Source organism: Protomyctophum bolini, assembly GCF_963924005.1.
Source record: "Protomyctophum bolini genome assembly, chromosome: 3".
NCBI classification, from domain to species: Eukaryota; Metazoa; Chordata; class Actinopteri; order Myctophiformes; family Myctophidae; genus Protomyctophum; species Protomyctophum bolini.
Window position 1 is genome coordinate 43,106,907 of NC_137864.1, and position 144,179 is coordinate 43,251,085.

Genomic DNA, 144,179 nt, shown 5'->3' on the forward strand with positions numbered 1-144,179 from the left:
GAACAAGGTGGACCGTCTTGTAAACAAGTGTAATGCTTTATTGGGTCGTCCACTCACAGTTAACAGTCTTTGTATTGAGTTGTGCTTGAAATGTAATTCTGCAAACTGTTATATAAATAAATATTTCAATCAATCAATCAATCAATCAATCAATCAATGAGGTAGTCCTACAGTCACACATTTGGGATGAAAAGACACAAAACAGTCCTGGGGACCTTTTCCATTGTGGACGGTGCGTGGTCCTATGTATTAAATTAACCAACATAGCATAAAAATAACACCAAAATACACATCATCAACAAATATAAAAGTAACAAAAAAATATCTTCACTACCATTGTCAGGCCTAGAAGAGCAGAGACAGGACGGTGTGTCTGTAAGGCTATTTCTGTCCTATCATTTCAGATGACAACATGAGAACAAAAAGCTTAGACCTGAGACAATGGAAATGAACAGAAACTGACGCTTCAAGGGATGCTAAAGTGTCTGTCTGTCTGTGTGTGTGTGTGTGTGTGTGTGTGTGCGTGTGCGTGTGTGTGCGTGTGTGTGTGTGTGTGTGTGTGTGTGTGTGTGTGTGTGTGTGTGTGTGTGTGTGTGTGTGTGTGTGTGTGTGTGTGTGTGTGTGTATGCGTGTGTGTGTGTGTGTGTGTGTGTGTGTGTGTGTGTGTGTGTGTGTGTGTGTGTGTGTGTGTGCGCGCGCCACACTCACATAGCGGTAGTCATAGGCCTAGGTCTTCCCTCTGTGAATCACTATCGCCATCTAGAGGCCATGAAGGATACTGCTAATGATAAATGGAAAACGATCACACGTAGCCTACTCATGCATTGCGTTACTAACTATTGATTGATTGATTGGTTGGTTGGTTGAAAACTTTAGGAACAGTTCGTCGAATAAAGCACAGGAATACAGTTCAGTACACACAGACGGTCTGCTTAAAACCCCAAATGTTTCCATTGGGCTCCTCCATTCTCAATTCATCAGAACATTAATTTTAATATTATGATGAAAAGAAAATGTGTTCATTTGTGGTTTAAAGTCAGTGCCTTTTTACACCGAGGACTCTGAAAAGGCGTATTGATCTTAGAAAGAGCTTGGAAAGAGCTTCTCAAATGATTTTCATACAGTTGAAAACTTGAGAAATTGGCTCCTTTCTACTTACTTTTGTAATTTAAAGTACACTTTGATACCAATACTTTTGTAGTTTTACATTTTGAATTCCGGACTTTTACTTGTTTTACTAGTTCTAAATTGCAATATTGATACTTTTACTTAAGTACTAAAAAAACTAAAATCAACTAAACTTTTTCCACCACTTGACTTTTTGCCGCGCCACACCGTCGTACTACGCAGTATATACAACCGGGTAGTGGCTGAGGCGCATGCGCCGCCACCGAAGTAGGAAGCAGCCAGGCAGGCAAACCCTGACGGATTATTTTGAGGCGATCATCCAGCTGGCAGAAACAACATGACCGTGTTGTCCCGGTGCTGAAAAGAAGGGGAAATCGGCGTAGAATGGACTTGGAAGGCTGAAAAGTTGATTGTAAACTCAAGCGAGCCGAAAAAATGATGTTAGAATGCGACCCGTGCGAGACGGAGACGGAGACGGCGGCGGTGGACACCGGAGCCGCCGGTGGAGGAGCCGCGGCGGCGGCTTCTCCTACGTCGGAGGAGTCCTCCAACTTTGTCTGCTCTTCCTCCTCAGACGAACCGCCGACGTTTCGCTTCGAGACGAACCACCACCACCGGACCCCCGGCGGCAGCACCGGCACCGTCACCGCCGGTCCTCTGCTGGGACTGGGACTCGCGCTCGGCGGGGGCGCCGGCTCGAACAACTCGAACCCCGGCGGCGCCGTTCGAATGTCGGGCTCCTGCGAGAGCATCCTCACCGACCTGGACACGGAGGAGGAGGAGGAGGGCTCCGGCGAAGAGGAGGCGCTGTTGTTGCCGTGCCTCGCCGGGAGCTCGTCGGCGGCGGCGCGGGGCAGCGGGCGAGAGAAGCGGCGGCAGCGCCGACACAGGATCAGACACAGCTCCGAGCAGTCCGAGCTGGCCTCGCCAGGTAAACTATATGGCTGTTGTTAATTTCGGACATTATGTGTTTACAATACAAGCACATATTCGTGTGTGTGTGTGTACGTGTACGTGTGCGCGTACAGTGCGTGTGTGGTGTGTTCGAGCAAGGTGACGCAATCACTCCATTTTGCTCATGTGGCTGTACCTGGTAGGTTGTCAGGAGTCAGGACACACCGCTCTAGTAGTCTCTACCTGTCCTTAGTGGCTGCTGCTGGGTGATCAGTGTGAACATGTGAATCTTTCTTCTTTTTTACACAAAAACATCAAGCAAAGGAAACACGATTATATAAAATGACATTTGGACGCATAAAAAAAACTAAAATGTTAAAGGTAGAGTAAGTGATTTCACTTAATTCAAATATCACTTATTTTTTTGTTTTGTTGTGATAATCCTCTCTACTATAGAGTGTGCTGACCATATAAGGAGTTCCTCCCTGTCCCCAGTTAACCCCTGGGGGTCAAAAAAACCTTAGGTTTCGTTTTTGACTCTCTATCCTGATTGGACGAAGGCTTAGGTCCCACAGCCAAAAACGAAACCTAAGGTTTTTTGAGTGAAATCACTTACTCTACCTTTAAAGTAAAATAACAAGTACAGTGCAGAAGAGAAAGAAAAAAAAGTTTAGTGTGTGTAGCTTATTTAGTGTTGTGTTGAGTGACAAATACTCTTATTTATAATTGCCATTTGCCAATATCAGAATTTACTTCATACATTTGTTGTGATTGTGAAGCCTTAAAAGAAAAATTTCCATCCTACTTTGAAATATTTGCAACACAAGGTGTGTTTGGAGCCAGTATTAACAAGTCGGACTTTGTGGGGGTGTGCAAAAATTATTTAGTCGCCATGGAAACCGTACTAGTAGATGCCCCAGGAGGGGTCCACGGCGTGCACCCCCCTTATTTATTTTTTCTAGTTTGGATATTTGCCTTCCATGGGACCTTATACAGATTTTGATGATCCCAAGAACAAAAATGGTCCTTTTTGTGTGTTGTTTTACTCCAATGTTTTATTACCCCTACGAGACCTGCAGAATTGCTGTCTGGAACAACAGCGAGACTGTCTTTCAGAGGCTGTGGCACGCTCAAATTTAGAGAGAGACCAAAGATAGAGATACCATTTGTCTGAAATTCTTTATTAGGAACAATCCCTTGAGATGAACCATCTCGTTTTCAAGGAGCTCCGCAATTCACAAAATACACTTCATACGTAAACAATTAAACCAGACAAAACGAAACTAGACAAAACTGCAACAAGACAACATGTCACATAACATGTACATAACATAACACATGGATCATTGCATCATGGATCTGCTACAGTGATGATTAGTGAAAACATGAACAGGTATAGTCTCAAGATGAGAAGAACAGCACAGTTTTAAACAAAAATATGTTATTGAACGAATATGGACAGGTAGATTGTTCCATTTGATTCTAGAACAACCTCAGGTTTCCAATGACCAACCTTGTCATGCCACCTTGTCGGGAAGGGGGGGGTAAATATAAATACCTAATCGATTGAACGTTTGACTACATTTTGGCGAGGGAAAAACGTCCATTGCCATTTTCCAAAAGGTCCCTCTGTAGCTGTCACTTCAATTTATGTGAATGGAAATGGGTTGGATACCCTTAAGCTTCCCCTGTACAGACATGCCACAATTATCACAATCTCATGCAGTTTTGGGGCAAAAAAACATGCCGTTTTCTACATGTAGTACAATTTCTGCCTATTGTAAAAATGAGACCACTTTACTGTATCTATAGCTATATGAGACCACTGTAAAGCAAAGCAAAGCAACTATGTTTACCCAGGATAACTGGACTAAGCTCAAGAATTTGTTTACAGCCAGGCCCTGCTCATAGAACATTTCATGGTAGAGGTTCAATGCCTTGCTCAAGGGCACTTCAGCGGTGGTAATTTTAACGTGCCGGTCCGTGGATACGAACTAGCGACCTTCCGATATCAAGACCGCTCTGCAAACCGTTCGGCCACCGCTGCCCAATACTGTACCGTTTCTAGAGCTGTATGAGACCACTGTGCTTTATCTATTGCTGCATGAGACAACTGTTCTGCATCTAGATAGCACTGTACTGTATCTAGACCACTGTACTGCATCTATAGCTGCACAATGTCACTGTACTGTATCTATATCTGTATGAGACCACTGTATACTGCGTCTAGACTACTGTGCTGCATCTATAGACATCTGAACTGTATCTATAAACCACTGTACTGCATATATATAGACCATTGTACGGCATCTATAGATCCCATACATTGACCACTGCACTGTATATAGATCACTGTACTGCATCTCAACTCAACACAAAAAGTATTTATAAAGTACATTTAAAATGACCAGGTCACCCAAGGTGCATCTTCTACTTCTACTATACCGCATACCCTACAAACTAATATTTATTATTCGTTGTATTTTCCCATCCCCGTAACCGTAAGACAGCTTAAATGGTGTACACATGTTATGTATTTCTCTGCATGCATCAAACAGTTTTTCTATAATTTTCCCATTAGCCTATAATCTAAACTAGGCCACTGGTATGTTGACTAATGCTTGAATCATTAGCCTATAATCTAAACTAGGCCACAGGTAGGTTGACTAATGCTTGAATCATTAACCTATAATCTAAACTAGGCCACAGGTAGGTTGACTAATGCTTGAATCATTAACCTATAATAATTTAAACTAGGCCACAGGTAGGTTTTACTAATGCTTGAATCATTAACCTATAATAATTTAAACTAGGCCACAGGTAGGTTGACTAATGTTTGAATCAAAGGGGGGTTGTGTCCCTTTTCCCCATGGCTGTTATCAAGCAGTGTCGGGTCCTCTTCCATGGCATGGTGGTTGTGCAACAACCATAGACTCAGTCAGTGCAGCAATAACCTCCAACCAGTTCAGTGGCCTTGTGGTTAGAGTGTCCGCCCTGAAACTGGGAGGTCGGGGTTCGATCCCCGGCCGGGTCATACCAAAGACTGTAAAAATGGTACCCAATGGGACCTCCCTGCTTGACACTCAGCATCAATGGGTTGGATTGGGGGGTGAAATCTATTAATCAAATGATTCCCGAGCGCGGCACGGCTGCAGCTCACCGCTCCTTGGCAGCGTCTCACCGCTCCAAGAGATGGGTCAAATGCGGAGAACACATTTCACTGGGGTAACGTGTGTGACAAATCGTACGACTTTGACCTATATTCAGTACATATGCAGCAATACGAATACCCTATATTCGGTACTTTTAAACATCCAATGGCTGACATAAAGTATTAAGGCTATGACAGCTTTGCACTTGCAAAGACAATGCAGTACTTGTCAAATGACATCCCTGTCTATTCTAGTTGTACCACTATGTAAAAATAAATCGCTGTGAAGTGAGGGGCGCTCTTATCCTCATACCCATCATCATACATCACATAACGTGCCTAGCCAAGTCATTCTTCACTATGTGGTACACGCAAACGGACAAAGCTGGGCATCTTCATTGGGGTCTTCATTAATTAGGTATTGTTAATAGGTCCAACAAGAATACCTATAATACCTAATAATTATAGGCCAATAGGTAAATACAAGTAAGGTAATACATTATGATACAATTATGATGCTATTGCAATGCTAAGTAATGAGTAACAAAGTGTAGAAAATGTAAGTAACCTGATTGGTGTGCAAGAATCGAGCATCACTGACATTGGTTGGTTGATTCATTCATATCTTTATTGTTTGATCATGAAATAAAAACCTTTGTCACTGACCCACCATAATCAAACGGATAACGCAAAAAAAAAAGAAGCTTACAGCTTCTTTCCTTTGTTGTCCTTAAGCAGAGCAGAGAGCATAATCAACATATACTATTTGGAATTGCACCATCTTCCCTGGAATGCACCATTGGGGTAATAAGGTGACACATAAACGTCAACAATACTGTCATTGTGCAGGCGGTGTGGCCGACAGAGACGGGCCATTTTACTTCCTTGCCTACTGAGTGGATACACTCGACTATGCCTCTGCCTGTGCTCACACTTTCCAATATCAAGTGGGTCATATTTGAGTGTGTTTACTTGCCTGTCAGCCTTCTGCATATTTCATATTCATCCACCTCACAGGCCATGGTCATTTTAATGGGCACAGTAGTGCTTTATCACAGCAGGAGGGCTGCTCTGCACAGCAGTAAGCACTAGGCTTGCCTGACTGTAAAAAAGGGCTTACACAGGAAAAGGCTCGTTGCTTAGAATTAAAGTACAGCTCTCTTTCTTAACACAAATGGAGCATAGCCAGAAACACGTCACTGCTGTTGAAAGCCCTGGCGTCAGTACCCCACAACTCGGGTGAAAAAGAGGTTAATTGGCCTGACTTTTAATGGGATGGTGGTGGTGCTTTTTTTGCGGTCGTGTGAGGATATTGAACAGCCAACACAAACTCATTCAGATCGGAGGGTTCTGCACTGTACAGCGTCGGAGGTAATGGAACACTTTATCCCAGATAAAGATGGAAGATAAAGGTGCCTATTACATAACGGCTGAAAGAGAAATCACTTAGCAGGGCACCTTGGCCAGGAAAACAGCGTATAGGTATACGTGCTCCTCCACTCCAGTGACCTGGAGCGTGGGTCAAATTTCTCCATCATATTGTCAACTCCATTCCTCCGCTCTATTCTTCTACTTCCCTGGCTTTCTTTTTTCTTGACTTCTTCTTTCTTGTGTTCTTCACCTGAATTGCTTCCCCTTTGCTTTCCTCTCAATTCTCAGTCAGTACATTCCTCTCATTCCTGCCTTTCCAACTGTGTTCCATCTCATCTCTCCTAGGGCTGGGAAATTAAGTGAAAATACGTTGATGCCGAAATGTAGACATTCTAGAGTAGACAACCAATAACTAACTTCACTTGACTTGACTTAATCTTAATTTAATTGATTTACCTAGAAGCAAGTTTCTTTCTCGTGGTTACACAATAAATTGGTCTGATTAACTACCTAAGCCTTGTATTATACAGTACTTCGTTGTACAATGGTGGCGTGTGCGTTGTGAGCTTCATTGTATATCTGCTATTTTCATTTCGTTTATTTTAAAATAATCGTTAAATCAAAGCTAAAGTTTGAAGTAATGGTGATATTGATTTGAAGTCATCTCGCCACCCAGCCCTAGCCAGTCTCTCCCTCCATTCCTCTCTCCTTCATGCCTTTCCTTCCCTAGTTCCCTCCATTCCTCTCTCCTCCATGCCTGTCCCGCTGCGCTGCGTCCCGTCATGTCTCCTGTGACTCAGTGTGACTGATGGTGAACATATGGCTTCTCATCGTCAGCTGACTGCTCTGCGTCTGCGGGAGGAGACGTGTCATGTCGTATGATTAGACCATACGCTGCATGTGTGTTTGGGTGCCTTTCATCAAAGCTGTGAGCTGAGGAGGAGGTGGGATACAGTATGTGTCTGCTGCACGCGCGCATGTGTCATACTCTCATACTCTCCTGTATTCCCTCCCTCCAGGTGCGAACAGTCTTGGAGACTTCAATCATTTCCCAGAGGACCCAGAGTTCGCCGATATCATCCAAAGGGCAGAACAGGCTATCGAGAACGGAGTGTTTCCCGCCAGGATTTCCCAGGGTTCCAGCGGGAGCTACTTCGTCAAAGATCCCAAAGGGGTAAGGAGGGGGGAGGAGGAGGAAGAGGAGTGGAAGGGAGACTTGTCCCCTTTGTGTTTAGTCTTTACGGCGTGGCCTAGGCCTAGGGGACAGACATACAAACCCTTGTCAGAGACAATATCACAGGATTGTAGTTACATGATTGCTGAGTCTATATAACCCAGCGTCCCTGCGGTAGGCTTGGGCGATATTGATTTTTTGATATCGGTATTGATACCGTGAATAATATCGCGATTATCGGTATTATCGATTATCAGCCTTTTTAATTTGTCTGGAACCCGAAATGCTGCAAAACATCAGTATGTTTTTTTACGAACCAACTTGCTAGGACTTGTTACTCTCACCGGCGCCATGTTTTGTTTGCTTTCCTGGGCGGAGGCGGTCCGACAACGCTGCTGTCGCCTCGTCACCATAATTCAGCGTCGGTGCCAGTCAATGCATGCAGGACACTAAGTTTTTAAGCAAATTATAGTTGTTTAAAATGAATTACTTGTAAATTCATCACACAGACACACACATACAGTAATGTAGATGTTTATTTAAAAGAAAATCCATATTTACATGACGGTAAAATTACGATATTGGGTATTATCGGTATTAAATTACGATATTACGGTATTATCGGTATTCAATATTATTGATATACTCCACGATATTACCGATATTGATTTCAAATATCGCGATAAACGGTAATATCGATATATTGCCCAAGCCTACCCTGCGGGCTAATGTCACATTTAACTTGACTAAAGCTAAGCAGCTACACATACCGGAGATATGACAGACTGAAACAAGACATTCATATTGTCAATTAATAAACCAACCACGTAATAAAAGTCTGGCTCAGATGCAATTTCTCATTTTGTTGAGAACGCTGACTCGTTTCGCCTGTAGCCTTCTTCAGAGCAAAGAAAAACCTTCAGTTTATTAGTTAAGTTATATTTAAAGCTGAGCACCCACTGCCTCAACCAAGGGCAGTTTCCAGAGGAAGCGCACCTGCCTTTCTTTCTTTCTTTCTTTCATATCCTCAATGTTAGTTTAATGCCAATCTATAAGCTCACAATTGAAAATGGCATATCTCCCAGTCTCCACAACACAACACAACACAACACAATGCACAAGCAGGCTCCACAGGTCTATTTGGTTACATTGATTTAAATCATTGATCTCACTGTGTCCCGTCAGAGATCCTCATGAAAGCCATGCCGTTACCCGGGGTTTGGGTTGTCCCAGTCTTGTTTTCCTTGAGAGAGAGAGAGTAGATAATTGCCATTAACCAAGAATGCATTTTCTTTTTATTTGTAGAGTAGAGGCAGAAGGAGGAGAACAATCTAACACACAATCAACTGGTCCACATGCAAGCTGTTCAGGGCAGTTGTTGACTAAGGGCAGTGTTGTTTTCGTCGACTAATACTAAGACGAAAAAATGTTGGTCGACTTACACAGGCTGATCAGTTCGCATCAGGTTCTGGAGGAGAGTCCGAGAGATCAAATGTGTTTGTTAACCATTTTGGGGGCGGGAACCCCTTTTGGTGTTTTAAGCATTATGTTATGCTTTAGTTGTTAAAGAATAGCAGATCTACAACTTAGGTAGGTCTTTTTTTTTAAGATATTTGTTTTGCGGCTTACGCCTTTTATTGGTTTTTTGAAGGGACAGATAGTAGGCTGACAGGAAACGGGAGAGAGATGGGGGGGAAGACACGCAGTAAAGGCCGTGTCGGGCTCGGGAGTCGAACCCGTGGCACACTGCGACTGGATTACCAGTCGGGTGCCCAGGCGGTTACGCCACCGCCTGGGCCATTCTGGGGGTCCTTGACATGAAAAAGGTTGAGCACCGCTGAGCCATAGAAACATACGTTTTTCAGAAAACCTTTAGGATTTAGAAGACATTTTTTAAATAATCGCCCTCAGGTCTAAAAATGTGCCAAGGAAAGGAGGAATGAAATAAAGGAAATGAACAGAGGAGAGAGGTGGGAGAGAGAGAGGGTAGGAATGAACAGGGGAGAGAGGCGGGGGAGAGAGAGAGAGAGAGGGTAGGAATGAACAGGAGAGAGAGGTGGGAGAGAGAGAGGGTAGGAATGTAGCGTCTAGGGGTGCAGGAAGGACCTGGGTGAGGATGCCAGGCCAAACGACGGCTCAAACAGGCCTTTCCTGCAGTGTTGTTTTTGGCAGCAAATTTCTATTTTAGTTTAGTCATAGTCTTTGGACTGAAACTTCATTTAGTTTTAGTCACATTTTAGTCACCTGGAATGTCTTAGTGTTAGTCTAGTTTTAGTCGACTAAAAGTCTTAAAATTTCAGTCGACTAAATCTACAGTTGAATTAGTCGACTAAAATGTATTTTGGTGGGTCTTGATGCCGTCGTAATGAGTGTTTTTACACTTGCTGAAAATAGCCGATCTACAAGCTCACAACACGTCGCGTTACTTGCGACGCGTTGTGAGCTTGTAGATCAGCTATTTTCAGCATGCAACCAAGTGTAAAATGACTTATACTAGATCTCTTGTCCACTAGTCCCTTCCTAACATTTTAGTCTAGTTTTTAATTTGTCGACGAAATTGTCAGTATATTTAGTCTTAGTTTTAGTCATCGTAGCGTAGTTTTCATTTAGTTTCCATTTGTTTTTGTCAGTGAAAATAGGTATGTAGTCGACGAACATTTCGTATTAGTTTTAGTCGACGAAAACAACACTGCTTTCCTGTTGCTAAGGTGTCCCAGCCTAAACCCAGGTGTTTAAGCTGCTGAAATGCAGCACTGATGCTCCAGTTGATAATGTGATCGGATCACATGAACAGGCCTAACCCTTGATTTGACTCAGTGTTGTTTGTGCTGCTGTTGTGAACTTTGTTGTTTTATTTTCAGTGTGCGACAGCAGCACGCCAACTATACTATAAATCAGGCCTGTTCTTCTCCTGCTTTGTTCTTATGTCGGTTTCTTTCTTTTTTTTTGTCATCAAAGTTTATGGCCTCTTAATGCTATTTCTGTTATTCTCTCTCTGTCTCTCTCTCTATCTATATCTATATCTATATATGAGAGAGAGAAAGAGGGAGAGATTTTTTCCCCACTATAATCCTCTAGGCTTTGTGAACATATCCATTGGTCTTGTTAATACAGTTCATTAAAAAAAATTGTTCTAGAAATGGGTCATTAATGTCTTCTGTTTTGTGTCTGTGTGTCTGTGTGTGTGTGTGTGTGTGTGTGTGTGTGTGTGTGTGTGTGTGTGTGTGTGTGACTGTGCGTGTGCGTGCATGTGTGTTTTTGCCTATCTGTAGAAAATCATAGGTGTTTTCAAACCAAAGTCAGAAGAGCCTTACGGTCACCTGAACCCCAAATGGACCAAATACTTCCATAAGGTATGCTGTCTGTCACTGTGTGTCTGTCACTGTGTGTCTGTCACTGTGTGTCTGTCACTGTGTCACACGTTCTCCATGTCTCTCAAGAAGTGTTAAACAACGGAAAGCACTCAACATCGCCCTGTCTTCCCTTTCCTTCCTAACACCCCCACCACCACCGTTCGCCTTTCGTTCCCTTAACCCATTTTGGGCAGGAATCCATTTTGATGTTTTAAGCGTAATGTTATACTTTAGCTATTGAAAAATAGCACACGAGTTTGTACGTCTGCTATTTTTGAAATTTTATATGCGCTTCTGGGGGATCCCTGGAACTACATATTTTGAGATGGGGGTCCGCGGCCAATTACAGATAATTCTGGGGGTCCTTGACCTGAAATAGTTTGAGAACCACTGACATAGAAACATGAGGTTTTTCAGAAAACTGTTAGGATTTAAAAGACATTTGTAGAATCGTTCCCAGGTCGAAATGGGTTAATTTGTTTTCCTCTGTTCTCCATGGACCTCCCCCATCCTTCCTTCCTTCCTTCCTTGTTTCCCTCCTCTCTAGTTGTGCTGTCCCTGTTGTTTCGGTCGAGGCTGCCTGTTGCCCAACCAGGGCTACCTCTCAGAGGCCGCGGCCTCGCTGGTGGACACCAAACTCAGCCTGGGAGTGGTGCCCAAGACCAAGGTGAGGCTCCGGTTATAATATGTCCCCTGGAGGAGCGTGGTGGAAGTTGTCAAAGATCCATAACCTCCTCCACTTACAAGTTTACAACAAAGACAATTCTATTGAACGTATTCAGATGTATGTCGTGTCATCTTAACCATTGTCAACCTGTCATTTTACAAGCTCACAACAACAGAGGTTGGTCATCGGCTATTCTCACCACTCGTGTAGTGCATTTAGTAATAGGGTTTATCCATTTCAACCCTAGTGTCCTAGTGTTGTAAATTGGCTATTTTGGGGGAAGATATTTGGTATAGTGACGGATTTCAGCTAATTACTAATATTAAAATGTTATTGTCCAGTGTTTTTATGTCCAATGTATTTGTATTTGGTTCATAAAGTTAACATGACTATAACTAAATGCATTTGAAATTAAATAGAAATGTTACTTTTTAGGATTCCAATTAAAAAATAGCAAAACATTCAGGATTTCAGTTCAAATATAGTAAAAATAGCTGATCTACAAGCTGTTGCGACGCGTTTTGAGCTTGTAGATCGGCTATTTTTGCTACGTGAGTAATATGCAATAGTGGCCCCTCTGGAGTGAGTGTGGAAATATAGTGGCCCTCTCCATCGTCAAAGTTGCCCAACCCTTTGGGCCGTGGCTCAGTGGTCCACCGGTCCAGGCACCTTGGCTGGTAATCCAGTCTGGCAGTGTGCCGCGGGTTCGACTCCCGATCCCGACAGCCTTTATACTGCATGTCACCCTCCCATCTCTCTCCCCATTCCCTGTCAGCCTACTGTCCATGATCCCTCCATAAAACAATAATAATAAGAAAGGCGAAAGCCACAAAAAAAAACATTAAAGTTGCCCACCCCTGGTTTAAGTGGATAATTCAGTGGAGCACAACCTGAGTGTGAATCTATTCTAATTTAAAGGTTTCTATGTTTCCGGTCAGGTGGTCTATCTATCCAGTGAGACGTTCCACTACAGTGCTATCGACAGAGCCAAGTCCAGAGGGAAGAAGTATGCCTTAGAGAAGGTCCCCAAGGTGGGACGACGCTTCCACAGAGTGGGCCTCCCACCCAAGGTAACACCATCACAGTCATTTCTGTCATTAACCCATTTTGGGGTTTGAAGCATTATGTTATCAGGTTCAGGTTCAGGTTCAGCTTTATTTGTCATGTGTATAGATACAGAGTATAAATACAATGACATTTATTTTGCTCAGAGCACACTCAGTCTTACATACAAACATCTATAGTGCAAGAAAAAGACAAAAAAACAGAAAAAAAGTGCAAGTGAAGTGACAAAACAGTGCAATACAGTTCAAGGTCAGCTGTTCAGCAGCCTGACTGCCTGAGGGTAGAAACTGTTACTGAGACGGGTGGTGCGAGATTTGATGCTCTGGTAGCGTTTTTTGGAAGGGAGTAGTTTGAACAGGTTATTTGCGGGATGGCTGGTGTCTTCCATGATGTTGTGGGCTTTTTTCATGAAACGAGTGGTGTAGATGTTATGGAGACTAGGTAATTCTGTGCTGCCGATGATTTTAGCTGCTGTTTTAACGGTCCTCTGCAACCTGTTGCAGTCCTGAGCGGGCTTTAGCTGTTGAAAAATAGCAGATCTAAGTTCAATAGCGCTGCAATATATATTCTTTCAGAGCGAACGTTTTTAACTCTAAACTTTGAGTCTGGAGGGTCCGTGGAACTACATATTTTCAGATGCGGATCGGCGGCCAAATACATGTAATTCTTGAAATAGTTTGAGATCCACTGACATAGAAACGTATGGTTTTTCAGAAAACTGTCGGTACCGGCATTTAGAAGACATTTGTAGAATATTTCTCAGGTTTAAATGGGTTAATGTTATGCCTTGTTGTTTGCAGAGCTGCCAGGGTAAAGCATAGGCTCAAATCAGCTCCGTTGAAATATGTATGTTACTATTTATTTAATACATTTTGTTTATAACATGCAAGGCATTTGAACTTATGTTATTCACGTTAATGTCTTCCTGTCTTTGTAACTGAAAATACCTATACAAGAAGTTGTACAATATATATTTTTATTTATTTGACAGGGACAATGCTCATTAATCAACATTTCAGTTTTCACTTCCATGTAAATGTGCCAGAGTTAGCCATAAGCTAATTTACATCTGTAGTCCCTGAGCAGGCTCTTAAAATGGTAGTAAAACTGAACATACAATGACACATACAGTACAATACAATACAATGCAATACAATACAGATAAAAGAAAGACGGAGTGTATAGTGTGCCAGCACACAACAGCAAGCACCCAACACTATATCCATACAAAAAACACATTACAATACAGGAACAGATCAACATGGTACAGGGGACAGAACAACTGCAAAGTGAAGTGAAAAATGACACCGGTGATGACATACAGTATACAGGAAGGCAGCAGACATACTATTTTAACTCATGCTCACATTTTGCTTATCAACACTTCATCTAGTGCAGCAGTTATAACACAGTCTGTGTGAACAAACAGTTGATTATATCATTATACTGTATATACTGAAAGACATGCAATACTTTTGTTTGTGCAGATATTGTTTGTGCAAGATGTGGACGGGTTTAGATAATGTATGCACAAGATGTTCCAGGTCTAGATGTGACTGTGTGTGTTCAAGATTGGGCATGTTTAGATAACGTGTGTTCTAGATGTGAGAGGTTTAAATATATGACCCTAATCATGATGAATTGAAAACAAGAGCCAACACGCCGTGGTCATTTATTTGCCCTTGCTCAAAGAAATGTATGTTTGTTAATTCCACCTAAAGACAGAATGCCATAGTGTTTACTTTGGATTGGATGCAATGCAACGCTGGAAACAACATCAACTGGTCCTCTTTATTCTTTAGGTTTAAATGTGTGTTTAAATGTAGATAATGTGACGCTAATGTGACGTGCAGAGAGTGTTAGAGAGGCAGGGGCTGAAATTCCGTAAAGAGGTACTTTTGGAAGAAAATAGCCGATCTACAAGCTCTCAGCGTGTCACGGCTGAGATGCGTTGAGAGCTTGTAGATCAGCTGTTTTCCGGGCGGGACCCCCGCACTCGTTGGCTACTGGAGATGCGGCGATGACATGGATTTCTAATTAACAAACTCTTTCTATGCAAAATGCTGAGTTCAAGATCAGGAGAGTTCAGAAAAAAGCAATTCTCGGGCATGCAGAGATTAAAATAGGGTGCATTTTGCACCCCAAAACACAGTTTATAGTTAAGGGACGCAATAAAACAACGACCTCTGTACTACTGTACTGTTTTTTTTTTATTCTAGTTTATTTTGCTAGCTTTAGTTATAATAATCATTTCTTCTTCTGTTTTCTACATGAATATAACCACATTGTAACCATATAAAATGAAATGGGAGTTAAATGCTGCAATTTGTAAAAAATGGCAAAATATGACTCCTAACGTCGTTGAAGTGGGACTCATCTAAAAGACCATCCCTGCATCCCGGGACTCATTACATTGAAAACCTATTTACATCACTGGGTATGGCATGGAAAGGAGAGGAGGTCCATTTGCATTTCTTTCACCATCAGTAAAAGCATGCATTCATGGTCTGGAGAGGGCAGTTGTTTTACAGACAGGGTAAAAGCCCCCCCCCTTTGTGTGAACGTCCCTGATGTGACGGGGTCTTCTTTCTCTTCTGTGTGTGTGTGTGTCATTCCAGGTCGGGTCATTTCAGCTGTTTGTGGAGGGTTACCACGAAGCAGACTATTGGCTGAGGCGCTTTGAGGCGGATCCGCTGCCGGAGAACATCAGGAAACAGCTGCAGTCACAGTTTGAGAGGCTGGTGGTGTTGGACTACGTTATCAGAAACACAGGTGTGTGTGTGTGTGTGTGTGTGTGTGTGTGTGTGTGTGTCTGGGTGATCATAGATAGACCATTGCACAGTAGTCCAAAAGCCACCTCTTTATCACCCCCACATGCAGAATAATTGATTATGTTAATCATCATACCTGGAACTAAGTTATGCGGGGGGGAGGAACTACTTTCTGGCCTTGACAGCCAGCCCACACAGCCAAACAGATTGCATCTGATTGCATTAAACAACGTTAAACTAATGTTGTTGCCACTCGATTTGCCACTCACTTTATGCATGCGCATGTACCCTCTATTTACTTCTGCCTTTTTAAAATAAAATATCTCAACTTTAAAGTACTGTAAATGTCATTTTAAATGACAGTACGTCGTCAACGGTCCTGTCAGTGTGTTTGGTAACGGTTAGTCATTTACTGCTGCTGTCGTCAGAGCTCGGTTGAAAAGAGGAAGTCATCGGAGGTTTCTTCATTCATGGGAGAAATGTCATGGTGCGTGCGTGCGTGCGTGCGTGCGTGCGTGCGTGCGTGCGTGCGTGCGTGCGTGCGTGCGTGCGTGCGTGCGTGCGTGTGTGCGTGTGTGCGTGTGTGTGTGTGTGTGTGTGTGTGTGTGTGTGTGTGCGCGTGCGAAGACGAAGGCAGGAAATGTGTTGGTTTAGCTCAAGGGCATGCAGGGCTGACGCCCAACACTAGCTTCCATTCTGAAACACTTTTATAGTTCGGTGCTCCTCCCAGACACTAACTATTTATTATCTCTATGTCCTTATATTTCTTAACCCATTCTGGGCGGGAACCCCTTTTGGTGTTTTAAGCATTATGTTACACTTTAGCTATTTTTGAAAAATCGTGAAAATGTGGTGCAAATCTTAGTTTGAAAATATATATTCTTTCAGAGCAAAACGTTTTTAACTCAAATCTTTGCTTCCGGGGGCGAGGTCCCTGGAACAACATATTTTCAGATAGGGGTCGGTGGCCAATTTCATATATTTTTGGGGGTCCTTGGCATGAAATATTGAGCACCACTGATAATAACAACATTTGATGTCAGGTCTAAATGGGTTAAAAATACAAATAATTCTCCTTCCCCAGATCGAGGCAACGACAACTGGTTGGTCAAGTATGAGAAGCCAGGAGGGGGAAACAAGGTGAGACCTGGTTCACACAGACAGACACGTCGTTGGTTCCAGCTGTAGTTAACCTGGTTCACACAGACAGACAGACACATTGTTAGTTCCAGCTGTAGTTAACCTGGTTCACACAGACAGACACGTTGTTAGTTCCAGCTGTAGTTAACCTGGTTCACACAGACACGTTGTTAGTTCCAGCTGTAGTTAACCTGGTTCACACAGACAGACAGACACATTGTTAGTTCCAGCTGTAGTTAACCTGGTTCACACAGACAGACACATCGTTAGTTCCAGCTGTAGTTAACCTGGTTCACACAGACAGACAGACACATTGTTAGTTCCAGCTGTAGTTAACCTGGTTCACACAGACAGACACATCGTTAGTTCCAGCTGTAGTTAACCTGGTTCACACACAGACAGACACGTCGTTAGTTCCAGCTGTAGTTAACCTGGTTCACACACAGACAGACACGTCGTTAGTTCCAGCTGTAGTTAACCTGGTTCACACACAGACAGACACGTTGTTAGTTCCAGCTGTAGTGAACAGCATATATACTGTCTGTAGGTCATGGGAGAGATGTTGGGACACGCTGATGTCACTATCACTAATCTATCTCATGTGCTCTGCATGAGTCATACATTGGATAGATATATACTACAGAGTGTCATATCCAAATATGGTTATACACACACACACACACATGCACGCATGCGCGCGCGCACACACACACACACACACAGATTCCGAAATGTCGGCTATCTGCTGGATTAAGCGAGCCAGTTATTGCTGATGACAAACGGATTCATACTTTATACTGATGAAGAAGCTAAAATAAAACAAATCATGTTGTTTTTTGTCATCAGTCGCCCAACACTTGGTCGCATAAACGAGGCCTAATGCGCTCTCTCTCTCTCTCTCTCTCTCTCTCTCCAACCCTGGTGTAGGACACCGATTGGCCAGAAAACAGTCCAGACTCCTGCATCAGAATAGCGGCCATAGATAACGGCCTCGCGTTCCCCTTTAAACACCCGGACGAATGGAGAGCCTGTAAGTTGGTTTCGTATCTGTATTTCCCACTTTCCTGGGGTTATTATGTGCGTAATACATGTTTTTTTTTTAGATATTTTAGTATTTCAAATGCCAGTAATGTCATCATGGACACTGGACTCACTTACTTCCTGGACTACATGTTGTCTCAGTAAGACAGCCCTCTCCCTCTCCACAAGGTGGGGTGAGTGCAAGCAAAGCATTATGGTCATTGTAGTAATCCAGCAGAGAGACCAGTGTCCATGACATCACTGACACTTTGAAATACTAAAATATACTAAAAACACAAATGACCCACATTCAAACAACCCCAGGAAAGTGTTTCTTGTCTCCCAAACACCATTAATATAAGAGCTGGTTGCAAAAGGGGTGAAGTGGCATTTCATGTTTTGGAATGTTGTAATGTGAACATGAATCCCCTTCTTGTGTGTCAGACCCGTTCCACTGGGCATGGCTGCCCCCAGGCCACACTGTAATGTGAATATGAATCCCTTCTTGTGTGTCAGACCCGTTCCACTGGGCATGGCTGCCCCCAGGCCACACTGTAATGTGAATATGAATCCCCTTCTTGTGTGTCAGACCCGTTCCACTGGGCATGGCTGCCTCAGGCCAAGGTGGCCTTCTCTCAGGAGACCCGAGACCTGGTGCTGTCCCGTATCTCCGACATGAACTTTGTCCAGGACCTCTGTGAGGATCTCTATGAAATGTTTAAGGTAACTAGCACTCAATTTAAACACATTCAAGTAAAATTGTATTGTACTATGAATATAATCTCCATTCTCCAGCAACGTATTTCCTCTATTACTAGTGTCTGCCTCTCCTGACTTTTGGTATCTGTATAAATTAAACAGTCAGCCACATGAGTTTTATATAAACTTTTTGTTATTCCCACTTTCATATTCACGCTCTTGACATTTATAAACGTGTGATGGCTACAAAGAATGTCACAGTGGTGCTCTGCCACCTGTCAAGCAAGAGCGATCTACCCCACTGTAGTGTGAACGTGATCCCATCGTAACCTTTCACATGAATGTAAAGAAATTAAAAAAAATAACAGTAAATCTTACTTTCTTCCTGCTGGAAAAGAAACGTGATTTATTTTCCTATCTTCAGACGGATAAAGGCTTCGACAAAACCATGTTTGAGAGACAGATGTCCGTTATGAGGGGGCAGGTGAGCACACAGCTTTGATACTCCCAATTTCAGTCATTTGTTGTGAACTTTACAGTCTTACCATTTTTTGTCCGACCCATTTTCATGTCTTCCCTCATATTCATCTCATCATCTTGTTCTCTCCTTCTCTCTCTCTCTCTCTCTCTCTCTCTCTCTCTCTCTCTCTCTCCTGCATGCCCCCAAGGACTGTCTAAAGAGGACGAGACGCAAAGACCGTACGGGCGCCTCCATGGTGCTCCATGGAAGGAAAGAAACATGCTCAATGGGCTTTATGCAGCCAACACTTCCTTGTTCAGCTTCCTTGGTCTCAACTGCGCATGTTTCTTTCCTTCCATGGAGCACCAGCCCATACGGTCTTCGCGTCTCGTCCTCTTTAGACAGTCCTTGCATATTTATCTCATCATATTGCTCTCTCCTTCTTTCTCTCTCTCCTGCATGCCCCTATTGCCCCCTACTCTCTCTCTCTCTCTCTCCTGCATGCCCCTATTGCCCCCTACTCTCTCTCTCTCTCTCCTGCATGCCCCTATTGCCCCCTACTGTTTCCGGTCATTTTCTCCGTGCCCAGACCGTCTCCAACTGGCTTCCAGAATGTATTATAATAATAATGTTCATCCGTTAAAACTGCTTTATAAATAATAATTTCTAAATAGATGGATAGAGAAGGCCGTCTTGTGACGGCATTTATTATTCATTTTTACGCCAAGCTCAGTGTGAACTCAGCGTGAACAGCCGTGAACTCAGTTGAGTTCACGCTTCTCTCGCTCTCTCCCCTCTCTCTCTCTCCCCTCTCTCTAGCTGTCTGAGAGAGAGAGGGAGAGAGGGAGAGAGAGGGAGGGAGAGAGAGAGAGAGATGGAGAAGAACAGTGACTCTTCCATTATTATTTGATGAGCTGAACTGAATGAACTTCTAAATTAGTGTTAAACAAAGAATTATAAATAGCGTCACAAGACAGCCATCTCTATCCATCTATTTAGAGATTCTTATTTATACAACAGTTTTAACGGAAGCACATTATTATTATTATTATTATTATACATTCTGGAAACAGCCAGCCAGTTGGCGATGGTCTGGGCGTGGTTTACATTTGGGGAGTCATTCCAGTGCGATCCCAAATCACGCGTCGGTAACACCCCTGCTTAGGTTAAAGCCTCAATGTGTGATTTATTCCCCTGGTTGGCTGTATGTAGAACATCAGGAACAAATACTACTAAAACGTCATCATTTTACATTGTGTTCATTTTATGTTATGAGACGGTGCTATCGTGTGGGGGCTCCTTTCACTGCACTGTTTCACAAATCACACAATGGAATGTTTTTCTCAGTCAGTGAGATTTTATTTAGCTTTAATTAATGCCTACTCCTAAACTCATTTAGACCTGAGGACGTGTCTGTGTCGTCTTATAGCTTTTAACCACTTGAACCATCATTTTAAACTTTAGCTATTGAGAAATAGCAGATCTACAAGCTCATACTACGAGCTCATCTACGAGCTTGTAGATCTGCTATAGCCTATTTTTTAAATATCGTGAAAATGTGGGACGAATCTTTGAATATATATTCTTTCACATCGCTTGTGGGGGGTCCCTGGAACAACGTATTTTCAGATGGGAGTCGGCGGCCCATTACATATCATTTTGGGGCTCCTGACATGAAATACGTTTTTGAACCACTGATATAGAAACATAGGTTTTTTTTTTCTCCAGAAAACTGTCATGATTTAGAAGACTTGTAGAATCTGTTGAATTTGAGGCAGCGGTGGCCGAACGGTTTGCGGAGCGGTCTTGATATCGGAAGGTCGCTAGTTCGTATCCCCGGACCGGCACGTTCAAATTACCACCGCTGAAGTGCCCTTGAGCAAGGCATTGAACCCCTACCATGAAATGTTCTATGAGCAGGGCCTGGCTGTAAACAAGTTCTTGAGCTTAGTCCAGCTACTCTGGGTAAACATGGTACCTTTGCTTTACTTTGTGTCGGGTCTAACTGGGTTAACTCTCTCTCTCTCCCTCTCTCTCCAGGTGTTGAACCTGTGCCAGGCGCTGAAGGACGGGAAGAGCCCCATCCAGCTGGTCCAGATGCCCCGTGTGGTGGTGGAGCGGAGCCGCTCCGGGAGCCAGGGCCGCGTGGTCACCCTGGGGAACGCCTTCACGCAGACCTTCCACTGCAAACGGCCCTTCTTCACCTCCTGGTAGTGGTGGGGGTGGGGGGCTGGAGGGACCTTCCACTGCAAACGGCCCTTCTTCACCTCCTGGTAGTGGGGGGGACGGGCTGGACTGGAGGAGGGATTGTGTTAGGGGGGTTTTAGAGAGAAGACAAAGAAAGCACTTTGGCTGGGATTTTATAGCGCAAACCTCTTCGGGGAAGGTGAGAGTAGCATCACACTGGACGACGTTGGGGTATAACGTCCTCTTGCTGGAAGGGAAGGAAGGCAAGTGGAGGTAATAATAGTGTGATGGAGGGAAAAGGAGCTCATGGTGGTAGAAAAGAAGGGCTTGTGACTGAGAACGTAACGGGTTGTAGGATCATCCCCCCGCTTTTCTTTGAAGAGGTTAAAAAATGTAGAGCGAGATGAGAGAGGCATTTCTGGGAAGAGGAAGCTGGAGACACTGGCATACCGGTGTCTCCTAGAGATCTCTGGTTGTATGGTTACCATGCCGGTGTCCTAGAGACCTCTGGTTGTATGGTTACCGGGGTAATCTCTGACTGGGGGGTGGTTCGGCTTTTTACACACGTTGGCTTTGTTTATTGTTAATTGAAAGGAGGAGGGTGGGTGTGTTTTTCCTCCCTAAAGTACCCACTACTAAGGCCTCTCGCGTGGTCTCTCGCTGAGGGCCTGCAGCCAAAGAACGTGCGCCTCTTTATTCCACCATCTACTGAAAGACTTGAGGGTCTACGAGTATTTGGGGATTCTTTGAAATGACCAGGACCAGTTTTCAGAGATCTGGGACATTGTGTATTCCTGATCTGGGACCCTTGTCCCAAGCCTTGCCTTTTCAGTTGTTTGCTAACACAGGCAAGTGCTTGCACTGCCGTGAAATACCTTTATTAGTTTCATACACCAGGCTAATGATCTGATTTTTAAAGGCCTCTATCTCCTATTTGACCCTACGCAGCAACACTCTGTGTGTTCATTTCACTTTGACTCTTACAGGTCACTTCTTATACTTTGTGTTGTGTTCTATAACCAAATAACCAAATTGGGAAGTGAAACCCAGTGTCTTCAACTCTCACTACTGCCAAAACCCTTTCAAAATAAATATTAATGAAAGGCTTAAGAAGAGAATATTGTCAAAACTTGAACACAAATTGTAGAAAGACAAAAAAAAAAAGTCACATCGCTTGAATGTAACCTTGCTAAGTTTACGGTTTCTTACACAGATTCTTCTCCGCATCATTTCAGCGTGACTGAATTCTGTCAAAAATAGGATTTCTTGCAACAATGAATGTATTTGTTGTTTGACATGTATTTAAATAAGCTTGCTCTTGGGAACCTTGTGGCAAGAGACAGACATTGTCCTTCCCTTTTACACCGCAGTATATGAGGAGAAAAAACAAGATGGAGGACAAGACAGCACATGCTCGGTGCTGTTTGGCTTTTCTTAATGTATGCATCTTGAACTTTTTATTCCAACCGGATGATTGTACGAGTAGAATTGTATATTTAAATGAAAATAACAAAATAAATTTGGGATTGGTTAAATATAAATCCTCATTGTGTTTGGTTTTGAGTGTAATGACAATGATTATATGCACCTGAAACCTGCATATTATAACACAATCCGTAGATTATTTTGTAGTCTCCAGGTGCTACTTGAATATCTGCAGACTGACGGGTGACTAGAAAGCAGTGTGGAAAGTAACTAAGTACATTTACTTAACATATACTGTACTTAAGTACAATTTTGAGGTAGTTTTACTTTACTTGAATATTTACAATTCCTAATACTTTTACTTCTACTCCACTACATCTCCTCAAGAGACAAATATTGCACTTTTACCCCACTACATTTATTTGTAAAACTGTAGTTACTAGTTACTTTGTAGATTTTGATTATTATTACAAAACATAACCACTTAAACCCGATACACATTTCGGCCATTTGAAAATATCCGATACTATTTGAAAACTTGAAATGGGGAATTCTGCATACTTTCTACAAGTATACATTTTGATGCCAATATGCTTTTGTACTTTTAGTCGAGTACATTTTTGAATTGCACACTTTTAGTTGTAACAGAGTACTTCTACACTGCAGTATAAGCAAAACAATTGAGTAGGAAACTATTCTGTCCTCGTTTGCAGAGGTGCCAACTAGACGGATAGCTAACACACTTGACATTGAATGAAGAATGAATTGACGCTTGAAACTCCTCTTCTGTTTAAAGTATTTTAGCTTTAGTTGGTAAAACTGTATTTCCATTTTCTTTGTAAAAGTTGTAAAACTGTAACATAAACACAAAAATATATCACTCAAAACGTGAAATGAAACGGCTACAGTACATACATTTATGCAAACAAATGCACTGCCTACAAACACACAAACTTACAGAGCACATGGTGCTTAATTGACAATTATCCAAACTAGTGTGTGCAAAACACAAAATACCCACATGAATGTCAAAACATGGATCAATGCAAGGAAGGAAACCAGTGGGTTTTTACGACACATCCTTAAAGAGATAACTCAACGCCTGTAGACATCCATATGGTATGCATGTATTGCTCAGTACTCTGCAGAGAGCAGAGTAAAACCGGATGGTTTAGTCGAGTGTTGTTGTAACGGCAACAAGGTCTGGCAGAACGTGTTGTCATAGAGCAAAGTGTACAGTATAGTCCTAATGATTAACTAGATGATGAAGGCTGTAATGGCCCTGGGCCTCAAGGTGAGCTATTAATAGCCGGTGAAAAGAGAAAGCAGCGTTCTGAGCACCATTCTGACCTGAGATCAGATTCTAAAAATGTCTTCTACATCCTAACACATTTTCACGATTTGCCCAAAATTGGTTAAGACTCGGACGCAGAGTTAATAAACTCTTAAAACTTTTTTGGCTCTGTAATAAAATGAAATTAGATGTATTTTAGCAAAATGACACATTTTGGATATGCCTATACGAGTATCTTTCCCTATTCCTGTAGCCTGGCTAATAACCCGGCAGGCAATTATGTTTTGCCCAACGGCTGATTCGGTCTGGCTTATTAGCCAGGCTACTATTCCTGTACCAATGCATGCCTGCTGAGGTCTCACTCAAAAACATGTCTCACAGGAACCATTTCACGTCTCTTCATGCTGATATTGAAACCTGACTGACGATTCTGGCTCAACCCTCAACAACACGTGTCTTCTAACTGCAGAGTGCCATGCTTGTGCCCGTGGGGTATTCAGAATGCAGGGTTTTGGAAGCAGGCCTAGTGCTGCATCCTTTATGGACAAAAAAGGGAATTTAGGGAGCAATGCCAACGACCTTAAAAAGCATCCTTCTTTATAGAGCTGGACATCATTGCCATGGCAACATGAAAAATGCTATGGTAACCAAGGATCTCGCTAGGCTAATCCTGCAATGTAAGAGCATGGATTAGAACAGTGGTTTTCAACCCTTTTCATACCAGAGGCCCATTATTTATTCTGCATTTGAGCCACAGACCACAATTTGATGACATTTAGCCTCTCGGAACCAAAACTAAAGAATATGTACACATCTCCATGCTGTATTGATGTTGTTACCATTAGGAGAGAGAACAGGCAAACGAACAAAATAACAATTATTCTACATTCTCTAATTGTACGTGTAGACTTAAAGATAAGGGTCCATTTCGTTACCGACTCGCCATCATTTAGCTGGGGACCACCTGGCTGGAACCCCATCAAGGACCACTGGTGGTCCCTGGACAACTGGTTGAGAATCACCGGATTAGAACATGCTAATAGTCTCCTATATAAAGTAATTTAATAATCCTAATTCAGCATATAGTTCAGTACAGTTAATGGGTTTATTAACCACTTTCAACCTGGCATTCTTATCTTGGACATGTCATTATATAGAGTATAGATCTATAATATAAACAAAATAAATTGGAAAAATAGCAGATCTCAACACTGCGATGCTAAATCATCTCATGATGAAGTAAGTGTATAGGGTTTGAGTGGTTAATGTGAGGTCAGTTGTTGTTGGACAGATGCTGTAAAATGTCTTGGGACCCTCAAAGGCATCATGTATTGTTTGCCACACTTAGCTTCTCTTTGCACGCATACGAAACAAAAGAGGATGCTAGCAACCACTTCTATCTCTCCTCCAAGCATGACACTTGGCAGCTGTAGCTGTGGAGTCGATGTCTAAATATAATTACACTCTGATGATTACACTGACTCTGAGTGTAATCATGCACACCTCTCCATTTAGACGTACATTTGGATTATATGTGACTGAACCTATACTCTACTGTGTAGCTTGATGCTGCTTTCACACTGGCAGACACAAAGGAGGACACATCACACGTTCTTGTGATGCTAAGACATCTACGACTACAAAACAGTTGAGCTGGTTTCAACTTCAGCTACAAAGATACACAGCTACAAAAGATGTGCTGTGTATCTTTGTGTTTTTTTTAGTGTGTTTGAACCATAGACTGTAAAAAACATATTTGTGAATGCAGCATAACACTGCCCCCAGGAGGACCATATGGTCCATGTCACTCTTACTGAGTTTGTTTATTCAGTACAACAGCCCATTGTCTCATTGTCCCCAATGACCTGTCCGTCTGGACTGTGGACCGAGCTGATTGATTGATTGAAGTATTTATTAACAGTATGCAGAATGCATGTGTACATTTAAAAAGAAAGCCCAAGTCAATACAATAAAACTCTTACTGTGGACGGCACCATATGATAAAGCATTAGGCTACACTTGTTTACAACAGGGTCCACCATTTTCAATTTATCAGAACATTTAGAGACGTACAAATCCAAATTCCATATAAAAAAAACAACAGGAAATCATCATATAAAGGGAGTAAAAATGGAAAAACATACCTACAGTAAGGGGAAAATGGGGTGGGGGACACAGATTTTACGGGGGCCAGTTTCGAGATGCAGCTGTCCGTATAGGTGCCCTTTGAGAGAGAGGTTTTGAAGGAGTCAAGGGATCCACATGTCTTAATGGCTGTTGGTAGGGCGTTCCACATTTTGGTGGCATAGATAGGAGCGAAAGGAATTCAGTCCCTTGTTTGTGCCGAATCTGGGTTGCACATGTTTGTTGAACTCCCTCTGGTGTTGTGGATGAAAAGCCAATGAATACTCCTTGAAAAATTGAGAGGATTCAGTTTAACCCATTTTGACCTGAGATCAGATTCTAAAAATGTCTTCTACATCCTGACAGTTTTCTGAAAAATATGTTTCTATGTCAGTGGTTCTTCTATTTTTCAAAAATAGCAGACCTAGATCTGCTATTTTTCAATAGCTAAAGCATAACATAATGCTAACACCAAAAGGGGTTCCCGCCCAAAATGGGAAAATGCACCACAGACATGACTAACATGACTGCCTGTCCAATTGTCCATGAGTAGCTGTCTGTCTGCCTGTCTATGAGTAGCTGTCTGACTGCCTGCCTGTCCAATTCTCCATGAGTAGCTGTCTGTCTGTCTGCCTGTCTATGAGTAGCTGTCTGCCTGCCTGCCAGCCAGCAAGTTGGTTAACAGAAAATAAATTGTTATGGCTGAGTAAAATAAAATACAATAAACACAATTTGCCTGAAAATAGATTACCCAGATATGACCTTTTTCATGAAAAAAAATGAGTAGTGATATGGCTGACTGAGTAAAATAAAACAATCTACCTGAAAATAGATAGCTATAAGTGAAGAGCAATTTCCGCAATTTCCTCAATTTCCATTTCCGCAATTTCCATTTCCACCATTTCCGCAATTTCCATTTCCGCAATTTCCATTTCCACCATTTCCGCAATTTCCGCAATTTCCATTTCCGCAATTTCCATTTCCATTTCCAACTATTAATGGCAGCTGGGTTTCATCATTCAAATAAAATAGAATTCTGTCCGTTTAGCTATAAAATTATGTCAGGGAATAGGGATACACAGTATATGTCTTTCATTTGCATTGCATCTCCCCCCCCCCCCCCCCTAACCCTAACCCTAACCCTAACCCTAACCCTAACCCCCCCAAGCTTTTATTTTAGTTCGAGTAATAGTACAACTCTAATAGTATTACTTATAATAATGTAATTAAAGATAACTTCATTCAGATTTATTTATTTTTATTTCATTTTCCAGATTTTTTTTTCTTCTTTTTTTTAGATTTTCATTGGTGGGCCAGTCATAATGGTCCCGCGGGCCTGATGTGGCCCGCGGGCCTGAGGTTGAGTATCACTGGTTTAGTCCCCTAATAGTTGGCCTTCTGTTGTAAAGCTCTCTCATTGACTCCTGTTTTTAAGCCTGTTAAAATAGCATAAAAATACAAATAAAGCATGATTTTAAAACAAAACTGTTTATTAATGATAGGTTTATGGTCGAATATGACATCAAGGCATTTAATAGCAACTCAAGTACTAAGTTGCAAACCCAGAACTCCAGTATTGCTTGTCTGGGACAAGTGGGATGGGGAGACGGGGGTCCCCCCCATTCCACTTGTCCCACACAAGCGATACTTCTGCCCCTCAAATGAACAGTTTGGATCTGGCCACCCTAATCATACACCATATCCCAGCTCTACGGTTTGATCGTATTCATTGATCGTATTCATTGAGCGTCTCCGCTCAGCCTCACAGATCCTCTGAACCACGTTGTTGACGTAGTGCTTCAGGTCTTCATACGACGGCACCGCCATCGTCATCCTGACGCCTCCCGCTATCCTCAGGAAGCCCTGTGACGATTGGCTGGAACCGGGACCGACCACGAGCAGCGTGGTGCCGTTCTCTCTCAGCGCGTCTGCGGCCGCCACCAGGGCGGCGTTGTCGTCGATGCCTTTGTTCTGCTCGCCGATGACCAACACCACCACCTGAATACGTGAATGGATGAAGTTTATTATTGACCAACACCACCACCTGAATACGTGAATGGATGAAGTTTATTATTGACCAACACCACCACCTGAATACGTGAATGGATGAAGTTTATTATTGACCAACACCACCACCTGAATACGTGAATGGATGAAGTTTATTATTGACCAACACCACCACCTGAATACGTGAATGGATGAAGTTTATTTCGAAGAAAAGACAATAAAAATACAATATAAGGCCTGGGTCATGGCTCAGCGGTTCAGGCACCCCTATTCCTACCATTTAAAAATAACACTTAAGGGGCCCACCTTATGGGCCCAGGGCCGCGCCCCGCTGTGCGCGGCCAGAGTGTGCTCCATGACGTAGCGCAGCGCCAGGCCTGCCGACGGAGCTCCTCCCAGGTACGGAGCCAGGCCGATGGCGCTCCTCATCCCCGCCTCGCTGTCGAAGTCGCTCAGGCCAAACACGCTGCGCGGTTTGGCCGCGCCATAGATCACCATGGCGACCTGGGTGAGTTCGGCGTCGAGGTCGAAGTTGGAAACGGCAGCTTTGACGAATGATTTGGTGAGAGTGAAATCACCGCGGGCGGTGTCAGCGGATGAGTCCAGCACAAAGACCAGCTCCAAAGACTTACCGGAGCAGCCTATAGGAGGATAGGAGAGAGAGAGGATATATCGGTCATTATTTGACTTTTTTTACCAATTTCAATCTGAAATATAGGTCTACAAGCTCACAATACGATGACGCACTGTGAGCTTGTAGATCGGATATTTTTGAATATTATTTGAATACAACCCTAACTGTAACATGTTCTCAACGTTTAATTCAAATATTATTTTTTTAATTGATTAAAAAATGTCCGTAGCCTAGGACTCTCCGAAATCGGGATGGGCATCGGACTCAAACTTCTGGCATTGGCTCTAGTTAATCAGCCAAACATTCTCTGTTCCCATTGGCTCTAGTTAATCAGCCAAACATTCTCTGTTCCCATTGGCTCTAGTTAATCAGCCAAACATTATCTGTTCCCATTGGCTCTATAGTTAATCAGCCAAACATTCTCTGTTCCCATTGGCTCTAGTTAATCAGCCAAACATGCTCTGTTCCCATTGGCTCTAGTTAATCAGCCAAACATTCTCTGTTCCCATTGGCTCTAGTTAATCAGCCAAACCTTCTCTGTTCCCATTGGCTCTAGTTAATCAGCCAAACATTCTCTGTTCCCATTGGCTCTAGTTAATCAGCCAAACATTCTCTGTTCCCATTGGCTCTAGTTAATCAGCCAAACATTCTCTGTTCCCATTGGCTCTAGTTAATCAGCCAAACATTCTCTGTTCCCATTGGCTCTATAGTTAATCAGCCAAACATGCTCTGTTCCCATTGGCTCTAGTTAATCAGCCAAACATGCTCTGTTCCCACCTGCTGATGTGAGGGTACAGACTTTGGTCCTGAGTTCCTGAACCTTCCCATGGAGCTCCTGTGCGTTGTCATAGGTGAAAACCACGTCTGGATCAGAGGTGATGCCAATGAGCTCTGTGTGCATTCTGCAGAGTGTTCACAATAATTAGGTACATGTATTGTAATGGCAAAGTTTAAACAATGGTCCCTTTTAACACTGCAATATCCTAGGTCTCAATTTAACTCTGACAGTGTACCAATTACCAAATGGACCCATTTTATTTATCTCAGATGCATGCAATACTGTTGACTAATGTGTGTGACATGTAAGCTGGCCAACTAAAGTTGTCAAATAAATGTAGTGGAGTAAAAGTACAATGTTTAGTGGAGTAGAAGCAAAAGTACTGACATTTTGAGATACTCAAAATTGTACTTAAGTACAGTACTTAAGCAAATGTACTTAGTTACTTTCCACCACTAGTGATAACACAAACATTTATTTTTCTTACCTGGAGGGAGCCACAGCCAAGACAAATACCTCTCTCTGCCTGGCTTTGTCCACTGCTGGAGACACCTTGCACACACAAAACCATGAGCTATTAATCAATTCATTTATGTTTAGGTGATGATGGTGTTGGGCATCAGAATATATACACAACCAACCAAAACAATATTATCTTGACTCATCAAAGCAAAAAATATTGGTGCAGATTTTAACAACCCGTCACATTCTGCAATGCATAATCTTTTCCTACACTGTAAAAACCTTGTGCGTTAGTTTAACATTGACAATTAAATGTCAAAGTTAAATCAACACTCAAGACTTTGCACTGTATTTACAATGCATATAGGCATTTAACAGATGCTCTTATGGCAGGCACATACCACAAACAACGAGTTGGCTTTGTACGACGCTTAAAAGGTCTTTAAATAAATACTTTTTGAAATGTCTATGAGGAAAATGAACGGGGAATCATTTCCTGGGCCCTGGTAGGGGTCGGGACTGCGACGCTCTATAGTCTCCTATCTTAACCCATTTTGGGCGGGAACCCCTTTTGGTATTAGCATTATGTTATGCTTTAGCTATTGAAAAATAGCAGATCTACAAGCTCATAGCGCCACTGAGTGGTGCGCTACGAGCTTGTAGATCTGCTATTTTTGACAAATCGAAGAACGACTGACATAGAAACATAGCTTTTACAGAAAACTGTCAGGATGTAGAAGACATTCTTAGAATCTGATCTCCGGCCAAAATGGGTCTTTAATCATCCGGAGGCCTTACCGGGTCCTCCGACTTCCCCCCAGTGAGCAGCACCACCACGTGGGGCGCCTCGGTCCTGAACCCCCCCTCCTCCACGTGGAAGGTGTTCTCCGCCACGTGCGTCAGCGCGGCGCCCGTCCGCGTCTCCCCGCCGCGGAACGCCACAGCCTCCAGGTCGGCCAGGAAGTCTCCCGGGCTGCCGTGGCGCCCGGCCGGGATCTCCATGAAGACGCTGCTGTCGGCGTACTGGGCCACAGCCAGCACCGTGTCCGCGGAGCAGGCGTCCATGAACAACGTGAACCTACCATTTACAATTTATAGGCATTTAGCAGACGCTCTTGATCCAGAGCGACTTACATTAAGCAAAAAACTAAAGCATGGCATACATCACATATATAAAAAGTAGTTATCATGAATCATGTATAAACTAAGAACGTAACAGTGGAGTATCTATGTCAACTATACTATATTATATATTATACAACATACATGTGTACTATAAAGTGCTATGACTACATAAAATGCAATTCTAGTGCTGTCTACGTAACGAGCTATAAGTCTGTCTAAAATACTATCTAAGTCTACATAAAGTGCTATCTAAGGGGCTAGGCTAGGGCAAGTGCTACGGGCCATGGTGGAGTCTGAAGAGGTGGGTTTTCACACTACGGCGGAAGATTGGGAGTGAGGCTGCAGTTCTGACTGTGATGGAGCCAGAGTTCCATAGTTTTGGAGCCAGAAGGGAGAAGAGTTTGGGACGTGTGGAGCGTTGTCCCGGCGTTTACCTCTTGATGAAGTCTTTGGCCCGCTGGAAGATCTCCAGACCCGAGGACCACGAGCCATCGATCAGGAACAGAAGGTCCACGGAACATTCTAGCAGACCTGACGGTACTGATAAAACAGAGGAGGGATTGGGTCCATTTGAAACGGAACATTCTAGCAGACCTGACGGTACTGATGAAACAGAGGAGGGATTGGGTCCATTTGAAACGGAACATTCTAGCAGACCTGACGGTACTGATGACACAGAGGGATTATTGGGTCCATTTGAAAGAGGAGCACGTAGTCAAAAGATTTATTTAAAGGTTTTTTTGTGGGAGTTTGACAGAAGTAAAACGATGTTTTATTTATATTTAAAATACTTACTCAGATACTTCCCACCACCTATGCAAGAGAAAATACAAAAAGAAAAAGAAAATATTTTGTTGACTCAGCAATCAGATCACACTTATTTGTTGACAAAAGACAGATTGATTTATAGACTTCTATATTCAGTTCATTATTCATTTGGTGGATGTATTCTAAAGGCGGTACCACAGTGTTGGTCTGCCCTGTATCCCAGTGGACAGAGACAGCTGTACTCTTCCACACCCTCTGCTATGCATGTCCCTCCATTCAAGCAGGGGTTGGATTCACAGATGTCTGGAAGAAAGAGAGGAGAGGAGTTGGAAGTACAGTGGATTTAGTATGAAAGATATTTGTGTATTCCTCTTCAGAGTTCCAGTAGTTACCTGGGCAGATGGTTCTGTAGCATCTGATGTGAACAGTGTGGCTGATCCTCTTCCAACTGTTAAGGGACAAACACAATGAAAGCTCTCCCACAACTAAGGCTAGTGACTTGTCTGTTTTCTTTGCTCTACATTAAATATCGTTGCTGAAAATAGACTATCAGCAAGCTCACAGTGCACAGTGCACATCGATGCGATGCGCTGGGAGCCTGTTGAACAACACTTTTTGCAATTTTTTCACTCACACACACACACACACACACACACACACACACACACACACACAGAGCCCCAACCCCAGCCTTCTTCCTCAACCTACCCATAGTATGGACATGTACCGGCCACGGGCCTGGCCCCAGCATGTTTCCCCCGTCTCCCCCAGCACATGTGGTCGCCTTGGAATTGTCGTACTGACTCTACGGTGCTCCTGAGGCACATACTGGACTCCACTCGGCACCCTGTTCAGAAATACACACATACTGGACTCCACTCGGTACCCTGTTCAGAAATACACACACTTATGGACCACACACTCCTCCAAGCCCACCCCCGTACTACTATGCCACTGTTTCCCCAGCCTATTTCATTTCAAGGTCATCGAACTGGGACGCCCAGTCTAGGGTTGCGCTTTACCCCCCCCCCCCCGACATGTGTGAATCACATTGAGTGACATAATCGGTCTGGTATGTGTGTAATAGTATAATAAATTACCAAAATATTCATTATTATAGACATACATAGTATTTATAATGATAATTGCATAAAAAAATATATATATTAGGATTATATGGCCGTATTATCGGGCTTGTTTCGGCTTGTTTTTCGAGGGGAGATTTGCTGTATTTCTCTCGCAAGAGTTGGCTTGTGTTTTTTCCGATTTTACGGGGGCCAGTTTCGAATTGCAGCTGTCCGTGGGTGCCCTTTGAGAGCGGTTTTGAAGGAGTCAAGGGATTTGCATGTCTTAATGACTGTTGGTAGGGCGTTCCACATATTGGTGGCATAGGAGCGAAAATAATTTAGTCCCTTATTTGTGCCAAATCTGGGTTGTACATGGTATGTACTTGCACTCCCTCTGGTGTTGTGGGTGTGGACTTCATTGACATTAAGGAAGTATCTAGACAGGTACATGGGTATCTTGGTGGTGTATCGAATCCTGTGGACCATAAATCATTGTGACTCTCAAACTGCCTGGTCTGTGGCCCTCGCATGCTCTGACAGGCATGCTGGTGTAGGAGTGCAGATACAATATATAGCCAGCAGCCCCGTCCGCTTTACCAGTCAGAATACTTTTCAGTTACCTTTGTGCACTCTCAGCGTTACAAATTGACAAATGGATAAATGCAGCTGTAGGCCAAGCTTGAATTATCCTCTTTCAATCTGCCAAACTTTTGTTTCATAAAAATCCACCGTAGACAATGTTATGAGCTACTTTCTGTCAAGATATTCTCTGCAGGTGATTATTTTTCTAAGTGTTGGAGTTTGGAAGCTCTGGTGTTTATTAACGGGTCGCGCTGTGCGAAACAGGTGGTACAACAGGTGGTACAACAGGTGGTACGCAGGGCCGTTCAGTGACCTTAACAGAGTCCTTGCAGAGGGCAGACAGGGTAGGGGTCGAAGGTTATGAGGTGATGTTCTTCCTCTTTTGCACTAGGTATGTTGGTGTGTGGTTTTTTAATGTTGTACGGGTCACTGTGTGCCTTTGTTGTCTTGTATTGTGTATTGTTTGTATTGTATTGTATTGTATTGTATGCTGCATTGGGATCCAAGACAAATTTCTCCCTTACAAAATAAAGAAACCTTGAACCTTGAATTACTACGAGTGCTTCCAAACTTCCAAGAATGTCTTGACAGAAAGTAGCTCATAACTAGTAGCTCATGTCTACGGTCGATTTTTATGAAACAAAAGCTCGGCAGATTGAAAGAGGATAATTCAAGCTTGGCCTAGAGCTGCAATGTTCGTGAGTTTAACGTCGTTTAATACAAGCAGATCGCAAAAGCAAATTGGATGAATGGGGAGTCAATGGAGGGTATTGCAACTCTAGATTCATCCCATTATTTAAAAGAAATCTAGAGTTGCAAATTACGGCTAAGAAAGAAGCACACATACTTACGGGGGTGTATGTCACTAAGAATGAAGCCCACCTACTTACGGGGTGTATGTCACTAAGAATGAAGCCCACCTACTTACGGGGGTGTATGTCACTAAGAATGAAGCACACCTACTTACGGGGGTGTATGTCACTAAGAATGAAGCACACCTACTTACGGGGGTGTATGTCACTAAGAATGAAGCACACCTACTTACGGGGGTGTATGTCACTAAGAATGAAGCACACCTACTTACGGGGGTGTATGTCACTGCAGACGGCGTTGTGCGTGAGCGTCGTGACCAGGCCGTTGACGGCGTCGTTGTACATCTCGGCAAAAAACACGTATCGCTCGCTGGGTTCCGACGCCACTGCCTGGAGGACTGACCAACTAAAAAGGTAGAATGCCATTAAAAATGTATAATATTATTTAACTCCAGAGGTATGTTTTCATATCTATTATACCAAAATCAGTAATATATTGTATGTGATCCCTACCCTGAACCAGAACAAATAATAATTCCTGGCCAGCCCAGAATATGATTCAACCACATCTCATTCATTCCTGCTTCAAAACACCAGAGTAAAATCTTTGAGGCGAACAGAGTATAGTACTAGTACATCTTACTCTGGATGATGGATCCCCACAGCAAACACGATGATCCCGCTCTTTCTGGCCAGGAAGGCAGAGTGCCGGAAGTTGTCTTGGGAAACTCCGTCGGTGAGGAGGAGGAGGATTCTGGGAATGTTGGGTCTTCCTCCAGGAAAGCCTTTCCTCAAGACATGGTACACCGCACCGCCTGCCTTAGTGCCTCCCCCTCTGGGCCAGGAGAGCAAACACCAGTGGACTTGTTGTGTGTACAGTATAACAATAATAAAAACTATAAACTATAGGACATTCTGAGGATAGGATATATGATGATGTGTTGGAGGAATTACAGCTTTCAGTTGTCTCCACAGATAAGAATTGCACTTACATAAAGTATACCAGGGACGTGCACACATAAAGGGGGGCTTCCTGAAGTATACGGAATGGATGGAAGTGGTAAGAGAGAGATATACAGACCTAAAATAGATCCTCTTGATGGCCTCCTTGGTCTCCTCTCGTGTGGGATAGTCGCTCAGAGAGAACTCCAACTTGGTCTTGGAGCTGAACTGCATGAGGCCCACACGTACCTGGGAATGGAAAGGGACCACGAAACTCAAATGTTTTACTTAAGTAAAAGTATCAATACTACAATGTAGATGTAGCAGGCCTACTCCGTTACAAGTAGAAGTCCCGTATTCAAAATGTACTCAACTTAAAGTACAAAAGCATCGGCGTCAAAATGTACGTCGTCAAGTACTTAAAGTAAAAATGCTCATATTGCAAAATGTGTACAAAACCTTTTGAAAATAGCAAATTGTACAACAAGCAGATCTGCTATTTTCAAATGGCCGAAATGTAAATAGGGTTGACGACGTGTACTCTCGTTTTCAAATCAAAATTAAAATCCAAAGTATTGGAAGTACTTTCCAAATACCTCAGAATTATACTTAAGTGTAAATGTACTTTGTTACTTTACGCCACTGACGAAATGTGTGACTCCACGGTGAAGTGCACGTTTTCACGCTTTTCTCATAAAACCTACAAACTTTGTTGTACATAAAATAGGGAAATTAGGCTATACCTATACATATACATAACAGGGGACGGGGGGGACAAAGTACCCTGTCAGGATTGATATCCAGAACATCCATCAGTTTTCCAGCGAAGTGTTTGGCTCGCTCAAAGCTGCTTTTCCCCACACTGTACGATCCATCCAGGAGGATGAGCATGTCTATCACTGCTGAGCACTGGATCACTGGAGACGAGAGGACGCACACGCACACACACACACACACACACACACACACACACACACACACACACACACATACACGCACATGCACACACACACACACACACACACACACACACACACACACACACACACACACACACACACACACACACACACACATGCACGCACGCACATTTTTGTTCTTTATTTGATTCCGCAAATTACAATTTATTTTACAAGGAAACAAATATAAACGGGGTTGACAGTTCATGTCCCTCTTAAGGATACACATGGCACCTCCTCCTCCCCACAGACAAACTGCCTATAACAGCCGAAACAGAACGGTAATTGGCAAGTCGTTTAGCTTTTGCTCTTTGGCTCACAGACAGACAGACACACACACAGTCACACACACACAAACACACACACACACACACACACACACACACACACACACACACACACACACACACACACACACACACACACACACACACACACACACACACAGATGATATAGAACCACTGTATAGAACCACTGCAGTAAGCAGCTATACTAAGCTACTCCTTACTGCATGGTTCTCAAACCTTTTCATTTCAACTCAAGAGTGTATACAAATGGTCCCTTTGGTTACATTTGTACAGTACATCACCTTTATGGGTCCATTTGGAACTCCCTCAGGCAACCCTGAGGGTTCCTATATAAGGACCCAAGTTTATGAACCCCATGGCTAACAGCTTAGACACGTAAACGTATAAACTATATACAGCATGTATATCTCGTAGTCTCTAAGTATGAATCTAAACGGTTCAAATGAATGTCATCCCATTTGATTCTGTGAAACTCACAGTGGCCGGAGGCAGATATCTTCACTATGGTGTCTTTGTCTTCCAGGGTCCACTGAAGACACTCAGCTGCAACACATGCACGCACGCATGCGCACGCACGCACACACACACACACACACACACACACACACACACACACACACACACACACACACACACACACACACACACACACACACACACACACACACACACACACACACACACACACGGAGGATACAAAGGTTAAAGATAGAACATGTATATCTTGCCATATGCTTGCCTTGGATGTATTGTAGAGTGGTTTGATAAAGTGGACATACCTTGCAAAGCCAACAATATGACCAAGAACCCTTTGAGAAGCATCGTCTTCTTCACCATTGCCTTGTTGGTCATGACAGTGACTCAATGTATGACCGTGACTCCAGCATGTCAGATCCTCCTCTCCATATCCAGCAGAAGAAACTGCCCCAATAGCATTATGTGTTCCATATACACATCACGTACAGCACACTGCCAACACAAACTAAATGTTTTAGGACCAAGAGAACCCCTCCCAGCTTTAGCAGAAGGGAGAGAGAAAAATAGGGTTGAAGCCGTCAGGGTAAGAGAAGAGGGGTGGAAGCATTTACGTAATCGTTTACACCTGGAGGCGAAAGAATGTTAAAAGGAAGGACCTCACCTGGAATGCCAAGTCAAGCCAGAAGCACACACTCACTCACTCACTCACTCACTCACATGCAAGTTAGTGTCAAACTACTGTATGTTAGTGTATATGAAAATAGTGAATGTCCATATGCTGATTTAACTGGAGGACGTGCTGTATGTGAGTTTAAATTAGGAGAGCTATAGGCCTATGTGTGGCACTGTTCTGTAGACATCCACACATTGCCATTCAGAGGACTGGTAATCACAAAGTGTTTTGGACTTAGCTCTGAGATGTAGTGGAGTAGGGTTAGTACTAGTAAAAGTACTGGAAATTGGAAATACTCAAGTAAAGTACAATACCTCAAAATTGTACTTAAGTACAGTACTTAAGTAAAAGTACTAGTCAAAGTGACTTTCCAGCACTGGTTTTAGCGGGCTGGTCCAATAATAATCGTGCCACTGGTTGGACTTCAATCTGCTGATGATGAAGAATGGATACAAATACGTATATAAGTATGAATAGATCATTTTCAATGGTCAATTATTGTAAATGGTGCATTTATATAGTGCCTTTATCCAAGGCACATTACGTATAGATTGTGCATTACATTCACCCATTTTCATACACAGACGGCAGAGGAAACCATACCATCAGGAGCAATTAGGGGTTCAGCGTCTTGCTCAAGGACACTGCAACACGAACGCTGGGGGATCCCGGGATCGAACTGGGAATCCATCCAATCGCTCTACCGGCCACTCTACCCCTGGAAATGGAAAATAGTATGGGATACTTGGCTGAAAAGTACCATTCTACAGCCAGTCAAGCAAGAAGATATTAATGACATTTTTATTAAATATAAACATTTTATATAGGCTGTCTGGGGGGGGGAAGCACCATTCTTAGTATAGGAGTACACCAGACAACCTGCTTTCTCATGATCCTCATTATTTCTCTTGTCAAAACGTTTAAAAAAAATTGTCTAAGAAATAAATCAATAAATAATCATTTCAACATTTTCAATTTCAGTTATTTTGCTCAAGCTCAACACATTGTGACCTTGTAGATTAGCTATTTCCCCATATTCACTGCACAACAGTTTCCAGTTTCCTCTGTCTGCACTGCACCACAGACCACACCTGTGGTGTGTGAGGCCTTGATTCAGGTCTGTGCTCATGCAGAGGTGAAGTCCCACTGTCCAATCAGTTGTGGTCCTGATGCTGACTTTGACTGGCAGGATGCAGGGTGGTAAGAAGTGAACTAGGGAGCTTGGTTGTGATGCTGCTCATTACAAAGCATGAACGAAATTAAACTTTTTCTTTTTGGTCACCAGGGGGGGCCTCTTCCCTGATAAACAGGGTAGTAAACTTTACAATACTTTAGCATTAGCTAAAATGACATTAAAGTATCATACATCGTGTCTACATTTCACTGAATCAATTGTTATTCATAAAATCACATGAAAATATTGGAATACCGGCCTACATTCAAAGATTATATTTTAAACAATCAACATTCTAGGTTGAAACTTTGGTACGCACGTTTACACGCATACTTACGGTAGACCCCGGAAGTAAACAGAAACGTAAGATCCACGAGATCTCGCTCTGAGAACAACAACAAACATCAGTTTGGATTGAAGCTATTGTTATAATTATTATTGTATCAATATCACTGACTGTATGTACCATGTGACGATCATTTTGAATAAAAAAAAGAACGCGTCACAGCGGTGCAGCTAGCTAGGCTCCCTAGTCCAGCCAGGAAGATGGCGATCAATACTACTAGTAATTATGCGAGTTTCCACAACCAGCTCGCGTCCATCATGGAGGTGCTGGCCAACGCCGCGGTGGCAGAGATCTGCCAGCTGGTGGACGACGGCTACGGCTCCCTGAGGCTGGAGATCAGCCGGACCCAGAGGGAGAACCTGGCCCTGAAGAGCAAGATGAGGCTCATGGAGATCCGTGGAGCACGAGCACCCGACAGGACAGCCTCAGCATCATCATCATTATCACCATCATCTTCCACGAAGAGAACATCCACCACCCCCCCAACACTGGCGCTGATGGTCACCTGCACCAGGAAAGGTAAACTGTCACATCTCTCGATCTTTAATCTGAGTTCCCAGAAGTTTTATTTTTCGCCACTACTCTCTCCAGTGTTAACTTAAAGCTTGCAAATATTGCAAAAATGTTTCATGTTGTCCTACGTGGGATTCGATCCTCTTGTAAACTATTGTAGGTTGTAATACCTATCCGACACAGCTAGGTCTTGAGGTAGCCCCTCTCGGGACCCCCTGGGTCAGCTCATTCTATCGTGGACCCATGGGTCCTCAAAGTTATCCAAATGTCAGAAACTTTACGTACCATTGGATTGGGTTCTGGCTCGCGGGGCTAGTCTTGAGGGTTCCCTCAAACTTTTAAATTTCAAGCCCCGCATCGGGCATTGGCATTTGACTTTTGGCCACATCCCCTATTTGTTTCAGACCCTAAACTAATAGTTAGGATAAATATATCTGGTCAAGTGCAGCAGGCTATATGGACCAGAGCTAGGATAAATGAAACCTCAGAGGTTTACAGGTAGTAACTATTCGTATGTCTCTAATTGTTATGTTGGATTGAACATGGTGGGCCCTATTGTGGATTTACAAGCTCCAAGTGTTGCGTACACATGCAGCGCGTTGTGACCTTGCAGATCCTCGGTGCTACACTCACCATGAATCCAAGCAGAGGTCCTCACAAGTATAGGTGGGCCCTATTGTAAACAAATGTAATACTTTATGGTGTCGTCCACAGTTAACGGTTTTGTATTGAGTTGTGCTTGAAATGTACTGTAATTCTCCAATCTGTTAATAAATTCATCAATCAATCAATATCAATAATTTTCCCGGTCGGGGACCCCTCTGAAACCCCCCCAAGGACCCTCAGGGGACCAGACCCCGTCCCCACATTGAGAACAAAATGGTCCAAATATCTCAATAACATAGTATGGAGATCACTGCACATGTACTAATATTGTATTGTATTACATGCATACTCTTGAGTTGTATCATTAAAATAATAATGAAGAAGACTATACACTCTGATTTTTCGTTGTAGTTTTAGTCGACAAAATCAACACTGCTTGACTGTTGGGACATAGTTTCTCATTTCATTAATTCACAATGATGTCCCCTCTTATGTCCAGAACATGTTGGAGGAAAACATCCCACCACTCCGAAAACATCTGGAAGATCGTCCACACTGGAGACCTCTGGCTCTCACATGCCACGGGTTAGTCTCTGTAATATGGTTAAAACAGTCTCTTTCTGCTTTACTCTAGCTTTCTCCCCCAAATGTTTTTCTGAGTTATTGGTTATTTTGTTTGCTTCACATGATGTAGATCTTGTAAATAATTCACCAGCACTTGAATCTTTGTAGAATTATTGATTGATCTGCTGTAAGCAGTTTGATGTACATGCACCCTGCTCGGTTTATCACGACACTGTGCTGATCTTGCTGTCAGGCACAAACCGTGTATTTCAATACAAATTAAATGGTAAATGGTGCATTTATATAGTGCCTTTATCCAAGGCGCTTTACATAGATTGTGCATTAAATTCACCCATTCATTCAAGCCCGGGTTCAAACTGGCAACCTTGCGGTTACCATCCAGCCACTCTACCCCTGAGCCACCGTCGCCCTACACTGTCATATGACAGTGTGTGACAAAGTGTTGCATCCCAAATGCGTTGTGAGCTTGTAGTTTGCCTATTTTTGCTAGATGAATGAACCAATTTAACTTAAACTATAGACGAATAACAGTTTAAGTCCAAATGTTATTCTGACCCCTCCACGAAAAGGCCTAGTTGTCCTGACCCCTTATCCATCATTTATACATTATGGATAATTAGTATTGACTTTAACTGTTATTTGTCTATAGTACTCAGTGACCTGGCCAAAATAGGGTGGTAAAGTTAAATGTGGTTAGGTTTTGAAATATTAAACTAATTAAAAGTTTTAACAAGAGCTTCATTGGAACCATTGGAATACCTTTCAACATTTCCTGATATATAATGCTTTTGGACATGCAAGGCCCGATAGCAACAATATGATAATACATGTAGCACTTGTGGTTGTGAAATGTGCAATATAAATAAATTGGATTGGATATACAGGGCCTTCTCAAAACATTTGAATATCGTGGGAAAAGTTCAAAAAGTGAAACTTTGACTCTGGAATTGATAAAACAGACAGTGATGATTTGGGACCATGTTATCTGAATGGAGTGTTCACACTGGAGTCAACACAGCCATCTAGTTAGTTGCTGCAGGAGTGAGGTCTAGCCAACACCAACTCGGGATTCCTGGATCGCTGCCCTCCACAATTTCCTATCCAACATCAGGTTATTGAGCTCTGCAGTGTTGTTAGCCAAGCTGTCGCGCCGCAGCACTGGCACTCAACCATCTACCAGGATATTTTAGAGCACTTTGTGCTTCAGTATGTTGATAAGCTTCATGGAGATGCTGATTTTCTTTTCCAGCTCAATTTTGCACCTGCCCACAGTGCCAAAACTACTAGTAATTGGTGTAGTGACCATGGTATTACTGTGCTTAACTGGCCTGACCTGTTGTTTGTTGTCAAGAGGAAGGTGTGAGACACTAGATTCAACAATACAAATGTTAAACTCATTTGTTGCTATCAAAGCAAATCTGGGCTTCCATAACAACTCAACAACAGTGCCACAGGCTTATTACCTCGATGCCACGCCCCATATTGATGAAATAATTTGTTGAAAAGTAGACCCACGTATTGAGTGCATAAATTAACATACTTTTCAGATGGTCGACATTTCTGTATTTTATACATTTTTTTTATTGGTCTCATATTTTTATTTTGAGATATGATTTTTTTGATTTTCATGAGCTGTATGCCATAATCATCAAGATTAAACCCAAAAAGGTTTTAAATATTTCACTTCATGCTCAATGAATCTAGAATACATGAAAGTTTCACTTTTTGAATTATATTACGGAAGATTTCAGTTTCACACAGACGGAAAAGCCCATATTACCACATTGACATTGACATTGACGTGTATGTGTGTGTCGTGTCAGTCGGTGGTTGTTGCAGGCGCTCCAGTGAATCCAGATGTGATGGTGATCAAGGAGGAGAGGAGGCTGGAAGATGAGCTCAGTGGCTGCATTGTGGCAGAAGACCGCCACAGGACACCACCTGGCTGCATCGTGGCAGAAGACCCCCACAGGACATCACCTGGTAGCAGCAGTACGTGTCATATAGCCATACATACTGATATATCGGCCATTATTTGAAGACATTGGTGTCTGCAATTACGCAGCCGAGGTGTCGTCTAAGCTGCAAAAGCAGCTTAGATGCAACAGTTGATCAAACTAATTGATTTAATTGATTATAAATAATATAAACTTTTATAAAATAAGCGATTTGGCGAACATAGCCGATCTACAAGCTCATGCATTGCAATGCTAAAAAGTAATGGACCGAATAATAAATCATAAAGAAGATAATAGATAATAATTTGCAGCATTAATCAGGGATTCCTCCTGAGTGACCTCATCAGTAGCTCCAATACAGTTATGTGAAACGGGGCGGTGGTGGCTCAGGGGTAACCGCAAGGTTGCCAGTACAAAACCCTGTGAGCTCCCCCAGAGTTAGTGTCGAAGTGTCCTTGAGCAAGACACTGAACCCCTAATTGCTCCCGACGTGCTGATTGGTGCCTTGCCTGGTTTCCGCCGCCATCGGTGTATGAATGTGTGTGTGAATGGGTGAATGTAATGCACAATCTATGTAAAGCGCCATGGATAAAGACGCTATATAAATGTACCAATTACCATTCATTTTCCATTTAGACATAATTGTCTGTCGTCATCCAAATGCTATTTTAGAGAACTCTTCACTCCACACGAAGTATGGAGAGCTGATGGACCTGACAGTAGTGTTAGGAGAGGTATTTATGTAAAAAGGATATTTCTTATTTAAATGCAGTGCTGTATACTTGCAGTAATATTGAATAAAGTCAAGTTACATTAATACAGTTACGGTATAAGAAACGCATTGCAGTGTGTAATGCAGTGTGCCATGGCAAAGTCCCACCCTCACAAAAAGGCTGATGTTAAAGTAGAATTCCACTGACATCTTAATTGAATAATTTTCAAGTGGAGACATAGCTGGTAAGGTTATTACATTTGTATAATTATTATGTGGTCAGAGTATTGTGGACAAAGCTATCTCTGCACAGGACTAGTAGGAGCGGTAGGAGCAAATTTGTAATGACTCTCCTAATGGTATTTTGAGTTCTGGGTTCAATTATTGTCACATGCCTACACTTAACTTTAAAAAAAATCCTTTGTAATGCAGCAAGCTGGAGCATGTGCAGCAGGTCTGGACTGTAACTGGCTCAATTACTATCATGAACCATTTAAAATAAAATACAAGAGACCCAGAATTGCATTACCCACAAATGTCTCCCCAACCAAAAATAGCTCACGTGTACGTGTGAGCCTGTAGATCAGATATTCTCACTGAATGTTCGCCTATTATGACATGCCCAGAATAGCAATTCTACGGTTCATGTGTTGAACATCCACCACAGAATATCTTAATGTAAATCAAGTGGATTGCCATCATTATGACACACTTTTTTCCAATCTTTTCTTGTTTCCCTCCCTTGTTCTCTTCAGTTGGACTTCTGAAGGCCGATGCGACCCCAAGCATCAGTGAAACGGAAATGCCCAGAATTAGCCTCTCCGGGCAGTACGAAACGGAGGACTTCACCCAACCCCCACCTCAACAACGACGAGTCGTGGCAGAGGACGACGACGACAATGATGGCCTGAAAGCTCAGAAGGCCGACAGCGGGTACGACACCGATATACAGCAAACACAACAGCCGGACCGAAACTGTAGACTACTAACAAGGGACTCTGCTCCAAGCTGCACAGTGTACGGTGGCAGAGCCAGTGAAGTAGCAGACTTGTCGACGTCGCAGCAAGGCGTGGGAGATGTGGTTCTGTGTGACTCGTTCTCTGTCGATGCCATCGCCACGGAGTCGGGAAGCAGCACAGGGACTGATGCACAGATTCCACTGGCAAAAGCATGTGATACAGACGTGCCAACGCTTAAGACCAAAACGAACGGTTTGTACGGCGCGCTGCCGCCGTCTCTAGTGGCAGACTGGAAAGTAGAGGAAGGCACCACAGCTGTTAAAATAGAGGCAGACACGCTGTCGTCTTGGCCAGACGGGAGCACTTTTAGCACCGGCCTGTCCTTAGTTCCCCTTCAGAGAAATGACAGGGACGACATGCAGATGATTCACAGTAAATTAGTGAGTGACAATGACAACGGCCTGTCCTCGCCAAGTCGCCACAGAGAAAACGACTCGTCCGGGAGTAGAAACAGCGAGCTGGACACCGGCGGCTTTGACTCCTCTTCCTTCGACGACCTGTTCTCGTCCCCGGAGGTGGCCAGGTCTCTGACGGCTCCTCACAAAGACGCGGACGAGGACGGACCGGAGGAGCGCCTGCCGCCGCCGCCGCAGTCGTCGTCCACGTTTCCGTTCCTGTCCACCTTTGGGAACCCGTCTACCTCCTCCTCCTCTGCCACCAACTTTCGCAACCCTTCCTCCTCCTCCGACTCCAGATTCCGGCCGTTCGTCATGGCCAACCCGGAGCACGTGTTCAGCTGCCAGCAGTGCGGGAGGCTCTTCACCAACACCAGGGACCTGCTGGTGCACCAGAGGTCCCACGCCGGGGAGAGACTCTACCACTGCCCCGTCTGCAGGAAGCCCTTCCTGCACCTGCACCAGCTCAAGACGCACCAGCGCGTCCACACCGGGGAGAAGCCGTTCAGCTGCACGCAGTGCGGCAAGCGCTTCTCCCAGTCCAGCCACATCAAGAGGCACATGAGCGTCCACACGGGCGAGAAGAGGTACAGCTGCGGCCTGTGCGGCAAGCGCTTCTCCCAGTCGTGCAGTCTGAAGGTCCATCAGGCCGTTCACACGGGAGAGAGACCCTATAGCTGCACGCAGTGCGGCAAGAGCTTCTCCGTGCTCGGAAACCTGGTCAGACACCAAAGTGTTCACATCAGGAAGTAAAAAAACCAAGGGACATACTAATATTGTAAAAAAAAAAAAAAAAAAGGGTTCTACATTATTGATATTGAGTCTTATGCAAGTGTAATGTGTATTAAGTCATTAGAGGTCCTTTATCATCTCTGTTCATATTATAGGGAATGTTTTATGTGTGCCGTCTTTGCTAAATAATGTGTGCTGTTGCAAAATGACAAATGTATTTATATGAAATAAAATGCTATTTCAAACATTTACAGTTGTAGTCTTTTTAGGTGCCACAGTTATGAATAATTGGGATTTCCAGTCAAGTACTTTTGTGTATATATGTAAATTCTTATTACGTTACAATAATGCAGATAAACCTGTAGGTTTCATGGATTTTAACCTGGATCTCACATGAAAGACGTCCTGTATTTCACTCTTTAAGAGTAAATCCCCTTTAGCCTGGGGAGATATTGTGCTTATGATCTTCAGGCAATATCACTTGTCAACCAGTAAGTGGAAAGGAAAGGAGCCAGCTTAGGTGGTTCGGGCAGACCAAGGATCAGATGGAGGGAGGACCTTTATGCACGGCCCACTGGAAGGAGACCCCGTGGGCAGACCAAGGATCAGATGGAAGGAATTTATCTCCAAAATGGTCTTGGGAATGCCTCGGGATCCTCATCCTCCCCCCACAATGAAGTTACTAATGTTGCTCTGGAGAGGGAAGTCTGGAGCTCTCTGGTGGAGCTGTTGCCCCCGCAACCCAACTAGCCTACGGATAAGCAGTTGGAGAACTGGAGAACCAGTGTCCTACCAAAAATATAGTTTAGAGAATCAGATGTAGTTAGTTATGTAGTTGTTTTGTTATATCCTCTACCATGCAATTAAAATAATTATATATCATTTGATAGAAGATATCTGTGTGAACTGTTGATGTGAAATGTACCCAGCAGAGACAACAAATGCTGCACTTATTTTGGAATTGCACCCACACTAACAAGTTTAGTAAGCATATATCTCGGTATATTGTTGATAAAATCGACTCTGACTTTATGTTTACAGTCGCCGTTCTTTCTTTATTGGCAAAAATGTACCAGTTGCTGCACTACTTGGAAATGATGCTGAATAACAAACTGACGTCATCAGACGGCGACTTGTCTCGCACCCCCGAGAAGCGCCGCCAACCAGCCAACCAACCAACCAAGCAAGCATCCAACCACAACAACACACAGACAGACAACAGATCTGCAAGCAGGTCGACACATCAATCACTGCACACCGATCAGCTTCATTGTTACATGTAGATCGTCCGTGTCTGGGCGCCGTCCGCCGTCCCGTCCGCGCACGCCAAAGCCAACAACAACAACAACAGTGTATATGTGTGTAGTGTCTGTGTGCTGCGCACTGTACGTGCATGCTGCACATGAACAGAAGTAGTGGTGCTGGTGGTGGTAATGTCTCTGATGATGGCGGACTGTGTTGGCTTCCAGGCGCAGATCGCCTCCATCATCGAGATCCTGGCCAACTCGGCGGTGGTGGAGATCTGTAAGCTGGTGGACGACGGCTACGCGGCGCTGCGCTCCCAGATGGACCAGGAGAGGGAGAAGAGCGACAAGGAGAACGACGCCCTGCGGCACAGGCTGCGAGAGATGGACGTGAAGATGAGGAGCTACGAGAGGAAGATGAGGAGACGCAACAGCGGCGGCGGCATCGGCGGCAGCCAGCAGCAGCAGCAGCGGGAAGACGCGGTGTTCATTAACAGGCCGCCAGAAGGTATGGATGGATGGATGGATTTGTGATGGATGGATGAATGGACGGTATCATGGTAGCCCCTTTCGGGGCTTTACCTTCACATTCAGAAAAGGTAACCAAGTGTCCCGAAAGGGGCTAGGATGGACAGGGATGGATTGGATGGGAGTTCATGCTCTATGATCTTTAGGAACATATCTATTGCATGTCGACTGACACTGTCTGTACATTAAGGCACTTAATTTAAACGAACCCTACAACCCCAACCACACGCCCTATTCTGAGTGGAACATTAGCCAGAAATAGCCTATACACGCTTATGAGCTTGTATTAGTGCTGTGTTTATGGCGAAGAGGTTTTGGTATGTAGAAGAAGGTAACGAAAGCAGCAGACCAAGTCCAGTTGCTCCTGCATGACCGTTTTGCTAACCATTAGAGAGGGTGTAACTAAGTGGTTATAACAATGTAAATAGATGATGCATGCTATGCTATTAAGTAATAACGGCTTCTAGCCTGTTAGCCAGGGTTTGCTCGGCGCCAGATTGCACACAAGTTAGTAGTTACTGTCTAGCTTGTATCCGTTCTTTTTGGCAAGCGACACTGTATTACTATGTAGTATAAATCCTAGTCCACCCAGCTGGATGCTGACAGCACATGGCCATCTCTCTCTCTCTCTCTCTCTCTCTCTCTCTCTCTCTCTCTCTCTCTCTCTCTCTCAGCTGTCATCTACCATAGAGGTGGTTAAATTGAATGTGGTAAATGGCCTTGGCACACATATTTTATTTAATTAAACATTTATGCATAGGCACGTTGTTGTGAAACCAAAAATCTGGACACCAAATGAATAGCTTTAAATTAAAACCCTCCCACAGTGTTCGAAGGGAATATGAGAGGAGTATGAAGATACAAATACACACATTTTATTACATCAAAGTAAACATGGTCTCAGTTTCACAATCGTGCATTAAATGGCTCCCAGGTCCTGGACCAGAAGTAGGCAGAAATGCATTGGACCCAGGCAACAACAGCCCAACTTTAATGATCTTAAATCCCTTTATTTTAGATTGTTTTGTAGTAATCGTACAACATAAACATTACAGAGACTTAAGTTGTCACTGTACAATACTTTAAAACAGTTGGCATGTTGCACACATGCCTAAAATTGCTCTTATTTGCGCCGCCCTCGTTGAAAACAATGTATTTCAAACTCCAGCTTGTCTCAGTCCAGGCTGCATGAACAGCGCTCGGTTTCTGCCCCCTCAATATCGTAACTCTTCTATTAGATGGCTCTGGCCTGCCCTATTCCCAAACACCCAGCAATTCGTCCTCCATATAGTCCCAGCCGGGACAGACAGATACAGACATTTGTGGGGGGTTTACCACTGGGCAAGTGCAAACCCCAGGGACACATGGGACACAATACACATACTGTAAGCCGGGTTTGAGGCCATTCAGTGGGACAGCATCCCAGATATGCCCAGGAAGGACACACAGACAGACGAGCAGAGATTCCATGTATTAAATAGATAGATAGAAGTCTAAGACATTACTATTTGCTTGCTTGCTGTCTAGCTGATATGTCGTTATTATTGTACCTGTACTGGCAGGGCTAAACAGAATATGAATCAGCACTTCTGCTCTGAGCTGCTTGGTGAATGGATAAATACTGTTCCTTTGGTATTACTGACTGTTTAACTGGAGTATAACCTGTTACTATAGGCTTTACTGGAGTTGAAAATCCGTTTTCACATGTACACATGTATTTGAAGATTGTTCATTTTGGGCTACCTAACAAACAGTCTTTGTAATGACAGTACTGCACTTTATTTGGACCCTACAGTCTTTGTAATGAGTCCAGCACTGTACTTTATTTGGACCCTGCAGCATCCTGTGGTAATTTCCCAGGGACAGAAGACCATCAGCCCCGGGTGGCTCCTCCTCTTCCTGTCGTCTCTGAGGACATCCAGACATTCCAACACATGGCGAAGGTGAAGTCAGATATGGGCTTTGCTTATTTTTATTTTAATTGTGTATTGTTTTTAGTTATACACTAACTATTCATTTCCAAGTAAGACAGATGATACCTTGCCTTCTATTTGTCGTACATTGGTTAGTAGTAAGTAGCCTTGCCGAGCCATGAGGCCCATAGGGCAGGAGCCTATCTCCTGTTTCTGTAGCGTGAGGCAGCTTGATGTATAAAGTACACCCCCTGGACATGACGCTAGTACGTCGCAGGGACTTACCCCCAATCCAACCCTTGATGCTGAGTGTCAAACAGGGAGGCATTGGGTCCCATTTTTACAGTCTTTGGTATGACCCGGCCGGGGATCGAACCCCAACCTCCCAGTCTCAGGGCGAACACTCTAACCACAAGGCCACTGAGCTGGTATTTGTCGTACATTGCTTACTACTAATAAATAACCAATCACGATAAATTGTGTCCTGGGATTGCTGGCCCAACAGGTCTTGCACCTCAGTTATCCTGAAGTAATAGATTTAAAACGAGCATCCCTCCAGACAGAGCTCCTGGACGAGTTTGCGTCTGTCATTATCATATCATATTTACAGTTGCCTCTCTGGCTGTTTGATCACAAACCTTTTGTTACCACTCTTATAACCCATTTTGGGCGGGAACCTCTTTTGGTGTTAGCATTATGTTATGCTTTAGCTATTGAAAAATAGCAGATCTACAAGCTCGTAGCTCTGCTATTTTTGAAAAATCGAAGAACGACTGACATAGAAACATAGCTTTTTCAGAAAACTGTCAAGATGTAGAAGACATTTTTAGAATCTGATCTCAGGCCAGAATGGGATAAATGCTATTCAGTCTGCTGTTGTGAATGGGGGGCAGACAGATGTGACAGACAGACAGACAGATGTGACAGACAGACAGACAGATGTGACAGACAGACAGACAGACAGATGTGTTTGATTCTTGGCCTTCATCCCAACAGGAGGACGATCAGGCGCTGCCGCTCGTCAAGCAGGAGAAAGTAGAGAGAAGCGACTGCAACCTGGACCTCAAAGTGGAAGTCAACATACGAGCAGAGTGTGGCCTGTCTTCTGGTATGTATCTTCTTCTGTCGTATGTCCTTAAACCTTCAGCTCCGTTGCAGCAAGCCAGTCCAGTGTGTCATTGTCTAGGAGGTCAGGGGTTTTCAAATGGTGATCCGTGAAGGTATTGCGTGTGGTCCCTGACCATGCATTTAGTAACGTAGCCACGGAACAGTGAACTGAACCGTCTGTGCACTTGTTCCGTGGAAGTGTGTCAATGTTGTCAGAATTACTGGGAAGTCTGAGGTTAAGAAGTTCCACAGAAAATGGAAATAGAATCTCAAGAAGGGTAAGTGTACCAGTTACCTCATTGAGTCATCATTATTAGGAAATGTGCCCCTAGATTCATATCATCATGTGCTATATCTTGCACGTATTTGACATTTTTATGTATATATATATATATTACTATTATTATTACTATTATTAAAATAGCCGATCTACAAGATCATAATGTGTGGATGTAGATCAGCTAGTTGAACTATTTTAAAATATTTTTCAAGATAATAAAAAGATTCTGAATCCATCAAATGTTTATAGGACCTAATGATGATAATAGCGGCCATTCTCAACCTGTGCGCCGTGACGATATTGTATGTGGGTCCCCAGTATAATTGGTATACAGTATAGTAGATAGATAGTAGAGTACAGGGTACTACTGCAAAAAGAAATAGAATCCAAAAGGAAGTACCAGTACGCAGATTCTATAGGTGCTGAACCCAAAAGATACGTAAGATAATAGGCATACAAAGTGCAATACATAATGTGCATATACTGTAGGCTACTGAGACATTACAGTACAAGGGTACAGTACAGTGTTGTTTCCGTCGACTAAAATTAAGACGAAAAATGTTCGTCGACGAAGAGATCCAGTATAAGTCATTTAACACTTGGTTGCATGCTGAAAATAGCCGATTTACAAGCCCACAACGCGTCGCAGCACGACGAGTTGTGGGCTTGTAGATCTGTGGAAAAAAAACAGTCATCACGACGGCTTCAAGGCCCGCCTAAACACATTTTGTTCGACTAAATCAACTGTAGATTTAGTCGACTAAAATCTCATGACATTTAGTCGACTAAAACTAGACCAACACTAACACATTCCAGGTGACTAAAATGTGACTAAAAATAAATGAAAACTTTTCAAAAGACTATGACTAAAACTAAAATCAAAATGTGCTGCCAAAAACAACACTGGTACAGTATATATAGACACAAGCTACATAGATGCAGGCTTCCAAGATCTACAGTATGTCAGTGGAAGAGTCATAATATCTGGCTCGTACAATATCTGACTGACAGTCCCACAAATGTCATCATCATCATTTTGGATTTCACAATATTACGCCCAGACTTCCCGGTCCTTCATTGCCATCCCCTGTTCCTGCTTACTGATGCCTGGCTGCATGTGTCCCTAGCGATGACGTCAGGGAATGACAGTTTTCTACCTGTATGGATATGGATATGGACATGTAGGATATGGACAGCTATGGTTTTACATTGATACAACCGAGTAGGATTTCTTTGAATATTACGTTTTAACTGTCAACTTTCCTCTTTCGACTTTTTGGATAAAAAACGTACTCTCACGTTTCTTAACAAACAAACCAAAACCGTTTCACATGTCTGGCTTAAACAACACATTGTTTCTCTCTGTTTTAAGAAGAGACCTTGAACCAAGAAAGAGCTCTTGTTAAAAAAAAGAGAGTGTAACTGTTTGTCTGCAGATTAAATGTTCTTTTTAAACTTTCCATGTGCCACATTCAAAGTGTGCCTTATTTAGTAGGCCTATTTGCCTGATGAAGACCTTGAAACGTTGCAATTTATAAAAAATAAATAAAGTAAGTCTCATGGAGCTCTAGAAACTAGTGTGCGGATGTTCTTTCTCTTCCTCCACATTGGAGGCCAAAGTGGCCTGCACATAAATGATTCTGTATGTATGTACCTGTACATTTTGATTCTGCACACATTTCTATTTCGGTTGTCATTTGTTTTTAATTAAATGTCATAGCATTATAGCGCTAAGGTGGCTTGTTGCATCTTCCAGGTCCTAAATTAGCGAGAGGTTGTGTTCTTTCCCACATCCAATGGTGTACTAGCCAAACGTACAGTACTTGCCGATCCCTGATCTATGTGGCTTATGTCTATAGACTCTATGTAGAGTAGACTGTGTATCCTGTATTCTTATCTATCTTGGTTTGGCACTTGACTTAATTCCTACCTAAGCTGGACAGTAACTATACTGAAAGTGTCCAAACGTAAGGACATGAAGTCTAGGGCGACAACGTTCCAACAACATATACCACTCACTCCATGTACATTTCCTGTGCTTCCAGTTTGATCATTTTGGTAGTCAATAGTTATTCTCCAGGCTTTATGAGATGGAGATAAAAGTGGGGATGAGGTTCAGTCTTACCTGCATCTATCCTGTGTTTCATTCTTAATGCTGTTTCTGCTATGACACAATTTTCACACACACACACACACACACACACACACACACACACACACACACACACACACACGTCACACACACACACACACACACACACACACACACACACTGTAATTAGTGTTAAGCCAGTTCAGTTGTGGTAGATCAGCTCAATTGATGTCCAGCACACCTGAAACTCTGATCAGTTTGGTAGTGTCTCCAAGTGTGCAGCTCTCCTCTGCCCTTTTCCTCCTCACGTGTGCTTTGAAGAGCCTTTGCTTGTAAGTTTTCATGCTTTAGTTGTACTTATACTGTTGCATTTCTGTATTTTGTGCGGAAGCGCATTTAAATACTTTGTAATTGATATGGCTTTGAGTTAAAACATTTCATGATGCAGTGGTTAAAAAATCCTAAGCAAAGTTGATTGTAGCTAGCTAGGAAAGGCCATGGGTTTCACCAAAATCAGTACAGTGCAATCTGCCAACATGAGTTATGTTGTGTGCACAGTAAAGGTTAGGGCGGTGCATACAAGGTATGTCATTGTCAATGCAAGGCTTAGGGATTCGGTTCACCTTCCAAGGAGAATGAATGTTAGTAGTTAGTTTAGTTTCTGCGAGAGTGAGGTCTAGCCAACACCAACTCGGGATTCCTGGATCGCTGTCCTCCACAATGTGCTATCCAACATCAGGTTCTTGAGCTCTGCAGTGTCCCAGTGACCGTCTACATAGGTGCCTGGTACACTTCTTTCCCCTCCTGGCTTTGCCCCGGGTTGGCTCCCATAGGGTCAATTTTCTTGCCTCACGTTCTAGGTCTTTAAAAAGCTGCTAAAAACCCACTTGTTTTGTAAGCATTTTGGTTCGTAATTTTGTCTACATTATGTATTGTGTACTTCTCTAATGCATTGTACTATTGTTTTGTGTCATTTTATTGTTTATCTATGTGATGCTCTTGTTTTATTTGATTTTATTGTACAGCACCTTGTAACATTTGTTTTGAAAGGCGCTTTTATATACATAATATACATTTACCTTACCTTACCTGGGTGCCTGACGCAGTGCGCTGCCAGCCTCATCCTTCTCTCTCTGTCTTTGTCTGTGACCCGTAGTAGGTCCCCATAGAGGTCTGTCTGTGACCCGTGGTAGGTCCCCATAGAGGTCTGTCTGTGACCCGTGGCAGGTCCCCATAGAGGTCCACACTTCTGATACGATCCGTCCATGTGACACCTAGTGCCATTCGTAGCATTCTATGAACGAATGAGAATTAATGAACGAGGGAAGGTCATAGCAGAGCTTGTAGATCGGAGCTTTTAACCACTTTTAACCGTTATTTCAATCTTTAGCTGTTGAAAAATCGTGAAAATGTGTGCAAACCTTTAAATATAATTATGTTCTTTCCCAGCAAACGTTTTTAACTCAAATATTTGATTCACCCTGGAACAACATAGATATTGTCAGATAGGGGTTGGCGGCCAATTACATATAATTTTGGGGGTCCTTGACATGAAATGGTTTGAGCACCACTGATATAGAAACATAGAAAACTGTCAAGATTTAGAAGACATTTGCTGAATTAGTTCTCAGATCAAAATGGATAAAAAAAAGTGGTTAAGAAATAAGACAAAGTTTTTTAAGATTAAATTAAAAGAGAGAACTAGGTGACCACACACACACACACACTGACGGTTTGTTTCTCTCTCGTCCATCAGACTTGGACGCCAACGAGGAGGCCAACAGCAACGCCAGTCCTCTCTCCACCACCAGCGCCGCCGTGTCGGCCATAGCGCAGACCTCCCCTCAGTCCGCCGAGGCCACCATGGACCTGACCTGCCGGCCACGGGCCAAACGCAAACACGCCAAGCCCGTCTGCGCTCTGGTCCCCGCCGGGGGTTCGTCCGTGTCGGGGCGGAGCCTGACGGACGCAGCCCTGAAGCCGGACGCCGAGCTGGACGAGGACGACGACGCCACGGAGAACGACCACCAGACGTCCCAGCTGTCGGGCGGCTCGTCGTCGTCCTCGGCGCCCAGCCCCGAGCGCCTCAACAGCCTGGGTCTGGACCTGGCCTGGATGCAGGAGCGGGTCAGCCACCTGGGGGCGGCGTTCGCCGTGGCCCAGCTGGGCCTGGGCAACGTGGACGCAGTGGGCGGCGGCCACCCCTCGGCCGCCTTCCCGTCCCACGGCGGGGGGGGAGGGGCGGCGGGGGACAACCTGGACGCCGCCGGCCCGCCCGCCATGCTGTTCCCCGGCGGCGCCCACGAGATGGCCGCCTTCGCCGCCTCGTTCGACATGGCGTCGGCCGCGCCTCCGCCTCCCTCCCTGGCCCTCCCGTCGGCCCCGCCCCCCGCCGCCGGCCCCGCGGGAGGCCAGATGCGGCCGTTCAGGTTCAAGTCGGAGAGCGGCGAGGACCCGGCGGCGTGCGCGGTGTGCAGCCGCGTGTTCCCCAGCGCGGCCGCCCTGGAGCTCCACCAGCGCGTGCACACGGGCGAGCGGCCCTACAGCTGCCCGCACTGCGGCAAGGGCTTCGCTCAGCCCAACAACCTGCGCGTGCACCTCCTCATCCACTCCGGCGAGCGCCGCTACCACTGCTCCCTGTGCGGGAAGAGCTTCATCTCCTCCAGCCACCTGAAGCGCCACCGCACCGTGCACACGCAGGAGAAGCCCTACACCTGCGCGCGCTGCGGACAGTCCTTCAGCCAGATGTGCAGCGTGCGGCGACACCGGCAGCAGTCGCAGTGTGGCCTCTAAGGCCCAGAGAGATAGAGAGAGGCTTGGTTTTATGGTTAGTTTGCGTGCGGGTGACGCGCGCCAATCTACGAGCTTGTATGAGCTCGTATTTTCGATGCATGCCACCTGTGCACAATCTTCAGTATGAATCAGGTAACGGTAAGAGAGACGCAGAGCCGGCGCCACCGGCTTTCCTTGTAAAGGACGGAGCTAACTACGCCAACGGCGAAAGGGAAATCCACATCACCCTGTATGTAACAGAGTTCCCACGTCTCACCGATGTGGTCTGACGTCTGAGTTGGTAGACGATATCTGTGAGCATGAAAGCAACCTCTTTCCTTATGATAGAGACATGGGAACCAAGGTTGTGACAACATGAACAGATCAAACTTTGAACCCCTCGAAAAAAAAGAAGAAAGATAAAGCACTTGTTCATTGAAGTAGTTCTAATCAGTGAATTCTGTTTTAGTGTGGATTATTCCGGAGACACAAACATTGTTCTAGTTGGCCTGGAAAACATGGCCATCTAGTGTTCGAAAGAGTGCAGTAAAAATGGAATCCATCCTATCCTAACAAAGAAATTTCTTTTTGGAGATGTACGACACGGAAAATAATAGCAGATCGTGGAACACACAAATGATAACTGTCAGAATGAAGATATTCTACCATCTTGGTTTTGATGTTTTTAAAGAAAAACATAACCGCAGTGAGTTAACATTCTATGTAAGTTTACACTTCTGTGTATTCTGGATATTAATAGTCAAACAAACAATTGGAAATGCTACAAACTAAGTAAAACATGCTCAATGAGCTGTGTCCCTTCAATTCTGTCCTTGGTTTATATCAGACTGACCACTAAAACCAGATGCAAACTAGATGTGCATTTATTTCCCTTCGGTTTAAGGACAGCTTACACTACAAGATTTCATTACTTTGCAGAGAATTTATTTTTAAGATACAAAGGTTCTGCTATAAAGGTGAATTCAGATGTTGTAGTCAACACAGTGTGGTTATAAGCATTTCAGCTTCAGCAAAAATGCACATGTCGACATTGCTAAAGAAAACAACATTGTGTTCTGGTCTGTGATGGTTCAAAGAGTGCTACAGTTTGTTAGAATTAGGCTCTATACGTTTTTTGGACTATTACTATTATGGCTGCATAACAACAACTACTTCAGATGAAGACAGTGCTGCCTGCAATATTTTGTTAGATGTACAGTCGTTTCCATAGTTTAGAAGAAGAAAAAAGTCTGTTGATGCTCTACAAAAATGTGCATTGCATGCTAAAGAAAGTCTTTATTTTTATTCAGACTACTATTGCCATCCAATATTCTTTGAGTAGAAAAGGATAATAGGACATGAGCCTATTTGAGCGGTGCCAGACGCTCCAACACATGGCTTTGTGTTTGCCCCTCTGTAACGTCATGTGGCAGCCAAGTCTATGGACCTTTTTATGGAGACATTTATTCCGTACAAACTTTTCAGTCAATGGCAAAATGCATTTAGTGTGACATAGTGGGTGCCACAGTAAAAAGAAATGTATGACTCCATCATACGTGCTCATCACGACAAAAAGGCGCCGATTTATTTCCTTTTCATATAGTGAAGTCACAAGTGGATTTGACCTGTAAGCACTGTGTTCCTACTATCTAGTACTTGCTAGTGGTCAACTGCACACTGGGCCTTATGTTGACTGCCAGCTGATAGTGTGTAAGGCTGTGTTCACACTTGCAGACCATATCTGATTGACATCAGATCGGTTTATTAAGTCTGAACAGCAAAAAAATAAAATAAAACACGTGGAAAGTGTTTTATTTTAAATAATCAAATTTGAACCACATCCCTACGTGGTTTTAGAATGCGATTCAAATGTGACTTCCTAAAATGTGTTTCCAATTGGGATTTCTGGGACGGGGAAAGCCCTTCTTTGATGGTACAGTTTGACTTGTAAAGTAAGAGCACATTGAAACCTACGAGGACGCTATAATGACGTGACGGCTGATGGAACCTGTGACATTCCATATTTTCACGGACTTACGTTATCATATCCTGCTGTTAAGATATTCTGACCTGAGATCAGATTCTAAAAATGTTTTCTACATCCTGACAGTTTTCTGAAAAAGCTATGTGTCTATGTCAGTGGTTCTTCGATTTTTCAAAAATAACAGACCTACAAGCTCGTAGCTATGAGCTTGTAGATCTGCTATTTTTAAATAGCTAAAGCATAACATAGTGCTAACACCAAAAGGGGTTCCCGCCCAAAATGGGTTAAGATATTGCTCCAGTCGGGCCATCGTGTACATTCAGCTCACATACTGTAAGTTGTGGCGTTCCCTTGACATTTCCGGTGAGACAGACGGTACATTTCGGTGCTTTCTTACTTGGTTCATGAAATCTTGTAGTGTGACTCCCATCTCTGTGGGGCAGTTTCAGTGAAAACGCTCCTGGCTTTGCACACTCCCATAGCAGTTCAGTAGGTTTGGTGGTTACTGTATGTATGTATGTATGTATGTATGTACATCACACTAGATAGTGTAGTATACTTTATATCTTTATTATGCCTTAAGAACAAATCCTGATGTGCTTGTTCTAATATTTTAATATCCATATTGTCACTGGTGATTACTCCACCCCTTACTTCCAGAACATGGATATTGTCCTTTTTTTGTTTGTTTGTTTGTTTGTTTTTTTGGAAGGTGAGTTAACGTATAAATGTCTCAAGTAAGACTTGAAGATTAACTGAAATCGATATTTGTGCCGTACAGGGTCAGCTCTGGTGGGTAAAGTTCCAACCCACCACCACAACAGAGACTATTATAGGGTAACGGGGGGTTTGAATCCTCCGTGGTGCGTCGGGGCTTGGCCGCGCGTTCCGTGGAGGGAGGGGGACACTCCTTTGTCGTCACTGCGCCGCCAGCAACTTGTACAGGTTGGTCAAGGGAAGCTCTGTCGAACTGTGTTGAACTGTGAGGAATAGAGCAGTGTTTCTCAAACTTCTTCATGTCAAGGACCTCTAAAATGACCGAAACTCCTCACTTGCATGTGAAACTCCTCGCTGGCGGCAGGTGAAAAGAAGCAACAAGCCATTCCATGTGTATCACCGCCATGCCATCAGTGTGTAAAGACCGGCCAGTAGGGAGAACGTTGCACATTTGTTGTTTGTTGGGGGAAATCAGGGAATTGGCATAAATGACTGTATTGAAAGAAACCCCTTTTTTCTTTATAATTCAATATAATTGCAGCAGTAGCAGCAGAGGTGATGCATTTGGGCTGTACAGAACAGATATCGCTTTGGTTTATTTTTCAGTTTTTTTGTATTCTCTACTCCTGTGAGAAGGCAGCCAAAGTGCACTCAAAAAAATAATCCTTCACTCATAAATGATGACACCTTTAATCTCCAGACCGCAGCGATCCCAGATGATGGAGGCCATACACGACACCACGTACTACTTTTGCTAGAGAAACGTATTTAAAGAAAAGTAAATTTTCTTGAGCTATTCCTCCTGACCTGTTGCCTGGATTTGATAATTTGACATTTTAATGGACAATACTGTCGGTGTGTGTGATCAGAAAAGTGTTTGAGTGCAGCCGTTGGCAGGTCGTCGGCTCCATCATGTTGATCAGTCTGATTCTAACTGGTACAACCTCCTTTTGTCTTTTCAACGTTAAGGCTCTCTACCCCAACATTTTCAAGGTTAAAACCTGAGGGGGTCAAGAATGCTGTTGTCTGAATTAATGGTTTATCATTAAAGACTTTATAAATGTAAAGAAAAAAACAACAAAAGTGTTTGTGTGTAGCTGTATGGAAATATTCGGCACTAGCTGTAGCATTCACAGCCAGAAAACATTTTTGCCTTCTAGTATTATTTGATGACATGTTATAGTGTTTAAAATGTATGGCTATTATTATTAAACATATACACGGTTTGAAGACACCATGACTCTTTTATGGACTAGCTTTTCAGGTTTATGATCTGGTCGGGAGCTGATCATATCGTTGCGTCATGTTGTAGTCATTGTTTTGTAGTCATCAGGCCGGAACCATTCATCTGGAACTTCCTTTCCCTGCCCATAGGGAAGATTTCATCAATTTAATTTAAAAAATGAAATGAAATTCTTTCAGGAAATGAGGAAAACCTTATATATATTTATTTATTTTTTAAACAAAGCAATACTGCCTCATCAAAGTTGGTATTGTGACTATATATTGTCAGATACTTGCATGTGTCATATTTTCACCATTAACACCGTCCAGCTCAAGTGGAGTTAGGTGTTTTTGCCCATCATCAATAAGAACAGCTGATAATGGATCTGCAAGATCACAATGCATAGTAACACCGCATTCATTAATGCCCTGATGCTTCATGACTGCTTATAGGCTTTGATTGATTGATTGAAGAATGTATTAACAGCTTTGGAGAATTACAGTACATTTCAAGCACAACTCAATACAAGACTGTTAACTGTGGACGACACCATAAAGCATTACACTTCAATTCATCATAAGAGACGTACAAATATACACTACTATATATAGCCAAAAAATAGGAAACCATAGAGGGGGTAAAAAGGAGGGGGGGGGGATCACACCTGTGTGAAGTGAGTGGTGCTAATATATTAAAGTATAACTAATGTTGATTAGTTGATGTAATGGTGATGTAAAACAAACGGTGCCAACACAAACATTAAATGCCATTAACAAAGAAACAAACATTGAACCTGTATATAGGAGGGGCTAGCGCCCCTCAAAAACATACAGTGAGTGTAAAAAGGGGTGGGGGGATTCAGCGGTTTTGAAGGAGTCAAGGGATTCACATGTCTTAATGACTGTTGGTAGGGCGTTCCACATTTTGGTGGCATAGGAGCTAAATTAATTTAGTCCCTTGTTTGTGCCCAATCTGGGTTGCACACATGGTTTGTTGAACTCCCTCTGGTGTTGTGGGTGTGGACTTTGTTGAGGCATTCAATAATAAGCAGGACTTTAAATATTACAATAACTTCTGCAACGAGGGGTTCACAGAGTTTCAGTAGAACTAGCGAGATAAATCCTGTATATGAACTAATTTCTTGTCACATTGCTCTCAGAAAATACTACAGATTTTAGAAATGTCATAACTTTAGCGCCAGTGCTACAGTAAGTTTGATTGACAGGTACAGTGTATAGTCACTTTTAACAGACTACAGAGGACAAACCATGCCTCGTTAGGTTGTTTATCTTCCACAGCTTCATTCATTCATTTATTCATTTGCAATTGTGTGAACGGTATCTAACAGCCACCCCCCTAGCTGATCATCTGAGCAGCAATCAGCTGGGTGAAGCTGAAAGTGAGTCTACTTTGGCCTTCTACAGGAGGATAGCATGGCCTATTATCCTACAACTTAAGGTGAATTTGCTTAAGACTGAGGCGTAGCCGGTTAAGGCAGGTTAGGGTTTATAGCGACCTACGTGGCCGGTTAAGACGGAGGTTAGGCTTTGGGATAGATGGCCAACCGATGGTGGGTGGACGTCACAAACGTGACATCAGGACCTGCGAGAGGCACCGTTGCTCCAATCCGCACTAAACTGGTCTGCCATTAGAATAGTCATACCAGGGGTCACGTTAGGAGCCCCTGGGTGCCACAGGGGTTGCTCCGATCCGATCTGCACCAAACTTGTCACAAACACTGTTCAGGATCAGGAGTGTCTGGCTACCATCAGAATAGTCATAATACGTACCCAGGGGGGAAGATAAACTCGCGACAACTACTGTCCAGGGGTCTGCTATCAGAATAGCCACCCCAGCTAGGGGGCCCATATGGCCACGGATGGGGGCCTTCCGGGGGCCTTTAGGAGGGCTATTCAAGCCGCAAGCGGCTCCTGAATGAAGTGCCTGGTGCTGGGAGTCTGGTGCAACGCACAGGTCCTGGACCTGGTGAGAGCAGGAGTGGACCTGTTGACTCTGAGACGTAGGAGTCAACCCACAGAGCCTAGTCCTTCCACGCGCCAGATTGATGCAATCCTCCCGCAGACCCAGTCCCAGCAGAGTAGTTCAGGAAAAATGGATTGTGTGCCCCTGGTTTTTCCCTAATGGGACTGATTGAGGGTAGCTACTGGGACGTAAGTCGGGACTTTATCACCTCGCCTGGGTCACCCGAGTGAGGGTATGATGTTGGGAGACCCGAAACCCTGAGGACCTTGGGATGCATCACTGAGGATATAAGTCCCAGGTGCATCCATGCGATGTTTTTTAGTTCTGTTCTCACAGACTGAGTAGAAAACATTTGTGGTATTTTATCATGAACATTAGTGAGGACCAATTATATGAAGATAGGTTGAAAAGTGATAAAGTGGTCCTTTAAAAAAGGGGCTTTATTTGGTTAACCACCAACCAATAATGCCATTCCCATCTATTCGGGGCGTTACGGCATTCCTCTCCCCACAACCGGACATGACGCATGGTGTTTGCAGAGAGCGAATAGATGGATGGGGGTCGCGCGCACACAGGACAGGAGGAGGCAGGCAGAGAGCAGATGTTTGCATAAACAACAGCAGACAGAAAATAGACCGTGGCGTGGAGGGAAAAAAAACACCAAACAAACCGCCATATAAACGGCCTCGGAGGTTATGTTAAAAAAATTACACTTCATTATAGGACGTTCTTGACGGCCGCGCGAATAAACGCGACGGGGGCCTCGTCGGAGGCGGAGGAGGAACCGACGACGAAAAAAAAGAGAGAGCCTCGCCGCCGCGGCCGCTCGAGCGTCCAGTAGTCGCTAGTTCAGTCCAGTCGAGTTGAGAGTTCCAGGATGGCGAACCGCCTCGCCTTCCAGACGCAGCTGGCGTCCATCATGGAGGTGCTGGCCAACGCGGCCGTGGCGGAGATCTGCAAGCTGGTGGACGACGACTACGCGGTGGTGAGCCTGCAGATGTCCCAGTGCCAGCGGGAGAACAAGGCCCTGAAGAGGAAGAACAACCTGCTGGAGCTCAAGATGGCCCGGGGCTACGCCGAGCGGCGGCTGCGGGAGAGCGCCCTGAGCGCGGCCGCCGGTGGCCATCAGAGACCCCGGGTGTCGCTGCACGCCTCCGCCGCGTCGGACCGCTTCAGAGACAACTCGCCCTCCACCGGTAAATAAAATGAATGATAATGCATTTATTTATATTATAGCACATTTCTAGAGTTCTTTCTAGAGAATCTAGACATGGTCACATAGTGCTTTGCAGATTAGAACAGGGTAAAAGACCACAACATGGTGCCCTCTTGTTGTAAACAAGTGTAATGGTTTATGATGTCGCCCTCTCACAGTTGACAGTTTTTGTATTGAGTTGCACTTGAAATGTACTGTAATAATGCAAACTGTTAATAAATCAATCAATCAAAAAAACGACATAATAAAAAACTACAGGGTAAAAGACACGTCAGTAATTATTAAATTAAAATGCACAAAATAAAGGCTTGAACATATAATCAATAAAATAGAATAAAGTATGTAAAAAATAATTTCAGTTAAGGCTTTTATCATAAAGGTATGTTTTCAGAAGATATTTAAAACATGTGAAAAAAGTGGTGTGTTACAAGCGATTATAACTCTGTGGCAGTGGTTTTCAACCCTCAAGGTCCCATTATTTATTTGGCATTTGAGCCACGGACCACCATTTGATGACATTGTCTAGCCTCTCAGATCCAAAACTTAGAATATTTTGTCCACAGTTCCATGTGGTGTTGTTGATGTTGGTGTTGGTACCATAGGTCCAGGAGAGATAACACTAGGCAAACTTTGATCAAAATAACAATTCTTCTCTAATTGTGTAGACTTGTAAATGAAGTGATGCATTGCAGATGTGTATTGTGTAACAATAATTTAACTCTTGAGAGCGTAAAATCTTGGTGTAATTTTACGCTCTCAAGAGTTAAAGATCTATAAGGGTCCATTTTGTTACCAAATACCAACATAATTTAGCTGGGGACCACCTGGAACCCCCTCAAGGACCACTCGTGGTCCCCGGACTACTGGTTGAAAACCACTGCTCTATGGTAAGTAGCAGTTGTAGTGTGTGTATAGTAAACCTGCAATTAATGCAGTTCAATGTTTCACTTCAATGGGCTTTGTTGCCACAACTTGAAGCCTTAATGTTTACAATTCAAAATTTCAATTCAAAGGACCTTTATTGGCATGAGAAAACATACGTTTACATTGCCAAAGCAAGTGTCAAAATATAATAAAAACTGTTTAAAATCAGAAAAGTATAGGGTACACCGGTACAGCATTTTCTAAACGGTGAGCGTTTCCATCGAGCCTTCCAGGCGAAACCCCCGCTAAAACACACCCTAAACATGCCTTAATATCTAGCGGAAAATCCACCAATAAGCAATAAGTTCTTATCCGACACAAATTAACGAATCTTTCTCAGCCTTACAATTTCACTGAAGCGCGCATCTAACTGCATGATGATCCTGTCAGACACAGAACATGCCCCAACCCAAACACTGAGGAGGTAAACGTGTTGTTTGATTATGCATAATGTGCCACGAAAAACAGCTTCCAATGGCTTATTTTCACGTCGAGGAGGTATGTGTCCAACTGTCCATACATGATCGCCTCGATCGGCCAAAAAAAACACAATATCCTGATTTTATTCTTCGCCGTACAACGTGTTCCATGCTGAAAATAGCTGATCTACAAGCTCACAACGGAGACAGCGCTTCTTTTACAATGACAAATATCACTATGTGAGAGCATACCTATTTACACGCACCTCGACAGTGGGTGCACGGCCAATAAGGCAATTATGGAAGGAGGTATAGGGCCCGCACACCATTCTTTTGGTAAATAATTACTTTATCGAATAAATAAACAATGTTTCGATCTTGACAGGTCTTCGTCACACAGCAGTCATGATCATGATTATTTTATTTATATATCATTGTTCTGTAATGTCATTCATGTCGAATGTCATGTTTTTATGTTCCCCAGGAAGATTAGCTGCTGCTATGCACCAGCTAATGGGGATCCTAATAAAACTCTAGGTCAGAAGATCCGTCAAGATCGAAACGTTGTTTATTTATTCAATAAAGTAATTCTTTACCAAAAGAATGGTGTGCGGGCCCTACCTCCTTCCATAAATGTCACTACATGTCCCACTTTGGGACAAATAGCAGCAGTTTCTTCTCAAGACTATTTAAATGGTGAACAAAAAAAAGGAAGTACATGTGCAGTAGTCGTACTAGTAGTGGCAAAAGTGGAACAAAACAGTCAAAACAAAATAAAGTACTGTTGCTGTTATGTTTTGTTGTAGCGCCCTAACGTCATTAGCCTTGGTTCAAGACTGTCATAGGTTTATTTCACAAACGTCAGACTCACCAAAAAAACTGTCTTGATCCAAGGCTACTCTATATCATACTAGCCTTGGATCAAGACTAGATAGTATTTTATCTATTTGACATTTGCGTATGATATCTACATATGAAAGTAAGTCACAATACATAGTCTTGATCCAAGGCTTATATCATACAATAGTCGGTGTCGCACAAGAGTCGTGAAAATAGCAGACATACGAGGTTGTGGAGCTTGTAGACAGTATATGTTCCACTATTTTAAATCTGTTTTAATAATAAAGTAACGGTTTTGGACTTGCAAGGTTTCAGATTAAATTAAAAGGGAATACACGCGTGTGCGAACAGAGCTATATTACATTGCAACTTAGGAAAACTTGCTTAAGTTACAAAACCATGAGAATTGTGCATTCGCTATCAAATAGTTAATGTATACCAGTGGTTCCCAAAGTGGGGTCCGGGGACCCCCAGGGGTCCTTGAGGGAGTTCCAGGGGGTCCCCCAGCTAAATGATAGCTTGGAACCAAATGGACCCTTATGGGGTCTGTAATTCTGAGAGTGTACAAATGGAACCAAATGGACCCGTTATGGTCCATTTGGTTCCATTTATACACTCTCGGAGTTAAATTAACATTGATTTTACAATATAAATTGAGAGTCTCAGAGATAGAAATGCCATTAAATGGGGGTCCGTAGACTAATGCATGTCAAACTGGGGGTCCTTGAAATGAAACGGGTTGAGAATCACTGCTAGAGCCGTGAACATCTTCTCTCATGGGGGTCCCTGGCATATCTTTTCAAATGGGAGTCCGCGGGATAATTTGTGTCAATTTGGGGGTCCTTGACATGAAAAGGTTTGGGAACCACTGATGTATACAGTACACGTACAGTAGGAAAGGTTAATGGCTGAATTATGTGATTATAATGTGATTTATTGGTTGTGCTATTATGTGGTATCCAGTTCTGTAATGGCTGATTCTGTGATTATAGGGTGATTTATGGATTGTTCTATAATGTGATATGAATCTATGTGGTATATGCCATGGCATTCAATTGAAAGTTGTTAATGTGTGTTCATGTAATGTCTCTCTTTATCTTGTGCTCTGCTCTGGGGGGTTTGTGATCTCAGATTGTGTACAGTGTGTTGCTCTGGGGGGTTTGTGATCTCAGATTGTGTACAGTATGTTGCACGGGGTAATCTGTAATATCACATGAGCCGAGCCGCACCGCCAAACTAAATGCAATATCATTGCAATGAAATGGTAAATGCTTATCCTGAGCTGAAGTGTCTCAATGAAATACCCTTTCCAGCCATGGTGAGACTACTTGCGGTTACTTATCAGATGCTGATCGACAGATTCGAGAGAAGGTATCTTGTATTTTATGTATTTTAAAAATACATAAAATACATATTTAATGTAATTTTATTCTCATATAGTAGTAGTAGTAAGTAGCCTTGCCGAGCCATGAGGCCCATAGGGCAGGAGCCTATCTCCTGTTTCTGTAGCGTGAGGCAGCTTGATGTACAAGTACACCCCCTGGACATGATGCTAGAATGTCGCAGGGACTTACCCCCAATCCATCCCTTGATACTGAGTGTCAAGCAGGGAGGCATTGGGTCCCATTTTTAGAGTCTTTGGTATGACCCGGCTGGGGGATTGAACCCAAACCTCCCAGTCTCAGGGCGGACACTCTAACCACAAGGCCACTGAGCTGGTATAAAATACATAACGTAATTTTATTCTCATATGTCTTCTCAAAATAAACATTCACAAAGATTTATACTGTATATTTATAAATAAAACAATGTTAGATGTCACTCCACCTCATCACTCTCGGAACAAATTCAACCACAAATGAGAGGGCGGTTCTCGAGACAGACTTCACTTATATTATCACCTTGCCTCAACTAGTGAATGAAGCCTTGTGGAAATGTCCTTGCCCATTAAAGATGATGCTATAACTAACTACCGGTACATTAACTAATATAAGCCTAATATTTGATTATTTGTGATGCTATGATCCAATCTATGTGCCAGTGTTCTGGTGTCGGCAACTCTGTATCTCCTGGTGTCAGTATCCCGGTGTCGGTATCAATGTTCCCTCTATGTTTTCATCGGTCTGACTCTGAGCAAACACTCTGAAACCCCCTGAGCGTTACATGATGAAGTGCAGAGCAACATCACTGGGACCTAGGTAGTAGTGGGTACAGGAGCATCAGGCGTGCCATGAACACTGTCTGGGACCTGGGTAGTAGTGGGTACACTGTCTGGGACCTGGGTAGTAGTGGGTACACTGTCTGGGACCTGGGTAGTAGAGGGTACACTGTCTGGGACCTGGGTAGTAGAGGGTACACTGTCTGGGACCTGGGTAGTAGTGGGTACACTGTCTGGGACCTGGGTAGTAGTGGGTACACTGTCTGGGACCTGGGTAGTAGTGGGTACACTGTCTGGGACCTGGGTAGTAGTGGGTAAACTGGGACCTGGGTAGTAGAGGGTACAGGAGCATCAGACATGCCATCAACACTGTCTGGGACCTGGGTAGTAGTGGGTACACTGTCTGGGACCTGGGTAGTAGTGGGTACACTGTCTGGGACCTGGGTAGTAGTGGGTACACTGTCTGGGACCTGGGTAGTAGAGGGTACACTGTCTGGGACCTGGGTAGTAGTGGGTACAGGAGCATCAGACGTGCCATGAACTCTGTCTGGGACCTGGGTAGTAGAGGGTACACTGTCTGGGACCTGGGTAGTAGAGGGTACACCGTGGCCACCTTCACCCACCTGCCTAACCCTTAGATCAGTGGTTCTCAACCTGTGGGTGGGGACCCTCAGGGGGGTCCCCACATGATTTGGGGGAGGGGGGGGAGTCCCCCTAGAAAGATGACAGTGAAGTGACTATTTATTAAGGACTTTCAAGACCCTTTTAAATGCCTCAAAAAAGAAAGAAAGACGAGACAAAAACCATTACTGCATCAAAAGTAATCAACAAACTTATACTATAAAAAACATAAAAGTATAAGAAAGAGGGGGGGGGAAAGTAAAAACGGCAGTACAAGCTCACAACGCCTCGCATCGCCTTCCATTTATAAATGGAAACGAAGGCCTTCTAAATCCTCACGGTTTTCTGAAAAACGTATGTTGCTATAACCTATATATAGCTAAAAGCCTGGTTTTAATGAGCTAATATATTGTACAGTAGGTCAGTTACAGTGAAATGGGGCTGGGGATGACGACATACTGTGTAGTCTGTATGTGCAAACTAAGATACAGTAAAGTTAGTATTTATGCTTGAATGAGTCACTTGCATTTGAATTTAATGAATACTTCTGTCAGGCTGTAGTCTGTAGATGGCTGGAAGGTGTACAAGGGATAATTGTTACACTGTCCAAAGTCTGAGATTTGTCTCACTCAAAAATAAAAAATCTAAATCTACCAGTTTTGTGAAATAAATATTTTCACGATTTCCCAAAAATAGCAGACCTTCAAGCTAGCGTAGACTTCGTAGCGCGCCACCTAGTGGTGCGCTACGAGCTTGTAGATCTGCTATTTTTCAATAGCTAAATTATAACAATGTTTAAAACACCTAAAGGGGGTTCCCGCCCAAAATGGTTTACTGTTGGTTGAGGGGAGTGGAGATTAGAAGGCGTAGTATATGCTAGGATGGAATTGGTTAGACCAGAGTTTATAAATGCAAATATTTTGTGTGACACTGACACATTGTTCTCTCAAAGTTATGAATAATTATGATTATATTTGTGGTATTGTGGTTGTAATATTTGACCAATGACCAGTTTACAGCTTTAGTATTTTGGCTGCTAGTTCATGTCTGTCCCTTTTTTATAAGGGACCTCGTTTTGTAGGGGGAGGGTGTCTAATATTAAAAAACCCACAATCAAAGCCTTTCTAAAATGTCCTAGCTTTGTCTGAAAACGAGGGAAAATGTATGGGAATCTTCTGGAAAGGTGTTGTTTGTGTCCATGCCATGCACAGCCACACCGCAGGTATTATATCATCCTCATCATCGTCTGTCACTGCCGTAGCTCCTCACCGCCTGCACCAATCACTCCCACTGTTCACACAGGCATTCACCATAATATGGTGATTTAACACATTAATGCTTAATAATTAATTTATTAGTGAATTAAAAATGAGAAAACATACCCAGGGCACAAGGGGGGGGGGGGGGGTGGCGGGCGGGGGCAATATCTCACAACGGGTATTAAGGGCTAGTTAAAATAATTGTATTCAAAACGTCTAAATATAAAAACATCAAAGGTTTCTGGCAATATTTGAACAAAGTAGTGGACACTGGACAGATATTGTTGCGAAGTGTCTTCAGGCCTTATTGGATGCTTCATCTTTAAATGCGCGTGTGTGAGAGAGGGGAAGAGTGTGTGTGTGTGAGAGAGGGGAAGAGTGAGAGAGGGGAAGAGAGTGAGAGAGGGGAAGAGTGTGAGAGAGAGAGAGGGGAAGAGTGCCCCCTTTTCTTTACTCGCAGAGTGAACAGTCAATCAATGACCAAGTATGCACTGCATGCACCACAGTATTGACCGATATTTTGATTGTAACTAAACCATGTAATTAACCCATTTTGACCTGAGATCAGATTCTAAAAATGTCTTCTACATCCTGACAGTTTTCTGAAAAAGCTGTTTCTATGTCGATTTTTCAAAAATAGCAGACCTACAAGCTCGTAGCATTGTAGTGACTCTTATTTAACCCATTCAGGCCTGACGTCGAAATAAAAAAAATGTTCGCTCTGAAAGAATATATACCTATTCAAAGATTTGTGCCGCATTTGCGCTATGAGCTTGTAGATCTGCTATTTTTCAATAGCTAAAGCATAACACCAAAAGGGGTTCCCGCCCCAAAATGGGTTAAAAGAAGAGAAAACAAATCTTCTAGTTACAGGATGTGCTCAGTAATGTGCAACGACGCCATGCAACACGTTTATTTATAAACTTAAACTTTGCAGGTGGTGACGCAACACATACGTAGCAGAGTACTACTGCTAAACCTTTACTCCATGTCAGTTGAAACTAGTGACACATTGTTTAGTTTATGGAGAAGACACCATGGTGGTCGCTGGTCGGACCATGTCACCTGACTCTCTTGAAAATTGAGACTCCTTTCAAGTGTGAAAGTTGAAACGCGACTCAAAATGAGTGGAATTGAGGGTATGCGTGTGACATCATCATACCCGGAAGTTATGCTGGAACGCCAACTGAGCGGCAAAAAACTACTTTCTGGCCTTGACATCACATACAGTACATCCACACAAAAAAGTCCTTTTTGATGGCATTAAATGACTTTAAACAACATTAAATTCACTTTGTCACTCACTTTGACACTCAATCTGCCATTCACTTCATGCATGCGCATACCCTCTATTGTCTTCATTTCACTGTGATAATATTTTTAGACTGATGTCTAAATCCGGGATTTATTTGAATGAATAAAACATTATCTTAAGAAATCTGAATTATTCTAGAGTATGTTACATAACTTAATGCATCTGCGATGGTTTGCTGGGGTCTTTATACTCTTCTGTTAAGACATTTAGAACCGGCCTGGGCCATGGCTCAGTGGTCCAGGCACCTTGGCTGGTAATCCAGTCTGGCAGTGTGCTGCGGGTTCGACTCCCGATCCCGACGGCCTTTACTGCATGTCTTCCCCCCATCTCTCTCAGTGTGCTGGGGGTTCGACTCCCGATCCCGACGGCCTTTACTGCATGTCTTCCCCCCATCTCTCTCAGTGTGCTGGGGGTTCGACTCCCGATCCCGACGGCCTTTACTGCACGTCTTCCCTCTCTCTCTCCCCATCTCCTGTCAGCCTAATGTCTGTCCCTCCATAAAAAATATATAAAATAAAGGCGAAAGCCACAAAAATACATTTAGACCCTGGTGTGCAATGTCTCCTCATGGAGGAGCGCCGATTCCCTCTTATCTGAGCGGTAGATGTTTAGGTCTTTCCCAGGTTCAAATCCAGGACAGCACATTCATCAGATAGATTATACTAGAGCCTTTCCTCTAGATTAGTCATGTAAAAACATGAACATTGCTAATTATTTTGTTCGTTTTATGTGACTGCAATGTTTAATGTGAAATATTGCACTTTGTACGTTGGGATGTCAATGCTGAAGCCATTTACTGTTTGGCCCGACCTTGAACTCGCCATCTTTTCTGGTCTAAGAGGAATCGCCCTGTGTTGATGTATATACTTTATGTGTTACCCCAGATGGTGGCCTACATAGACAAATGGACATGGGACTGTGGCCTGGTGGATCGACAACAGTGGCCGTGACCAGTGCCTCCATCCAGAGAAAGGTAAGCTAGCAACAAGAGTCAGGACGGCGAAGGCTCACGGATTTTGCCGGGAGGCAGCAGTTTTAACCTGACGAGGCCTATTTTATATGGTGTCGCTTATTTTTTACTTTTCAAAAGTTTCCCTACAATGACATGCCCAAAATAGGGAAGCCAAGGAATTGTCTGTACAAATTATTTTTTAGAGCAGGTGAGTTAACGTCAAGCGGACTACTTTCTTCTCTTTACTCTATTTACCTTAGTCCAGCACCAGCCAGGAACTGGATGTGCGCAAGCCACCTGCTTTTTAAACTATTTTTGGTGACGCCACAGTCCTACAACAACTCCTGTTGTGTTTATTATAGCAAACTAAAGGCCGCCGGGGCAACATGGAAGTAAACTCCACTTGCCCAAGCATTTTAGGCAAACTATATTTGCATCGCTCAACCTAGAGCGGCGTGCTGAACAATCACATTTAGATGTAATTTGCATTCCTGCACAAGTCACCTGATATAGTTGCATCTGGGCATCGCTGTCGACCTGGCCGTTGGTGACTGACTGCAGTTTGGTTCAGGACACCGACGTCTTAAACTTTAAGCATTTATATAGCGCCTTTTTCCAATGCGCTTTTACATGGATTGTGCATCAATTCACCCATTCACACACACATTAATACACCGATTGCAGCGGAAACCATGCAACCAATCCAACCAGCACATCAGGAGGTTCAATTAGGGGTTCAGTGTCTTGCTCAAGGACACTTCGACACTAACTGTGGGGGAGCCCACAGGGTTCGAACTGGCAAGGTTACCATCCAGCCACTATACCCCCTGAGCCACTGTATTGGACTGTGTGAAATTGTCTGTACTCTGTACACGCTCCCAACGATTTGCAGTTGCACTTGCAAAATATAATCGTAAGAAATGGAGAAAGAAACAAAGTAAAGTCATAACAGGACAACAATATCGAGTGCAAAAAGATAAAGTCTCTTGTGCAAGTGAGACATATCACTTGGCAGGAATACCAGAACACTCGCCTCAAACACAGTCGCTTCGGCGGAATGGTAGAACGTTCTCTTCTTGCTAATCGTAACCTCAGTATAATATGCCTAAACGGTTAAACCTATAAACCTTATTCCTTACCTTAACCATAGTAAAAATGGTATCTCAACCTAACCCTATTCCTAAACTTAACCTCAATAAAGCCTATGCCTAACCCTAAACTTATTTCTAACCTTAACCTCAAGTAAAACAAATACAAGAATACCGCCCTACAGAGTGGTCGACGAAAAAAAGAAGAAGAAACATTCCGGTTACCCGTGGCAACATACGGTATATCAAATATGTAACTGTATACAGTGCATAAAGCGATAATGTCTGTGTTACCTATTACACCAAGACTGACATAGATAGGTTCAGCGCTGGTTGTATTTGATGGTGGAAACTGACCGACCCAACAGTTTTCTCAGCCATATTACAGGTAGAGTTAGAAATGTATACAGTATGTTGTTGTGGGTTAGTGTGGGAGTTTTTCTAACCCTTAACGGGTAAAAAGATATACACAGGTCTGATGAAGACATGCAGAGAAACACTTAAACAATGTGGTATGCATTAATGTAGTCCTTTCCTACAGTATATAAGAGCCTGAGCGGTGTTGCTGACCATGTGTGTTGTGCAGTCCCCAGATGTCCAGCTGGTGGAGCCTGACCTGGTCAAGGTGGAGAAGGTCGAGGGCGGGTTGCTGGGAGATGCAGACATGGTAGAAGTGCCACTCATTGGAGAGGATGGTGAGTGTGTGTGTGTGTGTGTGTGTGTGTGTGTGTTGTACCGATGATAGCCAAATGTTGGTATTTTGGTAGTATGGTATTTTATCCTGGTCCTCACAAGGAAAATTATGTTTTTTTTGTTTTGCTCTTAGAGTTGGGCGTAGGAATCAGAAAAATCCAGTTCTGGTTTTCACAGCCATTTACAAGTCAGATTTAAGGGTTAGGGCTTAATTTATGCCTGATTTTAACTTTGTTGTAGATTGGTGTCATTGAAAATGACAGGTCTGCATGTTCACAATGCATTGCAATGCGCCGTGCTGTGAGCTTGTAGATTGGTTACTTTTGGTACGTGACACACACAGCTTAGGGTTAAAAAAAATGTAGTATAGTAATACAAACTTGTTTGTGTGTGTGTCCTATTTACTTCTTAAGTGAATAAATAAGCGTCAACACTCTCCATTGGCTCTCCCCACTTTGTGCAGGGTTGGTGGAATGTGGCCCTCGCGGAGCTGGAGGCCACGGCCGGCCCGGCCTTCAGAAGCAGGACAACCCAGGGGCCTCCGGCCAGAACCAGAACCAGCCTTCAGCCAGCCTCTCCGAGACCACCGAGACCCAGCTATCCAGGGCCAAGCATTCCAGCCGCAACAACAACAGAGGAGTGGAGGTCAGTGGCTCCTCTCCTCTCGTTAAGTCTGAGCTCGGTTCCTCTATTGAGGGCAGAGAATTACTGCTTCACACCCCCCCTGTAGAACAACAGGACATACACACAAACCGGGGACACATTGTCATCGACAGTGGTGACGACGGCGCCGGCTCACAGTTTGGTGCGTTCTGTGACACTGGGGAAAGTGGCGGCGGCTCGCTGGTCGGGGAGTTTTTCAACGCGACACTGAGGGAAGAGCTGGACGGGAGGGGGAGGCCGTCGTGTTCGTACGCGGCGGCGGCATTCCCCTCGACCGCCGGCGTCAACGGTTGGACTCGCGCCTTCAAAGGCGACGCCTCCGGGTTCCCTTCGGAGCAACAGCCGCCCGCCGCCGGCGGAGGCAGCGGCGCCGAGCAACACGGCAAGGCTCTCCACCGCACCAGCGGCAAGGAGAGGCTCTTTGTGTGCAGCTTCTGTGGCAAAGCCTTCAACCGGCCGAAGAAGGTGGAGATCCACCAGCGCGTGCACACGGGAGAGAAGCCCTTCCGCTGCTCCACGTGCGGGAAGAGCTTCTCGGAGGCCGGCAACCTCAAGAAGCACCAGAGGGTTCACACCGGGGAGAAGCCCTACTACTGCGAGCTGTGCGGCAAGGGATTCGCCTGGATACGGAACCTCAAGACGCACCAGCAGAAGAACCACCCGGACGTTTATAAGGAGGACGAACCCACTGTGTTGGAGGCGCTTACCATGTAATGAAGACGGCGTATTTAATGCACCCACGCGAGCCGACAGAACAGTGGGGAACGCTACTATGTTTGCCTTGCCGGGATAGATCGTTTTGCAAAGACCAGTTCCACCTTTTGGGGGCGTTGTTGTGCAAAGTGCAGCCTCGAATGCAGTTCAGACTCAGAGTCGTCTTGTGGAAGTTTTCCGTTGGGTCGAGTGTTCACTGCACAGACACGGCTGGACCTGATGAAAGCAATCATTCTATTGTATTCTAATGTATCTGTTGGAGCTCGCCTAAATAGAGTTCCTGGAAAAAATATGCATGTCACACATTTTGCAACGCTGCAGGAACACTCCTTTTGATATACGTTATGTACTTTACTGCAGCATATACAACAATGTCAGTTATACATTTTTCACTTTGGTCATAAACATTTGATTCATATTGTGAGCATACCCCCCCCCCCCTCTTGAATTGATACCTCAAATTGATCAAAAAGTATTGTAGATTCGTAGCATGAATTCGCAACATCACAGACAGCAGCTGAAGGGAGCAGGTTCTATGTTCTATGTTCCCCAGGTTCTATGTTCCCCACCATGCAAAAAAGGTTCTTTGTTCCCCACTTAGAATAACCCTAACCTAGTAATTCTAGTAAGAAAGTATTTTAGCAACTTAGTGTTACTTTTAGTAGCAAATTCTGATTTAAACTCAGTCTTTGAACAAATCCATTGAACTTTAGGCCTGCCTAGGCTACTTAAACTATCTAGTCTTAGCCAACTAAAAATTAACACTGGCATGAAATAAAAGAAAACATAATTGCTCAGACTCTTCAACACAGATGGCAAAAACAAACATTCTTTGTTCTGTACTTATTATACATACAATTGCAGGGGGACATAGAACCTGGGGGACATAGAACCTGGGGAACATAGAACATGGGGTTGACCCCCAGCTGAAGCCATCTTGCATGTGCACACACACACACACACACACACACACACACACACACACACACACACCAGGCAGACATGAGGTGTAATGTTTCATTGAATGTTTTACAGAGAACTGTAACCTGATGCGTCAATGTTTAGCTCTCAAGTGCTCTGGAGCGCAGAGGCAAAGTGGGTCTTCATATCTCGGCACTGAAACAAAAATAAAATGGAGAAGATTCTTCATTTCAGGGCTGTTTTCATGTGTCAACATGATACTAACATGATGCATACTAAATTTATATCTAATTCTCTGAACAAGTGTTCTAATTAAACACACCAAATTAACTATATCGTCACAAGCCTTGTGCCAAGTGCAGTAAAACATCATGATCATGCTATTATTATTAACCCATTTAGGCCATATTTTCACGATTTTTCTAAAATAGCAGACCCTACAAGCTCATAGCGCGCCACTCGGTGGCGCGCTATGAGCTTGTAGATCTCCAATTATTTTCAGTCATTTGGATGCCAGCATTTCTTCTGTTTAAGCCTAAGCGAATGAGCCAATGTAGTCCATCCTACAAGCTTCTCAATGCGTCGTGAGCTTGTAGAATAGACTACTTTTGCTTACTTTAAGATAAGTGCATTTGAAGTGGTCAGACTAGCATTATGTGCAGAAACATCTTCCATAAAACCCTAATAATCGTCTCGGATATTTCATATAAACGCAAACCTTAAAGCCTCAGTCTGTGATTTCTTCACCTGATTGGCAGTATGTATAACGGCAGGAACAATATCACTAAACATCATCATTTAATTGACATACTGTCAGGGGTTGACACTTAACAGTTGCCCGACTGCCTGTGGCAAGTAAATATAATGGCTGGAACTCCACGAAGTACGGTTTTAAGTGGTTTTGTCAATACTTTCATACGTTTCCATTATCAACACTGACTCACTCAACAACATGCCAAACATTATTTTGGTTCCACTAGCACAGGGGTTTTAATATCAATGGGACCCCCCCCAAGTAACTCTTGACTTATAGACCTAAAGGCCCATACATACTCCAGTTTTAGGTTATCAAATGATGCCTCTGTCCTGGTATAAGTCTGGGTAATGTTGTAGTTTTCTAACCTTTATAAAACTACTACAACCACGGTGATAAGCTGTTGCCTCAAACTGCACTATGAATAGGCCTTAAGGAGGGCCTTAAGGAGGCAGTTGCCCTAACGTTCAGCCATTGATGAACAAATCACTGAAATCATTCCATGCTTTTTCACAAATTAAATCACCCTTTATCCACACAGCGTTCTATATTAATGGCATGTAATTCCAACTAGAAAGGATTTGGTTTTGGGCCTCAGGGAAAAAAAAACACCTTTCTTTTGTTTTTGTCTCTAAATGATAATCCAAGCGGCTAGTAGATTAGTTTACTGCCCTGCTTTCAAGTGTGAATGGTATAAGAAATGTTTTATGCTCCTGTAAATAAATAGATCAAGAGTGTTCTTAGTTGCAGTTGGGTTCAGTGGCTTCTGCCAGAACTATATTCCAAGGAAGAACAACTGAATAGTTATACGTTTATAGTAACTTTCTAAGGAGCGCAGCATACTAATGTGAGCATTTTTAGTGTCATTTAACTTTGATGTTTAAATGTTTGCTTTTTCCATATGCCACATACTGTTTTTATCTGTCAGAATAAATAATATTCCATAATCCATTGGAAAGTATGGCTCGGTCATTTTCATTGTTGCCGTTGTTCGTTGCAAATTATAATAACGACGTGTGAATGAGAACAGGTTTTTAGGTGTTTTTAAGACACTATTATATAGGAGTCACTAAAGGGCCATTCTGAGTGTTCCACTGAAAAGAAATAGGCCATCTTCTACAGAGTTGTGCCATGTGTGTATCTTATACAGTAAAGGGCCATGTGTGTGTCTTATACAGTAAAGGTCCCTGGCACGCCGGACGCCATTTAGGATTTTTAGCTGCGTTTTTCTGTCCGTTTTCCGAAAAACGCGCCCAGTGTGCAACCACTTTAACAGTACATCGTGTGGTACTATTCTACATCATGCTACTGGCAAGTAGTTCCTAGGTCGAGACCCCAAACTAACTATTTCATTTATGGAATTTCTTAGTTTGTTTTAAAAATGTATAACATTATAACAATATTTTCCCCCCCAGGTGACCCACAAATAGCTCCCGAGTCTGACCCAGTGTTTTGGGAAACAACAGTGGCTTAGAGTAGGGCTTTAAGCAACTAGTCCACTATTCAACTAGTCGACTAGTAAATCCACTAGTCGACCTTGTTGGTAGCCTACTAGTAGTTGATAAGAGAGGGAAAAAAATCTGGATTTTGTAGGCCTCAAGATCAGGTAGATTATAGTTATAGTCACCAATGTACACAGTTTTTAAATGTACAAAAAATTGTTTTTAGTAAACTAGTCCACTAGTAAAAAATGACTAGAAGTGAATGCCCTATCTCAGAGCAGAGTGGAAGATTAGTCCACATAGTGAATGTGCTCCCTCTACTGTTAGAGGGCCCACATGCAAGACTTTTAAAAAAAAAGTATTATAATATGGCATTCTCACTAATACTTAGTCAGTATTTGACCTGCTAAACCTGCCCCACCCCTACTTTACATTTACACAATACTCAAGGCTGTGATGCCGGGAGTGAAAGAAGATCCAACCTGGTTAAACTCAACCTCAAGCTCCCTGTAAACAAATACAAGGAATACTTAACAGTATGTCATCTTGAATAATGGTACAGTTGAAGGGCTTCCAGAGCATTTGCGCAAATATATCTGGTTTTGAATGCTAGACGACCTAACAATACATTTTCCACATAGACCATTCACACCGAGCACTCTATACTCAACGTATTTGTAGATTTTGTAGTAGCTACAAATGTCTGATGTATCTTTGTACCTTCATGTCGCTGTCTTCCATTGTAAATGAAAGGTAGACGTGTGTGAACACAGCGTAATAGTGGAGAGAATCAACCAGGTTCAAAGTGGACTGGTGCTTCATAGATCTGTGGGAGTGGAATACTAATAGTCCTTCATAATAGTTATAGTGCTCGGTGTGAACGGACCTTAAATACGTATATTTAAAATGCAGCTGATATTGTTGTCTAGATACAGTATGTGGTACTATGTAGAAAGTTGTCCCATATCGTCCTAAGCCCACATAAGCCACAGTATGTCATATAGTTGTACGCCGAATAGCCAATCTTCAAGCTCACAATGTGTCTCATTGCAATGTGTTTAGAGCGGCTATTCTTTGAATTTTGGTTTAAAAGATTTTACACTTATTATGACATGGCCAAAATATGGACACCAGGTTAAAGGTGTTTAAAGTGTCCTCAGGCCTTAAAAACCTTTCTCGAATACTTGCGGGAAATGTCCTCTATTCTGCTAGCATTGTTCACATGCCCCATACAGAACATACCATTTATACAAACTTAACATCACACTTTTCAATTGACGTTTTCAGTGCGATTATGGTAACTTCAGAACTCAATTACTTTGTTTCGTTTGCAGAAAAACATAAAACAAACCATGCTCACAATAGACAAAATGTCCAAAACTATTTCCAAAAACATCATATTTATCCAAATCAGAGAAATGATAGTTCTAGTATGTTTTTTAAAATAAATGGTTGCGAGCATTGAAAGCCAAATTATGTGACACATCATGCGATAAAACCACCGAATACTATCGGCACACTCATGGAACATGAAGGCGATTTATATATTTTTTGTTTTATATTTCGAAATGGGCGGTCCACAAGCTCAGAAAATCTACTTCTGACATTTATCTTGATTGTTCTCGACACTTCCCTCACCGACATCACTCGCATATTAACTGTTAAACACACAGTCTAGCCAAAATGCAGATTCATACCTTTTGATTCAATTGAATTGTACAGCTTGGCAATGTGTCTGCAGTGCAGTAACGTGTGTGTGTGTGTGTGTGTGTGTGTGCGAGCGAGCGTGTGAATCCAAGTTTAGAAGCATCTTCCATAAACATATACAGTATGGTCTCAGAAATGTCATAAAAGCAAAGAGGTTAATGCCTCAAATCTGTGATTTATTCAACTGGTTGGCTGTTAGCAGCAGGTTTTTTATAATGATCATATCTAAACATCTTGATTACATTTTCAGTCATGAGATTTTATTTTGCTTTATTCCGTGTGTGTGTGTGTGTGTGTGTGTGTGTGTGTGTGTGTGTGTGTGTGTGTGCAGAGCACAGCGGTACAGAAGGAGGATGAGGATGCTGACCTGGTGCTGGTGAAGGTGGAGGAGATGGAGGGCGTCACAGAAGAGGAGAACCAGAACCGCTCCAGCCTCAGAATACAGGAAGGTGGGCAGCTATACAGCTTCAGTTTCCCAAACAGTGGGTCGGGATCCATGAGTGGGTCGCGGACACATGGTTATGCGTCCGCTTAGTTTTTAGTTCCCTACATTTGGATTTTAAACATAAATTCAAAAAGTACAAAATAAATCCCAAAAAGGCTTAACTTTTCACGAATTAGCAAAAATACAATGATTGTTTTTTTTCCAGTCAGAAATTCCATGAATGAACAAATGTTTAAGAAGTGGTGAAAATAGCCGATCTACAAGCTCACAACGTGTCGCTTCGCGCCACGTTGTGAGCTTGTAGATCGGTAGATCGGCTATTTTCACTAGTTTGGGTCCCGGGCAAATTTAAAATTCTATTCTAACCGGTATAGCACTTTTCAAAGGCTGAAAAGTGCTATACAGTGTGTACTTGCTTCTCCCACCTTGTAATGGTCACTTTAATTTGGTTTGGTTCATTTACTAGCAAACAAACTTGAAGGAATACCTCCACCTCCAGAATGACTTATTTTCTATCTATCACTCACAGCGTGTAGCCTTGAATTGAAGGATATGTTTTGTTTGTGTCGCATTATGTCACGGCGAATAAAATAAATGTGGGTTCCATCATCTAAAACAAAACCTGTAGACTGTGCATACAGGGGCTCCATTTTCGTCACCGCTAAACCCCTTATACCTAAACGTCTTTGCCTTTTTTACTATTTTGAAAAACATTTTTGAATAGTTCAACTAGGCATTTTCTTCTCCATGAACAAAAAAATAAAAAGCGCTCAGGGCTCTATACTCGTAACTTTTGTGTTTACGGCTACATTATTATAATCTCTTCTCTGGAAAAAGCTCACAACTCGTCACAAACGTGATGCGTCGCGAGCTTGTCAATTTGCAATTTGTCGATTTTCCCAACAATGCGTATGCTTGGGTTTTAGTCGCTTAAAGGGATATTCCACTTTCAAACATTGATTTGAAAACACCCATCCTTGGTTCTAGTGACTGATATTGTCCTTCTAATGCTTGATGCGTCTAATATATGTTTTGTTTGTTTTATTTGAGAGTGAAGTGTACCTTTAACCCTGTTGCTTCCTGTGCTCTTGTGTAAGGATTAGTGGAGTCCAGTACAGATGACTACAGAGTGAAGTGTCCCTTTAACCCTGTTGCTTCCTGTGCTCTTGTGTAAGGATTAGTGGAGTCCAGTACAGATGACTACAGAGTGAAGTGTCCCTTTAACCCTGTTGCTTCCTGTGCTCTTGTGTAAGGATTAGTGGAGTCCAGTACAGATGACTACAGAGTGAAGTGTCCCTTTAACCCTCTTGCTTCCTGTGCTCTTGTGTAAGGATTAGTGGAGTCCAGTACAGATGACTACAGAGTGAAGTGTCCCTTTAACCCTGTTGCTTCCTGTGCTCTTGTGTAAGGATTAGTGGAGTCCAGTACAGATGACTACAGAGTGAAGTGTCCCTTTAACCCTGTTGCTTCCTGTGCTCTTGTGTAAGGATTAGTGGAGTCCAGTACAGATGACTACAGAGTGAAGTGTCCCTTTAACCCTGTTGCTTCCTGTGCTCTTGTGTAAGGATTAGTGGAGTCCAGTACAGATGACTACAGAGTGAAGTGTCCCTTTAACCCTGTTGCTTCCTGTGCTCTTGTGTAAGGATTAGTGGAGTCCAGTACAGATGACTACAGAGTGAAGTGTCCCTTTAACCCTGTTGCTTCCTGTGCTCTTGTGTAAGGATTAGTGGAGTCCAGTACAGATGACTACAGAGTGAAGTGTACCTTTAACCCTGTTGCTTCCTGTGCTCTTGTGTAAGGATTAGTGGAGTCCAGTACAGATGACTACAGAGTGAAGTGTCCCTTTAACCCTGTTGCTTCCTGTGCTCTTGTGTAAGGATTAGTGGAGTCCAGTACAGATGACTACAGAGTGAAGTGTCCCTTTAACCCTGTTGCTTCCTGTGCTCTTGTGTAAGGATTAGTGGAGTCCAGTACAGATGACTACAGAGTGAAGTGTCCCTTTAACCCTGTTGCTTCCTGTGCTCTTGTGTAAGGATTAGTGGAGTCCAGTACAGATGACTACAGAGTGAAGTGTCCCTTTAACCCTGTTGCTTCCTGTTCTCTTGTGTAAGGATTAGTGGAGTCCAGTACAGATGACTACAGAGTGAAGTGTCCCTTTAACCCTGTTGCTTCCTGTGCTCTTGTGTAAGGATTAGTGGAGTCCAGTACAGATGACTACAGAGTGAAGTGTCCCTTTAACCCTGTTGCTTCCTGTGCTCTTGTGTAAGGATTAGTGGAGTCCAGTACAGATGACTACAGAGCCGTGCTGCCGTTTGAGGACGACGCGCAAAATCCCACCAATCGCCTTTCAGATCTCCAGGAGTCTGGCCAGAGCTTCTCAGAGGTCAGCTATGGCCACTCGTCACTGTGGACCAATGGGGGGGATGATAGCTATTGCCATGACAACAACAGCATGCCGGGGCCGTCCTCGCACCGCGCGCCCCCCCTCTCGTACCCGCCCAGCGCGCTCTTAGTGGCGGGATTGCCCGCCGAGGGCGGTGATGGATTCCAGTCTGCGTCGTCGTCCTCGGCGTCGTTCGACCAGGCCGGCGTTATCGACCTGTCGGACGAGTCGAGTCCCGTAGGGGTCGAGGGTCAAACGCAGGCGGGACCGTCGGAGCACTTCCGGGCCCAAAGGCAGGGTCAGAGCGGCGGCTTCGCCTCTGGCGGCGGCGCCAAGGGGAAACAGAAAGTGGCGCGCAAGAGAGAATGCATCTGCCCGTTCTGCGGGAAAGGGTTCAGCTCGCCGGCCAACCTGGAGTCCCATCTCAGGACCCACACGGGAGAGCGGCCCTACGGCTGCAACATCTGCGGCAAGAAGTTCACCCAGTTCTGGAACCTGAAAATCCACCGCAACATCCACACGGGGGAGCGGCCCTACCAGTGCCCCATCTGCCCCGAGAGGTTCTCGGACCCCAGCAACCTGAAAAAGCATCAGAAGCGACATCACACTGACGGGTCACAGACATGAAAGGCCTGAGTTTGTACCTTCACTCGGTTTAAGTGTCACACGCCGAAAATAGCCCATCTATAAGCTCACGGCGCTTTGCTGCCACGTCGTGAGCTTATAGATGGGCTATTCTTTGGTGAACGATGCCGTTTTAGGTTGTAATGTCTCTCATTTCAAGCTGCGTCACTCAGCGGTGTCCTTGCTGGAGAGAACAGGACTTCAACGGGTTTGTTAGTTTGAAGATCTGTTCTTTCCAGCAGGCGACACCGCTGGGAGATGGCTTATGCATAAGCATTGAGCTCAAGGGGGGGGCTCTGTCAAAGGATGACAAGGGGGGTGTGGGTCCTGAGATGGTGCTCCAGGTTGGCTGGGGAGCTGAACCCTTTCATCATTAAACCAAATTGAAGACTTTCCCCCTCCTTTTTTTTTACTTTGAGTCCTCGGATGTCACCCCTTTTTTTATCTGATGTTTTGTCCCGACTGGTCCAGGAGCACTTTCTGTCTCCGGTGAGCACCTGCTTGTATCTTTGTTTCTGGGCGATATCAAAAGTTGACTTCATGTAATTATACCTGAAAGGCCATCCTGTTTTTTTTATTTTCTTTTTGTTTTACCTGGGCCCTATTTTTGGATCATTTGGACCACAAACAAAGAAAGGGTGGGTGTAAAAAAATATTTTATATACATATATACACGTTAGACTTTAAACTGTTGGAATGTGTCCATTCGGTCGCGAGCTGAATGTTTTGCATCCGGAGGGGTCATTTTTTATTTATTTTGCACTTATCTTTTTTGTCTTTACAACTATAGGGACCCACTGGAATAATTGTTTGAGATAATAAGCCTGACACAAAACAAAAAACCCGGCATAATCTTTATTGAAACGATCAAAGGCGAAAAGACGCCCAACCTTTTGTGGTCCAAATGTTGGACAGTATCAACTCAGTATTGGTCATAAAAAGATCCTGGGTTTGAGGCAGACGAACACAGCTTATAGACTACTGCTAAAATATGCAATAAGAAAAATACGTAAGTAAGTAACTTAAATTATGTCCTCAAATACCTGTATGGAGAAGCATAGTATGTCACTCCCCGGGAGCCACTTTATGGCCCATAATTGTCCACTGAAAAGTGAATTTGATCAAACTTGTCAAACAACCACACGGGTTCAGTCCATGAATCCGAACAAAACAACAATCATGTACTACAACATAACCATAGGATATCGTCTCTGTCGGGTGGAACCTAAATATGTCCAAAACTGTTCGGGATTCAAATTTTAAAACATTCAAAAGTAGCCGATTGACACGCGCCGACGCGTTTCGAGCTTGTAGATCTGCTACTTTTGATACTTTTGTGTGACGCCTTAGTATGATCAAGTTGGGCATTCATTTATGAGAACATTTTTAAACGTATAAATATGGAGATAAGTGGTTTCAGCCTGACGGAAACGATATATCATAGGTAACAACCACACCTGGCATCTATCAAGGTATACGTCTCTACAAGTAAAAAGTCATAGCCCAACAAAATGACCTCAGCCCCAAGAACAGATCAAGGACACCTCAGTCCCACCGTGTGTTTTGATCCTAAATGACTTGGCTCAGCAGAATGCACTGAAAACGGAACCACCACCATTATGGCCCTCATTTATCAACGCAGCGTACACCCAAATTACACCCGGTGTACACCACTTTGATAAATGAGGGCCTTGGCCCAATGACCGAGTGATCAAATGACTCATTGGGAACAGAACCGGTACTTTATACTGTGGAGAACATCCTCAGTGGAATCCCAAAGCAAAGACTGTCACTGTACAAAAACATGCCTTTCAACTGTAAAGGAGCAGACATGGTTTCAGGAAATGATGGGTAAAGCACCCTGTATGCAGATTTGTGTATATTATTATTATTTCAATCTTTCAATGTTCTTCCAGTGAAGCTTATGGATGGAAAGCAATGGGTTTGTTAAAATTGAGCAAGACATTTAGCATTTTGTTTTTTATCATTATTTTTGTATCCGCCTACAACTTTTATTTTAATTTTTTATGCGTGTTGGTTAAGTGTGAAAATACTGTGTGAAATATTGTAGATTTTTGTTACATGAGACTAGCTTTTTTATTGTGTCACAATTTGGTCAAAAGAATCTGCTTGATGTCCAAATCCTTTGATTAAAAATATTTTAAAACTGAATTTGTGGTCTTCGTTATTATAATTTGTATAGCATTATTTAGTATTAGTTGGTGTAGCAGTTAGTACTCAAGGATAGAAGGCAGTGAACTTACAAAATTGTGACACAGTAGTCTCATAACAGAAGCACTAATTCACATAGCCTGCACCTCACACACACCTGCCATGAAGTATAAGCCCTTTATGTTATGCTTTAGCTATTGAAAAATAGCAGATCTACAAGCTCGTAGTGCGCCACCGAGTGGCGCGCTAGGAGCCTGTAGGTCTGCTATTTTTCTTTAAATCGAAGAACGACTGACATAGAAACATACGGTAGCTTTTTCAGAAAACTGTCAGGATGTAGAAGACATTTTTAGAATCTGATCTCATGTCAAAATGGGATAAAAGATGATGCTTTTGAACAGGAGGAAAGGATATGTTCCATCTTATATAGTCTGTCAGCTGTGTCTCCAGTTATGCCTAAATGTAATACTTAATTTCATTGATTTAATGCTTTGATGTGCGACAATAGCCGATCCACAACTTCACGTGGGCGTCGCATTTGAGATGTGAGCTCATAGATCTGCTTTTTTTTCCCTCCCTGCAGTGCCCACATACATTTAGCATAAGTTATTCACATAAACATCAATACCCTGGAGTAGCAGTTTAGGTGGGGGACGGCTGGTTTAAATCTAGACACCTAACTCCATTTTTGAGGTTTTTGATTTTTCTTAATAGACTTTTGCTTAAATCAGTGCTATTGAACACCCTTTAACGTCTGTGTGTTTAGAAAATATTGAACAAATGAAAAGTAGTACAAAGCGATTCGGAAAACAAAACCTCTTAATCAAACTGTCTGCTAAAGCAACTAACTCCACCACCTCTCCTCCTCTCATGCAAGTCAACCAACTTTGATGAGGCAGTCAAGTATGATATATCATAATACAGATACAGGAGTGTGGTGGTTTTGGGATGTGATGGTTGAGCCCTCCGGATGTATGCACCTGTGCTCATCAACACTGATGGGATTTACACTCACATGACAATGGAGCAGGTTTCCAGGTAGACATGCACACCCACCACCACCACAGCAGCAGGTCAAATAGCTAATGGGGTGAATACTAGATCAGATCATACGTCACACAGTGGCAGCCAAAACAAGCATGTTTGACGGTCCTAGAAATGCTGACATATTTTGAGGGGCAGGTGCTCCAGTGAAACAGAAAAACGTGCACCTTGTGCGGTGCATGGAACCACCATCTGCCTTAATAGTGTGTGACATTTATAGATTTTTGGGGCATAAATCATAATATTCGAAGCTTTTAATCCAGAATTGATCTTTGACACAATGGGCCACATACTGTACACTGTACAAAACAAAGACAATTAACAACCTGTGCCCTCAAAAGGGCAGGTGCTTTAGAACAAACTTTTTCATGTCAAGGACCCCCAAATTGACACTCACATCAGTCCAAACTAACCACTGCTTTAGAAGTACATCTAACCTAAAACTCGTCAATCATTTATTCTGTCAATGTTTTTTTTAACAAGGCAAAGCTAATTATTAGATTCTTATTTACAAACGTGGCCCGCAAAAGGCAAGGCCTCATGGGGATATGGGGCTAAAATAAATCAACATGTAAAAGTCAGTTGTTCTCATCTCCTCTCCCTCTCCTCCTCTGTTAACACAGTCTGTGGTGCCAGAGGCCGACCCAATGATAACAGACGACTCCTGCAGCATCATCTCTGTCCAGACGAGGGCGCCAGACGCCCACAACACACCGGCCCACCACTCCTCCAGCCCACATCATCACCAGCAACCACACAACAACAGAACCGGGAACAGCAACAGCGGCTCGCTCAGTTCAGATTACTCTCTGTTTGAACTGGAGACGTTCTTCACGCGCTGGGCCCCCGACAGGGACTCGGCCTCGCCCTCCGGCGGCCCTCATCACTCGGACGTCTCCTTCGACAGCGGGGCAGCGGAGCAGGAACACGACGGGGTCATCATCGTGGAGCCAGAGGAGGAGGAGTCCGATGATGACCCCTCGCTCCTGATGCAGCCGCCACAAGCTTCCTCCTCCTCCTCGTCCTCCTCGACCGCCCGGATGGCCGGGGGCGTGGCAGAAGGAGGCCAGAGTTTCGCCTCCTCTGTGCAGCGGTCCAGAGTCCATACTCAGGGAACTGTTCCACAAGGTACACCAGAACAGAAGTGAAGGATAATCTAACCTCATCAATTATTGTGTTTTTACCAAAACACTCTCCTATACCAGAGTTGTCTCTTCTGGTCTCCTTAATCATTTTAGGCAAAAAAAAACCTAAAACTGAACAAAATTATAGATCTGCTATTTCTGTTCATTAATTTGCTGCTATTGATTGATTGATTGATTGAATACTTTATTAGTCAGAAATGTAAACTGCACGAGATACAGTCAGACTTTTAGGCTAAAATGATAACAAACCAAAAAAAAGTCCTTGGGGACTTGTTTCCATTGATTATGAAAATGTATTGACTTGATCGTGTCCAATGCAGGACAGGTTCAAACCTTTTTTTCCCCAGATCCAGGCATTTCCCTTTAAAACACTTCTGGGGTAACTTTAACATCTTCTCAGGCTTTTGTGTGCACCTCGTACAGTTTTCAAAGTAGCTGGTTTCAATATTTAGATATTTATCAGACACACACACACATGCCTCTTTTATAATTCCATTGAAGTTAAAACTCAATTTTAACCATGTTCGACTCATTGAAACCACACGTCCCTGGTTCTGGTGTGAGTCTGGTTTGAAGTTAAATGAGCTTAAATAGGGGATCGTGTCTGATCTAATAAATATCTAAATATTAAATTGAGCAACTTAAAAAGCCCAGGTTCCTACTGTATGTACTGTAATGAGTCATTTCCGACACATTGTCGTGCGCTCGCGTGTGCTCGTTGTGAGCTCGCAGGTCACCTGTTTCTCGACGCGTAACGAAGTATGAACCATGCCTTAACGTTTGCACCTGCCTGCCCTCACCACCACCACCACTGTCCCCAGGGTCGTCGTCATCGCCTGCGTCGGGGCCTGTGAAGATGCAGTCTTCTCCCTCTCAGCTGCCCTGGAGCCGAACGGCGTCCATGATGAGATCCTCGTCTCAGAGCCACTCCCTGCTACAGCATCGCCGCTACGCCAACAACAGGATCGTCCCGCGGCCGATGCGCGACATCCACTCCCCGCACATCACCCTGAGCGTTGGCAACGCGGACGGCAGTGGCGGCTCGAGTCTCACCGCGGCCGGTAGGACCGAGGGCTCGGCGATGTGGTGATGAATATCGTATCGGTTTACCATATTCAGAGATATCATGTCGTGATACAGTGAATGCACATTCTATGATTTGCAGTTCTATATGTTAATGTATACTTTTGTAGAACGACGGTTTCGTTATAGCCAAAATGAATGATTGAAGTATTTTGGTGTAAGTGTTCTGTTACTCCTTTTAGTTTATGGTTTCCGTTACCTCGCAGGTGGTTGTACTGTTAAATAACTTGAACAATAAACCTAAAAAACGCATGAAAGAATATCGTGATAATTAGGGATGTCCCGATCACGTTTATTTTGCTCCCGATCGGATTCCGATCATTTGAAAATGACGTGATCGGCCCCCGGTTTCCGATCACCCGATCCGATCGGGACAACTCTAGCGATAATATCATGTATCGTGATACTGCTTGGAAAACAATATTGTTGATATATTATATTTTCCCATATCGCCCCCCCCTCCCCCCCTCTAGGTAGGACCGTGCATCCTCAGATCAGCCTAACGGCGAGGGCCTCGTCGTCCGGCGCGGTCCGCGGTCTGGCCAACGACACCGCCGCTCTCATCACTCAGCAGCAGCGAGCCGCCGCCGGCCAGCTGAACGTCAGCCAGGCCCTCGCGGCGGCCGCCGCGGCCGACCGGCGGAGAAAGAGCTACGTGTGCCGTGCCTGCGGCAAGGCCTTCACGGGCCTCTCCAACCTGGAGGCGCACCAGCGCGTGCACACGGGCGAGAAGCCCTTCCGCTGCGCCACCTGCGGCAAGCGTTTCTCGGAGGCCGGCAACCTCAAGAAGCACCAGCGGGTCCACACCGGGGAGAAGCCCTACCGCTGCGAGCACTGCGGGAAGCGCTTCGCCTGGATCTGCAACCTGCGGACGCACCAGCAGTCCGCCACGGGCTGCGGCGCCGGCCTGCCTCAGCTGCCCATGGGAGGGGGAGGGGGAGGGGGAGGGGGCGTGGCTCACTTAGAGCTGCAGCAGCACGCCGCTGACGACCAGGACCAGGATAGAAAGCCTGTGGTTTCTTCTATTAGCTTGGATTCCCCGACGATGATGTCACTGGCAGGCAGGTTTCCCAACGGTCCACAGTCCAATGAGTAGACAAAAAATGGTACCACGTTTACATGCCGCCTGTCTGTGTCTGTGTGTTTCTGGCGACAGACACAGAGCACGACATGGTTCCATATCTCTCTCTTGGTTACTGCCTTGCCTTCAGGACGGTGGTGTTCGAAGTAGTCGCTCGGACAGGGATTATTATAGAGGTATTAGAGGTGTGTCCTTCACCTCCTGACCTCTCTTCTAAACTGACCACGGTGCATGATGGCTGGCAGGTTGTAGAAAAAAAAACATTTTGATGTCACAATGAGTTTTCATCGTGATACCGATATACATATAGGATTACTTTCATTTGATCCAAGCCGGAACGCAAATAAATAATGCTCTGAAAATACTGTACACACGGCCCACCTGACCACTTGAGGTGTTTGCTTGTGTGCTCCTCAATGATGTCATTTTGATCTTATTTACCCACCAAAAAGTTTTTACTTTGTTTGGAGATTGCTGCTGACTTTAGGTGGTGTGTGCGTGTGGCTCACCACCTATTTTATCCTATGTTACTGGATGGTGTTGCCAACGAGAACTAATCTTTAAGCTAACCGTGTCACAATGAATATAATGTTTGGCTGTTGACTGTTCATGGCCTCTTGTAGAGGTATACTGTGTGATTAAAGGTAAATAAATTATATTTATATAATGATGACTATATTTGACTACGAGTCTACGACACTACTGTGGTTTCTCACATTCTACATGAACTGGACATTACATTTCACGGACGTAATGCACCGATAGCGAAACCCGTGCTCTCCCACTTACACTTGCATCATGCTTTTATATTGTTGTTTTGTTTTACTACTATAAACTATTGGTGCCCATAACAAAGTAGTCCTATAAGCACTTACACATGAAGGACAGGTGTGTGTGCTAATACTTTTTTGTGTCCATGAAAGGTAGACTGTAAAAAGTGAAGAAATAAACTCTTAACACATTTTAACTTATGTAACCTGTTTGATTATTTTCAAGTAGTTTGTGTCTTCCAGTAAAATATGCATTTGGCTCCTTTCATGGCGTGATTGTGTGTGTGTGCAGGAAAGTCTGCAACCGATGAAAACAATGATTATTATATTTTAATTGTGGCAAAAACTACAGCAGACGTACTACTGGGGGTGTCACAGCACAGGAATGCAGTCTCGCCATAGAGGGGGAGTCTCACAGGCACTGCACCTACTTCCCAGTCTCACGGGTGCCCACATTTCCCGGTGCACAGTGCACTCTTCTTTAGTGCCCATGTTTCCCCTAGTGCCCAGAATGTTTTGATGCCCACCTTTCCTGTTACCCAAGGGAATACCTCCACTATGTCTTTTTCTATGTAGTAGATGTGTTCTATTTGTTTCAAGGGAAACCGTACCGGATTGCCTGGTTGAGTCACCATTATAAGGAAATGTGTGCCCATAATGAATCGCAAGTGTCTTACTGAGTCATAGAATAAGTTACAATGAACAGAAACATGAGTTTAATATGGAAGGTTAATTTCTTTCCCCCACACCACGACCATATCCCCCCTCCCAACAACAGAGTATTTCGACATTGCGATATTGATACTTTTACTCCCTGGTGATGACATCATCTGAGTTCTACTCACCGTGGACAGGACAGGATCAGTGCACGTGAGAGTAACAGGGGCAGAACAGTGTGCTTATGTGACAGAAACAATGAAACTGATAGCCTATTACACAATGCTTATGGAATATCTTCACTCACACATCTCACTATTTTCTCCCTTTACTTTTCCCTCTTTACACTCTCTCCCTCCCTCCCTCTCTCCTCTCTCTCTCTTTCTCCCTCTCTCCCTCCCCCTCTCCCTCTCTCTCTCTCTCTCTCTCTCTCCCTCTCCCTCTCTCTCTCTCTCTCTCTCTCTCTCTCTCTCCCTCTCTCTCTCTCTCTCTCCCCCCTCTATCTCTCTCTCCCTCCAATTCAATTCAGAGGAGCTTATTGGCATGAGAAAACACACGTTTGCATAATTGCATTGCAAACTTTTGTATTTTTTTACTCAAAAGGTCTAATTCCAGACTTCTGTTTGTACGAGAATTTATAATTTATTGACACTTTTATTATTTATTTTATTATTTATTTATTTAAGTAAAGAATAAAGTTGTAATAAATTAAGTAAAGTAGTATATTAAGTAATAATAAAGCAAATAAAGTAATAAATAAATAAATACATAATTGTATTAATAATGTATTAATTACTTTAATGACTATTAATTTATTTAAGTAATAAATAAAGTAATACATCAAGTAAAGTAGAGTAATAAATGAAGTAAAGAAAAAACTCCAACTCCAACCACTATTTATTTTATTTTGAAAATATTTCTTCGCCGGAAGTGTGTTGCTGGTGGTATTGACGGCAGCGGGTTTACTGGTTACTGGTCCAGCTGCTGTGCTGTGCTGTGTGTCACTAGAATAAATACACTCTGTGGAATAACAAATCTAATCTGCAACATCTGGATCGATTATTCACACAGCGGCAAGGTAAACAAATATATATATCCACGTCAAACTTTTAAGACTGGGCTGTTGTGTTGTGGCTTGCTTAATGCAGTTGCAGGGAAGGGTGGAAATTAAGTCTAGATTTTTACTCGCAATAAACTGCGCAATATTTAATTGCTCTTCTTACAAGTCCGCCGGGGTTTCATTTCTTTTGTAGTTTTGATCCAAGCATGGTTGCAGGACCGGTTTGTGTGCTTGGGGGGGGGGGTCTGGACTCAGTGGACTGACTGCATGCATATCGGGGGGTCCAGGCAGGCAACCGCGTTGCGTGCAAAAACTGTGTGGAATGGAGGGTGTGAGTCGTGTGTGTGTGTGTGTGTGTGTGTGTGTGCGTGCGTGCGTCTGCACGAGTGTGTGCGTCTAAACTGGACGGATCTCATCTCATGGTGGCGGTCTCTCTCTTCTCTTCACTTCTTCGTCCCAATGTGTGTAAATCCCTGCTCAGATGAGAAGATCCACGACTAGTGTAAACTAGGCGTTCTCCCGTCCATGTGAATGAAAAAGCAACGGTCGAGCGGGCGGGCACAGCACAGTGCTGTGGCATTCGGCCCGGGGGCACCGGGCGTGTCTCTTCTCCCTTCGTTCGGTTCTATCCTTTGTTATTTAGTTATGTGTCCTGAGATGCCGTCTGTGCATGGGGAAGGAACCGCCCTCTTTTATGATTGCAGGCAGGCAGGCAGGGGGCCCTACCTACTGGAGACGATGCCTATTATTATTGTGAATATGAAATGTAAGAAGGAGGAGAGGAGAGGCAAGAAGGAGCCATGATAATAACTCGGCGTTTCCTAATGTGCTGAGTTGTGCTGCTTATAGTAGTGCCGGGGGTGGAAACTGGAAACACACACATACACACAGGCGTGTTTGTTTTTTAATCACAGGCAACACGGTGCAGAGGATGGTGTGTTTCACCCATTGTTTTCAACAGGTAGGCTGCAGTAAAAAATGCCATGTCAGTAAAGCGAAGCTGTGAGCCACCCAGGCTGTTGAATTTGTGAAATATTGACATATTTTCCTATATACAATATTACTGATATAGACAATTGTTAATATATATATTTTTTTAAATAATGATTTTAGTCTTAATATGTTTGGTTTCTTTAGGCTTATTATTATTATTATTATTATTATTATTATTATTATTATTATTACTATTAGGACTATAGGCTACAATGACAAACATTCATGTGAAATAATAACTATCAGCTCATTAATCCACGTATTGATGTATATTCATATATTACATAAATAATATATGGTTATTGGTTCTGTTTTATGATAGTGCTTTCCTGTTATTCCTGTGTAATCTATATAGACATAGTGGTTGTGGTTGTATATCAAACTGTATTGACCTCACCACATTGTAAGTGCATATCCTTCAGCACTGCTCCTTGGACATTTAAAAAAGGGCTTTCTTCTAACAAGATGAGCAAACAAACGCCTGTCCTATAGACATAGTCAGTCCAACTAGTCCAATGTCTAGTGGTTGAGATACTCATTATATGTCCTTTTGCATGACTTTTATTCACCTCTGAGACTGAAAACGTACGCGTTTCGGCCTGTCTGGCCTTCCTCAGCGTACGTTTTCAGTCTCAGAGGTAAATAAAGTCACGCAAAAGGACATATAATGAGTGCTGGCATTTTCTTCATCTCAACTTGTATTTTCGAGCCTTGCACCTTTAAGGATTTTGTTTGTCTGCTACGGTATAGTACTTCTCTCTCAGTGTCTAGTGGTGCCATTGTATTATTTTTACTAGCAAAAAGCTAAAAACACACCCATTGTTTAAGTTTCGTGGTTCTCAAACCTTTTCATTTCATTTGGACCATTATATGAGAGGAGTTGTTTCTGTTTTCTCGTCAACATAGAAATGGAGTTTAGACAAACCCAGAATAATTAGTACAGGATCGGGGTCAATATGAATATAAAAAATATCAAAGAATGTCTCGAATATCTTAATACAATATCTCTGTATCCGAGGGCAAAGCTGTGAAGAAGATTTGCATCTATTGCATTTGTCACAGTGTGAACTGTGAAGGAATATCTTATGTACTTTTGATTTGTAATAATGGAGTCTATAATGTATGACTCGAAACTGAATAAGGCAATGTCTGGAGTTGATAGAGCAACTTCTTCAAGACTGTCTTCCCAGAGCTCATCTGAAATTTGAGTCCCCAACTCATTTTCCCATGCCAACTTAATTGCCTATAATAATGACATGCCCCCAAATAGGGACATAGGAAATCAGCACCACTACTACCAAGTACCAATCATCCAACCGCCAAACCATCCAGCAAGTTAAATAATGTTCCATATATCAGCCAAACAGATAGTTATTAGTCGGACACTATACAAAACTGAAGTGGGGAAATGCCATGAAATCCGCTTTATTCCGTCATATTTCCATTTATTTAGTATTCCTAAACATTAAGAAGGATTATTGCATTACAGAGATATGGAGGCACATTGTTGAAGTGTGTTCAAAGTTTAGTGAAAGCAATGCATTGCAACATGACACAATAGCACAACATTATATTCTCAATAACTTCAGAAATAGCCGATCTTCAAGCTCCAGTGACATGCCCAAAATTGGGACACCAGGGTTATAGTAGTCTCGCGTTACCAGACTGTTGCCTCTCGCAATTTCCGAATGCTTTCATCATACAGTCTGGACTCTGGAGCAACGGAAGAGCTGTCATTAGTAATAGTAAACTATACAGCGGAAGTGGAGCTTCCTCGCCACTTCCGTTTCGTCTATACAGTCGCGCACATTTATCCTAATATAAATAGAAATCATCTAAACATATATAGCTGCCTTGTTGCTTAGCAGAAAAGGAAATAACAAAATAAGCTCTAAAGAAAATGGCAGCTTCCTTACTCTGATTTCGGGAGCTGAAGTTCCAGTTCCATGATATATAGCATTCGGAGATGGTGGGAATAGTTAACTTGTCTGGTTACACAAGACTATGTCTTAATCGTCTCTCTGGTGGTTAATTTCTGGAAAGTTGAAAGAGGAAATGCATGTTGTGTTTATCTCAACACACTAAGCCTAAGGTCTGTCTGTGTTCCTGTGTTAATCATTTAATGCTGGCTTGGCTTTCACGCAAGTACCAATTATAGCAAACTCGTGTAAACCTCATGCTGATAATTATGTCATAACAAATTCATATTCTGACGATTTAAAAATGAGTCACACAGAACCACCAAAGAACAAACAGGCAGTGTGACAGAATTTCCCAAAGCTTATTAATGACTGTTACTAGTGCTTAAATAGTTCACAAGGTTATCTCTTATCTCTTCACCTTTCTCTCTTTATCTTTGGCTCCATGCGTAAATGTTTAGACAAAGAAGCTAGTCGTTCGACTGCTATCTTACAAAATCAACATAACGGGAGCTGGTCCTTGGGTGTGTTTGCCTGTCTTTGAGTGTATGTGTGTGAACGTACTACTACTATGCCTGCAAGAGTCAAACGCCTTACAGTCAAGTCGCGGAACCTGCGTGGCGGACAGGACAGACATACAGTGAGGAATGCTGCTATTTTTGAAGGCTTTTTCTGCCTTTTATTGATAGATGAACAGTAGACTGACAGGAAATGGGGAGAGAGATGGAGCAAGCAAAGGTCGTGGGGATCGGGATTACCAGCCTAGGCGCCCAGATGGCTATGCCAGCCGCCCGGGCGCCCAGATGGCTATGCCAGCCGCCCGGGCTCGCAGCTTGTTTCTGAATGTTTTAGACGATAAACAGATCAAATAAACAAACAAACTGCTTCACATGAACAGTGTTGGTGTAATTAAAAGGTTTGGGCCTGTGCAGATTGCCTAGCTGTCCGTGTGTAACTCCCCATTTCTCTCTCTCCCTATTTCTTCTTTAACTTCTTACTTCACTTCACTATCAATGAAGGCATAAAAAGCCCCCCCCCCCAAAAAAAACAAACATTTGACAGGGGATATACTGTATGTTTTATATACATAGATTTACAAATGAAAGAGTGTCGGACAGAGTTCATGCCTAAAATTACAACCTGGTATCCCTGTCACATAATTACTTATTTCATTGTGTTCTTGTTCCTCTCTGTCTAATGGGATTAGTTGAGAGGAGGCCCTTCTGTCCCAAATGGAGAAGAATGGACATTCTATGGCATTGTACTTGGTGTAAACGTTGGTTAACTTATGGCTGTTGCTTCATAACCGGAGCGGTAGGAATGTGTTACTTAAAAAGAATTGTAGCTAAGAAAACATTGTTGAACTGAACCGGTACACATGCAAAGAGATTGCTCTAAAAACAACTTTTGTGTGATCGGAGCGGAGACATGAATGAAAGAGACAAGAGACATAAAAGTGAGTGACAGCCAGTGACCGCCAGTTTTGTGAACCTGTCACTGACAGGTTCACAGAAAACAGGAGGGCGTGCGACGTGCGCACACCCTGCGTCTTTTCAGCCTCGAGGCAAAGTATCGGTCTGACCTTAGGCTTAAAATGATGAAATATTCAGGTTGGGGTGAGGGGTTATGATGAAGACTGTAGGAATTCTGAGGTTTATAGGGGTTAGGGTTGGATTTATATGGCTGATTTATACTACTTGGTTGCAGCATGCCAGTGTAGATATATTCTCGGCTTTAGTGTTAACACGGCCATAAATTCAAAAAATGTTTGAATGAAAATGTATATAAACGTGTGTGTGTGTGTGTGTGTGTGTGTGTGTGTGTGTTGGGGGGAGGGCGGGTGTGGTGCATGCATACTGTGAGACTGTTTAACCCATTCTGACCTGAGATCAGATTCTAAAAATGTCTTCTACATCCTGACAGTTTTCTGAAAAAGCTATGTTTTTATGTCAGTCGTTCTTCGATTTTTCTTCAATTTTTCAATAGCTAAAGCATGACATAATGCTAACACCAAAAGGGGTTCCCGCCCAAAATGGCATATCTCGTATAGAGTGTAATAAGGTTAACATGCCTGGAGAGGTTCGTCTTATTAAGTGTTGTTTGTTTCCAGGAAAGAGAGAGAGGTTTTACAGTCGGTCGGTCTAGGAATTCCCTCTGCTAGCCAACAGAGGCATTCCTCGGAGTCTCCTCTGGCATGCCTTGGGCACACACTACAATAGGTGAAGGAAGGACAAACATGCTGACAGACTGCCGGACACACACCCAAACACACACAAGAGGCGAGGTGGGCATTGAACAGACAAACATGCTGACAGACTGGCGGACACTTCACCCAAACACACACAAGAGGCGAGGTGGGCATTGAACAGACAAACATGCTGACAGACTGGCGGACACTTCACCCAAACACACACAAGAGGCGAGGTGGGCATTGAACAGACAAACATGCTGACAGACTGGCGGACACACACCCAAACACACACAAGGAGCGAGGTGGGCAGTGGCAGATTCCCATGCGGTGCAATGCAGGTCAGGGGTTCTCTCTCAAGCAGTGGTCCTTGAGGGGGTTCCAGGTGGTCCCCGCTCCCCAGCTAAATGATGGAGAGTTGGTGACCTAATGGACCCTTATATACATCTTTAACTCTTGAGAGTGTAGAGCTTGTAGATCTGCTGTTTTTTTTTCTTTTTTTACATACATTTGAAAACTTGAAATGAGACATTCTGCACAATGAGTACTTTCTACTTTTGGTACTTTTGGTGTTAGCGTTATGCTTTAGCTATTGAAAAACAGCAGATCTATAAGCTCATAGCGCGCCACCGAGCTTGTAGGTCTGCTATATCTTTTTTTAATCGACTGACATAGAAACATAGCTTATTCCGAAAACAGGATGTAGAAGACATTTTTAGAATCTGATCTCAGGTCAAGTACATTTTGATGCCAATACTTTTGTACTTTTACCTAGATACATTTTGAATTCTGGACTTTTATTTATTTTAATTTTTTTACTTGTAATTGAGTAATTCTACATTGCAGTATTGACACTTTTTCTTATGTAAAACATTTGATTACTTTTCCCACCACTGAAAGTACATGCCATGGAGACTAGACTATATTAGGTGATGGTGGTCACATGATGGTCACGTGACCATTGGCTGTGTGACCATTGGCTGTGGTTGGTTGCCTGGGTCCACCCCTGTGTGAGCAGAGTGTGCGTTGTGTGTGTGTGTGTGTGTGTGTGTGTGTGTGTGTGTGTGTGGGAGATTAATTACACATGATGACGGCATGACTTCTATCAGAGTAATGGGTGGTGGCTGGGCTGGGCTGACTTCATATTAGTGATGGGAGATTAATCCACAAACACATCGGCGCTATCGGCCCATTTCAGTTGTTTTTAGATTAATCGGCCTCAGTTTGATTAATTAATCGGTCCAATTAATCGGTCTGTCTTTACAGATAAACAAGCCCAAAGTAACAGCTTGAACAGATCTACAAGCTCACAATATAAATATAAAGGTATTTAAGCCTGCAGTGCAGATACGCTGTTACAGTACATGTATTTTTCAGAATGGACGGAAATGATTATATTTTTTCAATACAGAGTGATATGATATATCGACATCGGTAATATCGGTTATCGGCCATAACGGCAATTAATTATATCGGATATCGATATCGGCCAAAATGTCTCCTCGGCACATCCCTAGCAATGTTATCTCAAGCTTTGTTTGCCTCAATTACAAATAATGAATGATTTAATGATTATTCTTTTTTAATGAATTGTGAAAACAGCAGCTCTACAAGCTTGTGGTTGTATCACATATGATGTGTATAATGTAGTGTTAAGTGGTCATTCAGACTAATACATTTAGTCAAACAACTGAGGCTTTGCTCACAGAATTGAGGGAGCAAAACAAATTTAAATGAACTAGAGATGCTCCGATAATCGTGATCGTCAATAACCCTATCTGGAGAAACCGATCTTTTACACCAATTAAGTGGTATAAAGGTTGAAATCAGATATATAGTATAATATAATTTTGCATCTTTGTGACCGGCCTAAACATTCTCCCCTTCCTCCCCACACACAGTTTTGACGTGGGTTTTGATATATAATGATTTTGGAAATATTCAAATTTGCCTCTTACACACAAGATTGGTATTGGTATCGGGCCGATCATGAGAAAAAACTATCTGATCGGGGCATTCCTTAAAAAACAAACCTGTGCTTACGGTGTTTTCCTTTTCACCAGATGAGCGTACGATGGGTTATTTACAGGTGGCACTGGTCTGGTGACACATTGTGATTCGAATCACAATCCGATCAAATTGATTTTGACCCTCCTAGGGGTGTGGCTGTGGTTAGGGCTTAATAATTACCTTATTTTAAGTGTCTATTTGGTTCCTAATTTTCCCAAACCCCATTTTAGCTCCTCAAGGAGCCTCCACTGGGGGTCCCCACTCCCCCATACACCCACCCCCAACGTGGGGTTGCACGTTTTTATGACAAGATCATTGGAAAGAGAATGATTTGGTTCAAGGGATATTCTATCATGATGCATACAGCGGTGGCCGAACGGTTTGCGGAGCGGTCTTGATATCGGAATCCCCGGACCGGCACGTTAAAATTACCACCGCTGAAGTGCCCTTGGACAAGGCATTGAACCCCTACCATGAAATGTTCTATGAGCAGGGCCTGGCTGTAAACAAGTTCTTGAGCTTTGTCCAGTTACCCTGGGTAAACATAGTACCTTTCCTTTCTTTACCAATGATACCAATTACCCGCATCCCGCATCCTTAGACTCACTAAATTGAGAAAGGGCGATTGTGTCACCCTGCCCCGGGTGTCCTGGGATGCAATACTGTACTCAGCACTGTACTGTATGTACAAAATGTAGTGCTTTCTCCACCACTGTATTATAATGCGTAGCTTCAGGGCCGCGCGGTGCAACCTGCTACATGGATCTACCCTGCTGTGGATCACGCAAAGATTATAAATCAAAACTTCACCCAACAGACTCACTCTAATGGACATCTGGCTCTGGTGCAGTTTGCTCATGAATAATAAACTAAGTGAAATGTGTGCTGACGGACGGTGACATTGATGTGCTGGCAAACCGCAGTAGTTCTGGCAGTAATGAGTCACTGATTAATTACACGCCAGTCCGGCCGGAACTACCAGCCCACCCCCACCACCCCCCCCCCCCCCCCATCTCTTGTCAGCTGTTGCACGCGCGCATCTGCTGCTATACATACCATACCGGTCCCAGAGTCGTATAGAGTTACGACAACTTACGTTCACTTCCACGGAGCCAGTCCAATTAATGTCTCTTCTACATGGACTTCTATGGAGCGTCGCCAGTCCCACCCCCTGCGAGGGCACCAGGAAACAATTCCCCATTCATTTTCCCCATAGACGTTTCAAAACGTATTTATTAACCCATTTAGGCCTGACGTCGAAATACAAAAAAAGTCTTCTGAAAGAAGAATATATATTCAATAGCTAAAGTATAACATAATGCTTAGATAAAACACGAAAAAGGGGTTCCCGCCAATTCGGCAGATGACAACTCATGACAAACACATTTCTTTGGGCCGAACAGATAATTAGAAAGACAAAAAAAAAAAGGCCAGGGTGCAACACTTTTTTTGTTGTTTTTCTTCTTTGTGTTGTCACCTACCGCGTTGGCTTTGTCCGAGGCTTTTAAAGGTCTTTAAATAAATACTTTTTGAAACGTCTATGGGGAAAATGAATGGGGAATTGTTTCCTGGTGCCCTCGTCGTTCTGAAATGGGGGCGGGACTGCGACGCTCTATCGGCGAAGAGTGACCGGAAGTTTTCCGTAATGCATTAGAGTCTATCATGGGCTTTAGAAAGACAACGAACGAGCTACATGAACCACGGCACTGACCGGGCTGTTTTCCGCTCCCTCATTGTGGCAGAACTCTCCTTTCAATGGCTCTGACCGGTCCTTGACTCCTTACTGCCTGTTTGGATTCTGTTTACTGATTACTGCCCGTTTGGATTCTGCCCGTTTGGATTCTCATAGCTCGAGCTTGTAGGTCTGCTATTTTTGAGGAATCGTGAAAAGTGACATGAAAGTGTTTGAGAACGACTGACATAGAGAAACATAGCCTTTTTAAGAAAACAGTCAGGATGTAGAAGACATTTTTAGAATCTGATCTCAGGTCAAAATGGGTTTAAACTGGGTTAAAGTCTCTGTTATGGACATTAATCTTGAAGACAAATGCTGCTGTCATGTATTGTTGTCTATTTGTCTCTGCAGTAAATATGTGCACTTTAACTGTGTTCTGTATGTAATCATTGTGCCCTTTTTGAGTGGTGCAACCACTCCTATAGACAGCTATGTGTGTGTGTGTGTGTGTGTGTGTGTGTCTCTGTGTCCGAGCACGGAAATAGCATATTGTCACCATCAAGTGTCACTGTTGTGACTGTTGTGATGGTGTCTTGTATGAGGTAAACTGAGATAACTTGAGGTGCACCCGGACCGCTATGTGCGTGACACAGGTCCTCTTTATAAGTGACACCTACACAGTGTTCTCTAGATTTACGCTGAAGAAGGCTCTCTGGCCGAAACGTCCTTACTGTTGTTTGTTGCTGGGGGGGGGGGGGGGGGGGGGGAACAAAATAAACTTTAATCTTTCTAGGATACCGCTGGTATTATTTTCTTTAAGACTGTATCTTCCAGAACCGTGCACCGTGACATTATGACGTGGAAATACTCAACCGAGTGCTTGCTTTTGCCTTCTTCTTACTGTTGTGCAGCCTAACGCACAGACACAGAGGCCAGGGAGGAGAGCTTGTACAGTACAGTACAGTACAGTACAGTACAGTACAGTACAGTACAGTACAGCACAGCACAGCACAGCACAGCAGGGGTTCTCGACGTCTTTTGTCTGGGGACCCCCGGAAATGGCCATGTCTCGCGACCCCCGCCGCGACCCCCCGCACCTGATTGTTGATTTATTTCCGCCCGCTTTCCCCTCAGCCTCAAGATCGAGGCCTCGCCTTTTTACAGGCCGCCGGCAAATAGGAAATGATCTGTTGTAATCTAGCTCTGCCTGGTTAAATATGGGTTAAACAAATGGATAAATAAATAAACTCTCTCTCTCTCTCTCTCTCTCTCTCCAGATGATGTGGCGTCTTGTGATCCTGCTTGGCATTGCCCTGAGTGTGGGTAAGTAGGGCTATCATGTCATCTGTTTTCCGCCCTGAATCTGACTGGCCCACTGCCCTTTTCTCACAGTTTGTCTTTGTTCCCTCAGCCTCCACACACACATACTGCACACACACACACACACACACACACACACACACAGTACGATGATACGATCCAGAGTGTAAATTTAACACGCACACGAACACATGCACGCATACACATACACACACACGCACACACATTTTTCACACAGTTCTCCCTCAATGGCCATAGTTAACTCTACTCCAGTGGTTCTCAAAACAATTTCGTGTCAAGGACCCTCACATTACGAACGAAGATTCTGTAATGTGAAATTATTAAACGTTTGCAGCAAAGAGCCTGGGCTTGGATGCCTGAAGGACCGTTCTTATTTATTCATGTGGTTCTGTAGTACGTACTCTAACTCTGACCCGATGAAGGTCCACTCCATTTATTCATGTGGTTCTGTAGTACCCACTCTATCTCTGACCCGATGAAGGTCCATTTATTCATGTGGTTCTGTAGTACCCACTCTATCTCTGACCCGATGAAGGTCCATTTATTCATGTGGTTCTGTAGTACCCACTCTATCTCTGACCCGATGAAGGTCCATTTATTCATGTGGTTCTGTAGTACCCACTCTAACTCTGACCTGATGAAGGTCCATTTATTCATGTGGTTCTGTAGTACCCACTCTATCTCTGACCCGATGAAGGTCCATTTATTCATGTGGTTCTGTAGTACCCACTCTATCTCTGACCCGATGAAGGTCCATTTATTCATGTGGTTCTGTAGTACCCACTCTATCTCTGACCCGATGAAGGTCCATTTATTCATGTGGTTCTGTAGTACCCACTCTAACTCTGACCTGATGAAGGTCCATTTATTCATGTGGTTCTGTAGTACCCACTCTAACTCTGACCCGATGAAGGTCCATTTATTCATGTGGTTCTGTACAGTACTGTAGTACCCACTCTATCTCTGACCCGATGAAGGTCCATTTATTCATGTGGTTCTGTACAGTACTGTAGTACCCACTCTAACTCTGACCCGATGAAGGTCCATTTATTCATGTGGTTCTGTAGTACCCACTCTATCTCTGACCCGATGAAGGTCCATTTATTCATGTGGTTCTGTACAGTACTGTAGTACCCACTCTAACTCTGACCTGATGAACATCCTGTGAGATCCAAACGTTGTCGCTACCAAAAAAGTAAATCCTTTGCAGAGATTAAATTAGGGTGCATTTTGCATCCCAAAACGCAGTTAATATAGTTAATAGTTAATAGTTAATAGTTAATAGTTTATAGTTAATAAAACAACGACCTCTGCATCCACGGGATGCACTAGTACTACTGTACTGTACTAACTGTACTGTTTTTTTATTCTAGTTTTTTTTGCTAGCTTTAGTTATAATAATAATTTCTTCTTCTGTTTTCTACCGTACATGAATATAACCATATAAAATGAAATATAAAATGAAATCTGGGCGGGAACCCCTTTTGTTGTTTTAAATATTATGTTATAATTTACAAGCTCATAGCGTGCAACTCGGAGGCGCGCTATGAGCTTGTAGGTCTGCTATTTTTGAAAAATCGTGAAAATATTTATTTCAGAAAACTGGAGGATTTAGAAGATCTTTTTTCTATTTTTAGGTCAGGCCTAAATGGGTTATAAATGCTGCAATTTGTAAAACATGTATTCTTAGTGCTACTGTAGTTCATTCTAGCTTCAGAATCATTTGAAGCGAGGCTGCTTGCACATTTTCTGTGCAAGCATGCTCTTCTGGGCACAGCTGAAATCAAAGTCAAATCAATTGAAGGCAAGACTGGCAAACTTCGCTTGACGTCCTGAGTCTATGTGACGTAGGAGACCGCCCCTTTAGAAGTAGGTCAGGAGTTTAAGAATTCAACAATGGGAGAAGTGAACGTGAACAGATTAGGTTTCCCTCGTTGGTCACTGTGGTGAGTAAATATAGGACCCATTCTTCACAAGAGCCACATATTTTCAAAACAGGTTGACATTTAAAACGTCCGTGTCGTATGATCTGCTGCCTGCCGGGGTTGAATGACTATAATAAACAATAAATTCTACTAGGTGGATGAAAGTGACTGCCGGTAATCTTTTTATCAGAGACTATTTCTGCCAGAACCGTGCATCCGATAAATAACTGAAATACTTGTGTGATGAGTGCTTGAGTGAACTATAATAGAAGCATCTTCCATAGACGTGAATGGTCTCAGAAATGTGATAAAAGCAAAGGTTTAACCCATTTTGGGGCGGGAACCCCTTTTGGTGTTTTAAGCGTAATGTTATAAACAAAAAATAGCAGATCTACAAGCTCATAGTGTGGCACTGAGTGCCGCGCTACAAGCTTGTAGGTCTGCTAAAAAAAATTTATCGTGAAAATGCGGCACAAATCTTTTAATATATATTATCTCAGAGCGAACGTTTTTAACTAAAATCTTTGCTTCTGAGGGGTTCCTGGAATAACGTATTTTCAGATGGGGGTCGGCGGCCAATTACACATATTTTTGGGGTCCTTGACATGAAATATTGAGCACCACTGATACAGAAACATGAGGTATTTCAGAAAACTGTAAGAATGTAGATTTTCTTTTAATTTCGACGGCAGGCCTTAAACTAAAGCCTCAAATATGTGATTGCTTCAACTGGTTGGCTGTTAGGTGGAACGGCAGCAACAAAGAATGAAAAGGTGGGAACCACTCGCTTCATTCCATGTCTTCTTCTTCTTCTCGCCCTTCTCCAGACTCCTATGGCATCCACGAGCGCGACGAACACGAGCGCCTGACCCACGGGCGCCAGCTGAAGATCTACCTGCCCAAGAACGTGGCCAGGCTGGAGTTCCTTCCGGCCGGGAGCTATCAAATGAACACCCTGTGGGAGGAGAGCGACAGGCACACTCACAGGTCGGTCGCACCACGCTCTCCACTGTCACTCTGAAGAGGCAGCTAGTGTTCTTTTCAAAATCATTTTATTTAGCTTTTATAACGGAAGCCCAAGGGCAAGTATGAATGTCATCAAGTCACAGGTTCTTAGAAAATAAATCAGATTTTACACAAGAGTAGCCTTCAGTGGAGACCGCTCTTAAGTATCAGTGACTCAAAGAGTTGACCTGATATCAGATTCTAAAAATGTCTTCTACATCCTGACAGTTTTCTGAAAAAGCTATGTTTCTATGTCAGTCGATTTTTTCAAAAATAGCAGATCTACAAGCACGTACAGTAGCACATGTAGATCTGATATTTTTCAATAGCTAAAGCGTAACATAATGCTAACACCAAAAGGGGTTCCCGCACAGAATGGGTTAAACAAACATATCAATCTCAGAGATCATAGGGCAGACATAATGAAAAGACTATGTTGTTGCGCAAAACATGCCCCTTAATTCAAGACAAAAGAAAACATTTTCTCCCCTTTTAAGTCCCATTTTAGTAAAGCCACTTCCCAATCCCCCAGCCTCTCCACGAGTACTCCATCTCTGCTAACCCCCACAATCTGTCATTGGGAGGGTGAAGAAAGCCTCTGATGAAGCAGTCGTCCATAGTCGTCTAGGGTGTGTAGAGCCCAGGATCACAATAGATGCTTGACACAGGGGTGAATAATGGGTTACAAAATCGTGGGATAAGAATTAAAAGAAAGTAGATTTTAGTCGACTAAATCTAGAGTCGGCCTTGATGCCGTCATAATGGCTGATAACACTTGCTCAAAATAGCAGATCTACAAGCTCACACGTTATTATACTGGCGTCCTCACAGTTTATTTAATTTAATTTATTTGCTACCCAACTGACCCTCATAAAGAATGGTTGGAACACATTTAAAAACACGTGATTGTTTGTGAGAAGCTACTTGTATTCTATTTGCTTTGTATATTTGTTGTTGTTCTGTATGTAACAACATACAGATACTGTATGTACTGTATGCTAAAGTACTTGATGTCTTGGTGTCTTCAGAGGAAGAGGCAGAGTTACTGGAGATGGCAGCGACAGACGCTGGTACCTCGACAAGGTGACCATGAATCCATCCATGCCTTCAGAGCATTTTGTAGAAATCAGGCCTGGGCAATATTATGACCTCAATCAATATCATGATTAACACTTCTGGTTTATCCTCGTAGCAACCTAGATTTTGTATTGACCTGTACTTTCGTTTGAACTTTGAAACGTACCCCATTCTACAAACTGAATAAAATAATTCAATCAATCAATGTAAAGGTAGCAGATCTACAAGATCACAACGTGTTGCGATGCAACGTGTTGTGAGCTTATAGATCTGCTACTTTTGTTATTTTTACTCAGCACCAACAATGTACTGTATATTACAGGGCTTAAGTGGTTAATCAGACTAATCGGCTTAGTCAATTATAATTCAGTCAGGACAACTCAAGAATGGATGGAATATATATTTATTGAATATAAAATGAGCAATACATTTATTATGGTTATTACATAGATTGTGCATTACATTCACCCATTCATACACTGATTGCGGCAGAAGCCATGCAAGGCACCAACCAGCACATCGGGAGCAATTTGGGGTTCAGTGTCTTGCCCAAGGACACTTTGACATGTAGACAGGAGGAGCCGGGATTCTAACCGCCGACCCATGGATCATTGGACGACCTCTACCCCCTGAGCCACAGTCGCCCCTAAAATGTAGATCCAAAACGACAGGTGGTAGCTTGGAGGTTGGAGGAGGGTGAGCAGCAAAGTTTAGCATACAGCAGCGCAGCAGAATCAGTAGCAGCAGCAAACAGGCAAGCAGGAGGAGCAGTGCAAAGTGCAAACCTTCCAGTTTAAATAGCCGGTATGAAGATGGAGTGAGTGTGTGATTGGCTGAGTGAATTGATTGAGAGTGTGATGCTGAGGCGGCCCAATGAACGGCTGGCAGCAACTGCACTGAGTTTCCTGACTGAACTTGCTCTGCGCGCGATGCTCATAAGCAATTATTATATATTTTATAATAAAATAAAAACCTGCTTCTCGATTATTCGATTAACCTACACGAGCAAGATTAAGTCGGTTATTTGGGTTCTGAATGTCGGTTTCGATATATTTCTGTTAATTGCCCAGGCCTAGTAACGTTGCTGTTCAGCATTGGTTGGCATGGAGTACTGTACATGTACAGTATTGTATGCACTGTACTGGAGTACTGTACATGTATTGACGTACGCTGCTTTCTGTGTGTCAGGTGACATTTGAGGACGAGGGAACATACACACGAAAAGACTTCTGGAATAAAGAAATCTCCAATGTCAAAGTGGCAATTGTAGGTAAGTGTTTTCAGTCTATTGTCTCAATCTTCTAACATATAAAATAGCAGGATTGTTGAGTGGTATTTTTTTTTTTATAATACCCTAGAAGGTGGGTTGACATTGGTACGATAATTACATTCAATAGAGGGTATGCGCGTGACATCATCATCAAACCAGGAAGTTATGCAGGAATGTCTACTGAGTGGCTAAAAACTACTCTCTGGCCTTGACAGCCCATACATCCAAACAGAAAAGTCATGTCTAATTGTATTAAACGACATTAAACAATGTTAAACTCACTTTTCCTGTCACTTTGCCACTCGATTTGCCATTCACTTTATGCATGCGCATACCCTAGTCTATACTCAATTCAACCTGTATTCCAAACACTCAGGTTTCCAATTCCATAGAGTACATATATTATTAGACGGAACATAAAACATAAAACATAAAATAAGTAAACAAGTTAGAAATCACAAATAGAGGCTGACTCTAGTCTCCAGTGTTTATGCAGCGTGGATGAGGACCGGAGACAGCTCTTCCTAGGATTAACTATATCCTCAATAATACTACAGGCCAGACGCTCAATTGCGCTATGTTGGAAAAATGTCAATGCTCCCATGATCGGCTTTTGGTTGAGGAATTTAACGACCAGTTTTGCACATGAGAAACTTAAAGTATGTAATAAGAAACCTGCTGTAAGATATGGGAGAGGTTCTTGGACTTCATTAAGCGAGGTGACATTGAAGAGGCTTTGGATGTATAGTGGTTAATTGGAGTAGTCCAGCTGTGGGGTGGGGGTAAGGAACTGTGATGAGGACATTGTGCATTTGTTTGTTTAACTTTATGTAATGTGTTTTTTTTTGCTTTGTATTTATGGACATACCCTGATGTTTCTTTGAAGATTTTGTTTAGTGTTTGTTCTGCCATGTGGGTGTGTGTGTGTGTGTGTGTGTGTGTGTGTGTGTGTGTGGGGGGGGTATATGTGAATAATTGCTTTGCAAATACTATGTTGTAAAGAAATATCAATAAACATATGTTAAAAAAAAAAAAAAAAAATATATATATATATATATATATATATATATATCCAATAATACTATTCCAGGACTCATATAAGCAGGGCATGAATCAATACACATGGAGTGCTTTATGAGAGCCTCACGTGTCAGTAATCAGGACGTAAAAATCTGCTACGGTACAGTATGTGACATCATGTCCCGTGAATGTCATTTGATTTAATCCACCCAAAACATACTTTCATCTCGTTTAGAGAAATGAGCCGGAAATCGAGCTTGTTATTGGTCTAAAAAAAAAGAATCAGAGATTATTAGCATTCTAACATCTGCGTTCCCACAGACGGCATAAGACCAGCGGATTTTCCGTTTCTGCTTTTTTCTTTTCAATGGACCGCTACCAGAGTGTTATGAGCGCTTACAGGACACAGTTGATCATCGTAATTACCGGTAACTGATATTAAAAAAGGCGATCTCTGCGCCGAGCGCCATTAGAAAACAGGCGTGAAAAGGAAAGGATAAATTAGTTAACAAATTTGGCTGCAGGCATTTACACAGAACTGGGTTCAGCTTAGCATATCAGGAACGTATTTGTAGGTAAACACCTGTAGTTGATTGCTCTCACATGGCCAAAATCTCGGGCGCTCGTCCGCGAGTCGGTAGCTTATCTGCAAGCTCAACGCATGCTGCTCCGCTGCATTGTGAGCTTCGAGACCGCTTATTTTCGGGGAAAGAGATTTGGTGTAAGAGGGAAAAAAGTAGGGAACCAAGTATAGACCCCCTGGTGGACTCCAATCAACAAAGTATCAACAAATCACAATATCACAATATCAAAAAATCCAAGACAATATCTAGTTCAGTTCAGGTCTGTATTCTGTAACTGTGAGAGTGTACAGAATGGAAACAAATGGACCCGTATGGCTCCAATTGGTTCCATTTGTACTCTCTCACAGTTATGAGGAGTCATTCAAATTAAAACCGTAAAATAAAACCCCCACAGATCTAGCCTCACATCACAGCTCAGTACAGTAAGACCAAAATGGCCACCGTATGTATGTATGTATGTACGTGTACGCCATGTTGCTTTGCTGCTGAATAACAAGTGCCATTGATGAATCAGCCGGTCTCTTTCTCTCCCCCCAGCCAGGAGTGTGTATTCCAAGTGTATAGCAGGAGAATCGCTCAAAGTTGACCTGGAGGGCTTACGTCTAGAGGAGGCCAACCTTGACTTCACTTCGGAGGGAGGAAATTATACACTGGTAGGATGGATGGATGGATGGGTTGTTATGGGTAAATGTATTGATGAGGGGGCATTCTGAGAGATGTATGGAATACTGCAGCATGCCCCTAGTAGGGATGTTAAAACAAAAAGCATCTTATCTTATCTGTGTCATTTTAGATTTTAGAGTTGGCTATTAAAAAACAGCGGATCTACAGTACCAGCTCACAGCGTGTCACTTTGTGCCGCGCTGCGAGCTTGTATATCTGCTATTTTTGAGCACCTTGACATTTCTTTTAAAGTGTGAGAAGTACTGATTTTAAAAGGCATTCGTAAAATCGGCCTTATAGGTCTTAATTCGTTAATGAATATTAACATGTATTATTAATGCTATAAACATAAATAAACTAAACTATTAATCATTGTTTTTTTCTATCATTGTCTGTCTTCCATACTACTGTATGTGTCAAGGGCTTCAGGATAAAATAAATAAATAAAAACAAAAAGTACGGTACGGTAAAAATATGGTATTTCTCCAATAAATAATCGATCTTTTCAATTGCAAGAGCTAAAAAAATTCTTCTAATTTTGGTCAACAAGGCCTGCAGTAGGCTATGCACTGGATGACATTATATCAATAAACTGGAAATACGAGGAAATGTTAGAGGGAGAAACAGTATCCGACTCAATCAACTTTAACGACTGTCTCAGGAGTTTTCATGTAATGCATGGAAAGACTACCAGTAATTTATTTATTTTTATTTAACCTTTATTTAACCAGTAAAAACCACATTGAGACTGAAGTCTCTTTTACAAGTTGTGAACTGGCCAGAACAATAGGCAAAATAAGTGACACAACTCTGCCAGTAACAAAAAATACACAACAAAAAACCAGGACAGACATACAATGCTCATAAATACAGAACCCACTACCGAAGAAGCTTAAAGGGAGAACAGGAATGTGACCAATAAGGACTAAAAAACTAAGCAACGGAAATTGCTAGTTGACTAAAAAGCAAGCAGACAGTTGCTATACGTCAAAGCAGGAGCAATGTATGAGAAGTGTGCCCATGGCAATCCTTTTAAAGCTCACTAGGGGAATCACAGCAGCTAGTTTGAGTCTGGACTGTAGGTCATTCTAAGACCAGGGTCCGAAATAAGCAATGCTTTTTTTCCCAGCCTCAGATTTAGTTGGGGGAACGACATAGCGTAACCAAGCATTTTATCTGAGGTTGAGAGAGTTTTGGACAAGTTCAAATTTAGAACCAATGTAACGTGGGAGGTTACCAAGAAGTCGTATGCACGCATCCGCCTGGGTGACGGCAGACTGCTGGGTTGAGCGCTGGTGCTTTGGCAAAATGATAAACCCCCTCCTGCACTCTCTCTTCTTCTTCCCCTCCTCCAGGTGAGAGATGGTGCGACCGTGTCTCAGGACCTTGCCGACTACTTTGACCGCGTCAGGACCCACTCGTCCTACGTGGAGATCCGACACGTCAACACCACCGACGAGGGACGCTACTACCTCCGCGACAGGAAGGCCCGCCTCGTCTCCGTCACCAGGATGGACCTGACCGGTGGGTCATATATATATACTCAGGCGTTGACACTAAGGCCCGTTTCCACCGGTTGGTTCCCAATGGGAACCGGTTCAGTTCTTTTCCACCGGTTGGTTCCCAATGGGAACCGGTTCAGTTCTTTTCCACCGGTTGGTTCCCAGTGGGAACCGGTTCAGTTCTTTTCCACCGGTTGGTTCCCAATGGGAGCTCCAAAATTGAAACGTTAATTATGAATTGAGTGGAGCAAAACCATACCTAATATTAGATTATTATCACCATGACATTTCCCCCAATTGAGTACTTACACGAAGACAATGATTTATTGTATTACAAAGTTTACATTTTTAAATATGCAAATGAGGCATTATGTAGGAAAATATGCAAAATAGTCGAAAATATGATAAAGCTACTACTACTGTGGAAGGGTTATCGTGTATTAATTATGCCTGTCCTGTAAGTTAACCAGTGATGACATCATGGTCACACAGCTAAGCTACTAGACTGTGGAAAAAATGACACGCCCATTCAAGCCAACTGTGCAAAAGACCATGTACACACAACACAGTCCATTGGATACAGAGACTCACACACACATACCGCGCACAATCACTTAAACAGAAACACATGCTTGTGTGTTACTGTTATAGTAAAACATAAGACTTTAAAGGCATATTATTTTAGCATTTTTCCCCCTCTATTAGTAAATCTGGGGCTTTCGTTTCCCCGATGGCGTGTGTTGAAGGCAGTGCTGTATGCTAATGGTGATTTATTTTTCTCCCAGTGGTACAAGACATGAGTTAAAAACATTCACTTTGAAAGAATATATATTCAAAGATTTGTGCCACATTTTTACGATTTTTCAAAAATAGCAGAGCTACAAGCTCGTGGCGTGCCACTCGGTGGCGCACTATGAGCTTGTAGAGTATTAGACACACAAACACAAAAGTACACTTAAAATAATCAGACTACTACTTTGCTGCTTTGCTTTGGACAAATCTCTTCTTTGATAGAGGAGGAGGCATTCTTGTTGCGTGCAAACCGAACACCACAGAGGCAGTGGTCTACTCCTGGAGCCATACTGCTGTGTGGCTTTTATATCGTTAATGGTAAATGGTGCATTTATATAGCGCCTTTTATCCAAGGCGATTTGTGCATTACATTCACCCATTCATACAGCGATGGCGGCGGAAACCATGCAAGGCACCAACCAGCACATCAGGAGCAATTAGGGGTTCAGGACACTTTGACACTAACTCTGGGGGAGCCCACAGGGTTCGAACTGGCAACCTTGCGGTTACCATCCAGCCACTCTACCCCTGAGCCACCTGTATGAGAACGTTAAACCTGTTGTTATGCCATTTGATTTTGGTAGTACTTTACACGCTGTGCATTGGCCATTTGATTTGGGTACTTCTAGTGCACTCACCGCCAGTAAACATGTTAACCAACATGTTAACCAACAAGTAACCACTGGAGTTGCGTAGGCTATGCTTGGTGCGTCTTCTCTTGAATCTAGGGAGACGCGTTCTAACGCGCATGCACGCGCGTTCACCGTACCGTGCCGTACCTGCGCATGCACGTCAGGTTTATTTTTGGTACCACGCTGTGGCACGCCGTGGCGCCCCGTGGTACCACGCTGTGGCGCCCCGTGCACCACTGGTTGAAGGACAGTCTGCAGACGAGGAGCGACGCTGAATTGGGAATGTGTATTTAGACAAGTAAGTCTCTCTTTCATAGTGTTTCTTCATGTAAAACGTAGCGCTCTATGTAAACCAACAAGTATTGTAAATTCACCTTTAGCTAAGCCCCGTCCCTCTCCCACTTCCAGCCAGGCTCATTCATTCCAATGTAAATATGATGGATTTTACACATAAAATACTGGTTCATGGTTTTGGAACCAGACCTTCAAAACCTCTTCCAAATCCGTCAACAAGGCCTGCCGTATGCACTGGAAAAATATCTGCAGGACATTTATTTTATAAAACAATGTTTTATCATAATAGGAAAACTATTGGTGGAGAGGTTTGTCTAACCCATGTTATGCTTAGCTGTGATTGGACCATAGCAGTTTGGGGAGGGGCTTAGCTATAGGTCAATTGTGCTCGTCTTATTGGGCACAGCCTCATGAAGCTTTTATCCTGCCAAAGTGTCTGTTTCTTTTTTCCATATTTTGTATCGGTACATTTTAACAGCGGGAGACCTTAGAGACCAGCGGCGAGCGTCGCTTGAATTTCGGGCGACGTCACCTACTATCGCCAGTAGTTTCCGGGTCCCAGGCATAGACAAATAATGCACTTCCGGAGAATCCGTCTGGCTGTCGCCCACTGTTAAAACGTACTGTAACAGATGCTTAACGCTCCTTTTCATTGCAAACATGTTCTTTGACGTTAACTTAGTGTAGCAAAATATAAAAATAATCAACACTGTATCCCGTCCCCCTTTCACCCATCTCTTTTTAACAGACCCGGACGAACAACCGGAGTCGGAATGGAATATCGGGATGTTCTTCCTACTGTCCAATATCGCTCAGTGGCTGTTCCCTGACACGGCGCAGACCCAATACTAATGACCCTCCCTTGAGTGGGCTGATAGTAAAATGGAATTTACATGCAATTAAATGCAAGTTAACCCATTTTGGGCGGGGACCCCTTTTAGTGTTTTAAGCATTATGTTATGCTTTAGCTATTGAAAAATAGCAGATCTACACGCTTGTAGCGCGGCAAATCTTTGAATTTATATTATTTCAGAGCGAACGTTTTTAACTCAAATCTTTGCTTCCGGGGGGGGGGGGGTCCCTGGAACCACATATTTTCAGATGGGGGTCGGTGGCCAATTACATATAATTCTGGGGGTCCTTGACATGAAATATGGAGTACCACTGATACAGAAACATGAGGTATTTCAGAAAACTGTCATGACATTTCAAATTTTAATTTCAGCGTCAGGCCTAAATGGGTTAATCATTCAATCTACATTTTATAGCATTTTTACAATTATGCATGGCATATGTTCTGTGTACTTTATAGAGACAGTGTATTTTCTAAAATCAACCTGATAATAAACATATGACTGCAAAAAGTCTATTGGAGACGTGTGTAATTGTGTATACATCTATAATGATATGTTTGCATGTGTTTTGCTCTCATCACCAGCACCTGTTGTACATACATGTATTTATGCACACGGTTACAAGCAATTAAAAGTGTTTCTCATTCATTGATTGCTTAATTGACCGGGTTATGACATTAGGTACCCTACATTTGAAAGCAATGTGTAAATTCTGTTTTTATTAACAATAAGACATTATAAATACAAACGAAACTAAAAGCAGTATTGCACACAGTCAAGTAAAATTATAAATTGTGCAAAGCAGGTTACTGTAGAACAGTTTCATCTCACATCCAGGCTCAAACTTTGAAGACCCTGAGGAATTAAATAACATGTGGGTGAATTGCAGTACAAATCCACAATGCGAGACAATCAGTCAAGTAAATTCTGGCTTGTTACCTGTCGTCTGTCACTCGACAGACTAAGCATTTTAATTTGCCAACGTTATCTATCCGTTCTTTCAGACAGTCGTGAACCCACGCCATAAACACACGATAAAGGCACAATGTGTATTACAGGCAACAACGTCTTATATGCACACCTGTTTGCTCTGAGGCGGGTGTGCGTAGGCAGGGCTCAACGTATTCAGAATAATGCACAGCTAACAAGCTAACAACCGTATTGCACTGCAATACAAACTTTATTTCCGTCAAAGACCGAAGCTTTCACCCCTCCGGGCTTTCTAACGTTGTTGTATTTAGGTTGAAATAAAAAAGACGGGGAGCAGAACTATATCGTGTTCGGACATTCCACTTTTTTCTTCATTCAGACAATTTTTTTGGGGTCCAGCACTGTATTCTGAAACTGGGATGTGCATATCGTTCTCCTTCTTTACACATGTTAGCCATGGCCCTAAAATTCTGGCCAAAACGATCGGGCCCAGACACACAGATCAGCTTGGGTGTTGGTGTTGGTGTCATTCTGTGAGACCTCCCTATCAAAAACAAACTTGATGTCAAATTGAATTTAGGTGTCACATGTGGGTATTGAATTAGCTTTATTTAGAGAATGACACTGGTGGACATTTGACTTGAAAGTCTGCCCCAGCGCTAACTCTATTTTTAACAATAAAGCTACAGAGCTAAAGCCAACAAACTGTCCTATTTTTAGCTTTCCTGCACCCCACTCTCTGTTTCTCTCCCCTGGCTACGTGCCCGAGCTCCTCTCACACCATATTTTTCCTGAGTGTTAAATTAAATCTGGGAGTGCAGAAAATGGTACCAAATGGACTCGTAACGTAACGGTCCATTTGGTGCTATTTGTGCAATTCCAGATTTGCAAGATAAGGGTCCATTTGGTTCCACTCTCCCCTTCTCTCAGCTCTTTGTGCTCTCTCTCTCTCTCTCTCTCTCTCTCTCTCTCTCTCCCTCTCATCCTCCCACCCCTTGGCCTTGCGTGGCCATGCAGGAATCTGCAGAGGGAAATAATACCCAGTGTCGTCACTGTCGTGTGAGGCTATTGCGGCCTGTCCCCAGAGGACTGCATACCGAAAATAATTGTCAGTAAGTGACAGTGACATGTGGGCTTTAACATACAGAGACGTGTAAAGTTTCCACACAAAGAGCTTCCAGTTCCAGTTCGACTATAGAAGAAAGTTGTTGGAATGCAATATGGCGACGGAAAACACCCAAAACAAATTTCCGTAAGCCCCTTCCCACAACACTGAGCGAACACGCCTTAAAAGAAAATGTGCATAAAACTCGTGTATGCAAAGAAAGAATGAGCTAACAGGAGGCAAATATCTATTATCTACTTTTCTCACGTCCATCCAGACCTCGACGAAATTCACTCAAACGCTCTTGTATAAAATATAAAGCGCAGTGAAGTAAAACATTTAAAGAAAATCTGACAATAAAGCCTCACATTTTGAAAGGGCCTTTCAATAAAAGCATGTTTTAACGACTTGAGAGAGTATAACATAGCCGAAAATAGCCACTCTACAAGCTCGCGAGTCACAACGTATCGCATGGTGACAGGTTGTGAGGTGAGCTTGTAGATTACTCAGCGAAGACATTTTGGAGGGTTTAAAGCACACAAAGTCCACTGCCAACTCAGGTCTCCTTTACTTACAGTAGGTATAGAGGGATTAAGAAGTGATACAAAAAGACAGTGATGTTCAAGAGCGGAGGATCTCAGGCTGCATACTGACTGAGTTAATGACGCAAGAATGTCATTATGGGGCCAGCCCATGATATGAAGTTCCTTCCTAAACGGATAGGCAAGCAATCAGAGCAGTATTAGGAGTCATTTATGTTCTCTCCTGCTTCTAGTTCAAAATCTAGCAGCAGCGTTCTGCCCAATTTGTAACCTATTGAGTGTTTTCTTTTAGACGAGCAAGATTAAATAGCATATGGGATTATGTGGGTGATTATGTGAATGATTCATCTGATCATGGATGTTAATCATGTTACTCGGATGATGAACATGTTTGTTTATGTTTGTTTATGTGGCTTTACGAGTTTAAGCTGGGATCAAATGAGACGCCATGTTTTCTTGGCAACAAATACGGGCCACTCATGAGAATTGATCTGTAGATCAAAGGCTACACCACTGGTTCCAACCCTTTCTGGATCACTGCCCGCCTGAAGATCTTGAGAGCATTCACGGCCCACCCATCTGACTGTTAAGTGGTCTGATGGGTTGGCCCGCGGTTTTAAGCCGATCTTTCAAGGTTTTTTTATAAATAAAATCCATAATTTATGTTTTATATTAATGTTCTATCATCATCAATGTTATATCATACCCGTCCACAGGATCTTTCTCGTACGGTGCATCTGTAGTTCTCAAACGTTTTCGTATCAAGGACCCCCACATTGATATGTTTGGCCGCGGTCCCCCATCTAAAAAGGTTATGTATTTGTATGTATTTGTCAAAACATTTCAAAACTAGCAGATGTGCAAGGCTGTGAGCTTGTAGATCTGCTATTTCTGAATAGCCAACGTACAAATAGATAAAGTGTTTAAAAGGATTGTGATGCTACATTAACACATCTTGCTGGGGACCCCCTGGAACCCCCACAGAGGCTGTAGGGGGTACCCGGAACCCTGGGTACCCCCTGGAACCCCCACAGAGGCTGCAGGGGGTACCCGGAACCAGGGACCCCCTGGAACCCCCACAGAGGCTGCAGGGGGTACCCGGAACCAGGGACCCCCTGGAACCCTCACAGAGGCTGCAGGGGGTACCCGGAACCAGGGACCCCCTGGAACCCTCACAGAGGCTGCAGGGGGTACCCGGAACCAGGGACCCCCTGGAACCCCCACAGAGGCTGCAGGGGGTACCCGGAACCCTGGGGACCCCCTGGAACCCTCACAGAGGCTGCAGGGGGTACCCCGAACCCTGGGGACCCCCTGGAACCCCCACAGAGGCTGCAGGGGGTACCCCGAACCCTGGGTGGTGGTACTAATTACTTAGAGTCTAAATTAGTAGCTTAATGAGTAGTATTAAAACATTGTCTTTTTGTATTTGTATTTAGTTTATAATGTTAACATAACTATAATTAAAGGCATTTGAAAATAAATGAAAATGGTATACTTTTCAGGATTCCAATTGAAAAATAGCGTCGCACTGCGACACTTTTTGAGGTTGTAGATCGGCTATCTTTGCTACGACGGTAATATGCAATGTGGCCTCTCTGGAGTGAGTGTGGAAATATAGTGGCTCCTCTCCATCGTCAACGTTTCCCAGACCATCATGAGGGGACAGGCCAGGGGGTAATAACCCATAGGCCAGGGGGGAATAACCCATAGGCCAGGGGGTAATAATTAACCCTCTCATGTGTGTTCCATCCCCAGACCAACACGAGTTCGGGGGTAACCCTCTCATGGCGCTCCTGTTGCTCCTGGGGATACCCGCTGGAGTATGCTGCTGCTGTCGGAAGAAGATCTTCAAGCAGAAGTCGTCCGCCACTACCACACACACCACCATCGTACAGGTATTAACAGAACACATCCACCACCACCACGCACACCACCATCGTACAGGTACTAACAGAACACATCCACCACCACCACCACACACACCACCATCGTACAGGTACTAACAGTGTTCTGTACATCAACCACCACGCACACCACCATCGTACAGGTACTAACAGAACACATCCACCACCACCACACACACACCACCATCGTACAGGTACTAACAAACTAAGAACTAAGAAGAACTAAAATAGCCGATCCATCTACAAAATGGGTCCTGAACAGGGTTGAGCTGACGGTATAGTTCTGTCCAGTGTACTGTAGTTTTGAAGATGCACGCAAGCCCGCACAGCCATTCGCAGTTTCCGCACCTCGCTAACCTCGCTAACAAAAGCTGTCGCTTGAGTGTCACAGGCGGCTCATAGCTTGAAACAATACGAATGACCGGGAATGACTGACCTTGGAATTACTGACCCTAGGTGTTCTGTCTGACGCAGTCTAAAGAGTTGGACAACAGTGGCTCATAAACTAATTAAATTACAGAGTTGACGTTTGCAATGGTAAATGCATAATTACACTAAAGTCTCCCCATTATGCAAGTAAACATTTTGGTATACACAGTAGCCTATATTGTGGGTTAATTAATAGGTCTACATTTAAGAGGTTATTTAAATGGAGAAACATCTGACCAAAAGGCCACATTTGACGTCCACACGATTTACAGAATGGTAAATCACGGGGCTGGCCATGTGGTCCAGGCGCATGCCTCATATAGGCTCTGGCCTGACAGCGCGTCGCGTGTTCGAGTCCCGTTCGTGACCACCTTTGCTGCGAGTATCTCCCCTTCTCTCTATCCCTCTTTCCTGTCTACCTTCACTTGATACTATCAATAAAAGCAGAAAAGCTCAAAACAAATCTTGGCTATTTTCTGTGTCATCGTACAACGAAATATAAATCGGGCTTTTAGCCAGTCTCGTGCTGAGTCACATCATCTGAAGATGTAATCTTTCAAATGCAGTACAGCAAGGATTTGCTCCACTATATCACCCCGCCCAAATAGAGAGGGTATCGTTATCGCCTGCTGTGTCTGTCTGCCCTACAGGGAACAGACGGGCTATAACTTTACAGGAACACTCTGAAGCTTTGCACTGAAAGACACGAAACCAAACTTTCAGGAAAAGTGGCCAACAAACAGTCCCTAAATTATACCCTGACGCTCGGCCTGAATTCACATTTAGTTTTACTCCATTATTCAGTCTGAAAGCGCTCCCCATTTCAGTCCTTTTCCAAGATGGCTGTAGCTGAAGAGGGAGTGATCGTCATTCTCAGTCGATTTTGGTCAGCTGGTAGCTACTGTAACTAGTTAGATACAGTTACTTAAAATATGTCGGTCAATATAGTGACGACATATCATTTGTGTAAAGAAAATCAAGGTATGCAAGCTATGTTTGTTTTTCCTTGGATTATATATAGCTACTATTATATATAGCTTATATAATAGCTACATTGATACAACTTTACAATGTAGTCATTTAGCAGATCGACGCTCTTATCCGATATGATCAGATAATGTTACCGCCACTATTCTCTGGCACAGTTGTATTACGTCATCCCTTTCAAAGGACACTGAGAAAATGTGACAGGAGCTACGCCTGTCAGATTGAGAGGAACGCCCGACAAGCGGGGCGCGATCCCGTGACACTGTCAGCGTTCATGCTTGTCTCACGCACACGCACGCACACACACACCTACAGTACATCAAATCAGCCTGTTCTCTCCGTCTCTCTCTCTCTACAGGGCAGTCCCCAGATGGTGCACCCTGATCCTCATGTTCTCTCTCTCTCTCTCTCTCTCTCTCTACAGGGCAGTCCCCAGATGGTGCACCCTGATCCTCATGTTCTCTCTCTCTCTCTCTCTCTCTCTCTCTCTCTCTCTCTCTCTCCACAGGGCAGTCCCCAGATGGTGCACCCTGATCCTCATGTTCTCTCTCTCTCTCTCTCTCTCTCTCTCTCTCTCTCTACAGGTCAGTCCCCAGATGGTGCACCCTGATCCTCATGTTCTCTCTCTCTCTCTCTCTCTCTCTCTCTCTCTCTCTCTCTCCACAGGGCAGTCCCCAGATGCTGCACCCTGATCCTCATGTTCTCTCTCTCTCTCTCTCTCTCTCTCCACAGGGCAGTCCCCAGATGGTGCACCCGGATCCTCATGTTCTCTCTCTCTCTCTCTCCACAGGGCAGTCCCCAGATGGTGCACCCTGATCCTCATGTTCTCTCTCTCTCTCTCTCTCTCTCTCTCTCTCTCTCTCTCTCTCTCTCTCTCTCTCCACAGGGCAGTCCCCAGATGGTGCACCCTGATCCTCATGTTCTCTCTCTCTCTCTCTCCACAGGGCAGTCCCCAGATGGTGCACCCTGATCCTCATGTTCTCTCTCTCTCTCTACAGGGCAGTCCCCAGATGGTGCACCCTGATCCTCATGTTCTCTCTCTCTCTCTCTCTCTCTCTCTCTCTCCACAGGGCAGTCCCCAGATGGTGCACCCTGATCCTCATGTTCTCTCTCTCTCTCTCTCTCTCTCTCCACAGGGCAGTCCCCAGATGGTGCACCCTGATCCTCATGTTCTCTCTCTCTCTCTCTCCACAGGGCAGTCCCCAGATGGTGCACCCTGATCCTCATGTTCTCTCTCTCTCTCTCTCTCTCTCTCTCTCTCTACAGGGCAGTCCCCAGATGGTGCACCCTGATCCTCATGTTCTCTCTCTCTCTCTCTCTCCACAGGGCAGTCCCCAGATGGTGCACCCTGATCCTCATGTTCTCTCTCTCTCTCTCTCTCTCTACAGGGCAGTCCCCAGATGGTGCACCCTGATCCTCATGTTCTCTCTCTCTCTCTCTCTACAGGGCAGTCCCCAGATGGTGCACCCTGATCCTCATGTTCTCTCTCTCTCTCTACAGGGCAGTCCCCAGATGGTGCACCCTGATCCTCATGTTCTCTCTCTCTCTCTCCACAGGGCAGTCCCCAGATGGTGCACCCTGATCCTCATGTTCTCTCTCTCTCTCTCTCTCTCCACAGGGCAGTCCCCAGATGGTGCATCCCTGATCCTCATGTTCTCTCTCTCTCTCTCTCTCTCTCTCTCTCTCTACAGGGCAGTCCCCAGATGGTGCACCCTGATCCTCATGTTCTCTCTCTCTCTCTCTCTACAGGGCAGTCCCCAGATGGTGCACCCTGATCCTCATGTTCTCTCTCTCTCTCTACAGGGCAGTCCCCAGATGGTGCACCCTGATCCTCATGTTCTCTCTCTCTCTCTCCACAGGGCAGTCCCCAGATGGTGCACCCTGATCCTCATGGCCCTGGTGTGCCTCCACCCGACTACAACACCCCTGGGCCCGGAGCGGTAAGGGGGGGGCGGGTGGGGTATTTAGGACCCGAAGTGGTATGGGATTGAGGAAAGCTAAATGATTGATACGGCACAGAGAAATGATGGAGAGGAAGAACAGATGTGAGGAAAGAAGGACCTCAAGAGGCGTGTGGAAGAGGAAGAGGGAGAGACAGAGAGAGAGAGACAATGGAGAGGAAGAGGGAGAGACAGAGAGAGAGACAATGAAGAGGGAGAGACAGAGAGATACAATGTAGAGGAAAAGGGAGAGACAGAGAGAGAGACAATGGAGAGGAAGAGGGAGAGACAGAGGGAGAGAGAGACAATGACCCTCGTTTTTATCAATCTAAGATCCGACCACAGGAATCATCACGTGTGATTGATTTGTGAAACGGTCATGTGTCACCAATCACAGTGTAAGAAAGGTTGGGTTTATTTAATTCATTGTGTTTATGATATAAATTCTCAGAAACCGGTCCCTGATATTCAAGTGTCTAAGAAGCAGAAAGTGAAGACAGAGATGAAATTTCATGCTGGCTGCCCATGTAAATTTGGATAGTTTTCGGATGTTTATAGGAGTAAATGGCTAACTTCTAGCCATCATTAAAGGAGATAAACGAATGCCTGGAAAGGACCTAGGAGGATGTGCCGTGCACTATCCTTTCCATGCATGATGTTGAGATGCCTGTCAGAGATTCCCTGACGGTTAGGTTAGGTATGCTGCACCGCAAGTCCACTCTGACAAACCTGCTTTTGCTCAGGTCAAAACGCTGACAGATTGACAGATGCCGAGCATTGCATCGAGATGACCGCACGCACAACCTCCCACACAGGCTAGTTACAGGAATGAGGGCGATAGAGAGAGATAGAGAGAGAGACAGAGAGAGAGATAGAGAGACAGAGAGAGACAGAGAGATAGAGTAAAGTAGAATGTGTAGGAGTGGAAGGAATGAGATCAACAGGGGATGATGGCGAGGGAGGAGTTGATGAATTGATGGACAATGTGTCGTGTTCATGATTAGATTGAAAACACTGTGACTGAAGTCATTCTATGGATGCATGTGATGGAATCATTCACGATGCTGCCGTTTCTCTGTGTTTCTAGATGTACTACCACGGAGGCCCTGACCCCAACGTAACGGTACGCAACACATGACATGCACAACAGTGAACAATCGGGGGGTGTGTGTGTGTGTGTGTGTGTGTGTGTGTGTGTGTGTGTGTGTGTGTGTGTGTGTGTGTGTGTGTGTGTGTGCACGTGTGTGTGTGCACGTGTGCGTGCGTGCATGTGTGTGGAGTTTATTTTTTGCCTGTAGTCGACATTATGTGATTATACCTTGCTTATCGCTCTGGATAACTGCATCTGCTAAATGCTCCAGATTGTAAAGTGTGTGTGTGTGTGTGTGTGTGTGTGTGTGTGTGTGTGTGTGTGTGTGTGTGTGTGTGTGTGTGTGTGTGTGTGTGTGTGTGTGTGTGTGTGTGTGTGTGTGTGTGTGTGTGTGTGTGTGTGTGTGTGTGTGTGTGTGTGTGTGTGTGTGTGTGTGTGTGTGTGCGTGCGCATGTGCATGCGTGTGTGCGTGCGTTCTGATAGGGTCCTATGGTACACCCTCCCCCAGGTGGACAGGGACAGTGGAATGGCCCTCCCCCCAGCCCGGTTAGTAACTGTCTGTCTGTCTGTCTGTCTGTTTGCAGAGGTAAACGATGATACCTTTTTAGTTTTTTAGATAATATCATCATGATGAATGTTTGTTAAACCTCTCTTTCCGTCTCTGTCTCTTGTCTCTCTGTAGGGTTTCAACCCGCAGAACCCCATGTATCCCCCGCAGAACCCCATGTACCCGCCTAGCGGTCCGGCCATGTACGCCCCGGCCCAGCCTCAGCCGCAGTGGAACGGCCCACCGCCTGGCCAGTACGGCCCCGGGCCAATGGTATAGTCCAGTGATTATCAACCCTTGTTTTTAGTACGGCCCCGGGCCAATGGTACAGTCCAGTGATCCTCAACCCTTTACCCAGTACGGCCCCGGGCCAATGGTACAGTCCAGTGATCCTCAACCCTTTACCCAGTACGGCCCCGGGCCAATGGTACAGTCCAGTGATTCTCAACCTTTTACGGCCCCGGGCCAATGGTATAGTCCAGTGATTCTCAACCTTTTACGGCCCCGGGCCAATGGTATAGTCCAGTGATTCTCAACCTTTTACGGCCCCGGGCCAATGGTATAGTCCAGTGATTCTCAACCTTTTACCCAGTACGGCCCCGGGCCAATGGTATAGTCCAGTGATTCTCAACCCTTTTTTCATTTCAAGGACCCCCGCTTTCATATGCACTGACTGGGCCACGGACGGACCCCCATTTCACAGGTGGAAGCGTAGCGTACGAGTGTGTAGCGTACATTTGTACGCTCTCAGAGTTAAGCGACGATTACACCAAGCACGATATCTACAACATCGCGTGGATCACTTTCAGAGTGATTTATTGAACGATAGACTGCCAATCAAAACCCATCAGAATACAATACTGCCATACAATCGGTCTCACCATTGGAATCAGTGGTAGTTTACTAGTTTTATTATGAAGGGAGATCAGGAGACTATTATGAATAGCGAACGCTAGCCGGTAGGGCGGTGGTCTATAGCTGGCTTCACCTCAGACAGCCTACGACTATCTCACCTCCTTTTAATTCATCATCACAGTCATATTATCCATAGTATACCCCTGCTGGTCCCCGGACCCTTAAGGGTTCATTTTGGTACCCCTGCTGGTCCCCAGACCCTTAAGGGTTCATTTTGGTACCCCTGCTGGTCCCCGAACCCTTAAGGGTCCATTTTGGTACCCCTGCTGGTCCCCGGACCCTTAAGGGTTCATTTTGGTACCCCTGCTGGTCCCCGGACCCTTAAGGGTCCATTTTGGTACCCCTGGTGGTCCCCGGACCCGACGTTGAGAAACAGTGTTCTAGTCCAGCTCTCTGACTTAATTAACGGGGAATCGCCCCCACTTTTTAATCCTTTTCTTAGCAATAACCGTGTGGTTTGTTGACTTAGTATATCATCTGTTTTGTAGTTACTGAAGAAACTATTCAATGGTTTAAATCCCTGCGGCATTTAATGTCATCTCTGTTCTGTTCACCTCTGCTGTTTCACCTCCGCATTTCTTCAATACGTTGTTTTATTCTCTCTACTGAACTTTTTTTTTCTTTCTTTTTTTTACACCATGTTGTGGTTTGACTGAAGGTTCTTCTTCTGAAACTTGTGTTACAATGTCTGTTTTAAAATTCATAAAAGGATTCCATGACATTTTCAATTTAAGAATTCCCTGTTTTACTTTATGTTACGTTATGTCACGTGTCCCAAATGATGGCTCGTATTAACTACAAGACTACCAATCAATAATATTTATTTATGTCATTATGGCAATGAGGCGATTACAGTTTTAATCGTAGCTGCAGTGCGGCTTACAAACAAACACAATAAGCAGAGTAAGCATTAACTATATTTAATAAACAACATCTGTATACAATTACAACATGCATCCAAAAAAACACATTCTGTACAATTGAAATTGTTTAAAACAAAGACACTGGTTCATCTTTTCTCAGTTAATTTTACAACCAACATTTATTTCAGACGTTTGCACAATGTAACAAGTTAACAGGGACGGTTCATTTTAATGACATTGATAGCCTTTTGGAGACTGCTCAATGATCTGTGTCCTCCTCATTGATACCACTATCAACGTGTGTATTATTTGGTGGAATAGAGTACATTTACAGAACTGGTATTGCTCTTCTTAACTATTATTAGTCTGTGACTGTTTAATTTGTGAGCAGAATGAGACTTACCTAGCCTTCAAAAAACATGAGCTGGACATTTATTTTGAAAAGAAATACACAACGTATAATATCTAAATATGAGAATAGTAATAGTACCGGTAATTAAATATTGGGTGTTTGGTGTGTGGAGCTGGGGAGAGGTGACCACCATCATAATGAATGAAATTTGCGAATGTTAAACCTATTTTTTGGAATTACTGTACTATCAATTGGATTGTTATTGTCAATGAACGGGACTTGCTACAAATTTGGGGGTGAGGGCCCAATGCCTACCTTTGGGTGGAGGAAGATGATAATTTGGGGTGGAGGGCCCCATGCGTACCTTTGGGTGGAGGAAGATGATAATTTGGGGTGGAGGGCCCCATGCCTACCTTTGGGTGGAGGGCCCCATGCCTACCTTTGGGTGGAGGAAGATGATAATTTGGGGTGAGGGCCCCATGCGTACCTTTGGGTGGAGGCAGATGATAATTTGGGGTGAGGGCCCCATGCGTACCTTTGGGTGGAGGGCCCCATGCCTACCTTTGGGTGGAGGGCCCCATGCGTACCTTTGGGTGGAGGCAGATGATAATTTGGGGTGAGGGCCCCATGCGTACCTTTGGGTGGAGGCAGATGATAATTTGGGGTGGAGGGCCCCATGCGTACCTTTGGGTGGAGGCAGATGATAATTTGGGGTGGAGGGCCCCATGCCTACCTTTGGGTGGAGGAGGATGATAATTTGGGGTGGAGGGCCCCATGCGTACCTTTGGGTGGAGGCAGATGATAATTTGGGGTGAGGGCCCCATGCCTACCTTTGGGTGGAGGCAGATGATAATTTGGGGTGAGGGCCCCATGCCTACCTTTGGGTGGAGGCAGATGATAATTTGGGGTGAGGGCCCCATGCCTACCTTTGGGTGGAGGCAGATGATAATTTGGGGTGGAGGGCCCCATGCCTACCTTTGGGTGGAGGAAGATGATTGTCCTGCACCCACAACGGTCAGCCAGAGTTGGTGTTGTTCCGACTGGAAGACAGCCGAAGGTACTGCATGATGCTGTAACGTTGGGGTGCTTTTAGCTTTGGCGCTTACAAGAATTTAACCTAGAACTTGAATGGCATTTCGCTTCCGCCTTATTCTCTGTGACTTTGGTGAAATGTAGCTATACGCCTTTTATTTGACCGCTTTGCACATTTAGACATGCCTCCTAGGAAGCAATCAACTGACCAAACAAGAAATGGAAGTGAACGAGGGTGTGAGGAAATCCAATTATTCTTCTTTGTTTAGTTTAACGACCTTTGTCAACGACCAATTCAATTTAATTTAATTTAAAAGACATAATTAGACAATCGATATCAGCGATTTGATTAAAATGACATGACTGTCGTCTCAAGACCCGCTAACCTCGATGGCAGCATCGATACACTCGTAACTCAGGTTTCAAGTCCTTTTCATGGAAGTGCACAGGTCTCGACTCTCGAGTCTCGACCCCTATCCCTAAATATGAACGCATACTGGATCAAGTTGACGACTGGGACAATTCCTACGTGGTGTTAAACCACAAGAAATAGTAACGCTTTCAGCTTGCTGACTAACAAGGTGTTTCCGAGGTTACTAAAAGCACACGTGACTAGACTATTAACGTTTTTAAATTCAAAATGTCATGATGTCCTAACAACGCAAGGCCTAGAGCCACCATGATGCTACACAGTTAAGCTCCTTTGCATGGCAGCTGTACTAATGCTAACTGTTGTCTATTATCCCATTCAACCAGTACTACCCAGGAGTGCCAATGGTATGTTTCTACACTAGCAGACTCTGCTTGTAGACGTGTCTTCGTCTTGTGTGTACATCAATGTTTGGTAGTGTAGCGTTTAGTAGTTTTGTTTTGTAGTCTTGTGTAGTTTGTAGTTGTGTAGTTTCCCCTGAAGAGGACATTTTCAGGTTATAATTTATTTTCTTTTGTATTTCGAGAATAATGTCAAAAGTAGAATTCGAGATTTATTTCATTTTATTTTAGACTTAATTGCATCAGACGCTGATAACTATTTTGTGACAACTTTCAAAGTTACGACTTTATTCTCTAAATCCGAAAGCAGATTCTTCTCATTTCTCATTCTATTTCACATTCCTCGGCCATTACTGAACTGAAGCCACATGAATCACAGCATCTTACGTGTCATGTGGTTCTGTTCAGTTATGCTCACCCAGAAGCACAGAATGTCACCTTTGTTTTATTTAAATTTTAACTTTGAATTTTCTAAACACATTCTAACTCCCAGCTTGTCAAACAGTAACTGTATGTCGAGGCACTTGGTCAAGGTTTCTTTCCGCGTCCAACGCTATACGACCTTGTTGCATACCAGGCGCCAGACGCAGACTCAAAGCACGACTTGGCACTCTAAAGCGAGACGCCAGCTGAGCAGATTTTCTTATTTAGAAACTATGACTCTGCATCTGTTTAGTTGGACAGATATAATGAAAGTGGAAGTTTTTATGTTGTTTTATTTCGTTTAGTAATTGTAAAGTTAGCATTATAGGACAGGATTGGTTTTGAGGGGAATAACGTTTCCTATAATTTCCCAGTCAAGTCAAACTGTGCGTGCACTTTGAAGGTATCGCATGTTGAACAGTGAGTTCAGCCTATAGCTTAACTAGATGAATTGGGATCAACTGGAAGCTCCTCAAAAGTAGGAAAATGTCCAAAGCTGGGTTTAATATTTGTAGTTTTTTGTACTCCACCTACCGGGGCTGTGCTGCCTACCAGGCAACCTACCGGGGCTGTGCTGCCTACCAGGCAACCTACCGGGGCTGTGCTGCCTACCAGGCAACCTACCGGGGCTGTGCTGCCTACCAGGCAACCTACCGGGGCTGTGCTGCCTACCAGGCAACCTACCGGGGCTGTGCTGCCTACCAGGCAACCTACCGGGGCTGTGCTGCCTACCAGGCAACCTACCGGGGCTGTGCTGCCTACCAGGCAACCCACATAGGACATTTTAATGTTAGGAGGAATATCAAGATGACTTTAGTTTTGAGCTCAATCTTATGTTTAGCTTAATCTTACATTGAAATCACTGTCATTGTCCTCAGTATATTGTTGAAGGTTATGTCAATACAATTTTGGGTAGGTGAATAATGAAGCAAATAAAATGTGTTTTGTTTACCTGACAACGGCGCTTCTGTCCGCTGGCGAGCAGCTGCCATGTTTGTTACAAATAATGCTAACAAACTGCATGAGTGCTGCCTTATTGGGCACGAGTCTGGGAAATAGGAACCGTATGGTTCTTATTTCACAGGTATTTGTGGAGTGTGAAATCTAGTGGCTGAATGCCGTCGATAGCACCTTTTTTAATGGCTCTGTGTGTGCGTGCGTGTGTGTGTGTGTGTGTGTGTGTGTGCGTGTGTGTGTGTGTGTGTGTGCGTGTGTGTGTGTGTGTGTGTGTGTGTGTGCGTGCGTGCGTGCGTGCGCGCGTACAGGCAGCTCCAGTGCAGTACAGTGCTCCCCCTCCCACAGCCAGTGAACCTGTCAAAATGGACATCGCGGCTCCCTCCCCCACTGATCCTCTGCTCAGCCCCCAGGTACTGTACACATCAACAACACTATATGATTGATGGGCCGTGCACGGGGCTTAACCCTTTCTGACCTGAGATCAGATTCATACGAGGTTTCCACTGGACACACTGGTCTGATTAACCCATTCTGACCTGAGATCAGATTCTAAAAATGTCAGTCGTTCTTCGATTTTTCAAAAATAGCAGACCTACAAGCTCGTAGCGCGCCACTCGGTGGCGCGCTATGAGCTTGTAGATCTGCTATTTTTCAATAGCTAAAGCACGACATGATGCTAACACCAAAATGGGTTCCCGTTCAGAATGGGTTAAAATCAATATCAACGTGATTTCAGACGTTGGCCTCCATTATGGGCGATTATTAACCCATTTTGACACATTCTATATAAATGTCTTCTACATCCTGACAGTTTTCTGAAAAAGCCATGTTTCTATGTCAGTCGTTCTTCGATTTTTCAAAAAGAGCAGACCTACAAGCTCGTAGCGCGCCACTCGGTGGCGCGCTATGAGCTTGTAGATCTGCTTTTTTTCAATAGCTAAAGCGTAACGTGCTAACACCAAAAGGGATTCCTGCCCAAAATGGGTACCAAAAAAAATAGCATGTGATGCAGTGCGTAGTGACTGAGCTTGTACACCGGCATCATACATGGGGTTTCAGTGGTTGACTAATCGATTTTGTCGATTTGTTACAAAAATGTAGATAAAAAAAAGAGAGACGATCCAGGCACTCAAAGTTAAAAAGAGGAGGAAAGCCTTTAATAAATGAAATATAACCAACACCACGGGCCACCATTTCAAATGACTTTGGCCGTTTGTTTTAAACTCAACTGAACAATATCAATGTGGCGGTATTGAAAGTCTGTTTTTTTTTTGTTTTTTTTTTACAATATTGTTTGGGCTTTTTGCCTTTATTGATAGATATATAGTAGGTTGACAGGAAATGGGGAGAGAGATGGGATCGGGCCAGCATTGCGATAATTTCAAATTAATTGAATTATAGTGGAAGTAAAATGTTTGTCTGGGCTGGGACCCCCCCTGGAAACTCCCTCCCGCCAGGGGGGGCTCCCACCCCGCTTTGGAAACCACTGTCTGAGACTCTCTCTCTCTCTCTCTCTCTCTCTCTGTACAGCCGGATGGGTCCTCTCCTGCTGCCCCCACAGATGAGGCGTACACTTTCCAAATCAGCACCACTACCTCCAACACCACTTCCACCACCACCAACTTCCTTTAAGGGTGGGGTTTCCATTGTACCACCAGCCTCCTCTGTGTCCCTCCTCCTCCTCCTCCTTTCAACTCCGCTGTGGTCATGTTGCCTCCCTGCCACTAGGAGGCGTACGTGCGTCTCCGTTTGTTCCGTCGCGGGGGGCAACATGGCGAGAGTGAAAGCAGTTGATAAGCATTTCCAATGGCCTTGTTTCCTCGTCTCCTCGCCTCGCACTGCGCTCCAAAGCCTCGTGTAAATTGGCCATTAATGGGTTTCCTGACCGCTGCTCTGGAGTCCAAAACAAAATGGATTATCACGCCTAAATCCAGATTAAAAAAAAGCTCGCTGGACTTTTGGGTCATTGAGTAGAGGGTTTTTCAGTGGATCAAATCAATTGGTTTAAAAGGGATTTTAGTTTTAGGACGATGGGGGCCAATGAGTGAAAGGTAGACCATTACTAGTCTTATAGGAATACTTTGATCCAAAAATAATGACATTTCTCCTTTCAAATTCTTTTGTCGCATTCCTGAGCCAATAATTCTATATTTGTCTGCTATATAAACTACTGTATATAAAAGAATAATGTAAACTCTCACAGTGTAATCGATTACCAACAAAGTCGCCTTTTTACCAACTCGCCATCCAGGCGTACAGCCGGCGGAACTGCTCAGCCTGGTATCCCTAAAGTAACCTAAGTAAATTATGCTTAAACGGTTAAACCTACAGTAACCTTATTTCTAACCTTAACCTCAGTAAAACGGTGCCGAAACCTAACCCTATTCCTAATCTTAACCCCAGTAAAATTATGCCTAACCCTAAACTTATTTCTAACCGTATTCTCAGTAAAACTAAATAAAGAACCGCCGCACCGAGCGGTCGGCGTGAGGTCGGTGGAAAGAAATGAGTGCGAGATGGTTTATGGGCGACGGTACCTGTTACCGTGTAATCACTGATGATCCAGGTTCAAAGAGAATGTTTTAAATATGGTTTTGTTAATATGCTCTTGTTCAGAGTATGCACATGCATCACCTTTCCACCGGCTTTTCGTACAAGCTTTCCATACAGCATGTCGTTTAATGCAATCAGATAGAACTTTTCTGTTTGGATGTTTGGGCTTATTGGGCTGTCAAGGCCAGAAAGTTTATTTTTCTTTTTGGCACACCGCATAACTTCTGGGTACGATGATGTCACACGCCTGATGTCACACGCCTCTAATCTATTAACTTAAATTAGTCAAATATTGTATTATTGTCTCAGGAATGCAACACATTTTTAATTTGGTGAGTACGGTAATGCATTCTTTTGGGGTGAAGTATTCCTTCCTTAGAGTCAGTAACGTTGACTCGTCGAGTGTATAAGTCGTTGAGTCATTATTTTGGGGTTGGGGTTCAATGCTTAAGTCCTTTACACACCGGGAACATGACGTATAAATAATACATAAATAAATGTGCCAGCGAACATGTCGCATGAAACTATTCGGAATACGAATAGTCAATGCCTCGTTCATACAGGTCGATGCCTCCATTTGCGGGGGAAAATCGACATCATTCCAGATAATAATTGTGTTACTTTATCGTCTTATAATATTTGACACAAACAGCAATTTGAAATACTTTCTGGCAAATTAAAAAAAAAACTGCACCTGCTGTGTAAAGACCTTTTTATAATGGCGGCTGGCTGTATATTGGTAATTGAAAGATGGTGGCACATCTACAGTACAGTAGTGTCCATTCCATATACTGTCCACTGCAAATAACTTTATTGTGGGCTCGAGGAACCAGTCTGAACATGAAGTGAACGGAGTCTTACTCTATGGCTCTGGTTTTCCTGATGGCCTATGACGTCATGTGGTCACCTCCAGCCACTGCAGATGTTTTAGTTTTAGTTACATTGTGTTAACATACAGTACCAGATAGTGTTTTATGTATTAAAATAAGTCCGGTATGAAGTACTGGACTTATAGACTAGACTAAGTATGAAGTCTAGCTTCAAATCAAATCAATTTCGATTGAAACCAAGAGCGAGGCTTTCTACGCTGCTTGGGAACAGGATAGAATTGGATAGCTATAGCCTGTAATGTGTTCACACAAACGGAGCCGAACTTTATTCTTTCTCACACACACAGCAGCATACAGCCGCCTTAACAGTAGAGGCAAGGAGACAGAGGAAAGAAGGCCTGTTGTGTATCCGTGTTTGGAAGTGGATTCAAAGCTGCACATGTGTAGGGAATGGAATATTTTGTTACTAAATTTCATAATGGATCAAGCCCGGGTTCAGTAAGCCATCAGCTCTTGATTCAATTCAAGGATTTTGTCATATCCAAATTGTGAGAGCAGAAAAGAAAAACCTGATTGAAACATAATTCTGAGTTGACTGAGCTGATGGTGAACTGCCTGCGTCACTTGTCGTGACTTGTCTTTGACCCGCTGAGTTCTCTCTCCTCCTCCTCCCTTCTTAAAGCACTGATGGTTAAAGACAAGTCACTCTTTTGGAATACGGTATGTCTGTTTCACAGGTTGCAGTGCAAAGGAAAAATCAAAGAGGTCAAAAAATATACCACAAACGTGAAGAGTCCAAGCAAACGACCAAAGGAACAAAACGCCTTTGAAAGGCAATTAAAGCCACTTCATAGGTCAATAGGTCATAGGTCAATAGTAGTGTTGTATACGATTGTTCAGCCTTACTTACACTGTTTTTATAATCTCTCTACCGTCAGAATGGTATCAAAACAAACGCTGCCTCTTTAGGGTGGATTCATGCCCCTTAACTTTAAAGCAAAAAAACAAGTCACTCTTCCAGAGTCCCTCAAATGTGTGTCCTTATAGTGAATACATACTGTACAATAAATAGACGAAGATGTACTCATTGTGGCAAAAAAAACATGGCAAGCATCTTGGGTTGTTCATTGTCTTCTACACCGTCGGGAGTTCTGACTGTGTCAGAAATGTTGGGCCGTGTTTTTGCGTAGTGTGCCGGTGCTACAGACTAGTTCTATAACGGATATAACAACATGTTAATACTAAAGGGTAGGTCATTGTCTTACAGAAAATTATATCAGTACCAAGAACATTTTACAGAGCTTCCAAGTTTTCCTCCGTTTAGCCTTTTATTTTTTCCCCTCAAGGTACTTAAAACCCATTTTGACCTGAGATCAGATTCTAAAAATGTCTTTATACATCCTGACAGTTTTCTGAAAAAGCTATGTTTCTATGTCAGTCGTTCTTCGATTAAAAAACAAATAGCCAGACCTACAAGCTCGTAGCGCGTGCCACTCAGTGGCGCGCTATGAGCTTGTAGATCTGCTATTTTTCAATAGCTAAAGCATAAGCATAACACCAAAATGGGTTCCCGCACAAAATAGGTTATTAAAGTCATCGTACAATGTTGTTAACACAAAAAACTAGCAAAAATGCAACGTGTTGTGAGCTTACAGACCGGTCAATTTTGAAACCTTTTGAAAATGTTCGCCAGTGCCCAAAATAGAGACGTTATGTGTGAAAGTGCTTAAACATTGACCCAGCATTTTTCGGCTAGTAGGTCCTATAGCAGAGCCAGTCCAATTAAGCCGTTTTAATTTGGGTTGGCAAAACCTCACCAGTGCATATCTAATGAAACACACAAGTCACCTATGTATATATTTTTTTTATACATTATCACCATTTCACTTACACTGACTGTACACTACATATCCATTGAGTAATATAACGTGTGGTAATGTAAATGAAAAGAATCTACATATTTCTTGCTAGCTTATAGGGTCTCGTTGCACAGTTTGACAGTCGGTTCAACTCACATAGTCTGACAGAGTGGTTAATACAAAATATGTTCAACTTTATTTGTAGTTCACTCCACAGAGTTCTGTTGAATGTAAGCAAAATGCTTTTCTTTACCAAAGTCTGCTTTTTAACTTATTTTAGCACGTTGATGTTCATATATAGACATAATAAAGCTAGTATTATTTCTACAGGGTATGCAGAAAATATTTCATTGGGCAGCTTAAAATAAGTTTCTATAGAGGTGGGGGGCTATTTTAAGATATAAGACATTATATACTTCTCAAAATGTATTTTGTAAATTCTGTCCAAAAAACAGGTTGGTGAAATTACACCCAGTGCCACCTTGTGTCTTATAATATTACCCCAAAGTCTGAGTTTCAACATATTTCTGTTTCGGTGTTGTTTAATTATGTGCAAATATATGATTAGCTACAATCTATATGCATACTGTATGCTGTCTGGATCTGATAAGGACAAAAATCATTACATTTCGTGAAGAACGATGGCACAGAACTGCCAAAACTGCTTAAAAATGGCGGAACTTTCACAGAACAAGGTGAAGCCCTTTGGGCTTGAACCCTAATAATACATTTGGACTTGAACCCTAATAATAATAATAAGTACCCAAATGTCTGATTTTACACTTTATCTGAAATTAGCATATCTACAAGCTCATGAGCTTGTAGATCTGCTTGTAGATCATTGCAGTCAATTTCTGTCAGTTGGTCCTTTGCAACCTACTATATGAGTAAAATGCCTGGATTCTTCTTTCCATTTATTCTTTTTTTTAACACCGTTCTTATATTATGTGATTTTTTAACGGGGGAAACAAATCTTCGTGACCCGGGAGAGGCGTAGTTATACTTATACCTATACCTTTTTAATATGACGGATTGTGAAAATAGCTGATCTATAAGCTCATTTTTGGTTTTACATTTATAAAATAAATCAAATGCAATACACACTAATAATAATCACATGTCCAAAATAGAGTTAATGAAGTTAATTATTAATCTTGCACAGGACTTTTCTTAGCACTTCATTGTGCACGTCATTCATTGTCAAGTTAGCTCACCTTTGTCTAACAAGCCTTATAGCTTCCAGCATCTGCTTGTGTTAAGCACAACACACACCGTCGGCTTCACAGACGGTGTGTGTTGGGCTTTAGATTGAAAGAGTAAGCTAGACTAGACTAAACTAGAGTACCGTTGCACTGACTCAAGGTTTCCACTCTGTTGCACGTGTGGCCGCTCCCCATTCTGTCAACGCATACCAAAGCATAATGGGGCATGACCACACAGTGAGAGAGTGGAGTGTTTTGTTAAGCTCAAACCACACCAAAGGGTCGGGTCGGGACAAAACCTTAAAAACCGATTTGTCCCGATCCGACGCGTTGGTGTGGTTTGGGGCCTTATAGTCAACCTTTCATGAATTGTCTTCCAGCCATGGTGACAACGAGGTGACGTTGAGGTGAGGTGACGTTTATAATCGACCGTCACGTTCTGCCAAATGTGAGCAGACTATGGATGTCTTTTACTTAACTCCTGTCTGACTCTGGCTGAGATCCAAGGTCAATTCAAGCCAGCCATACCACAGGGCATGTTGTGGCGTGTGTGTGTGTGTGTGTGTGTGTGTGTGTGTGTGTGTGTGTGTGTGTGTGTGTGTGTGTGTGTGTGTGTGTGTGTGTGTGTGTGTGTGTGTGTGTACACACGCGCACGGCACGCGTCACTCACAGCACCTTGCCAAGCGAGCTTTGTAGGCTCCAGCGTGACTCACACAGCAAAGAAACCACAAAACAGATTCACGAGTATACTAAATATCTAACCCACAGCAAGTCAAATACTAGCCATTGGTTGTTAATAACCACTGAAGCCCTACTGTATCTACATACTGTACTTCGTTGTATGATGAACAGCAAACAATGCCAATCTATAAGCTTGTAGATAGGCTATTGTTTTTTTTAAAGGAATTTAGAAAATGACACCCATAATAACATACCCAAGATGGGGATGCCAGGTTGATTCAAAAGTGTTGAAAAAAACTGACATTTCATTTCCATCTCTCAATGTCAATGTGACTTTGGCCTCTGTCTTTGTCCGATCTTTAGCTCTCGATAGCCAGTTCCTAAGTATGAATGGGACGTTGGCTTCAGTGATGTTCGGAGTGTCTGTTCTCCTGCGTCGCGTTAAAGCAACGTTTGCTTTCGCGAAACAAGGTGCTGCGAAACGTTACCTTCTGTGCCGTCTCGTGTACTGTAGGATACGTACAGTACAGTACGTGCGTTGCTACAGTGAGTAAAGTTTCAATCGATGTGGCCTATTGTGTGGGCAGACAGACATGCATACCTGTATGTACAAACGAACCCGGCTCCAGATGGCGTGTTCTTTGTCTGGTATTATTGTGCAGTTGTCAGTTTGTAAATAACACCCTCCTTGTCTTCTTTAGTTTACAGTTGAAGACCAGTTCTGTTCTATAGTCATAGAACAGGAGGGCTGCCTTTGTTAATCGTTTGGTTGAATACATAACCTCACAAAGTTCCAAGGGCCACTGTTGGACTTACCTCAACTAACAACAGACAGAGCCAGAATGTGACAATGTTATACCTCAGCATAGAGCAGAAAATATTCATCATTTGGCATGGGTCATTTTGCTGTTTAGTCACACGGCCCTGTGTGAAATAACTCATTCGTCTGTTACACTTCCTTTTTCTTCTTGTAGGGCAGGTTTACCAAAGCTAATACTGTAACAGAACAAGTGCATTTAATCCATTTAGGGCTGCACAACATTGACACAAAAGGAAGAAACTATTGTACTATTTTCCCTGAAAATTGTGATGTCCGTCAAATAATTTATACATGGATTTATTTCCCCCCCCCCCCCTGTATGCTCTGAATGGTTGAAGCATAATGGGACACATGATGAATTGCTGCGCTTGATTTGATACCATGCTGGTTGGCTGCCTAACTTTCAAAAATATTGTGGAGATGAAATGCTAATCTCTTCTCCACATTACGTTTTTCCCCATATTGCCTGCCTTGAGTATGAGATGGGTGGTGTGTGTATATACAGTACACATTTTGGGGCAATCCAATTGGTTCTGTTAAACGAGGTAACACGAATGATCTCATACAGTAGCTCATAAACCACAGCCTGTTTAAAATGATCTTTCAATGAGTACCTCTCTCTTAGATAACTGTGAGCTTGTCAACTCTGTTTAGTCTCACGATACTGTATAGTGTAGTAACGTACTACACTATACTGTATACGTTCATTTCTATGACCTGTCAACTCGGTTACGGGTCAATCATGTTACTCATCTCTGATTTTCCTTCTGTGCTGCTGCCTTTTTCGTTTTGCCGAGATCATTGTGTTGTCCGTCCTTACTGGTGAAACTGGAGAGTTGTATATTGTTGAGTTTTCTTTTTCTTTTCATTTTTTTTTTCTTCATTGTTTGTGCACTGCCTTTTGAAGCTATGTAAAAAAAATAATGCCAAGTAGGTTTTAGGAACTATATATTGTTGTAATTGTACTTGAGAAACGATGTGTTTGCTTTGTATCTAACTTGGAAATATAAATGGAAGATGTTTGCGATACTTTGGTATCTTGGTTGAGCAGGGAGGTTCAACTCAGAATATAATCCCACGTCATTGTTGCTCACACAACAGCGGCCGGCATAAACCAGGCAGCATAAATGTCGCTGTCAGGACAGAAACCTTAATCTTTTATTTATTTATTATATACTTTGTTGTATGGGAGGCAAAAGTAGCAAACTGTGCCGAGTTTGTAGACTAAAATCTTTACCTTGTGGTTATACGTCTTGTCTGTGGGTTTTTATAAACATTTTAAACAATGAACCAGTGGAACAGATTCTTGTTTTCTATTTCCTGAAAGGTAACGGTTTTTTGGACATGCTAAAAGGTTTCCCACCTCGTCAGCAACGATATGCACAACAACTGTGTGTCCATGCAGCCAACCTTCCTGGCTCAACCAAACCCATCAAAGTATTTAAACGTGTTATTGGTAACATCATTTTTGATATACTGTATCTGAAAGCCGGCCTGGCTGGAGACACACTTGGTTTGGTTTGCTTTGCACATTTTGTACTGAAGGACTTTTTTTTTTTTTTTTTTTTTCCAGTAGTTCACTTAGTATGTCTCGCAACGTGCTTAAAATAAAATGCAGCTCACGTATGTAGTGTTTAAAACAAACTGAACGCCTTTACCCAGGTCTCGTGTGTGTTTGTGTGTTGTTGGGTGTGTTTTACATCAGGCCGGTTAAACCATTTTGACCTGAGATCAGATTCTAAAAATGTCTTCTACATCCTGACAGTTTTCTGAAAAAGCTATGTTTCTATGTCAGCCGTTCTTTGATTTTTCAAAAATAGCAGACCTACAAGCTCGTAACGTGCCACTCGGTGGCGCGCTATGAGCTTGTAGATCTGCTAAAGCATAACTTAATGCTAACACCAAAAGGGGTTCCCGCCCAAAATGGGTTTTTTAAGGGGTTTCCAAACTGTTTACGTCACAATGTAAAATTTCTATTCTTGTGGATTGACTGGATTCCCATTTCAAAGGATTCCGTTCTAAAAACCTTTGATATGAAAATTAGTTTTGTTAAGAAATAAGAAAAAGGCTGCACACTCATAGCCACGATTAGTTTTGTTAAGAAATAATAAATGAGAAAAAGGCTGCACACTCATAGCCACGATGCTGAATATTTATTAACAAGAATCCAACGTTTCGACCTGTAAGAAGACGAAGACCATTAATTCCCTGAAGAAGACATTACAGGTCGAAACGTTGGATTCTTATTAATAAATATTCAGCATTGTGGCTTTGAGTGTGCAGCCTTTTTCTTATGTTTCTGTTTACCGCCCAGCTCAAGGCCATTATTAGCACCTCACCAATACTGCTGTGCGTCCTTCTCCCTGTTTGTCTAAATAATAATGGTAGGCCTACATGATATTGAGAATGTTTTATTAGAGTCGGATGCTTATTTTAATTGTGACCCATAATTTGAGTTATCCGGGGGCAGCTTTGTAATGTATAGCATTGCGTTTTGGTGATGAGGAATTCTGTCAATATTAGCCTGGACTTGTGTGTGGATATTTAAACACAAAACAACCAACCTATGTTATGTATCTTTATCTTCATATAATTGATATATAATTAGTCTGTGTCTCATAGGAGGGCTGAAAACCGTCCACCAGTGAAATCATCACTAGGCAGATTTCTTTTAAACAAGATTTAAAAATATATATTTATGTATATATTTATATTTCAGGACTAGAAAGCCTGCCGTTTCTATTAGCTTTGATTCCCCATAGATGATGTCACTGGTGGACGGCTTTCTGAACTGCCCACAGCCCTCCTATGATGAGACACAGACTACAGAGTACAAAAACATTGTTCTATTTTATCATGAGCATTAGTGAGGACCAATTATATGAAGATAGGTTGAAAAGTGGTGTGAAGTGGTCCATTAAACAAAAAAACTCAAATTACATGAATGTACACTTTTTAAACAAATATACCATTCCTTGCAGACAGATTAGACAAATGGGAACTAAAGTTAAATACGTTTGTTTGGTGGTCCAATATGAACCTAACTTGCAATGCTCCACCACAAGGTGGTGCAGTGGTACTGCATCAGAGGACTTTGGTTGGGTATATAGGCCTACTATGAAGTGGTCCGGGGACCCCCAGGGGTCCTTGAGGGAGTTCCAGGGGGTCCCCAGCTAAATGATAGTTTGGAACCAAATGGACCATTATGGGTCTGTAACTCAGTGTACAATTAGAACCATTTGGTTCCATTTGTACACTCTTCAGAGTTAAATTGATTGATTTTACAAGATAAATTGGGGGTCCCAGAGATAGTCCACGTAGGTGTATGATCTAGTTGATTTTGATTCTGAGGGGTGGGCTTCATAATGTGCTCTAATAATTACTTCATATGCCAAAAAAATGTTGTTTCAACAAGCTCACAACGCTTTGAATGTGCTTGTAGATCAGTTATTTTTGGCGCATGACACCATCATAATTAGTATAGGCCTTTTGGTTATCCCAAACTTTAATAGCTTGTGGAATTTGATGCCTCCCTGGGACTCAAACTAGTGAAAAATTGAAGATCTATAAGCTCACAATGCGTTGCATGAGCTTGTAGATCTGCTATTTTCATTAGCCGTATACTTCTTACGTTTTTGTTTTTTTTAATGTGTAATAATAATTAAATTAAATGTAGGAAACACAAAATAAAGGGATATTTACTCGCGGCAGCGACACATAAATGTGTCCTGACCGACAGTGCTTTTAGATCAGTGGTTCTCAACCAGTGGTCCGGGGACCACCAGTGGTCCTTGAGGGGGTTCCAGGCGGTTGGTAACCAAATGCACCCTTATAGATGTTTAACTCTTGAGAGCATAAACCCGTAAAATGAAACCAAATTCTGCATTACTTAATTTACATTTACATGAGTGTAGAATAAGAATTGTTATTTTTATCGTGTACCTCTCCCAATGGTACCAACATCAATACAGGCTACAGCATGGAATTGTGGACATCTGATCCAACGGCAACAAAATATTCAACGTTTTGGTTCCAAGAGACTAGAGGCCTTGATATGAAAAGGGTTGAAAACCACTGGTTTAGATTTAGAATAGATGGTGTCAAAGGGGCCCTGTATGCTATACCTGACTCCGCCAGGTGGTGTCGGTACAGCTCCACTGCCAAAACCCCCATCACTGTTATGTGGAATAGTTTCTTGTGTGTGGGAATTGATCTGATTGTAGTCGTTACTATATACAGCAGTGATACTCAACCTCAGGCCCGCGGGCCACATCAGGCCCGCGGGACCATTATGACTGGCCCACCAATGAAAATCTAAAAAATTGCGGAAATTGCGGAAATTGAAATTGCGGAAATTGCGGAAATGGTGGAAATGGAAATTGCGAAAATTGCGGAAATGCGGAAATGGAAATTGCGGAAATGGTAATTGCGGAAATTGCGGAAATGGTGGAAATGGAAATTGCGGAAATGGAAATTGAGGAAATTGCAGAAATGGAAATTGCGGAAATTGCGGAAATGGTAATTGCGGAAATTGCTCTTCACTTATAGCTATCTATTTTCAGGTAGATTGTTTTATTTTACTCAGTCAGCCATATCACTACTCATTTTTAGTATTTAGTATTTTTCAGTAAACTAATCTCTGAGGGCTCTTTTGTGTTTGTTTGATCACTTCCAATTTCAGTTTCACTGATAATGTGGTATCCACAGACTACAGACTTGGAGAGACTATGTTGTTGTTTATTTGCTCATGTTTGGGAATGGGTGTGTAGGATTTTACCCAAAGTATTTTCTGTATCAGAAGTCAATACATCTTGATCAGTCTATAGTGGTGTGGGACAGTTCAGTGAAATGTATATTTGATTGAAAAGGAAGCTGTCCAGAAATGCAAGAAGGCTACAACACAACGAGACAATGAAACACGGAGAAGATTATTATCCATTAAGATTCATTCATTCATTTTTGCTCTCTAGATTATGGAATATTTCATTCTTTCTTTTTCATACATTTGAGCAAAAACAAAATCCCAAGTCATATCATTTCAGAGCTCTTTACTGCTCTAGAGGTAATAAAGCTTCATTGCCACATTCCTTATAGTATAGGCTGGTGTCTGCCCGGTAAACAGTAAACACAGATCACGTGTATTTGAACCCTGGTACCCACAGTTATAAAAGTGACACTACCAACATTTCATCTCTATTGGGTGGAAACCTCATAATTATGTCCAACACTGTTACTTTTCAGGATTCAGATTCATTCAAAAAATGGCAAAAGTAGCAGATCAACAAAGCTGGAAAACACGTCACATTTCCAGCTTGTGGATCCGACTGCTACTTTTGAAAAGAAACACAAAGTAAAAAATAAAAAAGGATATTAGCGGTTTCTGCCCGACAGGCGACAGCAACCATTTTCAAAGAAACATCCTATATAGCAGAACTTCCCAACCTGTGGGCCGGGGGGGCGGGGCGCACTGGTGGGCCGTGGAAATATTCGATAAGAAATATACAAAATATATATCGGTCAAAACATCGGTTAATCTAGGATTCTCCAAAACCGGGAACGCATCGGACGCAAAAGAATCTGGCATTTTATTATTATATGGATTTGTGTTTTCATCGTAGGAACTTCTAGTACACGTAGTTGGTTCCACTGATCCACGCACAAGAACACAACAATCGAATGATTATTCAAATAAATGGGCTCTGAAAATGCACATGGCCCACCCAACCTGACCACGGCCGGCCACGTTTGCAATAAAAAAAACGGATATGTACTATTTCTTTTAAATGAACCCCTGTTCCTTGTCATAAATGCACATATCAGTGTTTTCAACAAGGCATGGATGGAGGAATTATAGTGGCTGGTCTGGTGCATAAGATCCATAGACTGTAAAGATAAGATCACACTGAAAAAACAGACATAAGTTATTTCAACTAATTTGCTAGAAAGCACACTTTCTAGCAAATAACCACTTAAGCCAAGACCCATAAATCAGCTATGTTTGAGAGTTTCACTATTCTTTTTCACATTCATTTGCAAACATTACAAATTATGGAGACATTTGGAAACCCCCTAGTTATAGTATATGACATAATTATAAAATGTACTTATTTATTTGATAGTAACCATTTAAAGCTTAACCAAAGACCCCTGGAGATCCCCAACCCAAGGAAAGAAAGACAGATAAATCAGAACGTAACGGCACGCCTCTCACCCATACACAGTCCTCTGTTTCGTATTCTATATCCCCAACATCTCCATGTTTACCAGCTCGTTTCTGAAAACCAGTCGCACCGACAGCAAAAACCTGAGGCTTGTGAGTAGGGCTGAAACAATTGACTATCGTATGTGCGACTCTTCTATCGATTACTTCTCAGATGAATTGAATAATAAAATAATTTATGCAGAAAAACCATTTGAATAGATAGTCTGTGTCGCACAAAGATAGCAGATCTACAAGCTCTCAATGTGTCTCCTGGTTGGCGAGTCTTTGTGAGCTTGTAGATCAATCAGAAGGCTGGCAAATGGTGAATTCCAAATCAATTATTCTTATTCAAATGTATTATCAAATAATTTCCATAATTAAAACCAATTAGTTAGATTAGCTGTTGCACCCATATAGAGCGTCACAGTCCCACCTCCTTTCAGAACGAAGAGTGGCCCAGGCCCATTAATCCCAATGCATTTTTCCCATAGACATTTCAAAACGTATTTATTTACAGACCTTTTAAACGTCGTACGAAGCCAACTCTTGTTGTGACAAATCATGACAGGACACACAATATTTTGGACCAAACAAATAATTATAACAAAAATAAAGTCCCGAAATGTTTTGTTTGTTGTCATGATTCGTCACGACAAGAGTTGGCTTTGTCCGCGGCGTAAACGTCTTTAAATAATTACTTTCTGATAAGTCTTATGAGGAAAATGAACGGGGATTTTTTTTCCGGGGTCTCTCGAGGGGGCGGGACTGCGACGCTCTGTACTCGTGAGGCGTGCCTGAGCGAGCAGACCATGTCCAGAGTTGTCAGGTGGACGGAATAGTTATTCATCTGCACATAGTATGACAATGACGCAGGCAGGCGGGCGCACATCAGGCGGGCGCGCATCACTTCCTCTGATGACGCAGGCGGAAGCACATCACTTCCTCTCAGCCAAACGGGAGGCCATCTAATCGTAGCCCAGTGATTCTCAACCTTTTTTCATTTCTAGTTTGATATGATTAGGCCAAGAACCCCTATTTGATACTTTCTTTTCTTTCTTTTTTCTCTGGAACCACAATCTAACACTGTAAAATGTGGTATTTGTATTATTATTTTTTGTTAAAATACCATAAGTTAAATAGCTATATTCTGAAAGCAATCATTGCTAGAGTTTGTTTGTGTCTCAGCAGACAATATTGGAATCGGAACAATGTGAAAATATGAAGCTGATAAATGGGTTTGCTCTGAAAATACACCTGAAAATGTATTTTCAGTTTATTATAGAGCTAGAGAGATGGGGAGACCTGTCACTGAGCAGAGAGATGGGGAGACCTGTCACTGAGCAGAGAGATGGGGAGACCTGTCACTGAGCAGAGAGATGGGGAAACCTGTCACTGAGCAGAGAGATGGGGAGACCTGTCACTGAGCAGAGAGATGGGGAGACCTGTCACTGAGCAGAGAGATGGGGAGACCTGTCACTGAGCAGAGAGATGGGGAGACCTGTCACTGAGAAAAGAGATGGGGAAACCTCTGTCACTGAGCAGAGAGATGGGGAAACCTCTGTCACTGAGCAGAGAGATGGGGAAACCTCTGTCACTGAGCAAAGAGATGGGGAGACCTGTCACTGAGCAGAGAGATGGGGAAACCTCTGTCACTGAGCAAAGAGATGGGGAGACCTGTCACTGAGCAGAGAGATGGGGAAACCTCTGTCACTGAGCAGAGAGATGGGGAGACCTGTCACTGAGCAGAGAGATGGGGAAACCTCTGTCACTGAGCAGAGAGATGGGGAGACCTGTCACTGAGCAGAGAGATGGGGAAACCTCTGTCACTGAGCAGAGAGATGGGGAAACCTCTGTCACTGAGCAAAGAGATGGGGAGACCTCTGTCACTGAGCAAAGAGATGGGGAGACCTCTGTCACTGAGCAAAATGCACTATAGCAATGATATATA

The 144,179-nt window shown here is 43.3% G+C and overlaps 7 protein-coding genes and 1 long non-coding RNA gene across 14 annotated transcripts in view; 5 read left to right on the top strand and 3 right to left on the bottom strand.

The window, feature by feature from the left end:
• The first annotated feature begins 1,405 nt into the window (after positions 1–1,405).
• Positions 1,406–21,168, top strand: pi4k2b (phosphatidylinositol 4-kinase type 2 beta). The gene is made up of 11 exons (XM_080759462.1): positions 1,406–2,059; positions 7,564–7,718; positions 10,991–11,071; positions 11,619–11,738; positions 12,677–12,808; positions 15,422–15,575; positions 16,659–16,714; positions 17,642–17,744; positions 18,324–18,457; positions 18,858–18,917; positions 20,934–21,168. The coding sequence occupies exons 1-11, from the start codon at positions 1,564–1,566 to the stop codon at positions 21,105–21,107; spliced, it is 1,665 nt and encodes a 554-aa protein (XP_080615588.1). The 5' UTR covers positions 1,406–1,563; the 3' UTR covers positions 21,108–21,168.
• A 4,206-nt stretch (positions 21,169–25,374) lies between these two features.
• Positions 25,375–37,220, bottom strand: LOC308312450 (von Willebrand factor A domain-containing protein 2-like; the record flags this gene model as incomplete). The annotated part of the gene is made up of 13 exons (XM_080759057.1): positions 25,375–25,379; positions 27,690–27,921; positions 28,237–28,571; positions 29,342–29,466; positions 29,830–29,894; positions 30,603–30,882; positions 31,364–31,469; positions 32,090–32,145; positions 34,427–34,564; positions 34,802–34,993; positions 35,240–35,349; positions 35,884–36,017; positions 37,148–37,220. 13 exons carry the CDS (start codon positions 37,218–37,220, stop codon positions 25,375–25,377), a joined length of 1,851 nt encoding a protein of 616 aa, XP_080615183.1.
• A 1,876-nt stretch (positions 37,221–39,096) lies between these two features.
• Positions 39,097–45,726, top strand: LOC308313510 (uncharacterized protein). 2 transcript variants are annotated; one of them, XM_080760663.1, is made up of 4 exons: positions 39,097–39,557; positions 40,657–40,742; positions 42,566–42,734; positions 44,168–45,726. In XM_080760663.1, exons 1-4 carry the CDS (start codon positions 39,239–39,241, stop codon positions 45,577–45,579), a joined length of 1,986 nt encoding a protein of 661 aa, XP_080616789.1. In that variant the 5' UTR covers positions 39,097–39,238; the 3' UTR covers positions 45,580–45,726. The 2 variants fall into 2 exon arrangements, with proteins under 2 accessions (XP_080616789.1, XP_080616790.1); XM_080760664.1 differs by having other exon boundaries at positions 42,566–42,725.
• Positions 45,727–46,692: 966 nt separating this feature from the next.
• LOC308311124 (uncharacterized protein) lies at positions 46,693–59,427 on the top strand. Its single transcript, XM_080757668.1, has 4 exons — positions 46,693–47,310; positions 49,170–49,273; positions 50,240–50,351; positions 54,479–59,427. The coding sequence occupies exons 1-4, from the start codon at positions 46,992–46,994 to the stop codon at positions 55,513–55,515; spliced, it is 1,572 nt and encodes a 523-aa protein (XP_080613794.1). The 5' UTR covers positions 46,693–46,991; the 3' UTR covers positions 55,516–59,427.
• A 2,534-nt stretch (positions 59,428–61,961) lies between these two features.
• On the top strand, positions 61,962–89,742 carry LOC308313118 (uncharacterized protein). Of its 2 annotated transcripts, none has more exons than XM_080760033.1 (9): positions 61,962–62,599; positions 71,040–71,128; positions 72,782–72,890; positions 73,352–73,533; positions 79,421–79,538; positions 81,802–81,917; positions 86,381–86,885; positions 87,724–87,963; positions 88,459–89,742. In XM_080760033.1, exons 1-9 carry the CDS (start codon positions 62,281–62,283, stop codon positions 89,079–89,081), a joined length of 2,301 nt encoding a protein of 766 aa, XP_080616159.1. In that variant the 5' UTR covers positions 61,962–62,280; the 3' UTR covers positions 89,082–89,742. The 2 variants fall into 2 exon arrangements, with proteins under 2 accessions (XP_080616159.1, XP_080616160.1); XM_080760034.1 differs by having other exon boundaries at positions 81,808–81,917.
• Positions 89,743–92,335: 2,593 nt separating this feature from the next.
• Positions 92,336–133,930, top strand: LOC308313120 (uncharacterized protein). The gene is made up of 14 exons (XM_080760037.1): positions 92,336–92,514; positions 101,616–101,661; positions 104,432–104,591; positions 105,638–105,692; positions 106,875–106,956; positions 109,098–109,213; positions 110,579–110,747; positions 117,630–117,769; positions 121,054–121,134; positions 122,222–122,257; positions 122,708–122,770; positions 122,907–123,044; positions 128,393–128,494; positions 129,615–133,930. The coding sequence occupies exons 1-14, from the start codon at positions 92,485–92,487 to the stop codon at positions 129,714–129,716; spliced, it is 1,320 nt and encodes a 439-aa protein (XP_080616163.1). The 5' UTR covers positions 92,336–92,484; the 3' UTR covers positions 129,717–133,930.
• Positions 123,025–123,227, bottom strand: LOC308313126. The gene is made up of 2 exons (XR_013963849.1): positions 123,170–123,227; positions 123,025–123,119 (listed from the first exon to the last, which is right to left on the bottom strand). It is a non-coding gene; the product is annotated as an uncharacterized lncRNA (long non-coding RNA).
• Positions 133,931–140,965: 7,035 nt separating the features above from the next.
• The window catches only part of tmem109 (transmembrane protein 109), a 6,765-nt gene continuing 3,551 nt past the window's right edge, over positions 140,966–144,179 (bottom strand). For 3 of the 5 annotated variants that reach the window (XM_080760042.1, XM_080760041.1, XM_080760040.1), the window contains exon 3: positions 140,966–144,179. This exon is cut by the window's right edge and continues 1,211 nt beyond it. The gene's annotated coding sequence lies outside the window, so the exon portion shown is untranslated. The other 2 variants (XR_013963847.1, XR_013963848.1) reach the window with 2 other exon arrangements.

Excerpts from the sequence above, each read along its gene's own strand:
- LOC308313510 (XM_080760663.1), top strand. The coding sequence starts at position 39,239 with ATGGCGATCAATACTACTAGTAATTATGCGAGTTTCCACAACCAGCTC. Across the intron at positions 39,558-40,656 it reads GGTCACCTGCACCAGGAAAG|AACATGTTGGAGGAAAACAT; the intron begins GTAAACTGTCAC and ends TCTTATGTCCAG. Across the intron at positions 40,743-42,565 it reads CTGGCTCTCACATGCCACGG|TCGGTGGTTGTTGCAGGCGC; the intron begins GTTAGTCTCTGT and ends GTGTCGTGTCAG.
- LOC308313118 (XM_080760033.1), top strand. The coding sequence starts at position 62,281 with ATGGCGAACCGCCTCGCCTTCCAGACGCAGCTGGCGTCCATCATGGAG. Across the intron at positions 72,891-73,351 it reads GCCACTCATTGGAGAGGATG|GGTTGGTGGAATGTGGCCCT; the intron begins GTGAGTGTGTGT and ends CACTTTGTGCAG. Across the intron at positions 87,964-88,458 it reads CTCGAGTCTCACCGCGGCCG|GTAGGACCGTGCATCCTCAG; the intron begins GTAGGACCGAGG and ends CCCCCCCTCTAG.
- LOC308313120 (XM_080760037.1), top strand. The coding sequence starts at position 92,485 with ATGGTGTGTTTCACCCATTGTTTTCAACAG. Across the intron at positions 104,592-105,637 it reads AGCGACAGGCACACTCACAG|AGGAAGAGGCAGAGTTACTG; the intron begins GTCGGTCGCACC and ends TGGTGTCTTCAG. Across the intron at positions 128,495-129,614 it reads ATCCTCTGCTCAGCCCCCAG|CCGGATGGGTCCTCTCCTGC; the intron begins GTACTGTACACA and ends CTCTCTGTACAG.
- pi4k2b (XM_080759462.1), top strand. The coding sequence starts at position 1,564 with ATGATGTTAGAATGCGACCCGTGCGAGACGGAGACGGAGACGGCGGCG. Across the intron at positions 2,060-7,563 it reads GTCCGAGCTGGCCTCGCCAG|GTGCGAACAGTCTTGGAGAC; the intron begins GTAAACTATATG and ends CCCTCCCTCCAG. Across the intron at positions 11,739-12,676 it reads GAGTGGTGCCCAAGACCAAG|GTGGTCTATCTATCCAGTGA; the intron begins GTGAGGCTCCGG and ends GTTTCCGGTCAG.
- LOC308311124 (XM_080757668.1), top strand. The coding sequence starts at position 46,992 with ATGTCTCTGATGATGGCGGACTGTGTTGGCTTCCAGGCGCAGATCGCC. Across the intron at positions 47,311-49,169 it reads CATTAACAGGCCGCCAGAAG|CATCCTGTGGTAATTTCCCA; the intron begins GTATGGATGGAT and ends TGGACCCTGCAG. Across the intron at positions 49,274-50,239 it reads CATTCCAACACATGGCGAAG|GAGGACGATCAGGCGCTGCC; the intron begins GTGAAGTCAGAT and ends TCATCCCAACAG.